The sequence below is a fragment of the Oncorhynchus tshawytscha genome, linkage group LG01, assembly GCF_018296145.1.
Source record: "Oncorhynchus tshawytscha isolate Ot180627B linkage group LG01, Otsh_v2.0, whole genome shotgun sequence".
Classification (NCBI taxonomy): Eukaryota; Metazoa; Chordata; class Actinopteri; order Salmoniformes; family Salmonidae; genus Oncorhynchus; species Oncorhynchus tshawytscha.
The window spans coordinates 14360879-14487495 of NC_056429.1; the positions used below are offsets into that span (position 1 = coordinate 14360879).

The 126617-nt window shown below is 40.3% G+C and overlaps 8 protein-coding genes across 17 annotated transcripts; all 8 read left to right on the forward strand.

Annotated features, from left to right (window-relative positions):
- The first annotated feature begins 8977 nt into the window (after positions 1-8977).
- LOC112222269 (synaptotagmin-1) lies at positions 8978-14298 on the forward strand. Of its 2 annotated transcripts, none has more exons than XM_024385055.2 (9): positions 8978-9223; positions 10991-11113; positions 11604-11773; positions 12013-12099; positions 12372-12539; positions 12693-12860; positions 13019-13136; positions 13465-13598; positions 13806-14298. In XM_024385055.2, exons 2-9 carry the CDS (start codon positions 11005-11007, stop codon positions 14043-14045), a joined length of 1194 nt encoding a protein of 397 aa, XP_024240823.1. In that variant the 5' UTR covers positions 8978-9223; positions 10991-11004; the 3' UTR covers positions 14046-14298. The 2 variants fall into 2 exon arrangements, with proteins under 2 accessions (XP_024240823.1, XP_024240901.1); XM_024385133.2 differs by lacking the exon at positions 8978-9223 and adding an exon at positions 9265-9726.
- A 4965-nt stretch (positions 14299-19263) lies between these two features.
- Positions 19264-26653, forward strand: LOC112222407. Of its 4 annotated transcripts, none has more exons than XM_024385280.2 (5): positions 19264-19369; positions 20858-20955; positions 21087-21173; positions 21939-22123; positions 25472-26653. In XM_024385280.2, the coding sequence occupies exons 1-5, from the start codon at positions 19293-19295 to the stop codon at positions 26375-26377; spliced, it is 1353 nt and encodes a 450-aa protein (XP_024241048.1). In that variant the 5' UTR covers positions 19264-19292; the 3' UTR covers positions 26378-26653. The 4 variants fall into 4 exon arrangements, with proteins under 4 accessions (XP_024241048.1, XP_024241092.1, XP_024241145.1 ...); XM_024385324.2 differs by lacking the exon at positions 19264-19369 and adding an exon at positions 19989-20247 and having other exon boundaries at positions 25472-26652; XM_024385377.2 differs by lacking the exon at positions 19264-19369 and adding an exon at positions 19991-20185 and having other exon boundaries at positions 25472-26652.
- A 6595-nt stretch (positions 26654-33248) lies between these two features.
- On the forward strand, positions 33249-39408 carry LOC112222715 (troponin I, fast skeletal muscle-like). 2 transcript variants are annotated; one of them, XM_024385477.2, is made up of 7 exons: positions 33249-33352; positions 37212-37242; positions 37352-37388; positions 37521-37693; positions 38222-38311; positions 38423-38599; positions 39019-39408. In XM_024385477.2, exons 1-7 carry the CDS (start codon positions 33264-33266, stop codon positions 39112-39114), a joined length of 693 nt encoding a protein of 230 aa, XP_024241245.1. In that variant the 5' UTR covers positions 33249-33263; the 3' UTR covers positions 39115-39408. The 2 variants fall into 2 exon arrangements, with proteins under 2 accessions (XP_024241245.1, XP_024241327.1); XM_024385559.2 differs by having other exon boundaries at positions 33279-33352; positions 37565-37693.
- Positions 39409-42151: 2743 nt separating this feature from the next.
- LOC112222829 (troponin I, fast skeletal muscle) lies at positions 42152-49181 on the forward strand. Of its 2 annotated transcripts, none has more exons than XM_024385687.2 (7): positions 42152-42278; positions 46657-46689; positions 46780-46822; positions 46952-47080; positions 47253-47342; positions 48513-48689; positions 48800-49181. In XM_024385687.2, exons 2-7 carry the CDS (start codon positions 46682-46684, stop codon positions 48893-48895), a joined length of 543 nt encoding a protein of 180 aa, XP_024241455.1. In that variant the 5' UTR covers positions 42152-42278; positions 46657-46681; the 3' UTR covers positions 48896-49181. The 2 variants fall into 2 exon arrangements, with proteins under 2 accessions (XP_024241455.1, XP_024241528.1); XM_024385760.2 differs by having other exon boundaries at positions 42193-42297.
- Positions 49182-54797: 5616 nt separating this feature from the next.
- On the forward strand, positions 54798-65231 carry LOC112223075 (troponin I, fast skeletal muscle-like). 2 transcript variants are annotated; one of them, XM_024386285.2, is made up of 5 exons: positions 54798-56507; positions 56680-56808; positions 56965-57054; positions 57184-57327; positions 64870-65231. In XM_024386285.2, the coding sequence occupies exons 1-5, from the start codon at positions 56478-56480 to the stop codon at positions 64954-64956; spliced, it is 480 nt and encodes a 159-aa protein (XP_024242053.1). In that variant the 5' UTR covers positions 54798-56477; the 3' UTR covers positions 64957-65231. The 2 variants fall into 2 exon arrangements, with proteins under 2 accessions (XP_024242053.1, XP_024241919.1); XM_024386151.2 differs by lacking the exon at positions 54798-56507 and having other exon boundaries at positions 56531-56808.
- Positions 65232-68466: 3235 nt separating this feature from the next.
- On the forward strand, positions 68467-74722 carry LOC112223423 (troponin I, fast skeletal muscle). 2 transcript variants are annotated; one of them, XM_024386468.2, is made up of 7 exons: positions 68467-68594; positions 70241-70271; positions 70371-70407; positions 73508-73636; positions 73928-74017; positions 74104-74277; positions 74446-74722. In XM_024386468.2, the coding sequence occupies exons 2-7, from the start codon at positions 70264-70266 to the stop codon at positions 74524-74526; spliced, it is 519 nt and encodes a 172-aa protein (XP_024242236.1). In that variant the 5' UTR covers positions 68467-68594; positions 70241-70263; the 3' UTR covers positions 74527-74722. The 2 variants fall into 2 exon arrangements, with proteins under 2 accessions (XP_024242236.1, XP_024242311.1); XM_024386543.2 differs by lacking the exon at positions 68467-68594 and adding an exon at positions 68748-68811.
- A 6532-nt stretch (positions 74723-81254) lies between these two features.
- LOC112222952 (troponin I, cardiac muscle) lies at positions 81255-82926 on the forward strand. 2 transcript variants are annotated; one of them, XM_024385869.2, is made up of 5 exons: positions 81255-81402; positions 81628-81753; positions 81867-81911; positions 82055-82146; positions 82233-82926. In XM_024385869.2, exons 1-5 carry the CDS (start codon positions 81270-81272, stop codon positions 82701-82703), a joined length of 867 nt encoding a protein of 288 aa, XP_024241637.1. In that variant the 5' UTR covers positions 81255-81269; the 3' UTR covers positions 82704-82926. The 2 variants fall into 2 exon arrangements, with proteins under 2 accessions (XP_024241637.1, XP_024241723.1); XM_024385955.1 differs by lacking the exons at positions 81255-81402; positions 81628-81753 and having other exon boundaries at positions 81906-81927; positions 82233-82718.
- Positions 82927-84263: 1337 nt separating this feature from the next.
- On the forward strand, positions 84264-89043 carry LOC112223336 (troponin I, fast skeletal muscle). The gene is made up of 7 exons (XM_024386361.2): positions 84264-84390; positions 86231-86263; positions 86390-86426; positions 86628-86753; positions 87643-87732; positions 88224-88397; positions 88543-89043. Exons 2-7 carry the CDS (start codon positions 86256-86258, stop codon positions 88624-88626), a joined length of 519 nt encoding a protein of 172 aa, XP_024242129.1. The 5' UTR covers positions 84264-84390; positions 86231-86255; the 3' UTR covers positions 88627-89043.
- Positions 89044-126617: the final 37574 nt, after the last annotated feature.

Here is a 126617-nt window from a genome sequence, read left to right on the forward strand (position 1 = left end):
AGGGTCGCCATCAATAATGACTGATCCCTCACTGTGACCTCACTCTCAGAGGGTCTCTCAGGGGGAGTTGGGATATGCAATAATCACATTTCCAATTCACACATGTATATAAAACACACTTGTGTGAAACTGGACAAATATATGCACCCACCTAATTATTATCAGGCACCGCTCCACCTGAAGAAGAATGTGTGTCATTCAGAATGCATTTTGTGCTTCTGCTCTTGGAGTTTATTGAATATTTTTACTTCGTTGTGTAAATGAATATTGAAATATTATGTTAATCTTGATTGTTTAATTTGTACAATCTGTTTAAGCAGTTGCTTCAATGATATACTGAAAGTGGCAGCTGTTGTATGAATGTTGAATGATAAACGTGCCAGTGAAATATTTAAAACTGGAGCCAAAAAGCTTGCAAAAAAAGTTGATCTGAAAATCTAACAGAAAAATATCCTAAAATATGCAGTATCTTCTCCCCATTCATCTGCCATCAATCATGACATCGTGGTGACCCCCTCCATGTGATACAGGCCGTCGAAAAATGAGAAAACTCTAAACAAACAACAACACGAAGAGTTATCTATCTAAAATAGAGATGTATGGATAACCACTTCTCCAATATTTTTGGCTCTATAACAAAGAACAAACAATAAAAACACATACACGATCAAATATAAATATTAGAATCAACTATTAAAGACTACCATAACTCACTGGATTCTCCAATTACATTGAGTGAACTACAGGACAAAATACAAACCCTCCAACCTAAAAAGGCCTGTGGGGTTGATGGTATCCTAAATTAAATGATAAAATATACAGACCACAAATTCCAGTTGGCTATACTTAAACTCTTTAACATCATCCTCAGCTCTGGTATCTTATCCAATATTCGGAACCAAAGACTGATCACCCCAATCCACAAAAGTGGAGCCAAATTTGACCCCAATAACTACTGGGGGTCAACAGCAACCTTGGGAAAATCATCTGCATTATCATTAACAGACTCGTACATTTCCTCAGTGAAAACAATGTACTAAGAATTTTTTTTATTGGCTTTTTACCAAATTACCGTACAACAGACCACGTAGTCAACCTGCACGCCCTAATTGACAAACAAACAAACCAAAACAAAGGCAAAGTCTTCTCATGCTTTGTTGATTTCAAAAGCTTTCGACTCAATTTGGCATGATGGTCTCCTATATGGAAAGTGGTGTTGTGTGAAAAACATACAACATTATAAAATCCATGTACACAAACAACAAATGTGCAGTTAAAATTGGTTAAAAAAAGCACACATTTCTTTCCACAGGGCAGCATAAGCCCTACCTTCTTCAACATATATATCAACGAATTGGCGAGGGCACTAGAACAGTCTGCAGCACCCGGCCTCACCCTACTAGAATCTGAAGTCAAATGTCTACTGTTTGCAGATGATCTGGAGCTTCTGTCCCCAACCAAGGAGGGCCTACAGCAGCACCTAAATATAAAGCACAGATTCTGTTAGACCTGGGCCCTGACAGTAAATCTCAGTAAGACAAAAATAATGGTGTTCCAAAAAAGGTCCAGTTGCCAGGACCACAAATATAAATTCCATCTAGACACCGTTGCCCTAGAACACACAAAAAAACAATACATACCTTGTCCTAAACATCAGTACCACAGGTAACTTCCACAAAGCTGTGAACAATCTGAGAGACAAAAGGAAAATAAAAGGAACATAACATTTCACATACCAATTAGGATCTGGCTAAAAAAATACTTGAATCAGGAATCGCACCTATTGCCCTTTATGGTTATGAGGTCTGGGGTCCGCTCACCAAACAAGAATTCACAAAATGGGACAAACACTGAATTGAGACTCTGCATGCAGAATTCTGCAAAAATATCCACTGTGTACAACGTAAAACACCAAATAATGCATGCAGAGCAGAATTAGGCCAATACCAGCTAATTATCAAAATCCAGGAAAGAGCTGTTAAATTCTACAACCACCAAAAAGGAAGCAATTCCCAAACCTTCCATAACAAAGCCATCACCTACAGAGAAATTAACCTGGAGAACTCCCTAAGCAAGCTGGTCCTTGGGCTCTGTTCACAAACACAAACAGACACCACAGAGCCCCAGGACAGCAACAGTTAGGCCCAACCAAATCATGAGAAAACATTGATAATTACTAGACACATTGGAAAGTTTTACAAGAAAACTGAGAGAACTAGAATGCTATTTGGCCCTAAACAGAGAGTACACAGTAGCAGAATACCTGACCACTGTGACTGACCCAAAATTAAGGACATCTTTGACTTGCTATTGAGAAAGGCTGCCGAAGGCAGACCTGGCTCAAGAGGAGACAGGCTATGTGCACATTGCCCTTAAAATGAGGTGGAAACTGAGCTGCACTTCCTAATCTCCTGAAAAATTTATGACCATATTAGAGACTCATATTTCGCTTAGATTACACAGACCCACAAAGAATTTAAAAACTAATTTAAAAAAATTAAACTCCCATATCTATTGGGTGAAATACCACAGTGTGCCATCACAGCAGCAAGATTTGTGACATGTTCCCACAAGAAAAGGGCAACCAGTGAAGAATAAACACCACTGTAAATACAACCTATATTTATATTTATTTATTTTCATTTTGAAAACTATAAACAAACAACAACACGAAGAGCTGTTTAAAAGCACAGTCAACTTAGAGTATGTCAACTTCTGACCCACTGTAATTGTGATACAGTGAATTACAAGTGAAATAATCTGTCTGTAAACAATTGTTGGAAAAACGACTTGTGCCATGCACAAAGTAGATGTCCTAACCGAAACTAAAGAAATTGTCCTAACCGAAACTAAAAAAATTGTGGAGTGGTTGAAAAACGAGTTTTAATGACTCCAACCTAAGTATATGTAAACTTCCGACTTCAACTGTATATGCTGTATTGGGTAAATAAATGACACAAACTCCAGTAGGCTAATCTTTCTGAGTGTGAACTGTATTATTGTAGGCCTAGTGTATTGTTTTATACTGTATTATATGGACTGGAATTACGCTCCTCGTTCAAACCATGATCAAGTTGGGAGAGAACATGCAATTCTGGTGCAGCACGTGCGAATTTGATTTAAAAGTTGAATTATAATAGGGCCCATTTCTATAATTAGTAGGCTTGCATATATATATATATATATATATATATATATATATATATATATATATATATATATATATATATATATATATACCTTTTAGAATATTTCCCCTAATATTATAGCCTACGTCCTCTTTCTCTCTCTATTGTTGCTTCATTCGTTCCTCGCTTTCAACGGTTCAATTAAATACGTTTCGTTATCCTTATCATCACAATTCTAATGACATGCTTGCATAATATAAGACTAGAATTAGATGCAGACAGCTTCTACTTCTCTTCACGAAGATTGAATGGTTATGGGGTCTGAATAAATAAATGCTATAGCCTACGGGCCATCTCGCGTTCCCACTTCTTTCAAACTACCCGTGAGTTCTATTGGCTGCTTTATTTAACATTCAGTAAACATGAGCTTGCATCCCTCTTTGAATAGTCTATTGGTATAATACATGCACACAAAAAATGACCAGCAAGCTATTATAGTCTATCTTTTCTTGCATGGGACTCAAAGAGCTAAGGAGCTTTTTTTAGGAGAGAGGCCACAGGTGGTGTGCGTATTGCGCAAGGTACAGAGGCTATAAGTTAGAAGCTTATTATGCATAGCCCATCATTCATTAGCTAAATATAAGGCTAAATCGGCATTGAATGTATTTCCTGAAAGTGGTAGGCTTGGACATCTACATGCAGTATATGCCTATATGCATCTTAAACGGGATAATCTATTTTGGATGATTGATCATACAGGCAGCAGAGAGAATTATTGTTTTATTATTGGCGAAACACCAGTACACATACATACAATAACTATTTTTTTTAAACAGACTTTCACGCCTGCTCCCGCTCTCCCTCTCTGGCGCTCAAGGGCTGCCCTTCATCATGCACACCTGTCACCATCATTACACGCAGGAAAGCTCATTGGACTCACCTGGACTACTTCCCTTTGTTGATTGCCTCGTGTATAACTGTCTGCTCCCACGTTTGTTCCCTGTGTCTGTCTGCATTAATGTTGTTATGTGTTTACGTCCAGGCGCTGTGCTGTCCTGTCCCATGTCCGTCGCCATTAAATGTTCCCTCCATGTACCTGCTACCTGTCTCTACCAGCGTCGACCCTTACACAGACAATGATAACATATGCTAAGGGGTACAACAAATTACAGATTATACAAAGAATTTAAAAGATACACACATTTTGACTGTTTTAACAGCTTTCTTATTAAAATAATGTAGAATGGTCTTAATGTACTGCTCAATTACTGAATTTACCACAATTAGATTTATGAGGTAAAATTGTTTTTCTTCATCCTTATTATAGTTAAGGAAACCGACCAGCACGTTCTCTCATAATAAGCAAAAGTCATCAACAATATTAACAATGATAAAACTATAATTATCTTGCCATAATTTCTTTACATGTAGACAATGCCAAAATAAATGCAAAACCGTTTCTGGATGCTCAACACAAAAAGTACTGTTAATGTAAATGTATATTTTTAATTTCTTCAGGTAATGATTTGCAGGGTAATACTTATGGATCATTCTGAAAGAGACCTCTTTAACCAAGCAGGTATTTGTTTGGTAATAACCATACATTTTTCCAACAGATATTATCAAATCAAAATCAAATCAAACTTTATTTGCCACATGCGCCGAATACAACAAGTGTAGACTTTACCGTGAAATGCTTAGTGACGAGTCCTTAACCAACAGTACAGTTCAAGAAGAAGAAATATTTACCAAGTAGGCTAAAATAAAAAGTAATAATAAAAAGTAAAACAATAAGAATAACAATAACAATAACGAGGCTATATACAGGGGGCACCGGTACTGAGTCAGTGTGCAGTCTCCGACAATTTTCTGGGCTTTCCTCTGACACCGCCTGTTATATAGGTCCTGGATGGCAGGAAGCTTGGCCCCAGTGATGTACTGGGCCGTTCCCCCTACCCTCTGTAGCGCCTTACGGTCAGATAGCGAGCAGTTACCGTACCAGGTGGTGATGCAACCGGTCAGGATGCTCTCGATGGTGCAGCTGTAGAACCTTTTGAAAATCTGGGGACCCATGCCAAATCTTTTCAGTCTCCTGAGGGGGAAAAGGTTTGGCGTGCCCTCTTCACGACTGTCTTGGTATGTTTGGACAATCATAGTTCGTTGGTGATGTGGACACCAAGGAGCTTGAATCTCTCGACCCGCTCCACTACAGTCCCGTCGATGTTAATGGGGGCCTGTTCGGCCCACCTTTTCCTGTAGTCCACAATCAGCTCCTTTGTCTTGCTCACATTGAGGGAGAGGTTGTTGTCCTGGCACCACACTGCCAGTTCTCTGACCTCCTCCCAATAGGCCGACTCATCATTAACGGTGATCAGGCCTACCACTGTTGTGTCGCCAGCAAACTTAATGATGGTGTCAGAGTCGTGTTTGTCGTGGGTGAACAGGGAATACAGGAGGGGACCAAGTACACACCCCGGAGGGGCCCCAGTGTTAAGGATCAGCGTGGCAGACATGCTGTTGCCGACTCTTACCACCTGGGGTTGGCCCGTCAGGAAATTCAGGATTCAGTTGAGGAGGGAGGTGTTTAGTCCCAGAGTCCTTAGCTTACTGATGAGCTTCGTAGGCACTATGGTGTTGAACACTGAGCTGTAGTCAATTAACAGCATTCTCACATAGGTGTTCCTTTTGAATAGGCGAGAAAGGGCAGTGTGGAGTGCGATTGAGATTGCGTCATCTGTGGATCTGTTGGGGTGGTATGCGAATTGGAGGGGGTCTAGAGTGTCTAGGAGGATGCTGTTGATGTGATCCATGACCAGCCTTTCAAAGCACTTCATGGCTACCGACATGAGTGCCACAGGGCGGTAATCATTTAGGCAGGTTACCTTCGCTTCCTTGGGCACAGGGACAATGGTGGTCTGCTTGAAACATGTAGGTATTACAGACTTGGTCAGGGAGAGGTTGAAAATGTCAGTGAAGACACTTGACAGTTGGTCCACACATGCTTTGAGTACCCATCCTGGTAATCCGTCTGGCCCAGCGGCTTTGTGAATGTTGACCTGTTTAAAGGTTTTGTTCACATCGGCTACCGAGAGCGTTATCACACAGTCACCCAGAGCAGCTGGTGCTCACATGCATGCTTCAGTGTTGCTTGCCTCGAAGCGATCATAAAAGGCATTAAGCTTGTCTGGTAGGCTCATGTCACTGGGCAGCTCATGGCTGGGTTTCCCTTTGCAGTCTGTAATAGTTTTCAAGCCCTGTCACCTCCGACGAGCGTCAGAACAGGTGTAGGATTCAATCTTCATCCTGTATTGACACTTTGTTTGTTTGATGGTTCGTCTGAGGGCATAGCGGGATTTCATATAAGTGTCCGGATTAGTCACCTGCTCCTTGAAAGTGGCAGCTCTAGCCTTTAGCTTGATGCGGATGTTGCCTGTAATCCATGGCTTCTGGTTGGGATATGTACGTACAGTCACTGTGGGGACGACGTCATCGATGCACTTATTAATGAAGCCGATGACTGACGTGGTGTATTCCTCAATGCCATTGGATGAATCCCGGAACATATTCCAGTCTGTGCTAGCAAAATAGTCCTGTAGTGTCACGTTCTTTCAAAATTGAACCCAGAAGCAGACCAGGACAAGGAGAGTAGGAAGAAGGTGAGTATTTATTTACAAGTGAATGTGAATGGGTAGATATATCCAGGTGGCGTAACGGGCAGCGGTGGTGAGTTGATGGGAGTAAATAGGTGGATCCAATGGGGTAGCGGAATCCTCCAACGACCAGGCGGGAATGGGGTAAATGATCCGGGTAAGTAACTGAAGACAGAACAAACGGAGGTAAGTTTAAGGCAAGCAATACGTAAAAAACAACAAAACAAATTCTATCCAACTTGAGGCTGATACTATGGCACAACATACTGTTCATGGCTAACGATCCGGCAGGGAATGGATGTCAGGTCAGAGCTTTTGAAGGGGAGAGGTGATGATCAGGACAGGTGTGCAGATTACTGATGGGATACAGGTGCGGGTGAACATTGATCTCCCAACAAGCTAATTCGCCCGGCAACCAGACAGGGTGCGTTCCAGGACACCGGAAACACACTCCAGGACAGAAACACAGGCAAACACAGACTCAGGAAGCGGGATTCGAGACATGTAGTTTAGCATTATAGACAAATGTATTCCAGTAAGTTGTGACATAAGGAATAGATACAATATCCCTTTGAAATAAAGCACTATGGATATGTTGTTCTGAGGGAGCAAGGAGAAACACACGTTTCCAATTGGAGAGTCAACTGGATTAAGCGAGGGTAGCTCAAGAAGGTGAGGTCTGGTTACAACTCTAAACAACATGAGAGTTCCAGATGGAATAGCATCAAAGACTATGGCGAACTCTCAACAGTAAGTATAACAGGGATTCTGTAACAAGATACAAAATTCCTCATAATTGAGTAGCAATCCTTCTGCATTAAAAAGTTGACTCACCAGCAGGATATGATTATTGAACCAGTTCTTAAAAAAGAAAGACTTGTTTCTATACAAAATATCTTTACTGTTCCAAATGAAATACCTATGTGAGGAAAAATTATGTTCATATATTAATGACCACGCTAAGAATACTTGTCTATGAAAAGCAGATTATTTTGTAGGAATGTTATCAATGTTATAGCTACAAAATAACATACATTTGAAGCCACCAAAACAGAAGAAGATATAATGAGGGATGAAATTCCAACTTTAAGTTGGATTCTTTAAGAAATGTTTAGCCCAATTTATCTTAAAAGTCTTATTCAATGTAGAAAATGTTTTAAAAAATTGAGACCACTATTTCCATGTGTTCAATAACGACATATTTCCTAATATTATGTGTACGATTTCTCCAGATGATGTTGAAAAGCATCTGGTCAACAAGAATCCAGATTTCACATATGAAACCATCCATCTTGATAAAGTGGAAGAGAGTGAAAAAAATGAAAAAATAACCCAAACAATCTCATACTCCAAGTTTTTTTATGAAAACAAAAGTAAAATGTCAATAGACTCGCGAATAGGTATTTGTGCACAATGGTCTTTTTGAATAGGCTATAATGACAAACTTCAAAATGTGAGGAACAAATAGTGCAGAATAAGGAATCATTTGGAACAGGTCTTGGATCGTCTTTATATACTGTATATCCCACATCAGATTGCCCTACCTTGTTTGCCTTGCTACAGTGTTTTTCCGTACTGAGAGAAAAATATACTGAACCAATACTGCTATCTGCTGCACAGGAGTAGTAGGACACGCAAAACTACACAAGTTATCCCCTAAAAACGAATATTATTATAATCAAGGTCATATTTGTACTCCAAAATGAATATTAAGAAAAACTACAGCTAAACCTTATTGATAAGATTCTTAATATTTGATTGGATTTGTTATGGAAACCATATAGCGAAGCTATGATTATTATTAGCAACTATTTAAATATGTATTTTTATAAATTCATGACAACTTTCAACATGAATAAAAGTCAGAAAGCTCCATCTATAGAGCACATGTAGATTGAATATGATTGGAGATAAATATCAATAGTTATTTGCTCAATAAACAGACTATTGACTCATGGAGGGACCGATGTTACTTTGTTGTAACTGAACCGGTTCAGTCTAGGCATCTTCTATGTTAATGCAAATGTTTGTGTTTTTAACCTTGGTTTCCTTTCAAGATGGAATATGATACCTTACTGTAGTATTGGTTCATCCCATGTTTACACAACATATCCAGACTGCTATTATACTGTTCTACTGTTCTACTGTTCTCTTCTCTAATCCTGAGGTGGAGCCAAACATTCCAATGCTCTACGTGTTCCCTGACACACACACACACACACACACACACACACACACACACACACACACACACACACACAGTGTGGTGTCACCGTGTGTACATGAGGCGTGATAGTGTGTTGAGGAAATACATCAAAGCTCCCTATCATCTACAAATTGTAACAACATGGAGGGAAGGGATGATTGGGATCAAGAAATAGACTGGACACATCATTGGATTTCACATTTCTGGAAACAAACGTGTCAATTATCATTGGAAAAAAGGTGAGTAAATCAATTTACCAGTGTGATATTTACACATTTAGAAGTAACCCACTCAATCACCATTACAGAAAAAAAAATTGTAAACCATAATACACGGTTTATTGAGCTGTTTAATACTAGTAAAAAGCATCGGTAACATAATTTACTGAAACATTTGATTGTAAATGAAAGTGTGATACTGCAGGACAATATTGAAGGCTACGCCCTAACTGAGATGACCTTTCTTTGCTTAGCAATGAACTATGTGAAATGCATGTATTGGTCTAAGCAGAAGAATAGCTATTTATCTTCCACATGAGACCACTTCTTGATCAAACACTTTATACAGAATGTTTATGGGCCGATCCAGCCACTTTCAGGCTTTCAGGGCCAAGTGACTTCCTTCCCCTCATTTGTTATAATCCCTCCCTTTTGCTGGAGAACTGCATGGGTGAATGATAAAGTAATACAGTCTTCAAGTAGGCTACAGTAATAAGGATACAAACTACGCTGGTACTGAAACAGTGAGTACTACTTTAGTTTTTACTTATACGTTTCCCTATATTGTAAGTAAAACCTGATTCTCTCAGAATATAGGTATCTATTAATAAAAAATGTTTTTTGCTGTTGTATGGTTGTTGGTTGTGTTCATGTGAACAAAGACTCAAGCTCTTGTGATACAAGCTCTTGTGGTACTCTGTTTTTTAATTACCTTTGTTCTAACGCTCAAATTCTGTGTCTTCGAACTAGCAGCTAATGTATAAAACACCTTGTATTGGGTTTTAGGGACAATGTCCATTGGGTGTGAATTTCTTTGTATTGACTGTTCCTTACCTTTGACACATTCCAATTGGAAAGCACCTGTATGAATGTATTTACGTCATGTAAAGCAAAGAAAAGTAATCCGCCGTGCTGTGGTCATTTAGAAAGGGATGTTATCAGAGAGTGCAGCACACCCTGTTTTAAGTTGCTTGTGTGGAGCTGTCAGCACTCAACCATGCAGTTGTTTAACAATGGTGGTGGCTAAGTATCCACTCTCCTCTGTCATTGCAACCAAGTTTTTGGAAGCAGAGGCACAATATTTTGTGTGTAAGAAAGAATGGGTGTTGGCTACAACTTGAGTTTAAACCAGTGGTGTAAAGTACTTAAGTAAAAATACTTTCAAGTACTACTTAAGTTGTTCTTTAGGTATCTGTACTTTACTATACAAAAGTTTTACTTTTCCTCCACTACATTCCTGAAGTAAATAATGTACATTTTACTCCATACATTTTCTCTGACATCCAAAAGTACTCGTTACATGTTTAATGCTTAGCAGGACAGAAAATGGTCCAATTCACACACTTATCAAGAGAACATCCCTGGTCATCCCTGCTGTGAAATGATTTATACTTTTAATATACTTAAGTATATTTAAACCAAATACTTTTAGACTTTTACTCAAGTAGTATTTTGCTAGGTGACTCACTTTTACTTGAGTAATTTTCTATTAAGGTATCTTTACTTTTACTCAAGTATGACATTTTGTTACTTTTTCCACCACTGGTTTAAGTTTCAACATCAAAGCTATGATCTCCAGAAAGTTATCTGTTAACCTAACAAAAATGGTTTAAGGCAAAGAAAATGATTAGTGCTTTATCTTACCAGAGGAGACTGATGAGGATCAACAGTACAGTAACTGTGTTAAAGTAGAAGTTGGGGTCAATAAACACAGTAGCAACCTGAGCTATGAACTAACCAAATTGCTTTTCCTCATTGTCTGTGTTTTCTGTTTGCGTTCGTTTCTAGGCCACCGCTACACCATGTTTCCTACAATCCCATTAGCTAAGGGCACCGTAACCCCTAACACTACAGCCAGCCATACCACCGCCGCTCCCGGGTTTATAGACCAACTACTGAACAAGATTCCCTGTGAGTAACCCCCTAAATCCCCCCGCCTCTCACTCTACCCCCTCCTCTGCCCCCACCCCTCCTGAGTGGGCACCCCTATGCTGCCCCCCTTCTGTCCCACTTTCAACAGACATGGCAGGGGAGAGCTGCCTGCCTGGACACCTGTCTTCATGTGTCATATCTAATTCCACTCCCAACACACATTTCTTAGCTCTCAATTTTCACTTATTATACAAGTTTATATCTCCTGAATCTTGCTGACTGTGCTCTTGCTGCATGCTTCAGATGTGTGTCATAGTGAGACAAGTTGACTACACTGACTCTCTCAAGACTCGGCAGCTAGGGGCTGCTACTCTCACATAAATACAAGGCGTATGTCTTTTTCAATAGCTCTCCATTTCTACTTGTTACAAGTTAATCTCTCCTTAATCCTGCTGGCTGTGCTCTTGCCTCATGCTTCAGATGTGTGTCACAATGAGACAAACTGCTGTCTTTTTTTTGTCTCACTCAGTGCCAAGATGGGCCATTTACACCATCTTTGCTGTCATTGTCTTGATGTTTTTGGTGTGTATTATATGCATCTGTGCGAAATGCTGCTGCAAGAGCAAGAAAAAGATCAAAAAGAAGCCGGACAATCAAATCAATCTACAAGGGGTGATTGGTTCCTCGACTACATCGCTAGTAAGTACTGGGAGTAGTAGTCGTCGTAGCTAGATGTTGGTGGGATAGCGCAGAGCGTCTGCTCCATTCTATCCATTTATTTTTGTTTAGACTGGTCGCCATTGTGAAGAAGGAGTGAGGTAGAGGTGCAGCTTTAGCTCCTCATGTCTGTTAGCACGGGCCGCTGATTGAGGGATTGGTTGGCTGGCCGATGAATGTGATTGGCTGGTTCAAGGTATGACAGTGTTCTTGATGGGCAGGTCCAACATGGCTCGGATGATGCAGGCTACGGCTCAGCTAAAAACCGGGGGAGACTACTCTATTCTCTGGAATACAAGGCACAAGAGGTTAGAATTAACTTGATTCGTCTTTTGAACTTGTAACTTGATCAAAATACTGTAGCCACCACAAGCCATAGATCCAGTTCCCCTTTGATCACAGATTAAACAAGATATTAATTGTCACACATATAAAGAGAAATGTCTTCTTTTTCAAAATATCACTGAAGTAGAATTCAGTGTGTATTTATTTTTCAACCATACAGTGATATCGTGTTTTTCTGGCACCCTTATCTTCCCCTACTATCTTTGACTATCCTGCCATCTCTCATACCCTGCAGCTGACAGTGGGGCTCAAAGAGGCTGCAGCTCTGACAGCCATGGACCGGAGTGGCACCTCTGACCCCTATGTTAAAGTCTACATCACTCCCAACAAGTCAAAGACATTCGAGACTAAGGTCTACAGGAAAACCCTCAACCCTGTGTTCAATGAACACTTCACATTTAAGGTATTTGAAGGGTATTATACACATGTTATTATAGCAGTATTACCAGACAGTATACCAATTTGAGAGGTTTTTAAACTGTTTTACATACCATACACAGTGTGAGTCTGTGTTTCTGCACCACTCTTGACTCGTGCCTGACTATCTTGTGTCCAGATTGACAAGGCTGAGCTCAATGAGTCCACCATAGTCATGAAAGTGTTCGACTTCGATAGATTCTCCAAACACGACATCATCGGGGAGCTGAGGCTGCAGCTCGGAATCATCGACTGGAATCATGTGATTGAAGAGTGGGAAGACCTGAGAGAACCCTCCAAGTTTGAGGTCAGGAGATTTACTTGATTTCTGGAACCAAATAGTGCAGGTCAAAAGTTTTTTTTCAAACAGCATTTGAATATCACAAAGTTGTTCAATCTAGCCATAGGCCTACTTTGCCTTGACATCTATAGGCCCACATACTGAATTTCCACATGTGATTACAGGATGAAATTCTGGGGGAGATCTGCTTCTCGTTGCGCTACGTCCCCACCACTAACAAGTTGACTGTTGTCATCCTGGAAGCCAAGAACTTAAAGAGTATGGACAAAGGGGGCTCATCAGGTAGGTGGAAGCCTGGCTCTCTGAGAGGAAGACTGAGTGGTTGTTTTGCTGAAGAGGCTAGTTATGATTAGCCTGGAATCCAGACCTGTTTTGTGCTGACATTCCACTCCTTGTTCTCAGTCAGTGTCATGCAACAAACATGTAACACGGAGAAACAAAGAGTGGAACGTTACCACAAAACAGGTCTGGATTCCAGCCTAAGTTATTAATTAAACAAATAATATTCTGTTATTATTGAGGCCAGTTTCGATTATCACAAATAATACTGCATTATTTGTGAGGCAGTGGATGCTCAAAATACTCTCTACTGTACTCATGTACACTGTAGATCCCTATGTAAAAGTGCAGCTTGCTCTGGACAAGAAGAAGTGGAAGAGAAAGAAGACATCTGTTAAAAAGTCCACACTGAATCCCTACTTCAACGAATCCTTTACGTTTGATGTGTCGTTTGAACAAATTCAAGTAAGTATGATCTTATCTCAGAATATGGCTAAGATGAGGCCAGTTACAAGCTCAACAGCCTGCATGCTATGGAGCTCCAGAAAAGAGGCCACCTCTTTACATTATAATGTTATTTTGTTGGCAAAATCATTTAAACAAAAAGATTATGGGACATTCTCTGTAAAAGCACAGTTTTCAGTGACTGTTCTCTGCTGTCGCTCCCTCTAGAGGGTTCACCTGATGATTTCCGTGTGGGACCATGACAAGTTGAGCAGGAACGACGCCATAGGGAAGATTTTCCTGGGTTGTGATGCTGCAGGGAACCAGCTGAGGCACTGGGCAGATATGCTGTCCAATCCCCGTAGGCCTGTGGCTCAGTGGCACAACTTGCTTTCCAACGAACAAGTGGACTCCACCCTCGACCTCAAACACACAGTTAGGATCCCCTTCATCAATAAGAACTTTTGAGAAATCTTATACTCGCTTGCCAGACTCAAGGCACTCAAGTGGCTATGGGAAGAGGTTGGAGAAAATCCTCCTCCATGGCCCGACATAACCCGATTCCTCCTTCTACTTCACTCAGCTAATAGCCTCTTGGAGGCCCTAGCACTTTTAAACAAAATACAGACCCTTCAGAAAGTATTCACACCCCTTGACTTTTTCAACATTTTGTTGTGTTACAGCCTGAATTTAAAATGGATTATATTGAGATTTTTACGTCACTGTCCTACACACAATACCCTATCATTTCAAAGTGGAATTATGTTTTTAGAAATATTTACAAAAAATATTTTTATGAAAAGCTGAAATGTTTTGAGTCAATAAGTATTGAACCCCTATGTTATGGCGAGCCTAAATAAGTTCAGGAGTAAAAATGTGCTTAACAAGTCACATAATAAGTTGCATGGACTCCGTGTGCAATTATTGTGTTTAACATGATTTTTGAATGGCTACCTCATCTCTGTACCCCACACATACAATTATCTGTAAGTTCCCTCAGTCGATTAGTGAATTTCAAACACAGATTCAATCACAAAGACCAGGGAGGTTTTCCAATGCTTCTCAAAGAAGGGCACCTATTTGTAGATGAGTAAAAAATAAATTTAAAAAAAGCAGACATTGAATATCCTTTTGAGCATGGTGAAATTACACTTTGGATGCTGTATTAATGCACCCAGTCACTTCAAAGATACAGGCGTCCTTCCTAACTAAGGAAGAAAACCGCTCAGGGATTTCACCATGAGGCCAATGGTGATTTTAAAACAGTTACAGAGTTTAATGGCTGTGATAGGAGAAAACTGTGGATGGATCAACAACATTGTAGTTACTCCACAATACTAACCTTATTGACAGAGTGAAAAGAAGCAAACCTGTACAAAATAAGGCAATAAGGCACTAAAGTAAAACTGCAAAAAATGTGGCAAAGAAATGAACTGAATGTCCTGAATACAAAGCATTACGTTTTAGGGCAAATCCAACATAACACATCACTGAGTACCACTCTTCATATTTTCAAGCATGGTGGTGGCTGCATCATGTTATGGGTATGCTTCTCATCGGCAAGGACTAGGGAGTTTTTTGGGGGATAAAAATAAATGGAATAGAGCTAAGCACAGGCAAAAGCCTAGACGAAAACCTGGTTCAGTCTGCTTTCCAACAGACACTGGGAGACAAATTCACCTTTCAGCAGGACAATAACTTAAAGCACAGTTGCTTACCAAGCCAACATTGAATGTTCCTGAGTGGTCTAGTTACAGTTTAGACTTATATCAGGCTTGAAAATCTAAGTAATGGCTGTCTAGCAATGATCAACAACAAATTTGACAAAGCTTGAAACATTTTAAAAATAATAATGTGCAAATATCGTACAATCCAGGTGTGAAAAGCTCTTAGAGATTTTCCCAGAAAGACTCACATTTGTAATCTCAGCCAAATGTGATTATAACATGTATTGACTCAGGGGTGGGAATACTTATGTAAATGAAATATTTCTGCATTTCATTTTCAATAAATTTGCTAAAAACATGTTTTCACTTTGTTATTTTGAGGTTTTTGTGTAGATGGTTGCAAAAAAAAAAATCTATGTAATCCATTTTGAATTTAGGCTATAACACAACAAACTGTGGAATAAGTGAAGGGGTATGAATACTTTCTGAAGGCACTGTAGATGCTGCCATTTTTATAGACATTTCATGATAAACACATGATAATTTAGGAATAATAGAATTATAGAAGCTCAACTATTTTCTATGTAGTCCATTGTTTATTGGTTTTATCCTCAGTTTGAATAGCCTTACAGGTACATTTGAACACTGCACATATGACTGGCATGTTCCTAAAAAAGTAATTACAATTTGTCTCAGTTGTAGAACAATTGTCATAGTGTCTACCTCAAGTTATTCAACAAACACTGCCCATATATGGAAATATTCTAAAACTCTTACTTGATGGTAATATGCAATAAATCCATGTATGGCTTCTAATTTCCCCAAAGCATCTGATTGAATGTGTCTGATTGAATCTCAGATGATGTGCCCTACCTTGGGTCAATTAACCTGAGTTCAGCAGCCTCCTCTCTCCCAGTTGACACAGGGTTGGTACAGTGGGAAATCAGGGAGCCACAGCAGTGTCAGCCTATAATACCTTTAGATTAACATGGATCCCTATGGGAGGGATAAAACAACTGAAGCAGAGCTTGGAGTCTGAGCCAGCATTGTCAGCACCTACTGTGCACATGCTCATTACAGCTACCTAATTAGGATCTATGTTTTGGACAGAGCACTGGAAGCACTGTGGCCACGACAAGAAGGGATGTTGCTTACTGCTCTCACAGGTGGTCAGGTGTAACATATTGAATGGTATGAAATATGTAAAGGAGTTTTTTCATGGCTTGAGTGCATGTTGTCAAACATACCCTTAATACAATAGTATTGCAACATATTTAGCAATATTGCAACAAATATGGAAGTTTGAGTATAACTTGGAAAGGTTTAGACTTTAAATCATGATACTTTGATTGAACTGGTTTCTAACCATGCATGTCAGTTATCATAGAGTGAAATTCAAAGAAGGGGCTATGCCTATAAGAGGAAATTGGAAGGATTCAAGGAAAATGTCTTCAATCTCCAATTAAATTGGGTTTTTATGGTTGTATTGGAAATTAAATAGACCTTCCCTCATTTCCAATTATAATTTTTCAATGGAAATCAAATAGATTTTCTCAGAATCCTCTTCATTATTCCGGTGAATTGTTACTTCCTGGAAAGAGATTAATGGATGACCAGTGTGTGTGAGAGCAGAACTGCACGTGTTTCCAGAACATAAGGATCTGAGTGATGATCCAACAGCAGAGCCAAACCAAAGGTCATCGCTCACGCTGCTGTGTTTTTCGCCCACTCTGTCCTGTGACACAGGCTCTCCCGCTGGGTGACCTGGCCTGTGGTGAGCCTCCCAACGCTGTGCACAGTAACATCAAAGAGCCCCTGGGAACCATGGAATATGCCTGTTCTGATCCTGACTACAGGCCTGATCAATAAACCATGGATAGCATACTCCCTGGTAGAGTTAGTAAGTCCACTCCCTGGTAGAGTTAGTAAGCCCACTCCCTGGTAGAGTTAGTAAGCCCACTCCCTGGTAGAGTTAGTAAGCCCACTCCCTGGTAGAGTTAGTAAGCCCACTCCCTGGTAGGGTTAGTAAGCCCACTCCCTGATAGAGTTAGTAAGCCCACTCCCTGGTAGAGTTAGTAAGCCCACTCCCTGGTAGAGTTAGTAAGCCCACTCCCTGGTAGAGTTAGTAAGCCCACTTCCTGGTAGAGTTAGTAAGCCCACTCTCTGGTAGAGTTAGTAAGCACAATCCCTGGTAGAGTTAGTAAGCCCACTCCCTGGTAGAGTTAGTAAGCACACTCCATGGTACCAGACACATGACACCAAGAGTCATTTAGCATGAGGCAAATGGGCAGAAAACAAGCAGATGATCTGTCAATGGGACTCCATCTAATTCATAATGTGGTTGTTAGTTCTCTCTAAGCATATTGTTTGAAGTGCTTCTGGAGTCATTGTTTGCGTAAAGACCCAAGCGTCACAAGCAGGTGTTGAATAATAGGTACAGAGGAGAGAGAAAGGCCTCAGAGAGGCAGGTGTCTTGGCAACAGGCAGGCAGGGCCTTCCCTTGCCGTCTCGCAGGGTTCTTATCGACACGTATCTTGCACCTGAAAATTAAGAGCTGAGAAGCTTGAGGGGTTCTTTGAAATGTAAATGGAGCCCACCCACCTACACATCTACCCCCCCCACCCCCACCTACACACCTACCCACCCACTCTCTGGACGTTGTGTGTCTGTATATCCATGCATTTGTAAGTGTCCAACACTACACCAACACTTCATTCACACCGACACCACAAATGCCCTGGACATTTCACAATGGCACCTCAGTCATGATGTTTGTCAGTAAATGTGCAGTATGACACACTGCTGAACTGACTCCTCTGTCATCATGACTATGAGATATTCACCTTAAATTATAAACCTTTTGATGTTACCTATTGCATGATGCATATTAAATAGAAAGAGGCGTGTGCAGCTTACAATGCTGATATAGAAATTGCTATTGTAACGTTTTCAAGGACACAGTGACAACATCTGGCCTACTATCTTCCTATTCACCACCCTATCTAGTGAGTTCCCTATGTCCTCCATAGTCAGATGGGCTATGTCATTGAGATTCAACTATTCTATCACTATGGGCCTATGTCATAGAGATACAACTATTCTATACATATGGGCCTATGTCATGGAGATAAAACTATTCTATCACTATGGGTCTATGTCACAGAGATAAAACTATTCTATCCATATGGGCCTATGTCATGGAGATAAAACGATTTCTTCACTATGGGCCTATGTCACAGAGATAAAACTATTATATCCATATGGGCCTATGTCATGGAGATAAAACTATTCTATCACTATGGGTCTATGTCACAGAGATAAAACTATTCTATCACTATGGGTCTATGTCACAGAGATAAAACTATTCTATCACTATGGGTCTATGTCACAGAGATAAAACTATTCTATCCATATGGGTCTATGTCATGGAGATAAAACTATTCTATCACTATGGGCCTATGTCATGGAGATAAAACTATTCTATCACTATGGGTCTATGTCACAGAGATAAAACTATTCTATCTCGATGGGTCTATGTCATGGAGATAAAACTATTCTATCTCGATGGGTCTATGTCATAGAGAAAAAAGTATTCTATCACTATGGGTCTATGTCACAGAGATAAAACTATTCTATCACTATGGGTCTATGTCACAGAGATAAAACTATTCTATCTCGATGGGTCTATGTCATAGAGAAAAAAGTATTCTATCACTATGGGTCTATGTCACAGAGATAAAACTATTCTATCTCTATGGGTCTATGTCACAGAGATAAAACTATTCTATCTCTATGGGTCTATGTCACAGAGATAAAACTATTCTATCTCTATGGGTCTATGTCACAGAGATACAACTATTCTATCTCTATGGACTATGTGCTCAGCTGCTCTGTATGCAGCAGGGTGACATCATGTGACTAGCGTTTCCAGGATACCTGGAGTGCGGCTAAGCTGCCCAATTAAAGCTTGCCTTGAAAACCAATGCCTCATACAGTTTAAGTGATTGCTCTCAATGAGGGTTTGCTTCATGCAGATTGCGACCAGGGTATGACAAGAAGGATTATTTGTCAATTGAGAGACGACGAGAGAAAATCCAATAAAATCATAGGCTATCACTACACAAGGTGAGTGTTTAAACCTTTTTGAATGTGAATTAGGCATAGGCATCTTCGTATCCCAGATTGTTAGCCTACAAATGATTAAGGAACAATGTGGGATAATATGATGTTCTATGGTAATTTAATCTAATGATATAACCATTTGATTATTGAAGAATATAATAATTATATGAGCCTACTCTATTGTTACACAACATTTAAGGTTGTTTTCTACTTTTTTTTGTTATCTGAATTCTTTTAAAAAACTGTCATGGACTGTCAGTCCCTTGAATCGATTGCCCAGACGAATTTGAGAGTTGCATTTCTCCAGCCCATTTATACCAAACCAATGGGGACTGGATCACTATCAGACCAAGATGTCCAGATTTATATTTTAATATTCCATCAAATCAATTGATGACATTTGATACGTCTAATGCAGGCAATATTTGTTAAATTTAGTTTTTTTGTATATTCAATACAATTTTTCCTTGACAGAGTTGTCAACACAGGGCCCACAACCGACCCCATTTACCGGGGGTGTATTTATTACGGAAACCGTTTACGGTTTAACAACCAAACGGAAGCAAACAGAGAAAATTGAACGAAATGGGGCGGGAGCTATTTGATTTTGTCCAATAGGAACTCTCGTTGGCCTTTTCCTCTTGGAATGGAAGGTTTTTGCAAAAAAAAAAAAAATAACAGACGAAACGTTTTGCAACAGATTCGGCATAATGATTCCACCTCAGTAGAATTCCTAATCTCGTTATTGAGGTGATTTGTCTACGTGAGCTTCCGTACTGTTCATTCAGCTGAGAGCTGCAAAGAGCGAGTGGATGGGGGGTTTGTGCTATCTGGAATTTCTATCCATTTCATTCTTGTTGTATGGACATCTATGCAATAGTGTACTGTTTGTCTACATTATTTCGAATGCGCATTTATTGTGTGTGTGTCTTTTGCTGATTGGCAAGCATTCATTAAACAGCGACACTGCACCAACCTTTTCTGGCTAGCTAAATTTGCTAACAGTAGCTAGCTAACTAACGTTAGCAAGCTGTGTGCATACGGCATACCATAGCAGGCAGCAATATTATAATGCAACACATTAATTTAGCAGAAATATGCTATGCTAAAAATGATTTGATTAGACTCGGTTAGTCAATGCACGGCTTGGCACACGTCCCCAGGAATCCTACCGCTAGCTGATTAACTGGCTGGTAAAAACAGCAGCGAGCCGACGGCCACCACCACAACATGAGTCAGATTAACGTTAGATGTCGGACTCTTTGAATGCTCTCTCTGCTGCTACTCCTCATCATTCATTTCAGTTCTCCGGCGGCAGAGGGAGATTCTCTACTATGACAATTGATATATTTAGTTACTTAGGCTGTGTTGATTGATGGTTACAGATTGTCAGCAGCCATTATCAACACAGATATCGGATAGCTTTGGAAAATGTTGAAACCCATGTTGATCATCAGAATCATCAATTAATCTGTCTGTCTTGTTCATCAGGAGGCAGAAAATGGAAACCGTGGAAAAATGGAACAAATGCCTAATATCACCTAAATTGTTGGATAGAAAAGTATTTCCCAAACAAAATGGCAAGACAGGTACTTGTTCTTCATGGGTTGCACTTTTAGTAATGTACACATAAAACAATGTTGCTTAACAAGTCATCGTGTATGAATGAATGGTAAATGAAAATACAGAACTGAAAATATAAATGTTCTTTCATTCACAGGCATGATTGTGAAGCATCTTCACAACACATTCAGACTTCAACATAGTTTACAGATACAGTCCATCAGTCGCTCAGAATGTGCCACTGGTAAGAAAATATTTGTCCTGAAACCTAGTGCCCTTTTTTATCCTGGTAATATTTCAATGTTGACTATTTTTTGAGCACTTCATCCTAAATGTTGGGGTTGGGTTTTTGATAATCTGTTTTAGCACTATGCATTAGCTACAGCATGTACAGAGGGTTCATTCTTATCATAACTAATTACATTGTAACACAGGTAAATATTCACACTGCCTTTGTCAGTCAGGAATATCTCAGTGTTAATGTTTAGCCCCTCAGCAAGCAACAATTGGTCTAATATGACAGGCTCCATTTTCTAGTACAAGGTTTCCCAAACTCGATCCTGGCCCCCTCCCCGGGTAAACAGTTTGGTTTTTGCCCGAGCGCTACACAGCTGCTTCAAATAATCAAAGCTTGATGATGAGTTGGTTATTTGAATCAGCTGTGCAGTGCTAGGGCGAAAACGTTTACCTGGAGAGGGGACCAGGATCGAGTTTGGGAAACCCTGTACTAGTAGAACAGAAATGGCAACATTTACAGAGTGGTTGAGCTATTTATAAAACCACAGATGTGGCACTGTGACTATCCTTTTGCTTGTATGAGGTACTATGCTGTTGAGGCCTTTCTCGTAGTTTTAATTAAAATTGTAAATGAGAACTTGTTCTCAACTTGCCTACCTGGTTAAATAAAGGTGAACAAAAAAAAATACAAGTTCAAGAAATATTATTACAGCAAAGTTACAGAACTTGGCAAGGCCTAATCTCTGGATGTTTTCCTACCTGTGTAATTCAGGCTCCTGTCCAAATTTGATGATGAGTAGGAATGAGCACCACGAGCCTCGGCCTGTCCCTGTTGCCCTCACCCCCCAGCTTGTCCCAAGGGCACACCGGCCCCTCTGCCTCTCCGTCTCCTCAGATAGCAATGGCCGCTTCAAAGCTCTGGAGACCCAAGAGTGGAAGAACAATCTCAAAGCCCAGGTATGTCTGTCTACTAGGCCTATACTGGTGAGTTTCCCCATCAGTGACTACTGTTAGCTATGTGAGTGGTTGTAGTACTTGCATTGTAACCAGGGGTTGTAACCAAAATTCTTTGCCCAGAACCACAATTTCTTTCCGTTCCACTGTTTCGACTAGCAAAATAAAGTTCTGAACCAGTTCGAACACCAAAAAAGAAACTGTTTATCGTTCCTTTTTGTTCCCTTTTAAACCGCTGAAATCAAATTACTTCACCAATGAATAGAGCTGCTTGCTATGGAGCTGGCAAGCTATGTACGTACATGCATGGACAGACAAGTGTAGCGAAGGGTATGACATGTGACTGACATTGGAATGTCTTTGAACTTCAGAGTTGGCTTAACTAACATTGGACCAGAGCTAGCCCTTGATTATGAGTTTTTTGAGCACTAGACCAGAGCTAGCTAAAAAGCTAGCTATAGTGCAATCGGGAAGTATTCAGACCCCTTGACTTTTTCCACATTTTGTTATGTTACAACCTTATTCTAAAAATGTGTGAATTGTTTTTTCCCCTTATCAATCTATACACAATACCCCATAATGACAAAGCAAAATAGTTTTTTATACATTTTTGCAAATTAATATAAACAATGAAAATATCACATTTACGTAAGTATTCAGACCCTTTAGTCAGTACTTTGTTGAAGCACCTTTGGCAGCGATTACAGCCTTGAGTCTTCTTGGGTATGACGCTGCAAGCTTCGCACACCTGTATTTGGTGAGTTACTTCCATTCTTCTCTGCAGATCCACTTAAGCTCTGTCAGGTTAGATGGAGAGCGTCGCTGCACAGCTATTTTCAGTTCTCTAGCGATGTTGGATCGGGTTAATGTCCGGGCTCTGGCTGAGCCACTCAAAGACATTTAGAGACTTGTCCCAAAGCCACTCCAGCATTGTCTTGGCTGTGTGCTTAGGGTAGTTATCCTGTTGGAAGGTGAACCTTCACCTCAGTCTGAGGTCCTGAGCGTTTTCATCAAGGATCTCTCTGTGCATTGCTCTGTTCATCTTTCCCTCGATCATGACTAGTCTCCCAGTTCCTGCCACTGAAAAACAACCCCACAGCATGATGCTGCCGCCACCATGTTTCACTGTAGGGAGAGTGAAAGGTTTCCTCCAGACGTGACGCTTGGCATTCAGGCCAAAGAGTTCCATCTTGGACCAGAGCATCTTGAGTCATTTCTTTGCCTTTTGACAAACTGCAAGAGGACTGTCTTGCCTTTTGCTGAGGAGTGTCTTCTGTCTGGCGACTCTACGCTAAAGGCCTGATTGGTGGAGTGCTGCAGAGGTGGGAGAACCTTTTCAGAAGGACATCCATCTCCACAGAGTAACTCTAGAGCTCTGTCAGTGACCATCGGGTTGTTGGTCACCTCCCTGACCAAGGCCCTTCTCCGATTGCTCAGTTTGGCGGCCAGCTCTAAGAAGAGTCTTGCTGGTTCCAAACTTCTTCCATTTCAGAATGATGGAGGCCACTGTGTTCTTGGGGACTTTCAATGCTGCAGACAGGTTTTGGTACACTTCCCCAGATCTGTGCCTCGACACAATCCTGTCTCTGATCTCTACGGACAATTCCTTCGACCTCATGGCTTGGTTTTTGCTCTGACATTCACTGTCAATTGATGGACCTTATATAGACAGGTGTGTGCCTTTCCAAATTATATCCAATCAATTGAATTTACCTCAGGTGGACTCCAAGTTGTAGAAACATCTCAAGGATGATCAGTAGAAACAGGATGGACCTGAGCTCAATTTTGAGTCTCATGGCAAAGGGTCTGAATACTTATGTAAATAAGTTATTTCTGTTTTATATTTGTAATACATTTACAAAAATTTCCACAAACCTGTTTCCGCTTTGAATTTATGGTGTATTGTGTGTAGATTGAGGAGGAAAAACTATTATTTAATCAATTTTAGAGCAAGGCTGTAATGTAACAAGATGTGGAAAAAGTCAATGGGTCTGAATACTTCCCGAATGCACTGTACCAGAAATGAAATAACACGTCTTACATTTTCGTAGATAATAAATCCAATGTGAAACATGAAATCTATAGTGTCCTTAACTAGCATTAAAAAAAGGTAATGCATTGTTCTCTACACTAAACAAAAATATAAATCCAACATGAAAAGTATTGGTCCCATGTTTCATGGGCTGAAATAAAAGATACCAGAACATTTCCATACACACAGTGATTATTTCTCTCAAATTTTGTCCACAAATATGTTTACATCCATGTTAGTGAGCATTTCTTCGTTGCCAAGGTAATCCATCCACCTGACAGATGTGGCATATCAAGAAGCTGATTAAACAGCATGATCATTACGCAGGTGCACCTTGTGCTGGGGACAATGAAAGACCAGTCTAAAATGTGCTGTTTTGTCAGACAACACAATGCCACAGATGTCTCATGTTTTGAGGGAGTGTGTAATTGGGATGCTGACTGCAGGAATGTCCACCAGAGCTGTTGCCAGAGATTACAGTTTTAATTTCTCTACCATAATGTTTTTTTAGAGAATTTGTCAGTACGTCCAACTGGCCTCACAACCCACGTGTAACCATGCCAGCCATGGACCTCCACATCAGGCTTCTTCACCTGCAGGATCGTCTGAAACCAGCCATCCGGACAGCTGATGAAACTGTGACCTGACTGCAGTTGGGTGTCGTAACCGACTTCAATGTGCAAATGCTCACCTTCGATGGCCACTGGCACACTAAAGAAGTGTGCTCTTCACAGATAAATTCTGGTTTCAACTGTACTGGGAAGATGGCAGACAGCGTCTATATAGCACTGTGTTGGCGAGCGGTTGGCTGATGACAACGTTTTTGTTCAGTGTAAAATCTCTCCCTACCTTCTGAATGACGCCTGTAACATCAGTAGCTACAGTAGACTATGCTTCGGGGGAAGGGTCAGATACCCTACACATGCACACACACTGGCAAAGATTTCCAGCTGGCAGGCAGACACTGGAATTAGTTTCTGAGTTGACAGTGAGGGCTTTGCATAGGCGCTTTGTTTTTTTTGTGGGACTGGAAAAAAATGTCCGGAATGTTAAATAACGTTAACCGGTTCCCATGCATTAAAAAAATAATGTCTCTGTTCCAGAACAATGTAGATCACATTTGTTGTCAGTTCTGTTTCTGTTCCTCTAAAATAAATTACCTTTTTGTTTCCAACCCCTCATTGTTACTAGTATTTTAATGTATTGCTGACATCCCAAAATGAATTTCTTTGAAAAAATCTGTGTCCTATCTTTTGGTATGGTGCCCTACTTCAGTATGCTTTGTGTGTGTGTTTGATGTTGTTTGTGTCTCACTTCAGATGGAGCAGGCCCACAGTGCAGGAGCAGCCAGCAGCACAGGCTCCCTGGAGAGGGCCTCATTGTTTTGTGCCTCTGGTTCCACCACGGCCTCCAGCTCTGGCCTATCCAGCCCTGTGGAGAACCTCACCAAGAGCAAGTCCTCCAGCCGCTTCTCCCTATTTTCCCCTCCCTGGAACAGTAGCTCAGAGTCCGACTCCAACCCCCCCTCCCGCTCCGGCTCCAAGAAGCTGCGTAACTACAGCATGAGAGCTGCCACAGGTCCTGCCGGGGTGGGGTCAGTGGGCAGGGCGGGTCCACCAGACACCCCAGACACGCCCAAACAGAACGTCCCGGAACACTTCCAGTACTCTGAGCCCGTCATCTCCAAGGTGACGGACTACATCTTCGTGGGCAACCTGAACGCAGCGTACAACGGGCGCACGCTGTGTCGCAACAACATTGACAGCATCATCGACATGAGCAGCATGCCAGGGGACTCCGGCCCAAGTCTCAGCCTTATCCCCTGCACCTGCTCCCGAGGAGCCCGCCACAGCTGGTCTCGCCTCAAGGTGGACATCTGTGATGTCCCAGACGCACTGGGCGAGGGAAGCCCCGCCCTGAAGCAGCACTGCTTCGAGGACATCAACGAGTGCATCGAGGCTTCCACAGAAAAAAGGAAACGAGTGCTGGTCCACTGCCGTGACGGGTACTCCCTGGCTCCGACCTGTATCATCCAGTACCTCATGGTGAAGCAGAATATGCGTCTGATCTCGGCTTATGAGCTGCTGAGGGCCAAGTACCCCGTTAACATCAGGGAGTGTCACCAGAATGTGCTGGTGAGCCTGGAGAGAGCTCTGCGGCCTGGAGGCAACGTGGACCCAGAGTGCTTCAAGCAGGCTATCTCAAGGAAAGTGGCCTGGACCTGACCTGGCTCCTCCCCTTCCACTCCCCTTTCCCTGTAGTTTGGCCCTCTTTATTTTTCTAATCTAACCGTGGCATTCAATGGATATTTTTCTATGGACAATTTTTGAAAGGCAGCTTTACTTTCTGTCATAGTCAACTGGATATGGAGATGTTGCCACTAACAGTGAGCTTCAAAAGTATTGGGACAGTGACACATTTTTTTATGTTTTGGCTCTGTACTTCAGCCCTTTGGATTTGAAATGATACGATGACTGAGGTTAAAGTGCAGACTGTCAGCTTTAATTTTAGGTTATTTTCATCCATATCTTGTAGAAGTGTTTAGAAACCATATTCTATTCTTATTTACAATAAAAGTGACTCCAAAATGACACTACACATTATTTACCATTAATTTCTATTGAGCACAAAATCATCTGAAACACCACCAAAGCAAATGCCTCTAACAAGTTTAGAGTCTCACAAGCTTGATGTAATCATTGCGTGCTAGGAATATGGGACCAAATACTACACTTTTGACCAGTTTAATACAAATATAAGTGAATTTGTCCCAATACTTTTAGTACAGCACTTTTTGCACATACCTTCTTAACGGTTCACCGGATATGGATGAAAATACCCTAAAATTAAAGCTGACAGTCTGCACTTTAACCTCAGTCATCGTATCATTTCAAATCCAAAGTGCTGAAGTACAGAGCCAAAACGACAACAAATGTCAGTCCCAATACTTTTGAAACTCAATGTACTTGCGACACATCAAAATGCTTGTGAAAATGTAAATGCAAGTTGATGTATTTGTCCTCTTCTGAGCCCGTGAATTTGACTTTGTGATGTTTCTCCATAAGCGATTAGATGTTTTACTCTTTACATCTGCTAGATATGGAAAATGTTTCATTCTAGACAGTGACTTCAGGCTGAATAAGCCCTGTGCTACCTTGGTTTTATTGTGGTTGTGTTTTTATTTCAGGGGAATTTGAATGGGAGTTCTCAGGAGAACTAATGATGATGTCATTCCAATATAGCTGCAAACACTGCTAATCTAATCTGAAAGCTCTGTGTGAATAATGGAGGATGTCACTGCTCTCTTGGATCTACATCGGCCAACCACAGGAGCAGATCATTACTGTACTTTATCAGCGACATGCAGGGGACTTTGCACATGGATGCCGATTTGTTGTTGTTGTAACTCCCTCCCTCACACCTCAATTGGTCTGTGACCCTCCTGCCACAGACAGACATAACAATGTGGTAGCCTCCTCAAGACATTTTCCATTATGGTTCAGAAGACCAGGTGGAAGACAACGATTTATCATAGATCATCCTCTATGAGGAAAACTAACTTACATGACGTTCCCTATCACTTTAACTCACCGTTGTAAACATTTGCTGTGCTACTTCTTGGAAACTGTGGCTTTGTAATTTCAGCTGTTGTGTATGCAATGAAAATGGATGGTCAGTATCTATCTCTCTGGAATGTCAGTATTAGTATATTATAAATCAGACTGAATGGTGATTCAGTGTTGTACTGCGGGAAATTCTATTGCACTACCTAAAAAGGTTCTCCAGAAATGCACAGTTTGATGGGTATTAGTAAGCTGACATGAATTTCAACACCAGTCAACTTTTTTATTGTCCTTGTTCTGTGGTATGGAAATGTATTTCTAAAATTATTGTTTTGAAGACTTTGTGCTCTAGTGTTCGATTCAGTTAATTTGGTCCCAATATTTTTCCCTTAAAGGGACAGTTTGTTCAAAAGTAATATTTCAATTATTTGACTTATCTTGGAAGTAGTCATAGACCAGTAGTGACTACGTCTAGGATTAGGGGTTCATTATTTTGCTTCAGCCACAACAGGCTAAATGTTAACATTCTCTACCTCAACACAAGGGTTGAATGTTGCCCACCTTTAGAACTGTCTGAATTGCAAAATCAACTCAAATTAACATAACATTGGAAAGCAAAACTTCATCTCCAGGGAGTTGTGTAGAGGCTCATATGATTTATAAAATAGTCACATTTCTGTAAAAAAAAAAAATATTTTAAAAAGATGGCTTGCTACAGTAATTTATCATATTCATAAAATACCACTGATCCAATGTTATTGTAGTATGATTATGATCATTAACCACTTTTATCTGACAGATTTAATATTAGAAATGCTTATTTTTGTCAGCAGTGGTTGTAGTACATGTTTGTTGTTCTGTGACCAGTATGGGTGGAATGGAAGCTTCAGTACATGAGTATGGTGCCTTTGCTTGAATTTGTCTTGTGCGACTGTACAGTGACACTTGCACACTTTGTATGCAGTTGTTGGGCGTTGATAAACATTTTTCTACTTTAAAATGTTGCCTATTGATGCTGTCAATGTTTTTAATTGGAATACATGACGTAAGGATCTTATGTGAGAATACAGTTATGTGAATTGGTTATTGCTGTAACATGTTTTGGTGGTCAGTGAGTGCACAGTCTTATGTACTATGCGAAATGTGGCTGTGACCATTCATCCATGATGTGATCAGGGTTACAGAATGACCCTAACTTTCCCAAAATTTCAAGGTGTTCCAGAAATCCTTTTTGGAAGATTCAGGATTTTCTGTGTATTTCCACCTGATTCCTGGAATCTACCAACTGGGATTTCTGGAAAACCTGGGAATTTTTAAACCCTAGATGTGATGATTCAACATCTGGTGCACTTCTGCACGCCATACAATTTAGGCCATAGACAGATGTTTTAACATTTTCATGGTGAATATACTATATTTAAAAAATAAACAGTTATAGAAGGTTTATTTGACCCTTGTGATGGTGTCTTTGGGTCGTCTCTCAACTTTGGTTTGGTTTTAAAACTTGTTCTCAGGTGAACTGTATAATGGCCCAGAATGTTTTGACTGAACTGTATATGAAACCAGAATATGTGAAGCTACGCATTTCCTGTCGAGTTTTTGGTAGGTGTACATATTAAAAAAGACGTTACATCATTGCCATATGTATATTGTTTGACCGGATTATTCTGTATAGAAACGTGAACAAAGTTGAGTCTTCGTGTTCTCAGGGTTCTATTCATTAGTGTATACCATAGCAAATGTTGCAAAACTTTTTGCAACAAAAATACGTTTCTTATCAGCTCAGGTTCAGGTAGTCCATCCCCATTTCTGTCTGTTTTCTTCCGTTTGATGACTAGTGAATTTACACGAGGCTAATCTTGGATTCCCCACATCAATATCAGTCGTGATGTGAACAAGTGCACTCGGGGAGGGCAGAAAGGGTAGAGAATCATAGGAAAATGGGGGCTTCAAGGTTTGATTTCGAGCATCAGGAAACTATTATTCTGCTCTCTGAAGAGGAGACACATACACACGAAATACCCTATGCAGAATAAGGAGCCAGGCTCCAGTTTTAAAATAATCAGCTTTAAACATACACATTCGTGAAGAAATTACATCTTGACGACATCAGACATTCCTGCAGAGGGTGAGGGGGGGGCTTGCTGACCCTGACCCCATCACAGTATTATTAGCCTTATTCCACACACAGAGCTAACACACTGCTGCTGTGGCCTGTCTGTCACCAGCCTCCATGACTTCTATGACCTGCACAACTTCAGCTTTCCCTTCCTTTATTCCATCGCCCTGCCCCTCTTCTGGCTCTCACTGGTCCTTAAGTACTACATATCCCCACAGTTTGCCTCTCCCCTCCCATCTCCCCCATTCTCAGGCTGCTGTATTCACTTACCCACCTGTCCAACACATTAGTGATGTGACGTCTGCAAAGAGCCTTTTTCATGCGATCGGGCATTTGATATCATTCCAGCCCTTTGCCCATTGTAACACAGTGTTAGATTTAATGTAGTCTGGTTGTCTGGAAGAAACAGCTCTTCAGCTAACGTCCTACAATGAATCATACCATACTGTATATGGCACTAAATTAAACATTCATATTCAGTGGCAGATATTACATATCATATTATTACTAAAACAAACATTCTTCTGTTTAGTATAAACACTTTTTCTCAGTGCTATGGTGACCGCCACCTCAACCTGATATGTTCTGGAAGAAATGCCAAAGCATGATGCTGGTATATATTGATTCTCCTCTAACACGTCACCATTAACTGCTCACTGATTCTCTAAAGTAGCTTGCGCTGTGCTGTTGTTACTTCTGGTTAATTATACAAGTCCATTGGTCATTTCATGTACAGCTTCCTGAATAGTCTTCACTGTGCAGCCAAAACAAATTCCCTGGACCGTTCTCACACCGGCTGCCTCCTTTACTTTCATCACTGAGCATTCACTCCTTCTTTTCTTCAGCCTGCTCAAACTGGTGGTGGTGGTATCACACTGCCACTTCTCTGTAGAACTCTTTCTGAATGGTCATCTCCCTATCAAATGCACTAACAACCCTAGCCCTGTCTCTCAGTTCTTCACACTTTCTGAATGGTCATCTCCCTATCAAACGCACTAACAACCCTAGCCCTGTCTCTCAGTTCTTCACACTTTCTGAATAGTCATCTCCCTATCAAACACACTAACAACCCTAGCCCTGTCTCTCAGTTCTTCACACTTTCTGAATAGTCATCTCCCTATCAAACGCACTAACAACCCTAGCCCTGTCTCTCAGTTCTTCACACTTTCTGAATGGTCATCTCCCTATCAAACGCACTAACAACCCTAGCCCTGTCTCTCAGTTCTTCACACTTTCTGAATGGTCATCTCCCTATCAAACGCACTAACAACCCTAGCCCTGTCTCTCAGTTCTTCACACTTTCTGAATGGTCATCTCCCTATCAAACGCACTAACAACCCTAGCCCTGTCTCTCAGTTCTTCACACTTTCTGAATAGTCATCTCCCTATCAAACACACTAACAACCCTAGCCCTGTCTCTCAGTTCTTCACACTTTTGAATGGTCATCTCCCTATCAAACACACTAACAACCCTAGCCCTGTCTCTCAGTTCTTCACACTTTCTGAATGGTCATCTCCCTATCAAACGCACTAACAACCCTAGCCCTGTCTCTCAGTTCTTCACACTTTCTGAATAGTCATCTCCCTATCAAACACACTAACAACCCTAGCCCTGTCTCTCAGTTCTTCACACTTTCTGAATGGTCATCTCCCTATCAAACGCACTAACAACCCTAGCCCTGTCTCTCAGTTCTTCACACTTTCTGAATGGTCATCTCCCTATCAAACGCACTAACAACCCTAGCCCTGTCTCTCAGTTCTTCACACTTTCTGAATGGTCATCTCCCTATCAAACGCACTAACAACCCTAGCCCTGTCTCTCAGTTCTTCACACTTTCTGAATGGTCATCTCCCTATCAAACGCACTAACAACCCTAGCCCTGTCTCTCAGTTCTTCACACTTTCTGAATGGTCATCTCCCTATCAAACGCACTAACAACCCTAGCCCTGTCTCTCAGTTCTTCACACTTTCTGAATGGTCATCTCCCTATCAAACGCACTAACAACCCTAGCCCTGTCTCTCAGTTCTTCACACTTTCTGAATGGTCATCTTATCAAACGCACTGCCCTGTCTCTCAATTTCTGAATGGTCATCTCCCTATCAAACGCACTAACAACCCTAGCCCTGTCTCTCAGTTCTTCACACTTTCTGAATGGTCATCTCCCTATCAAACGAAACAACCCTAGCCCTGTCTCTCATTCCTGAATGGTCATCTCCCTATCAAACGCACTAACAACCCTAGCCCTGTCTCTCAGTTCTTCACACTTTCTGAATGGTCATCTCCCTATCAAACGCACTAACAACCCTAGCCCTGTCTCTCAGTTCTTCACACTTTCTGAATGGTCATCTCCCTATCAAACGCACTAACAACCCTAGCCCTGTCTCTCAGTTCTTCACACTTTCTGAATGGTCATCTCCTATCAAACGCACTAACAACCCTAGCCCTGTCTCTCAGTTCTTCACACTTTCTGAATGGTCATCTCCCTATCAAACGCACTAACAACCCTAGCCCTGTCTCTCAGTTCTTCACACTTTCTGAATGGTCATCTCCCTATCAAACGCACTAACAACCCTAGCCCTGTCTCTCAGTTCTTCACACTTTCTGAATGGTCATCTCCCTATCAAACGCACTAACAACCCTAGCCCTGTCTCTCAGTTCTTCACACTTTCTGAATGGTCATCTCCCTATCAAACGCACTAACAACCCTAGCCCTGTCTCTCAGTTCTTCACACTTTCTGAATGGTCATCTCCCTATCAAACGCACTAACAACCCTAGCCCTGTCTCTCAGTTCTTCACACTTTCTGAAAGGTCATCTCCCTATCAAACGCACTAACAACCCTAGCCCTGTCTCTCAGTTCTTCACACTTTCTGAATGGTCATCTCCCTATCAAACGCACTAACAACCCTAGCCCTGTCTCTCAGTTCTTCACACTTTCTGAATGGTCATCTCCCTATCAAACACACTAACAACCCTAGCCCTGTCTCTCAGTTCTTCACACTTTCTGAATGGTCATCTCCCTATCAAACGCACTAACAACCCTAGCCCTGTCTCTCAGTTCTTCACACTTTCTGAATGGTCATCTCCCTATCAAACGCACTAACAACCCTAGCCCTGTCTCTCAGTTCTTCACACTTTCTGAAGCTAAAGTGGCAATCCGACTCACAGCAGTAAACCAAGCTACCCACAACTCATCAGAAAGGAAGCATCAGACCACCACTTTCTTCTGTACTAAATAAGGCTGTTGTCTAAAGGAATGATCACATAACAATCACAATATCATCAGAGTAAGGTTATTTATAACGGAGGAGGTGGGAGACAGATATAGTATTTCAGGTGCTTGCCTATTGGTCTGTGGATGAATCTACTTCCATAAACAGAAAGATGGGATTTCCTTGGCCATTGGGAATTGCAATATATACCATCTTATGATTCCATCTGCTGCTGTAGCCACTAGTCGGTCTCACCCATCCCTCCTCCAAAATCTGTCACGCTCCTCTTCCTGCTCAGCTCCTAGGTGAGAACTGCTCTTCTTTCAGCCGGCTCTAGCTTGACTGCTCTGTGCTACTGGTGAATTGTTTGGATTTATTCAGTGGTCCATCTAGTTTCAAATGACTTTGTGCCGGTTTATGTACGGGTTCTATTTGAAGGATTTGGGACTTATTGCTTCTTTGTTTGGATGTGTTGGTTTCTGTGGTGGGTGTTGCCTATTAAAGCATTTTGCCTGGTTTTATGCAGTTTCAATGAGATATTGTCAATCCGTTGATGATTAGTGTAGGTTTTTATGGAAGTTCAATGCAAACATTTGTGAAGGAGACATTATCCAGCACTTTCTACATTATACAAGGACAATGTAGGTTGTTCTAGACCTAGATGCTGTTTATGTGGGCTGTTTGACATTACTAGACACCTTTAACTGATGGATGTGAAATGCGATACCTCCAGTGTTTATCTTGGTGTCAACGCAAACAATTTTTCACTGTATAACACAGATGAGGATTTGGCTGGAATATAATCTCAAACCCAGAGGATGTTATGTTGGTTGTGGAGATGGGAAGGCATAAAGAAGCTAACGCAGGTTGCCGAATTGGATAATAAAGTAGATCATAGAGGATTATACCAGGCTATCACTGAGGTAATATCAGTTGTTACCTTTGTCCTGCAAGGGTAATGTGATGAAGTGATTGTCAGGGTTTCTAAACGTGTCTTTCTTTGTAATCCTACATTTTATATCAATGTTTAATGAAGTGTGGCATTACACATCACATTTTAGATCAGAATTTAACACCCACAGTGTTAAATGTAACACGTATAAATGATATGTGACCCACCAAAACAGTGTAAAACTAACACTTGGTTCCCTAACACCATTTATTAGAGTTGATGCTGTTATACTTTCTCCGTGTTAGGGAATTACACATGTAGTGTTACAGTATTTGGGGGAGGGGTTTGTTTTAACACTGTAGGGTGTGATGCCATGTTTGCATATTTTCCAGCATGCCTTTCAAATCAAATGTATTTATAAAGCCCTTCTTACATCAGCTGATATCTCAAAGTGCTGTACAAAAACCCAGCCTAAAACCCCAAACAGCAGGCAATGCAGGTGTAGAAGCACGGGGGCTAGGAACAACTCCCTAGAAAGGCCAGAACCTAGGAAGAAACCTGGAGAGGAACCAGGCTATGAGGGGTGGCCAGTCCTCTTCTGGCTGTGCCGAGTGGAGATTATAACATAACATGGCCAAGATGTTCAAATGTTCATAGATGACCAGCAGGGTCAAATAATAATAATCACAGTAGTTGTTGAGGGTGCAACAGGTCAGCACCTCAGGAGTAAATGTCAGCTGGCTTTTCATAGCCAATCATTCAGAGTATCTATACCGCTCCGGCTGTCTCTAGAGAGTTGAAAACAGCAGGTCTTGGACAGGTAGCACGTCCGGTGAACAGGTCAGGGTTCCATAGCCGCAGGCAGAACAGTTGAAACTGGAGCAGGAGCACGGCCAGGTGGACTGGGGACTGCAAGGAGTCATCAGGCCAGGTAGTCCTGAGGCATGGTCCTAGGGCTCAGGTCCTCGGAGAGAGAGAAAGAAAGAAAGAATTATAGAGAGCATACTTAAATTCACACGGGTAAGACAGGAGAAGTACTCCAGATATAACAGACTGACCCTAGCCCCCCGACACATAAACTACTGATTTCAATTTAATGTAAGCGATACCTATCCATGACTGTATTTGTAAGTGACAGATTCATGGTAGTTGCATTCATTAACATTTAGCCCTGAAATGACCTCATAAGTGAATGTGTTTACGTTTAAAGTAAACCCTTTATGACCATATATTATATATCTCATAAGGCCTTTAGTTATGGCCTAGTTATCCTCCACATTGTGATATGAAAATCCTTGCACATCAGACCTGCAAGTCACAATACACTGCTTTGTGAAGTGATTAGTAATTCCTATCGGAATCCAGCCAGATGGAGGAAATCCAACAATTTGAATATTTTATCACTCACAACCTGCATTCAGATTGCTATGGTGAAGGACTTGACAAACAACACTACTTAAACCATGTAAACTGGAATAACCATCTCAGTAACGGGTGCAATAAATCCAACCCTTTACAGATTGGATTAGTTTAGAAAATGTAAGTCATTTATCTTTGATATAGTTTAAGATAAATCAATGTGCATATGCAGACACAGATATTAAAACAAACTATTGCTAACAATCAATCTGGAACAAAGCTTGTTAGGAATTATGATAATGAATACCCCTCCCACTTGCTTTTCAATCAGAGATTTAACAGAAATGTGACTAGCAAACATAGTCATGGGTGGTACCTCTAAAATTCACTCGAAAGGCACCCTGGGAAACACATATGCAAATAAGACTTTACACCCTGCCTACAGTGTTAAAACAACACCCCAAAACCAGTTACTGTAACACCATAAGTGCTAATTCCCTAACGCTGAGAAAGCATCAACTGTAATAAAGTGTTAATTTAAGTTGGAATTTGCAATACCCATAGTGTTAGGGACCCTAAACTCTTGAGGTGTTAGTTTATCAACACTTTGAAAAGTGTTAGTTTAACACTATTTTGGTAGGCCACGTATAATGACTAAGAAGGTGTTCAATTTAACACGGTGTTAAACACACACAATTTAACACAGTTTCCATGGTACTATCTGCCAAAGATAAAGATTCAAAGCCACATCTCATTCTTTATGAAAGCACTGGGATTATCAATTTACAATACATTTTTTACAAGAGACATAGGTTCAAAAGATTTATCCAGAGGCTTTTATTTTGGTGTTTGACAGGTCTTCTAACCATAAAAGGGAAATCTGTGATTGGTACATCCATTTCTTTTTACTTTTAAATTAAAAATATATAGCTGTTTTTGAATTTGAAAGTGATTACATTTCTCCAGCCCCATCCCACCGCTGTTTACCAAAACAGTGTTAGGGTGGCATCTCTATTAATGTTTGAATCCCCGATTGCCCCTTTAAACAGTCAAAGCTCTATTGAAGTGCTGGATCAAGTGGACTTTTCCAGGCAGATGAGCCCTTATTTCAGATGTGATGGTGTAACTTCTCTGCCATCTCAGGGATATTCTAGAGGGTAGGCTGGGCATCAACAGAGGTGGTATCAGGTTGTTGATAATCTCCCAGCCTTCCATTATGGAGCTACTCAAGGACAACAGCTGGCCTTCATATTCTTAGACTCATTTAGACCCTGCTGCTTTTCCAGGGCCAAATGGCCCTCACTTGTGTTGGGAGGCTATAGTGTTTCCCCTCAGCCCTCACGTATGTTGGTAGGCTATAGTGTTCCCCCTCAGTGGAACAATTATGCATGAGTGCCCTGTATAAGGAACTTCCATGGTGATTAAACTCAGCATGACTTCTGATTGATCCTCCTTGAGAGATTCCTGGAGAGATTAATTGGTACATCTGTTTAGATTAGGTGAACAAAATAATATCTAATTATCTCCACCTAAATTACATCAATGTTCATCTGAAAAATAAATTGAAAATACATCAACAATTTGATAGTTTGATAATCAACTTACTCAACATTAGAACATGTCAAAAGTTCTGACATTTGACCATTGTAGTTACAGTATATATATCACATAAATTTACATAGTTTTGAATTGTATTCTTATTCTTTGCCACTGTAAAACAAAGCCATGCAGTTGATAACAGAAAGTACACATAAAAATAAATTATGTTTTCCACTTGCAATTTGTAAATCTGACACATTTTTGCAGCCTTAAGAAAATATTTAGCTGACATGACAGGCGATTGGCAATGCAGTAAATGTATTTCTTTTAATTAGTTTGAAATTTATATGAAATAATGACCTCTTTTTTCACAGTGTGAAATCAAACAAACGCCAAGATGTCGGAGTGAGTAACTTATACATTGATCACATCTCATATTTTCCTATGTCGATATGTAATACATGAAAATGAACATGATATTTTCTCTCACCTTTTCATAATTGTATCTCTTCAGGAAAAAGATGTCTTCGAGTCGGAGGCATTACCTGAAGGTAAACACTCAAATATCTGATCTTAATTTGATACTTGTCAACAACTATCAATACAAGGAGAACAGAGGGGAACACAAGTATACAATATCTCAAGGTTTATGTTTTACACGAAATGTCCTAATTCTGTTATAGCTGGGCTTTTCACACGTGTAACCTGCATGCCTCATTGTCTCCAGAGCTTGATGCTCTCCATTGCTAAAGGCTTACTGGAAGACGAGGCAAAGGAGAACGAGCAAGAGAGAATAAGATGGATGGCGGAGAACTGCCCTCCCCTGTCCCTGCCAGGGGGTACTCAACAGTTACAGGTAAACCAAACAAACAAAGCATTACTATATAATCCCACAATGTAAAGTGGTAGTTCACTCAACAATCAACATTTGGTCAAACCCCAAATCAATGTAAAATATATGCCTTCATATATAAGATGATTACATCATTATTTACTGTATTCAAATGTATTGAATAAAGTGTTCACTATTGTTATTATGATTATTGTTATGAATAGTAGTAGTAGTACTAGTTGTAGTAGTCATAGTACCAGTAGCAGTAGTAGTAGCATTAATTGAAGTAGCAGAAGTACTGCAGTAGTAGTAGTAGTAGTAGTAGTAGTAGTAGTAGTGGCAGTGGTGGTAGTAGTAGTAGTAGTAGTAATAGTAGTAGTACCAGCAGCAGCAGTAGTAGTAGCAGTAATACTAGCAGTAGTAGCAATAGAAGTTGCAATAGTAGTAGCAGCAGTAGTAGTGATGGTAGTATAAGTATATATTCGTTTTATTGGTATAATGATGATGATGATTATTATTATTAATGCTTGATTTTTGTTGATATCACCTCAGGAGTTCTTGAAAGAGCTGCATCATAAGATTGACGTGATAGATGAGGAGAGATATGACCTGGAGAGCAAAGTGAACAAAGCCACTAAGGAGGTATACTGTATTCACTTTACCTCACACCTACTAAAACTTGGAATGCATTCCATGAGTAATTATGTGGTGCCAGTTAGATCAATGTTGTTGTTCTCTTCTTCCATTGGTCAGATTGAAGATTTGAACATTAAAGTTATTGACTTGAAGGGCAAGTTCAAGAAGCCAACTTTGAGGAAAGTGCGTATGTCTGCTGATGCTATGCTCCAGGCTCTGCTGGGCTCCAAGCACAAGGTGTCTATGGATCTGAGATCCAACCTGAAACAAGTAAAGAAGGAGGTCAAAGAGGAGGTGGGTAACTGTTCAGTAAAATATAATATTTTACATCAATTTCACAAGATTTTTGTTCCGAGTGTCCGAGATTAGCCATTGGCAGACATTCTTATTGTCCAACCTGAGGCCTTGTTAATCTAACTCTAAGAGGTTCATCATACTGAAATGAATTCACACATAGATAAGCTCAGCAGAGCGCACCCATGTTATAAGGCTGTTCGATTTGATGTTGTATAGAGTGGCCAAACCACTGATACAGGGTCAGATATATTTTCATAGCATTGGGTTCATGGGTCATCTACAGTTATACAACTTCTGCCAAACAACTGCTCCACTCCGACATGACGACTTGTTGTTTGGCTTCAGCACTCAAATATCTCAAGGTTATAATTTACTGAATTTTTAACCCTGAACCTTTGACTATGTTGCTATTGCAGGATAAGGAACTGCGTAATGTTGGAGACTGGCGTCAGAACATTGAAGACAAGTCCGGAATGGACGGGAGGAAGAAGATGTTTGAGTCTGAGGGTTAATTTAGTCTATCATTTCCATGTATAGATCCCGCTAAGCAACACAAAACTCTCACTTTTTTGAAAATGTATCTCATTGAGCACTATGGTATCATTTGAACCAGTGTATGTGTGTAAAACGAAAGGACAATTAAATGTTTCGAGTGGAACAGAAACGCGCATTAATAAATGCTTTTCAGATTGCCACATTTTCTTGTACCTGTGTGATCAGATCTATGTAATATGTAATCTATGTAATGTACCTCTTGTCTAGAACATGTGTTATGTTTGTTAGTTCAAATATATATGACAAACATATTTTCTGCCAGTTTTTATCTTCTTTCGTTTTTCCTGATGTAACGTAACATCTATTGTAACAATAATAACAATTGCCTTACTGTAACGATCGTCGTCTTCCTCTGACGAGGAGTAAGAGAGGTCAGACCAATTTGCAGCGTGGTAAGTGTCCATTTTAATAAGACAAACTGAACACTACAAAAGTACAAAATAACAAAGTGAAACAAACGAAACGGTCCCGTGTGGTAACAAACACTAACACGGAAAATAATCACACACCACTCAAAAGTGAAACCAACGATAAACAGCTGCCTCTGATTGAGAACCATATTTAGGTAGCCTGGTTTCACTTTTGAGCTGTGGGTGATTATTTTCCGTGGACCGGGCAGGCACCTGTTATGCCGTGAGGCGCAAGGTGTCCCTGGTGCGCAGGCATAGCCCGGTACGGTACATAGCAGCGCCGCACTGGCCTGGCTACCGGGCGCATTCAGCCAGGTAGGGTTGGGCAGGCTCGGTGCTCGAGAGCTCCAGTGCGCCTTCACGGTCCGGTCTATCCGGTGCCACCTCCACGCACCAGCCCTCCGGTGGCAGCCCCCACACCAGGCTGTCTCTCTGTCTCCTCCCTACAGGTGCTCCCACCTGTCCAGTGCTGCCAGAGTCTTCCTCATGCCCAGCGCTGCCAGAGTCTCCCGTCTGTCCTGAGCTGCCAGAGTCACCCGTCAGTCAGGAGCTGCCAGAGTCGCCCGTCAGCCAGGAGCTGCCAGAGTCGCCCGTCAGCCAGGAGCTGCCAGAGTCAGCCAGGAGCTGCCAGAGTCGCCCGTCAGCCAGGAGCTGCCAGAGTCGCCCGTCAGCCAGGAGCTGCCAGAGTCGCCCGTCAGCCAGGAGCTGCCAGAGTCGCCCGTCAGGAGCTGCCAGAGTCGCCCGCCAGGAGCTCAGCCAGGGAGCTGCCAGAGTCGCCCGTCAGCCAGGAGCTGCCAGAGTCGCCCGTCAGCCAGGAGCTGCCAGAGCCGCCCGTCAGCCAGGAGCTGCCAGAGCCGCCCGTCAGCCAGGAGCTGCCAGAGCCGCCCGTCAGTCAGGAGCTGCCAGAGCCGCCCGTCAGTCAGGAGCTGCCAGAGGCGGACAAGGACTATGGTGGAGTGGGGTCCACGTCCCGTGCCAGAGCCGCCACCGCGGACAGACACCCACCCAGACCCTCCCCTATAGGTTCAGGTTTTGCGGCCGGAGTCCGCACCTTTGGGGGAGGGGGTACTGTCACGTTCTGACCTTAGTTCTTTTGTTATGTCTTTGTTTTATTATGTTCAGGGCGTGAGTTGGGTGGGTTGTCTATGTTAGTTTTTCTATGATTTGCTATTTCTGTGTTTGGCCTGGTATGGTTCTCAATCAGAGGCAGCTGTCTATCGTTGTCCCTGATTGAGAACCATATTTAGGGAGCCTGTTTTCTATTGTGTTTCGTGGGTGATTGTTTTCTGTTGTGTGTCTGCACCAGCCAGAACTGTTTTAGGTCGTTTCTCTTTGTTATTTTTGTTATTTCCCTGTTCATTTTAATAAATATGGACACATACCACGCTGCACCTTGGTCCTCACCTTCTTCCACCAACAACGGCCGTTACACTTACAGCACATGTAAGCCTGACTAGACTGTGCAGTATGATAGGCACAGTGATATCACGTGATATGGAGTGAAGTGCCACCAATGTCTATCACTCTAGAATCATATTCACAAGTCTTCTAGAGGAATTGCCAGCCAGTGATTTACAACCTGACTGACAGATATAATGTGACCTGACCACATTAAATCCTCAGTAATAGCACATTCTGACCTTACCCACTGGGCATGGACGTCAATTCAACGTCTATTCCACGTTGGTTCAACGTAATTTCATTGAAACATTGATTCAACCAGTGTGTACCCAGTGGGTAGAGGTTTGGCTAATTGTATGTTCTGGTTTGCTAGAGGTACAGTATCAGTTGATAGTTAACAGTATTTAAGAAACAAGCAGAGCACTATTGGTTGTTGCCTGGGTAACCACTTATTGGATATAAAGAGATGTTGTCAGGTGGTGCAGATGTGGAGGGTGTGAGTGAAGAGGAGAAGAACTCTTCTTGGGAAGTGGGGTAAGTGAGGTGAGCCGCAAGGCAGGCCTACTGCCTGGCCATGGCTCTGTTAATTGATTAAATATGTGAGAACTGATTACAAATGTTAGTAATTAGGTAGCATTGATGGATGGTTTCAAGTAGCACTCAAGATGTTTCCAGTTTCATTCTTTCATCCACAGTGAAACATTGAGTTAGTAGAGAAAAAGATATCCATGAACCATCCTTGTCCATCTTACTTGTCTTTCAGTGGGAGATCTGACAGTGACAGAACTGTCATCAGGTCCTTTGGGCGCCTCAGAAGCCACGGACATAAATCTCAGACACATGATGCCTCCGAGGTACTACCAGTTCAATAGTTTGCCATCCTTTTACGATAAACATCATGGGTGCCAGTTGCATGTCTGGCCTTCTGAAAATGTGTGAATTATAGCATTCTCTATTACTGTTGGTGTGAGTGGCCTTTAAAGTTCTGAGTACTGGCCATGCATGCTCCTTATGGGTGATGGCATATGCTAAATAAAAGATGATGAAATAAGAACAACCATCTTGAAGGACGTGTTATTTATACTAGAGCCGCTGGGGGAGGGGAGGGAACAGGGAAACACCGTACTGTATTTCATGACCTTGTCAGCCCATTGGTTTGGTCTGTAATCCGCTTCCATAAAGAGAAATGGAGGATTATAGCGAGGGATCAGAAAATGCAATATATACCTTCTTAACACTTGAGCTGCCTGCGATCAGTCAGTCAGTTGGGGATCTCTTAACAAGCCTGTGCTGCTCTCTTTAGTCCCGAGGTGAGAACCAACGTTTACAGTATGTCCCTCTCTGTCTGTCCTGTACGTCTAACTAGTTAGACACTCTCTGAAGGAGAGAAGATTTATTAAGATTTTACTCAGGTTTTAGTTTTCGGAGAAACTGCATTTTTTCTAGCTATGATATACAGAAGCAGTGTGGTCTTTGCGCTAACTTATTCATGAGAAATTGCAGAATTATAGTGATATGCCTATTTAGTGTCAATACAGAATTATAGTGATATGCCTATTTAGTGTCAATACAGAATTATAGTGATATGCCTATTTAGTGTCAATACAGAATTATAGTGATATGCCTATTTAGTGTCAATACAGAATTATAGTGATATGCCTATTTAGTGTCAATACAGAATTATAGTGATATGCCTATTTAGTGTCAATACAGAATTATAGTGATATGCCTATTTAGTGTCAATACTTGGCTGTTGGTTGAGGAAAAGAAGATAGTTTCATAAAGATCTCAGCATGTGAAATGCATTTTAGTTTTTGAAATGAATGTGCATTGTATTGTGTATTGCAATTGTATTGCACTGTAGCTAATTATCCATTTGTATTTGGTTGGTATTGTTGGCTCTAGTCCAAGAGTGTTAAATGTCTTTCCTGTAGTCATAAACTGATGTGTTTGGATTGTTGCTTTATGTAGTAATGCTCTTTTTATATGACATCTTATCCTTATTCAAATATATTTAATGTCTGTCACTAATGTTTAAATGACTGAAATTATATATAATTTGAAAAATATTAACACCAAAGTTTAAAAAATCATAACTGAATTACTTGGTTTATTTCAATACATTTTATAGATATTTTATTTGTTTTGTACAGTATTTCATTATTTATTTTGTCGGTGTATCTTAATTTGTAAACTTTCAATAGTAGTATTTGCATAAGAAAATGTTCTCAGGTACCAGTAGTGTTTTGAATGTGTTTAGTGAGCATCTGTGGGGTGGTAAATGATAGATCTAAATGGACTCATGATGTGACATGCAGAAGGGTACACCACCACAAGACATAAATCTGAAAGCGATCGTCAAATGTTTTCCTTCCTCTCAACACCATATTTTAAACATACCTACACAGCCTGTTACAACGTTATAGACATCTCTGATACATCACCTAATTGGCAATCTGGACAAATATATATATATATATATATATATATATATATATATATATATATATATATATATATATATATATATATATATATATATATATATATATATATATACAGTACCAGTGAAGAGTTCGGACACACCTATAAATTCAAGTGTTTTTATTTATTTTGACTATTTACATTGTATAATAATAGTGAAGACATCAAAACTATGAAATAACACATATGGAATCATGTAGTAACCCAAAAAGTGTTTAACATATCAAAATGTATGTTATATTTTGGATTCTTCAAAGTAGCCACCCTTTGCCTTGATGACAGCTTTGCACACTCTTGGCATTCTCTCAACCAGCTTCACCTGGAATGCTTTTCCAACAGTCTTGAAGGAGTTCCCACATGCTGAGCACTTGTTGTCAGCTTATTCTTCACTCTGCGGTCCAGCTCATCCCAAACCATCTCAATTAGGTTGAGGTGGGGTGACTGTGGAGGCCAGGTCATCTGATGCAGCACTCCATCACTCTCATTCTTGGCCAAATAGCCCTTACACAGCCTGGATGTGTGTTGGGTCATTGTCCTGTTGAAAACAAATGATAGTCCCACCACTGTAGAATGCCGTGGTAGCCATGCTGGTTAAGTGTGCCTTGAATTCTAAATAAGTGTCACCAGCAAAGCACACCCACAACATCACACCTCCTCCTCCATGCTTCACAGTGGGAGCCACACAGATCATCCGTTCACCTACTCTGCGCCTCACAAAGACACGGCGGTTGCAGGCAAAAATCTAAAATTTGGACTCATCAGACCAAAGGACAGATTTCCACCGGTCTTGGCCCAAGCAAGTCTCTTCTTATTATTGGTGTCCTTTAGTAGTGGTTTCTATGCAGCAATTTGACCATGAATGCCTGATTCACACAGTCTCCTTTGATCAGTTGATGTTGAGATGTGTCTGTTACTTGAACTCTGTGAAGCATTTATTTGGGCTGCAATCTGAGGTGCAGTTAGCTCTCATGAACGTATCCTCTGCAGCAGAGGTAACTCTGGGTCTTCCTTTCCCGTGGCGGTCCTCATGAGAGCTAGTTTCATCATAGAGCTTGATGGTTTTTGAAACTGCACTTGAAGAAACTTTCAAAGTTCTTGAAATGTTCAGTATTGACTGACCTTAATGTCTTAAAGTAATGATGGACTGTCATTTCTCTTTGCTTATTTGAGCTGTTCTTGCCATAATATGGACTTGGTCTTTTACCAAATAGGCTATATCACCTATACCTATTCACAACACAACTGTTTGGTTCAAATGCATTAAGAAGGAAATACATTCCACAATTTAACTTTCAACTAGGCACACCTGTTAATTGAAATGCATGCCAAGTGACTACCTCATGAAGCTGGTTGAGAGAATGCCAAGAGTGTGCAAAGCTGTCATCAAGGCAAAGTGTGGCTTCTTTGAAGAATCTCAAATATGAAATATATTTTGATTTGTTGAACACATTTTTTTTGAAGAATCTCAAATATAAAATATATTTTCATTTGTTTAACACTTTTTTCGTTACTGTATGATTCCATATGTGTTATTTCATAGCTTTGATGTCTTCACTACTATTCTACAGTGTAGAAAATAGTAACAATTATTTGTACTATTTTCTACATCTACAATACATACATACATACATACATACATACATACATACATACATACATACATACATACATACATACATACATACATACATACATACATACATACATACATACATACATACATACATACATACATACATACATACATACATACATACATACACTATTGTTCTAAGGTTTGGGGTCACTTAGAAATGTCCTTGTTTTTGAAAGAAAAGATGTGTACTACTCCCTTCACAGAACAGCGCAAACTGGCTCTGAGCAGAATGGAAAGTGCACTGGAGCCTGCCACTCCCCTTTCTATTCTGGTTAGTGCCATTTTGCGCTGTTCTGTGAAGGGAGTAGTACACAGTGTTGTACGAGATCTTCAGCTTCTTGGCAATTTCTCACATGGAATAGCCTTCATTTCTCAGAACAAGAATAGACTGACGAGTTTCAGAAGAAAGTGCTTTGTTTCTGGCCATTTTGAGCCTGTAATCGAACCCACAAACGCCGATGCTCCAGATACTCAACTAGTCTAAAGAAGGCCAGTTTGATTGCTTCTTTAATCAGAACAACAGATTTCAGCTGTGCTAACATAATTGCAAAAGGGTTTTCCAATGATCAATTATCATTTTAAAATGATAAACTTGGATTACCTAACACAATGTGCCATTTGAACACAGGAGTGATGGTTGCTGATAATGGGCCTCTGTACGCCTATGTAGATATTCCATAAAAAAATCCTGCCGTTTCCAGCTACAATAGTCATTTACAACATTATCAATGTCTACACAGTATTTCAGATTAATTTGATGTTATTTTAATGGAAATTTGATTTTCTTTCAAAAACAAGGACATTTCCAAGTGACCCCAAACTTTTGAACGGTGGTGTATATTCAGTGTAGTTAATCATGGAGAATGGAGACAGTTGAGTGAGTACAATGAACTGACCTGATGGAGCAGCAGTAGTTCTTTTTGAGACAAGGCCTAATGTCTTGGTCATCTAAGGGATGTTCTGGAAGGCAATGGCAGGGCTGGTGGCAGGGATGCCACCACCAGCTGCGGTGTTGGGTTACTGTGACCTCTCGGAGACAAGCCTACAATAACACAGAGACATTTTAGACAAGATCTGGGGCCCAATTTAGATCTCCTCAACACAAGATAACTTCCCCATCTCCAGGGAAACGATACCCAGAGCCCAGACCAAAGATTTGGAGTCGACTGAGTTTAAGGAATTCGGAATGTATTCTTATCACTTGTCTCAATTACAAGAGCAAGTAAGAAGACCGTTGTAAATCATAGCTGCATGCCATGGCCCCCGTTGGAAGTAGGGCAGAACAGGGATAATTGTAAAAAGGGACAGATTCAATAACACAAATTCGAAATAGCCTAGAGTACTCTTATTCAATATGCTTAAAAAATATATACTTTTTTCAGACTTTGACTACTTTTTTGTATTGACTGGTCTAGCATTCTCCATGTACCTTATCCTATATAGTAGTATCAGTAATCTTACTGGTGTAGTTTTGTAATTGGTATAGTTGAGGATATACCAGTATTGTTGGTCAAATGTTAGCTGTTATGAGTACATAATTCATGATTACTATTGTTTTGCATTTCTAGGAAGTGAAGACACAAAACAGCCAAGATGGCTGAGTAAGTATAGGCCAATACATTGTCTACATGTTGTGTTTCAAGTGTTTAGGTAGTTGTACTGAACCTGACTTTCTTTCCTTGGTCCAATAGCAAGAAAGGCAACGTGTCCTCAAGCCGTAAGCACACTCTGAAGGTAAGGAATCCCACACAGCCATTCCTTTAATAATGTATAAAAATCACAATATAACATAACTTTTAAAAAGTACTAAAACAAAGGGAGATATAGGTCAATTATCTGTCAACTGTCATAATTTGTCTCCAGAGTTGTATGCTGGCACTTGCTAAGGATTGGCTTGAAGCTGAAGCATTAGAGAAAGTTAAAGAGAGGGAGAGATACATGGAAGAGAACTGCCCTCCTCTGGAGATGTCCCACTCCAAGGATGATTTGATGGTATGATATTCAGATATTCAAAGACAGACATTATGAAAACATATCATACCTGCTTGATACAGTGAGTTGTATGAATTGTGCTTCTATCCGGTTCAGCTGTACTAAGTTCAAGCATAAAAATAGGTATTATATGAAGACAGTTACATTTTCCTTTGTTGCATTCTTTCATTAGGAGCTTTGCAAAAAGATGTACGACAAAATTAATGTGATTGATGAGGAGAGATACAACTTAGAATATAAAGTGATCATGGTTTGCAATGAGGTAAGCAACTGTCTTGTCTGTTCATTTTTTAAATGTTTCAATATAAATATACAGTGCTTTCAGAAAGACTTATTCCACATTTTGTTGTGTTACAGCTTGAATTCAAAATTGATGAAAAAGATTTGGATTCTCACCCATCTACACACAATACCTCACAATGACAAATTGAAAACATGTTTTTAGACATTTTTTCAAATGTATTGAAAATGAATTACAGAGACATCTCTGAGTAAAATCACATTTGGCTGTGATGACAGCTGTGAGTGTTTCTGGGTAATTCTCTAAGAGCTTTCCACACCTGGATTGTGAAACATTTGCCTATTATTCTTTTCAAAATTCTTAATTCTCTGTCAAATTGGTTGATCATGGCTAGACAACCATTTTCAGGTCTTGCCATGGAGTTTAATATAGATTTAAGTCTAAACTGTAACTCGACCACTCAGTAATATTCAGTCTTCTTGGTAAGCAACTCCAGTATTGATTTGGCTTTGTGTTTTAGGTTATTGTCCTGCTGAAAGGTGAATCAATCTCACAGTGTCTGGTGGAAAGCACACTGAACCAGATTTTCCTCTAGGTTATTGCCTGTGCTTAGCTCCATTTCGTTCCATTTTTATCCTGAAAATTTGCCCAGTCCTTGCATTGGAAAACCTCCCTGGACTTTGTGGCTGAATCTGTGTTTGAAATTCACTGCTCGACAGAGGGACCTTACAGATAATCGTATGTGTGGGCTATAGAGATGAGGTAGTCATTCACAAATCATATTAAACACTATTACTGCACACAGAGTGAGTCCATGCAACTTATTATGTGACTTGTTAAGGCTTGCCATAACCAAGGGGTTGAATACTTATTGACTCGAAACATTTTAGCTTATAATTTTCTAATTGACTTGAAAAAAAAATAGAAAAATAATTCCACTTTGAAATGATGGGGTATGGTGTGTAGAAAAACGTTTATGAATGTTTAAATTCAGGCTGTAACAAAATAACATTTTGAAAAAGTCAAGGGGTGTGAATACTTTCTGAAGGCACTGTATGTACAATATATATATAAATATAACAGTATTGTTGGTATATATGGAATATGATAAATATATTTTATATATATACAGTTCCTCTGTTGAGCCCACCTGAATCACTGATTTTCCTGTTCCAAAATTACACCCACTAGGTTTTAGACCTAAACATCAAAATAGTTGACCTGAGGGGCAAGTTCAAGAAGCCAGCTCTGAAGAAAGTGCGTATGTCTGCTGACGCTATGCTCCAGGCTCTGCTGGGCTCCAAGCACAAGGTGACCATGGATCTGAGATCCAACCTGAAACAAGTGAAGAAAGATGAGAAGAAAGAGGTGGGTTCATTAGGTTGGATATCGCATCGGGAGACATTGTCAATGTTGAACGAACTTTAGGCCTTGATATTCTACACTTCATTGTCTTCTCACCCTTTCTACCATCACAGGATAAGGAATTGCGTGACGTTGGTGACTGGCGTAAGAACATTGACGACAAGGCCGGTATGGATGGCAGGAAGAAGATGTTTCAGGGAGATAATTAGATCATTGGGCTGTGTTTGTATGATGTGACTGACTACTGTCCTGTAATGTCTTACTGTCAACCACATACTGATTGATACCCATTACAGCCAGTATTGTAACTACATGACACGTCTTTGTTTCTTTTGAAGACACAAAATAAATAGAAGGAAACAGAAACAGAGAGTAAGAAAGTCTAAGGAAGATGTGTGTAATGGTCTGTATGTTGGTTTAATGCTTTACTCCCTGTAGTAGAGTAGCCTACTGTACAGTGACAAACTTTTCAAATAAATTGTCTTAAGGAAATCATTCCAAATTTCTATTATTTCTATTTTGTCATTCTGATACACTAAGAGAACTAAAATGCTAAATCTTGCAACCACTAAATAGAGTTTCAATAGAGTGGTTCCCTGGTAATGTTCTAGACTGGAGTGCTGAGTTGCCCATATCTCTTTCTTTTCAAAAGTCACATATGCAGATCACTCCTATAGTTAAAGATGCGTTATAAAGGTTTTCATTCATTTCAGACAGTAGTTTTGAAAGTAGTGCTCAAAAGTCCAAACGGGCTACTGAAAATTGTGCACAATTGTGTGCAACGTCACCCATTTTGTATGATCCTCCAAATTAAAAAAATAATAATAATCTTAAAATCCCATTCAATCTCTTTAATACCCGTCTCCGATTTTTTTAGTCTAATTTGTGCAGCACGTACAGTAACACGTTTCTAGAGGTTTTGAAATCAATGCTTTCTGTCATGTTGTACCACGTTATCTGGAACATTATTCAGTTATTGTTGGATAAAGAAAACTTCATGTTAAGTAAAATCATGAGATTTGTTTTATAGATTTTATTCATTCAACAGTTCAGGCTAATATGAGAAAAAAAACCTGTCAACAATTGGGCTCAGCAATGTTTTCTGCAGTCTTTTTGAGGTCTTTGTCATTGTCACTGAAATTAAGGTGAGTTACTTCATTATTTTGCATTTTTCCCTTTTGTATTACAAAGTAAAAGCAAGTATATTATTTCATTGTTCACTCTTACAATTGAAACAAATTGACTAAGCAATTTTATGTTTTCAAAACTGTAGTTAAATGTTTCCTGTCTACAATTGACATTTACTGTAATTTATTACTTTCCTACTCTCAACAGATAAATACTCACTTAAACATCAGATGGAATCTTATTGATGCTTCAGTGGTAAGTGCCTTTACAGTGCATTTGGAAAGTATTCAGACCCCTTGACGTTTTTCATATTTTGTTATGTTACAGCCTAATTCTAAAATGGATGAAATATATTTTTCCCTCATCAATCTACACACAATTCCCCATAATGATAAAACAAAAACAGATTTTTGTTTGTGCAAATCTACCAAATAAAAAACCCAGAAATACCTTATTTACATAAGTATTCAAACCCTTAGTTATGAGATTCTCAGGTTCATCCTGTTTCCTTTGATTGGACATGATTTGGAAAGGCACACTCCTGTCTATATAAGGTCCCACAGTTGACAGTCAATGTCAGAGCAAAAACCAAGCCACGAGGTCGAAGGAATTGACCATAGAGCTCGAGACAGGATTGTGTCAAGACACAGATCTGGGGAAGGACACCAACATTTTTTTGCACCATTGAAGGTCCCGAAGAACACAGTCGCCTCCATCATTCTTAAATGGAAGAAGTTTGAATCCACCAAGATTCTTCCTAGAGCTAGCAGCCTGGCCAAACTGAGCAACCGGGGGAGAAGGGCCTTGGTCAGGGAGGTGACCAAGAACCCGATGGTCACTCTGACAGACTCCAGAATTCCTCTGTGGAGATGGGAGAACCTTCTAGAAGGACAATCATCTCTGCAGCACTCCACCATCAGGCCTTTATGGTAGAGTGGCCAGATGGGAGCCACTCTTCAGTAAGAGGCACATGACAGCCTGATTGGAGGTTGCCAAACGGCTCCTAAAGGACTCTCAGACCATGAGAAACAAGATTCTCTGGTCTGATGAAACAGAGATTGAACTCTTTGGCCTGAATGCCAAGCGTCACGTCTGGACGAAACCTAGCACTATCCCTACAGTGAAGCATGGTGGTGGCAGCATCATGCTGTGGGGATGTTTTTCAGCGGCAGGGACTGGGAGACTAGTCAGGATCGAGGGAAAGATGAGCAAAGTAGAGAGAGATCCTTGATGAAAACCTGTTTCAGAGCGCTCAGGACCTCAGACTGGGGTGAAGGTTCACCTTCCAACAAGAAAACGACTCTAAGCACACAGCCAAGATAACGCAGGATTGGCTTCGGGACAAGTTTCTGAATGTCCTTGAGTGACCCAGCCGGAGCCCGGACTTGAAACCGATCTAACATCTCTGGAGAGACCTGAAGATAGCTGGTCAGCAACCCATCCAAACTGACAGAGCTTGAGCGGATCTGCAGAGAAGAATGGGAGAAACTCCCCAAATACAGATGCCAAGCTTGTAGCGTCATACCCAAGAAGACTCAAGGCTGTAATCGCTGCCAAATGTGCTTCAACAAAGTACTGAGTAAAGGGTCTGAATACTTATGTAAATAAGATATTTCTAATTATGTTTTGCAAACATTTGAAAACATTTCAAAAAACGTGTTTTCGCTTTGTCATTATAGGGTAATGTGTGTAGATTGATGAGGGGAAAAAACAATTGAACAATTTTAGAATAAGGCTATAAGGTAACATAATGTGGAAAAAGTCAAGGGCTCTGAATACTTTCCGAATGTACTGTATATTGAGGATTTGTATTTATTCTTCTAATAGCACAGTTTACATGAATATTATATTCTGACTAATGTAACAAGTTATTTTAAGACACAGTGGCACAGTGAAAGGGGGTATTGGGATATGCAAAAAACCAGCAGCGGGATATGAGAATGAAAAACCCAGCAGCATTGTAGTTCTTGACACAAACCGGTCTGCCTGGCACCTACTAACATACCTCTTTCTAAGGCACTTAAATATTTTGTCTTGCCGATTCACCCTCTGAATGGCACACATACACAATCCATGTCTCAATTGTCTCAAGGCTTAAAAATCTTTATTTAACCTGTCTCCTCCCCTTCATCTACACTGATTGAAGTTGATTTAACAAGTGACATCAATAAGGGATCATAGCTTTCACCTTGATTCACCTGGTCAGTCTGTGTCATGGAAATAGCAAGTGTCCTAAATGTTTTGTACACTATAGGACAAATATAAGCACCCACCAAATTATTCTTATTATATAGAAAGCATTTTGTCCAGATGTCTCCCCGGGTAATAAAGGAATTTGCAGAGGATCTAGCTAGTTTCAGTTTAGTTTCAAGTTTCATTAGTCGTATGTAAAGAACGCGTAGTATAAAAAGTCCAACAAAATGCTTACTTGCAGGTTCCTTCTCAACATTGCAAAACAATAAGAAATAATAAAAGATAAGAACATAAAGTAAATGGCATTTGAGCATACATATAATACATGAAGGCACATTTTATAGTCCAATATGTACACTTGGATCAGGGAGGATTGTGGGGGGCAATCTCTGGTGTTCACACACTTAGTAAACACCTATTGGGTTATGTACCTTAAGTGTGGTCCCCAGTCCTGGAAAGAAAAGTGCCTGGAGACCAATATCTCCTCCATCCTGTCTGGGCAAATTCCAGGAAAGGTTCATTGTGAAGAGCTTCTACCTACAGTAGTTGCTCTTCAGGAATGCAAAAGCCAGTATGCATACTTGGCTAAACATAGCACAACAACTGAGCTGGTCAGAGTCACACACACCTGGCTTACAGAGACAGACTTAAAGCAAACCACGGTGGTTCAGGTTCTGGTGGCTGACATGTCACAAGCTTTTGATCGTGTCAACCATGCTAAACTCCTCCAGCATCTGGCCAGTCTGGGTCTGTGTCCAAGGTTACTCACCTGGCTTCACATCTACACAACAGGGAGAACACAGAGGGGGATGGCACATGGAATGTACAGCTCATGGACAGAGGTAACATCTGGGGTCCCACAGGGTGGGGTTGTCTCGTCTTACCTCTTTCTGCTCCACATGTGCACTTGGAGAGTCATCTTTGATTTGTCCTGTTCTTTAAGGCTAGGAAACATTGAAAATGACACCTCAATGGAAGAGGAGGTGAAGTAACTGGATGAATGGGCGGCAGACAACAACATACTTCTGTCCAACTAAGAATTTGTTTCTCTAGAAATTCCCCCCAGCAAGATCCAACGAACCTGGGTAGACAGGCTGTTCCAGTTGGAACAAAATACCTTGGCTTCCACTTGGACAACCAACTCAGTGGTAACCAACATATTGACCAGGCAGTGAAAAGGGCTTCAAAGCATCTACCCTTCCTGACTGTGATGGCAAGAAACAGTTTTCACACTGAGGACCTTGTGGAAATCTACACCACACTGATCCCACCATGCCTTGAGTATGTCAGTATGTAGCTGGTGGGCTGCACAAAGAAGCAGCAAGCTGCACTGGACAGGGTACAGAAAAGGACAAGCAAGATAATAACAAAGAATAGAGACATCCCACTGACTCTTCACCCTGTTGCAGGAGAACTTTCCTGTAATGCAGGAAATGTAAAACGTCTAGTGTATTTGAGGTTTAAAAAGGCTTCTGAAGCTTGTAATTCCCACTTTGAAATTTCAGACTTGATTTTCCCTTACGAAAAATGTATCAACCCCTACAAATATGTCCATTAATTATAATACACACAATACTACACATTTCCTGTTGCTTGCTGCAAGATTATTTTCCTGCTGTAGCAAACTGCCTCAAATTAAGATCCTACATCTCTACATAATCTCCTACCACATAGAGGGGTAGACAGTACTTGCAGAGTCCTCCGAAACCAGAACTAATTGTCCAGCATCAACGCAAGGACAAATAGGCTGAATAATTCTGCTGTACAGTCTTGGTCTTCACTGTACGTTTGTAACTCATCTTGCAATTGACAGGCGGTTACATAAATAAGCAATACAACTACAATAACAATCTTGAAGGGTTGCTTATGTATATGAAGGCAGCAGGGAGGTTGGGTTGTGACTAGAGTTACAGCAGCTTGCTGAACCATTGGTCTGGAGCGGGACTTCAATCCTATTCCATAAAGAGAAATGCAGAGTTTTTCTGACCTGTCACAGTATCCCATTAAAACCCTCATAACATTTCAGTTGCCTGTCACAGTCCCAGACGTGTGTACTGCTCGATCGCCAGCTGACTCTCTATCTGCTCCCTGTTTTCAGCTTGGTTAAGCATCACAGGATTTCAGCAACTCCACTGGTTTTACTGTTCTGGATTAGCACTCCTCCTTCGGTTTGGAAACCCTGCAATCAGCTGCACACGTGAGATCAGACCAGGTGTCTCTCTGTGTGCAAAAGCACTGTTTAAATCGGTTTAGATAAAGCTTTGATGATAAAGAAACTAGTGATAAACCTTTAATGTTGGGGGGGGGGTATAGTCCTGTCAAAACACCCATATTATAGAGCATTGTTCAACGGTTGGGTCTAATCCTGAATGCTGATTGGTTAAAAGCGCAAACACTGGCTTCTCGAGCATTATCACTTATTTAACAACTTTGCTCACTTGTCTTTTAGGCATAAAATTGTCATAAAATTAATCTCACAAGAAATAAGAATGTGTAGGGTTAACATGTTTATCTTATTTAATACGTTTGTTTGAGTTCAATATAGTCTGGAATGTAGTGTTAAATATATCTAATTGTGTAACTGACGTAACCGAATCAGACGTGGCAAATTCTGGCGAACATCGCTGTTCAATGAGGTGTAGAAAATTCTGGCGAACATCGCTGTTCAATGAGGTGTAGCAAATTCTGGCGAACATCGCTGTTCAATGAGGTGTAGCAAATTCTGGCGAACATCGCTGTTCAATGAGGTGTAGCAAATTCTGGCGAACATCGCTGTTCAATGCTGTTCAATGAGGGGTAGCAAATTCTGGCGAACATCGCTGTTCAATGAGGGGCAAATAGCAAATTCTGGCGAACATCGCTGTTCAATGAGGGGTAGCAAATTCCGGCAAACATCGCTGTTCAATGAGGGGTAGCAAATTCTGGCGAACATCGCTGTTCATTGAGGGGTAGCAAATTCTGGCGAACATCGCTGTTCAATGAGGTGTAACAAATTCTTGGGAACATTGCCAGCTACTTGATATTTTTAAACCATACTCCTACATGAGAAATTCATTTAGAAAGCTATACTCACTCGCCAGTCTCCTTTGACGTCAGTGGACATACATTTAATTTGATTTTGTCAGTTGTCATGTATTTATGTCATGTGCATCATGCCAAAGTACATTTGGTTTTGTTTACAAATTTAATGATTTAATGATTTTTTGTAAGTTTATAATTACTAGCATTTCCAATTTGATTGTTGTTGGATCTTCAAAGATTAGTTTGAAATCGTTTTAACTTGGAATGCGAATATGTCTTGGGTCGTCACATACATCACAGATAATCACCTCTGTCCTTCAAGACCACATCCTCAGTCACTGGCAGATGCTTACAAATATTGTAAAGTACATGTAGCATGTTTCATCATTTTGTCCAATCATTATTTTTTAGAGGGCGAAGGCTGCGTGGTTGTAAATCTATTGATTATTCTGTATGTTGGGGATGAAGCTCCTTCAAATCGTCGTCCTTGGCTGTCTCAGTGGTGTACTGTGCTACAGTACGGTTTGGAGGCACATGAGAAAGTGTTAGGTTATAATTGACCTGCTGATGACAACTGACAGTATCAGAAGAGAATCTCAAGAAGACAGCTGGCTCCTTCCTTAGACACAATTTTAGAAATGAGCTCCTTTCCCTGAACACAGCAGGGAAATAACTATCCTAACCCTCTTGCGTGAAACTAGCGTCAGTGTGCTGCTAACAGTGCTGTCTCTGTCCCCTTTCTGGGCTTGAACTACTGGTCCTCTGGTCGCAAACACACGTGACCGCCAAAACCAGTTGTGCTGTAGAAAAGGATCCAGTTTGAAAGCACCATTGGCGACATTTCAAGATAGCTGTGGAGTGAGTTTACGGCACATTCTTAACTGTTACATGAGGAAGCACAATGTTACCCCTCATTCATCGAAGTCAATTCTGTTTGTATTGTATTGTAAAGTATTGCTAGTGGTATTCAAATGCTATTCAAATGGAAAAAAAGTTGTCAAGAGTGCATAAATATTAGCAAGTTAGGGTTAGGGTTGAGTTTATTACATTGTTGTATTGTCGTTTCTTTCCAAAGGGGTCTGAAGCAAACAAGAGCCCAAGATGTCTGATATCAGTGACTATATTTGTCTGCCCTGTGTGAATAATATTAACTTCACTACTATATTGGTGTTCATCAATGGAACAGCCTCCCATTAGGGGCAAGTGGGGTAAGATGGGATATTTTATATATGCTCAATGTGGGAAAATAAATATAACATTCACTCTATGCTGTATACTTCATGATCTTGGACATCCATGTATACAGTATCAATAAATTGCCTTTTTTAATTAATGGTTGGAAACTCATCTTTACCTCTCCAGTGCCCCATGTCCCATTTTTAAAAAATCAGAAATGTAAACATTTCTAGGAAATTCTCACATTATTTGATCAACTCTTTTAGGAAAATAATGGCATCGAGTCACAAGCATCATCTGAAGGTAATTTGTCACAAGTAAAATTGAATTCAATTTTTTGTAATTAAACTTCATCTTGAGCACAATATGTTATAATGTTACATTATAATGAAAGTCTTTGTGTGTTGTGATGTGTATTCCACTGTTAACCTTAATCCAGTTGTGTCACTATTCCTGCTTCTCTCTCCTTCACCAGAGCTTGATGCTCCAGGTTGCTAAGGGCTTGCTAGATGCAGAGGCCATAGAGGCAGTGGAAGATATATTTTTTTACATGGATGAGAACTGCGCTGCATTGGACATGCCTGGGTCATTGGCAGAACTGCAGGTACAGTATCAAATGCTTAAACTACATTTTCAATCGACACTGTTAGGAAATTCACTTTCGTTGCGCCACAGTGCAGGTGGGTTGTTTTTATTACATTCAGTTCTTAATTTCAATCTTTAGTTGTTCAAGGTTCCTTTTGTTTATAACCTCCTGCAGGAACTGTGCAAGACAATTCATCACCAGATTGATAAAGTGGATGAGGAGAGATATGACCTGGCAGGCAAAGGAGGCAAGTGTGACAAAGAGGTACAGAAACCAAAGTTAATCTGTCAAATGAAATCCTATTATAGCCATTTGAGGTTGATTATGTTTGTTGATTTTCTCTCTTGTTAAGAGTGCAGATCTAGTCTTTTTCCTGACTTCCTCTCTTCACAGATTGAGGATTTGAGGATTAAAGTGATTGAGTTCCAAGGCTTGTCTGCTGACTCCATGCTCCAGGCACTGCTGGGCTCCAAGCACAAGGTGTCTATGGATTTCAGAGCCAACCTGAAAGAAGTGAAGAAGGAAGTCAAAGAGGAGGTGGGTATTTGTGTGGAAATCTACAAAGCAGAGAATTGGTATAATACTATGGAAGGATATCAGTGAATACCCATGGGAAGATGTAAGATGTTTTGAGTTGGGGGGGACGGTCACCTTTATAATAAAGCGTTGCATGTCTCTATCATCGAATTTGCGTATAGTGGTGCAGAAGACATTCTATAATTTAGCAAAAAGCATTTCATGCAATTCTACATAATTTTACATGAAGGGAGACATTTTCAAAATATTTTTTAATACCAAACAAATAACCATAATGACAGGGTCCTCTGACTCTGAAATAACCATAACTACAGGGTACTCTGACCCTGAAACAACCGTAATGACAGGGTACTCTGACCCTGAAACAACCGTAATGACAGGGTACTCTGACCCTGAAACAACTGTAATGACAGGGTACTCTGACCCTGAAACAACTGTAATGACAGGGTACTCTGACCCTGAAACAACCGTAATGACAGGGTACTCTGACCCTGAAACAACCGTAATGACATAGTACTCTGACCCTGAAAAACTGAGATGAATAGAAACAACGTAGTCTTGAATGCAACCAATAGCCAAGGCCAAGTATTCCCAAACTGGGCTACGCGAAATGTCGTCGAGGATAGGTCAAATAAAACATTTTTAAAAATCTAAATATATATATATATATATATATTTTTTTTTTCCCTTCACATTTTCAAAAAGTCCATTTATATCTTCCAATGGGGCTATACATTTGGGTGAGTTTTTTTCTCGCCTGAGTAGCCTAGTTTCACTGGCAAAAATGAAATGAAACCATCTAGTGTTCAGCGTAATAACAACACAATGTCAAATACAGGTAGCCTAGTCAAATAATTAACATCCAATCACATTAACCGTTACTCTCTTGCTGGAATGCCACTAACGGTCTGTATGTAGTCAAATGTAGCTGCTGCTCATTCCGTTTGCTCGGAAATTGATAAATGGTTAAAAAAAGTAAGGCCTGCGTCCATAGAGACACATACCAGCTCTCCTGGTAGTACTGCTACAACCAGTAGTACTACACCTACACCTGTCGATGACACAAGTTGTTCAATTCATCCAATGCTAGCATCAGTAATTCTACATTTGTTGTTAGCCCAGCTAGCATGGACACTGACAGTTGTGAATCTGATGCAGCCGAAGAGCTACTGCCTCCTTACCCGGGAAAGCACCGAACAACAGACAGGGACGTTGGACCATCGAAGAGGAGCAAATATGATGAGAACTACGTTTATTTGGGGTTCACTTATATTGGCAGTAGTGCCTTTCCTCAGCCACAGTGTGTTATATGTGCAAAAGTACTATCTCACAACTCGATGAAACCTTCACTCTGTGCAGACATTTAGAAACAAAACATGCCAATTTGAAAAATAAGCCACAGGAGTTTTTTGAGCGAGAATTAAGACGACTTTCGAGTAGTAAGGCATGTATAAAAGCAATAGTTCCATTAATAAGAACAGGCTAGAAGTGTCTTATATGATGAGCTACCGAGTGAGTAGAACAGGCAAGGCCCATGCTATTGTGGAGGACTTAATTCTTCCTGCTGCCACGGATATGGCTGGGACAGTGCTGGGGGAAAAGGCCAAAAAAAACTATACAGACAATGTCTTCATCAAACAACACTGTTTCACGACGCATCAGTGACATGGCAGGAGATGTCTTGAAACAATTACTGCTTCGCATACAAGCCAATGAATTCTGTGCGTTACAGCCGGAGGAGTCAACAGACGTGGTGGACCTGGCACAGCTCCTGATAAATATCAGTTACGTTTATGAGGGTCATTAAGGAAGACATCCTCTTCTGGAAACCAGGACAACACGAGAGGATATTTTTAAAGTACTGGAAAGCTTTGTGATATCAAATGGACTTTGGTGGTCAAGATGTGTTGGTATCTGTACTGATTGGTGCAAGAGCCATGACAGGGAGACATAGTGGTAATGTGAGTGCAAGCAGTTGCTCCTGACCCCACTTGGGTACACTGCACTTGGGTATTTTCTGCACTATGCAATGATATGGGCAGCGACCATGTAACGCTTTTGCAACATACAAAAGTGAGCTGGTTATCAAGGGGCAAAGTACTGACACGTTTCTTGAATTGATCTTAAAGTTTTCTTCACTGACCATAATTTTCATTTGTCTGACCACTTGCATGGTGACGAGTTTCTCACATGACTGGCCTATCTGGGTGATGTTGTTTCTCACCTGAATGATCTGAATCTAGGATTACTGGGACTCTCCGCAACTATATTCAATGTGTGGGACAAAATTGAAGCTATGATGAAGAAGTTGGAGCTCATCTCTGTCTGCATTAACAAGGACAACACACAGGTCTTTCCATCATTCTATGATTTTTTTGTGTGCAAATTAACTCAAGCTTACGGACAATGTCAAATGTGATATAGTGAAGCACCCGAGTGAGTTGGGTGCGCAATTACTCAGGTACTTTCTCGAAACGTATGACACAAACAACTGGATTCGTTGTCCCTTTCTTGCCCTGCCTCCAGTCCACTTACTGATATCTGAACAAGAGGGTCTCATCGAAATTGCAACAAGCGGTTCTGTGAAAATGTAATTTAATCAGAAGCCACTGACAGATTTTGGATTGAGAGTATCAGATTCAGAGTATCCTGCCTTGGCAAATCGCTCTGTTAAGACACTGATGCCCTTTGCAACCACGTACCTCTGTGAGAGTGTATTCTTTGCCCCCACTAGCATGAAAACTAAATACAGGCACAGACTGTGTGTGGAAAAAGACTGAGACTCTCTCCAATACAACCCAACATTGCAGAGTTATGTGCATCCTTTCAAGCATACCCTTCTCATTAACCTGTAGTGAGTTATTCACCATTTTTTGATGAACAAATAAGGTTTTATATGTAAGATGGCTAAATAAAGAGCAAAATTATTGATTATTATTATATTGTTATTTGTTCCCTGGTTATAAGAGCTCTTTGTCACTTCCCGTGAGACGGGTTGTGACAAATGTTTCATAAATATTGTATAGTGTGTGTGGCAGGCTTACAACGATGCCAAAAAATTTGAGAGTGCGCAAACCCTGGTGCTAGAGGGAGTACGCAGCTGGAGGTTGAATGTTTAAAGGGATACGGGACTATAAAAAGTCTCTCAGTCCCTGCCGCTTAAAAATATCCCCACAGCAGGATTCTGCCACCACCATGCTTCACTGTAGAGTTGGTGCCAGATTTACTCCAAACTTGACACTTGGCATTCAGGCCAAAGAGTTCAATCTTGGTTTCTTCTGACCAGAGAATCTTGTTTCTCATGTTTCGAGAGTCTTTAGGTGCCTTTTGGCAAACTTGGTGTGAAAAGTGCCTTTTACTGAAGAGTGGCTTCCGTCTGGCCACTCTACAATGAAGGCCTGATTGGTGGAGTGCTGCAGAGATGGTTGTCCTTCTAGAAAGTTCTCACATCTCCACAGAGGAACTCTAGAGCTCTGTCAGAGAGACTATCTGGTTTTTGGTCACCTTCCTGACCAAGGCCCTTCTCCCCTGATTGCTCAGTTTGGCCGGGCAGCCAGCTCAGCAAAGAGTCTTGGTGGTTACGAATTTCTTCCATTTAAGAATGATGGAGGCCACTGTGTTCTTGGGGACCTTCAATGCTGCAGACATTTTTTGGTACCCTTCCCCAGATCTGTGCCTGGACACAATCCTGTCTCGGAGCTCTATGGACAATTCCTTCGACCTCATGGCTGGTAAAATTCTACTTGAGTAAAAGTCTAAAAGTATTTGGTTTAAAATATACTTAAGTATCAAAAGTAAAAATCTAAGTATGAATAATTAAAAGTTTGTCATATAGTTACAAAATCAACGGCAAAATGTTCTTGTTTTTTAAAATTTACGGATATCCTGGGGCACACTCCAACACTCAGACATATTTTACAAATGAAGCATTTATGTTTAGTGAGTCCGACAGATCAGAGGCAGTAGGGATAACCAGGGATGTTCTCTTAATAAGTGTGTGAATTGAAACATTTTCTGTCCTGCTAAGCATTCCAAATGTAACGAGTACTTTTGGGTGTCAGCGAAAATGTATGGAGTAAAAAGTACATTATTTTCTTCAGGAATGTAGTGAAGTAAAAGTTGTCAAAAATATAGATAGTGGAGTAATGTACAGAAACCCCCAAAAACTACTTAGGTAGTTCTTTAAAGTATTTTTAGGGGTTTTAGGCTGGGTTTCTGTACAGCACTTTGAGATATCAGCTGATGTAAGAAGGGCTTTATAAATACATTTGATTTGATACTTCACGAGGCTATGTATCAGTGCCTAAATACAGTCGTGGCCAAAAGTTTTGAGAATGACGCCAATATTAATTTCCACAATGTTTGCTGCTTCAGTGTCTTTAGATATTTTTGTCGGATGTTACTATGGAATACTGAAGTACAATTACAAGCATTTCATAAGTGTTAAAGGCTTTTATTGACAATTACATGAAGTTGATGCAAAGAGTCAATATTTGCAGTGTTGACCTTTCTTCTTCAAGACCTCTGCAATCCGCCCTGGCATGCTGTCAATTAACTTCTGGCCACATCCTGACTGATGGCAGCCCATTCTTGCATAATCAATGCTTGGAGTTTGTCAGAATTTGTGGGTTTTTGTTTGTCCACCTGCCTCGAGGATTGACCACAAGTTCTCAATGGGATTAAGGTCTGGGGAGTTTCCTGGCCATGGACCCTAAATATCGATGTTTTGTTTCCCCGAGCCACTTAGTTATCACTTTTGCCTTACGGCAAGGTGCTCCATCATGCTGGAAAAGTCATTGTTCGTCACCAAACTGTTCCTGGATGGTTGTGAGAAGTTGCTCTCGGAGGATGTGTTGGTACCGTTCTTTACTCATGGCTGTGTTCTTAGGCAAAATTGTTTAGTGAGCCCACTCCCTTGGCTGAGAAGCAACCCCACACACGAATGGTCTCAGGATGCTTTACTGTTGGCATGACACAGGACTGATGGTAGTGCTCACCTTGTCTTCTCCGGACAAGCTTTTTTTTCGGATGCCTCAAACAATCGGAAATTGGGATTCATCAGAGAAAATGACTTTACCCCAGTCCTCAGCAGTCCAATCCCTGTACCTTTTGCAGAATATCAGTCTGTCCCTGATGTTTTTCCTGGAGAGAAGGGGCTTCTTTGCTGCCCTTCTAGACACCAGGCCATCCTCCAAAAGTATTCGCCTCACTGTGTGCAGATGCACTCACACCTGCCTGCTGCCATTCCTGAGCAAGCTCTGTACTGGTGGTGGCCCGTTCCCGCAGCTGAATCAACTTTAGGAGACGGTCCTGGCGCTTTCTGTACTTTCTTGGGCACCCTGAAGCCTTCTTCGCAACAATTGAACCGCTCTCCTTGAAGTTCTTGATGATCTGATACAGTGCCTTGCGAAAGTATTCGGCCCCCTTGAACTTTGCGACCTTATGCCACATTTCAGGCTTCAAACATAAAGATATAAAACTGTATTTTTTTGTGAAGAATCAACAACAAGTGGGACACAATCATGAAGTGGAACGACATTTATTGGATATTTCAAACTTTTTTAACAAATCAAAAACTGAAAAATTGGGCGTGCAAAATTATTCAGCCCCTTTACTTTCAGTGCAGCAAACTCTCTCCAGAAGTTCAGTGAGGATCTCTGAATGATCCAATGTTGACCTAAATGACTAATGATGATAAATACAATCCACCTGTGTGTAATCAAGTCTCCGTATAAATGCACCTGCACTGTGATAGTCTCAGAGGTCCGTTAAAAGCGCAGAGAGCATCATGAAGAACAAGGAACACACCAGGCAGGTCCGAGATACTGTTGTGAAGAAGTTTAAAGACGGATTTGGATACAAAAAGATTTCCCAAGCTTTAAACATCCCAAGGAGCACTGTGCAAGCAATAATATTGAAATGGAAGGAGCATCAGACCACTGCAAATCTACCAAGACCTGGCCGTCCCTCTAAACTTTCAGCCCATACAAGGAGAAGACTGATCAGAGATGCAGCCAAGAGGCCCATGATCACTCTGGATGAACTGCAGAGATCTACAGCTGAGGTGGGAGACTCTGTCCATAGGACAACAATCAGTCGTATATTGCACAAATCTGGCCTTTATGGAAGAGTGGCAAGAAGAAAGCCATTTCTTAAAGATATCCATACAAAGTGTTGTTTAAAGTTTGCCACAAGCCCCCTGGGAGACACACCAAACATGTGGAAGAAGGTGCTCTGGTCAGATGAAACCAAAATTGAACTTTTTGGCAACAATGCAAAACGTTATGTTTGGCGTAAAAGCAACACAGCTCATCACCCTGAACACACAATCCCCACTGTCAAACATGGTGGTGGCAGCATCATGGTTTGGGCCTGATTTTCTTCAGCAGGGACAGGGAAGATGGTTAAAATTGATGTGAAGATGGATGGAGCCAAATACAGGACCACTCTGGAAGAAAATCTGATGGAGTCTGCAAAAGACCTGAGACTGGGATGGAGATTTGTCTTCCAACAAGACAATGATCCAAAACATAAAGCAAAATCTACAATGGAATGGTTCAAAAATAAACATATCCAGGTGTTAGAATGGCCAAGTCAAAGTCCAGACCTGAATCCAATCGAGAATCTGTGGAAAGAACTGAAAACTGCTGTTCACAAATGCTCTCCATCCAACCTCACTGAGCTCAAGCTGTTTTGCAAGGAGGAATGGGAAAACAATTCAGTCTCTCGATGTGCAAAACTGATAGAGACATACCCCAACCCTGGAGCGACTTACAGCTGTAATCGCAGCAAAAAGGTGGCGCTACAAAGTATTAACTTAAGGGGGCTGAATAATTTTGCACGCCCAATTTTTCAGTTTTTGATTTGTTAAAAAAGTTTGAAATATCCAATAAATGTCGTTCCACTTCATGATTGTGTCCCACTTGTTGTTGATTCTTCACAAAAAAATACAGTTTTATATCTTTAATGTTTGAAGCCTGAAATGTGGCAAAAGGTCGCAAAGTTCAAGGGGGCCGAATACTTTCGCAAGGCACTGTAAATGTTTGATTTAGGTGCAATCATACTGGCAGCAATATCCTTGCCTGTGAAGCCCTTTTTGTGCAATGTAATGATGACGGCACTTGTTTCCTTGCAGGTAACCATGGTTGACAGAGGAAGAACAATGATTCCAAGCACCACCCTCCTTTTTAAGCTTCCAGTCTGTTATTCGAACTCAATCAGCACTCACACCTGTGTTAATGAGAGAATCACTGACATGATGTCAGCTGGTCCTTTTGTTGCAGGGCTGAAATGCAGTGGAAATGTTTTTTGTGGTTTCAGTTCATTTGCATGGCAAAGAGGGACTTTGAAATTAATTCCAATTCATCTGATCACTCTTCATAACATTCTGGAGTATATCCATATTGACTAATATCACTATGAATGTACTTTCTTTCCTTTTTACAAAACCCTTAAAGCTCAAATTTTAAATAACCTAAACAAATAGCTTAGATTCTCTCTTGACCTGATCTCTCTGCTGTAACACCCACTCTACCCTTACAGGACAAAGATGCAGTTGGTGACTGGCGTAAGAACATTGATGACAAGGCAGGCATGGACGGCAGAAAGAAGATGTTTGAGGCAGCATAATATCTGTGGCACGACTCAGTCGCATTTCACCTGCCTTTCTCGATGTCCTAATAATAAGTCAGTTGTTGTCAGCCATGGCTGTATTTTGTATTTAGATGTTAGATATATAAAGTAGTTTTGTGGTTAAGTCAGATATGGATTTGTATGACCATGTTGTCGACTGAGATCATTTCCCTTTTCACAGCAACTTGAACATATTTTGAAGAACACTTGCTGTATGAAGAAATGTACTTAAGTATATATGACTGAATATTAAATAAATATTTGAACCTTTACAACTGGAATAGCATTTTTATTTTGCTTGCATGTCTTTTAGGGTTTTGTGATGAATAAAAAGAGAACACGACTTATGCAGTTGCCTACTTGATTTGGGTATGAGTAGCACACTATTCAATGTTCAATAGCAGATGGCAATTAGAAGCTAGTTGTAAAAAAAAAATGTAACGACTGAAGGACTTTAATCTTAGGACATCATTTCTTAGAACATGTCACACAAACCAAAAGGTGTATGCTCTGTGCATGTTCTCTCTCCCTCTCTCTTTTTCTCTCTGCCGAATCCTGCTGTAATTATGACTCCTAGAATTGGTAGCATCTCTTTATTGTTTGGCCATCTTGTGCATGGAAACTGATACAAACATATTTAGGCTAGGATTGAATCAATTGTTCAATACTAATACTAATACAAAAATATAAACAGTAATTTTATATGAAAAATGAAGAATGAATATAGTGTAACATGTTATAACAACTTTCATGACTACACATTAATAAACTATTTATAATCTATTAGTAAATAAGTATTTCATTATTTGTAAACATTTATTAACATGTATACGTTTTTATAAGCATAGAAACTATTACATTTCATAAGCATTAGAAACATGTATTTTAACTTTGGCCTATAATGGCTAATTCGTGAATTACCGAATATTGGATTGTTAGTATTTCTCACACAAAAATCAGCATGCATAGTGTGTTGACCAGGGTAGTTGAGTATTCATGATGTTTTCTTGTATTCATGATGAAAACGCTATGTTTTCTTGTTTTCATGGTGAAAAACCTATGTTTTCTTGTGTCTTATGACACCATAGGTTGGTGTTGTATCTTGTGACATCTCCGCTGTAGCGAGAGCAAGACAACAGTGGACTAGCATGGATATGCCGCCCTCTACTGCCTCACCGTAGCACACACAACTGCAGGTATGGGAGAAATAAGAAACCTGTTGGCTGACCATGGTAATCAATTCAGATATGGATCATCTGTGTAATAGATCTTCTTTGCGTTTTTGCCTACTACAGCTTTGATGTGATTTATTGACAAGTGCTTTGGTTTTATTGTCAATTACAGTGTAGAATTCAATCTGGGTAGATGAAAAATTGAGAAATCTGGATAGAAATATATTGAATGGAAAAAGGATATTAGGTGAGTGATGTAAGGATTGTTTTTGGATCATGGTGCTTTATGAGATGTAAAAGAAATGGTTGTGGTTGTGATTGTATTGTTAAAGCCTATTTGAGAAATAACTGTGAACAATGCATGACAATATCTTCTATAACTGATCAACCAGAGGATGCATGATTCCCATGTCTGTATCTTCTTCTTCTTGCACATTTGCAAAACCGTTTCCCTTACTTTCAAGGTGACACTTTTCCCTGGGTATCATACTTAACAATCTGTGTCTTTAAAGGACAAATTAGATGATGCTTACACTATGTCCTCTGTGGTTCATTTGGTACTGCTTGGTGCTTGCAATGCCAGGATTTTGGGTTTGTTTCCCAAGTGGGACCTGTGCGAAAAAATATTAAAATGTAGGTACTCACTACTAAGTCACTCTGGATAAGAGCGTCTGCTAAATGACTAAACTGTAATACAGAGCCACAGAAATATTTGCCACCACAAATTCCCCCAAAAGATTCCTAGGAGGGGCCATTACATTTTAACAGATGGCTGGTGGATATAGAACTAGGCTAATTCTGGCGCCAAATGACCTAAATACAAAGTCAGGATGGAGGATAGTCAAAGCAGGGCCGGCTCCAGGCATAAGCAACATAAGCGGTCGCTTAGGGCCCCCAGCTGCTGCAGGGCCCCCAACAAATTATTATTATTTATTTATTACATTTTTGGGGGGAATTCAGATGGATCTCAACTTACTATTTCAGAGTGAGAATAGTTGAATACACCAGGTGCAATTTCGAAATGTGGTTGTGTGTCAGCAGTTTTTCTCTTGTTATGTCAGTCAATGACAGTCACTCAATTAGTCAAGTCGGCTAACACTTTATTTATTGGTAGTTAGTCTAGCCAGCTATCTAAACTTGTAGTAAGCATGGCTGAATACCGACCGTGCACGCAGGGCTCGTTCCCAGGGTACCTGACCTCCAGAGGGGCCTCCATTGATTTTGTTAGTCATTCTCACTCATATCATATTAACATGGCATAAGTCCTTACAAAATGTGTATAATTGCAGAAAATTTGCTTTAAAACTGCAAAAAAAAAGTATCTCCATCCATGGCAAAATAGGTAGATTGTGGGAAATTTGTTGTAAAACTGAAAAAAAGAAAAAATGATCTCTGTCCCATGTCACAATTCATAGGATTGCAGTAAACTTGCTTTAAAACTGCAACATTTTCTCTATGCCCCATGGCAAAATGTGTAGAATTGCAGTGACTCCTAGTGACTCCTGCGATAAAGTGCCTTAGACCACTGCGCCACCCAGCAGGCCCTACTATTTCCTTTTTTTATTTGGCAAATTGCTCTTACTTTTAAACTCTGCATTGTTGGGAAAAGGGCTCTTAAGTAAGGAATTTCACCTGTTGTATTCGGTGCAAGTGACAAATGAAATTTGATTTGATTTGGATTGTTTTCAATTAAAATTGTCAGTGTATTCCAAACTCATAGTATGGAAATATGTATAAAACAAAGGAAAATAAAACAAGGCCTTTAAAACAAGCATTTTTTTCTCCACCGTCAAGAGCGGTGCCTCTCAAATGTTTTGCTGTGATGTGGGGGGCCCCCCTACCAAATCTTGCTTAGGGCCCCCAAAAGGCTGGAGCCAGCCCTAGGTCAAAGTATGGGATCAGACCCCTATTTTTATTTTTTATTTTACCCTTATTTTACCAGGTAAGTTCCTACCATAAGATGCTTTATTTCCAATGCTTATTATATCTGGCCCTGTAGTGTAGGGCTACTTTGACCACATTCACTTATCATTCATCGATTAAGACTTGATCACAACAAGAAACTATAGAGGGGATGACATTGTGACATTGTGACAAGCAGTTGCAGTTGCTTGTTATTATTTAAGTTACAGAGCAAGATGTGGAAATATTATTGATACTGTAGTTATCTGGTTTGGAAATATGGAGCCTATATTTAGATAATGGGGCATGTTACAGGGCATGTATATGTTACAGGGCAGTATATCAGGCTGACAGGGGGCCGGCAGCATCACTGACCACTACCATAAAGACTGACCTACTGGAGTAAACATTACCATGTTGAGGGAGGGATAAACCACTGGTGTCCACCCATCAGTATTTAATACTGTGTACTCCCTCATTTAATCTGCTATTGGCTTGCCATCCTCTCCCTCTCCATCTCTCACAGCTGCTCTTCATTTTTCATCATTATTTTTCTCACAGGTGAGGATAATAGTGGGATCTTATAGTGCTCCAGCATGCATAATGTGCTCCTGTCTCTTGACTGCTTTGAACTGTATGTAGTGTTGCAGCTGTTGGTTTCTGCACATTGGCAGATCATACGATCACCGTAGTAACATGGTCCTGTATGGCTCAGTTGGTTGAGGACAGTGCTTGTAACACCAGGGTTGTGGATTCTATCCCTATGGCCACCCACATGGTAAATGTATGCATGTGTGCTGGCTAAATTGTTTTGGGATATAAGGGGGAAACTTTCTTTTTTTAAGCGATAGATGTTATTTTCAATGAAATCATTATGTGCACATGATTGACAGATATTAAGGAATTTGAATGTTTTAATTGAATGAATTGAATTGCTGAATTGTTTTGTGTCACCAGATGTGAATCTAGCTATTCAGGAAGTAGAGCTAGCTCAACAGTTTGAGCCTTCTTGGTCACTAGAAATATTATACTTCGTAGGCTGATTGCATGTATCAGCCCAACATGATGCTCAAGGGGACCTTGTTACCTGGATGTTTTTTGTTCTGCTCTGTGTGTGCAATCTTATGCCATTTGTTCCTGAACAGGTGGTGTTCTAGATGTCTGGAATCTACAGAAATGAAATATAAATAACCATCAGAATATGAAACCTTTTGTGTATCATGAATGAATAAAACATTTTACATGATTTATTTGCAAGATTTGAACATTCATGAGTAAAAAAAGTGAATATATCACTGTTTAAAGTGATAGTTCACTTTTTGGAAATATTAGCGTATTTTCGACTTCTTTAGGGTGTTTCCTCCAAACTGTATTTTAATTGGTTAGCTAGTTATTGGTTTCCTTCAAACTGTATTTCAATTGGTTAGCTAGTTATTGGTTTCCTACGAACTGTATTTAAATTGGTTAGCTAGTATTGAACTTGGTTAGCTAGCTAGTTATTTTGAAATGTTTTGGAGAAAACAACAACAACTTAAGGAAATTGGAAGAAAAGCTACAATAAAAAAAAAATAGTTGAACTATCCCTTTAAAGGATCAACATTATAAAGAGTGACTCATTGTTTTAACAAATTAGTAAAATTGTAGTTGTAGTCATATTCAAATGTAGGTCAGCAGCTCAATAATTAAGTAGATCAAAGTTTAGCATGCCAAATACCAGTTTAGATTTGTCGTCCTCAGGGAAATAAGAAACTATCATTCAGAGTGTATATATGTTTTGGCATCTGAATAAGTTGAAACCCTATCTGTTTAAGCATAAAATTGTTCCAAGTGGCAAGCAGCAATATGATACATGTTTGTAAATACTTCATATCTGCATGCTTATATCTGCAATGTGAAACTAGTTGAAAGGTGTTCTATTGCCAGTGTCTAGCTGCCATAATAATATGCTAAAATTGCAGGTTGTCCAAATGTCCTGCATCAGCATAAAGATAAAAATAAGTACATACCCAGTAAAGTGAGCCAGGGTAGACTCCTACTTGCTGAGTAATTAAAGTGATCTCTATATCTTGTTGTGTGCTACTGTTATTTGGTGGATTCATTTTGGCATTATGACTGCTCTTCTGAGTCTATCACAGTACAACATATACATTTATAACAACACTTGTTCTGTCAAAGTTTTGAATCTTTTAATTTTTGTCTTATACAAGGTGTGAAAAAATAAACAAGCAAGATGTCAGAGTAAGTATAATATTACATTAGTCTCAATAACATCTGAGAGGTGACTGATTGTCTGAGTGCATCGCGAACATCTCATGTATCTACTTCTTCCTCTCACAGGAAAAAGATGAATTCGAGCCGCAGGGGTCATCTGAAGGTAAATATACTGATTTAATTTCAGCTTCCAATATGAAAAACTGTTTTGTTCTTACTCTCCTTTGATTGAACATTTACAGTACCAGTCAAAAGTTTGGACACACCTACTCATTCAAGGGTTTTTCTTTATTTTTACTATTTTCTACATTGTAGAATAATAGTGAAGATTTCAAAACTATGAAATAACACATATGGAATCATGTAGTAACAAAAAAATGTTAAACAAATCAAAATATATTTTATATTTTCGATTCTTCAACGTAGCCACCCTTTGCCTTGATGACAGTGTTTTGCACACTATTAGCATTCTCTCAACCAGCTTCATGAGGAATGATTTTCCAACAGTCTTGAAGGAGTTCCCACATATCCTGAGCACTTTTTGGCTGCTTTTCCTTCACTCTGCAGTCCAACTCATCCCAAACCATCTCAATTGGGTTGAGGTCTGGTGATTGTGGGGGCCAGGTCATCTGATGCAGCACTCCCTCACTCTCTTTCTTGGTCAAATAGCCCTTACACAGCCTGGAGGTGTGTTGGGTCATTGTCCTGTTGAAAACAAATGATAGTCCCACTAAGTGCAAACCAGATGGGATGGCATATCACTGCAGAATGCTATGGTAGCAATGCTGGTTAAGTGTGCCTTGAATTCTAAATAAATCACAGACAGTGTTACCAGCAAAGCACCCTCACACCATCACACCACCTCCTCCATGCTTTACGTTGGGAACCACACATGATCATCCGTTCACCTACTCTGCATCTCACAAAGATATAGCGGTTGGAACTGAAAATCTCAAATTTGGACTCATCAGACCAAAGGACAGATTTCCACCGGTCTAATGTCCATTGCTCATGTTTCTTGGCCCAAGCAAGTCTCTTCTTCTTATTGGTGTCCTTTAGTAGTGGTTTCTTTGCAGCAATTCAACCATGAAGGCCTGATTTACGCAGTCTTCTCTGAACAGTTGATGTTGAGATGTGTCTGTTACTTTGTTAAGCATTTATTTGGAAAGCAATTTCTGAGGATGGTAACTCTAATGAACTTATCCTCTGCAGCAGAGGTAACTCTGGTTCCTACTTTCCAGTGGCGGTCCTTACGAGAGCCTGTTTCATCATAGCGCTTGATGGTTTTCGCGACTGCACTTGAAGAAACTTTCACATTTCTTTACATTTTCTGCATTGACTGACCATCATGTCTTAAAGTAATGATGGACTGTCATTTCTCTTTACTTATTTGAGCTGTTCTTTCCATAATATGGACAAGGTATTTTATCAAACAGGGCTGTCTTTATCCAATGTATATCACCCCTACCTTGTTACAACACAACTGACTGGCTGAAACGCATTAAGAAGGAAATAAATTCTACAAATGACTTTTTAACTAGGCACACCTGTTAATTTAAATGCCTTCCAGGTCACCTTCCACCTCATGAAGCTGGTTGAGAATGCCAAGAGTGTGCAAAGCTGTCATCAAGGCAAAGGGTGGCTTCTTTGAAGCATCTGAAATATAAAATATATTTTGGTGTGTTTAATGCTTTTTTGGTTACTACATGATTCCATATGTGTTATTTCATAGTTTTAATGCTTTCACTACTATTGTACAATGTATAAAATAGTAAAAATAAAGAAAAACCCTTGAATGAATAGGTGTGTCCAAACCTTTGACTCATATTGTGTCTATACAGCTAAGTCAAATAATAACCCATTCTTATTTGCAAAGATGTCAAAACTGCGGGCACAGTAGCGATATGAAATACAAATACCTTTCCCTATTTAATTAAATAACCACAAATGAACTATGTGTACAAGTGATTGTGTAAAATGTATCAAGACAAACACAAACGGCAGAAACACATTAGCTGGCAGTTGCCTGAAGTTAATAAATCCTCTTGAGCTTACTTGAGACGCAGACGTCCCACCTAGAGCTCTAGAAATGCACATGCGCGATGCTACACGCTAATAGTATTAGTTAAAACGCAAACGTTCATTAAAATACACATGCTTGGTATTGAAATAAAGCTACAGTCATTGTGAATCTAGCCACCGAGTCAGATTTTCGGCGAAAGCATGAGAAGCTATTATCTGATAGCATGCAACACCCCAAAAGACCCGTAGGGGATGTAAACAAAAGAATTAGCATAGTCGGCGCTACACAAACCGCACAATAAAATATAAAACATTAATTACCTTTGACCATCTTCTTTCTTTGCACACCTTGATGTCCCATAATCAATACTGGGTCTTTTTTTGGATTAAATCGGTCCATATATAGCCTAGATATCGATCTATGAAGACTGTGTGAAAAACGGAAAAAAATAGCGTTTCATAACGTAACGTCATTTTTTAAAAGTTAAAAATTCGACGATAAACTTTCACAAAACACTTCGAAATACCTTTCTAATGCAACTTTAGGTATAACTACACGTTAATAAGCTATAAAAATCATCAGGAGGCGATGTAAATTCGATAGCCTGCCGTGTGGAAAAATGTCCGGAAAAAAAGACAGACAATGCCTCGGGTTGGTGGTCGGAGAGAATCATTTCCCTTTGGTCGGATCTACCAAGAATCAATTCAGATTCAAATGAGGAGACTCTATACACCCTGTGGAAGCTGTAGGTACTGCAAGCTTGGCCTCATATATTACGGTTCACCTTTAACAATTCATGGGAGTGGCGCATGGATATTTTTTCCCATCTCCAGTGATCAGATTTTCCTGCGCTTTTCGATGAAACAGACGTTCTGTTATAGTCACAGCCGTGATTTAAACAGTTTTGGAAACGTCTGAGTGTTTTCTATCCACACATACTAATCATATGCATATACTATATTCCTGGCCTGAGTAGCAGGACGCCAAAAAGTTGCGCGATTTTTAACAGAATTTCCGAAAAAGTAGGGGGGAAGCTTAACAGGTTCGTGCTTAGGCTCTCAATTATTTATTCAGACACATGGTAATACCACAAGGTTACTTTCTTGAATGTATAAGGAAATGCAGTACATTTGAGAGTGCCTGAAATTGATGCTAGGCCTAACTTTGCATTGGTGAGTCCTACATGTTTTGGTGTAGTCGTGTTAGCTGCTCTGACACCTTTTCTCCCCCTGGCATCCAGAGCTTGATGCTTGCGATTGCCAAAGACCTCCTGGAGAAAGAAGCAGCAGACTTGATAACGGAAAAGGCAGCTTTTATAGCAGAAAACTGCCCTGCTCCGGTATTGTCTGGGGGTCTTCCTGAGCTGCAGGTATTTTACCATTCTAAACAGTTCATTCTCATTTAGTCTGCTTTGAATACCTGACATATACAATAATTCATACAACCATACAATTGGTACCACAAAAATCCTAAGCTATTTATCTTTCATGTTACATATTTGATTTTGAGATATGTGTTAAGGCTGCATTTTGATTTATTTGATTTGCATAGAAACGAAAATGAATTGAATGAGATTGATCTGTGCCAAAAGCTGAAGACACCATTAAGATACACTGTGTTTCTCATACAAATTATCTGTGATATGTTTGTGTGTCAACAGGAAATGCTTAAAAAGTTGGCCCAGACCATTGACAAGGTTGATGAGGATAGATATGACTCCGAGGCAAAAGTGAAGAAGACAGACAAAGAGGTACAGTAAGTTGCATTCCATATTGTCCGCATCCTGGAAACATATAGCGCTGGTCTTGACTATGTGTTGACTCACCCTCTTCACAGATTGAGGACTTGAGAATGAAAGTGGTTGAGATCCAGGGCATAAAGAAGCCAGCTCTGAAGAAAGTGCGTATGTCTGCTGATGCTATGCTCCAGGCTCTGCTGGGCACCAAGCACAAGGCTTCCATGGATTTCAGAGCCAACTTGAAAGAAGTGAAGAAGGAGGTCAAAGAGGAGGTGGGTATTTGTGGGGAGAATTACGAAGCAGAGAATCACAGTACTTTGGGAGTTGGCGGCAGTTGTCCCGAATGTGCTCAGAACTTTGAGGAAATGATCAGTTACATGAATTTCATATTACATCCTCAAACACTAAGAATGTCACATCGTACATTTTATGTCATGCAGGAGGAAGTCGGTGACTGGCGTAAGAACGTTGATGAACAGGCTGGCATGGACGGCAGGAAGAAGAAGTTTGAGACCGCATAAATGACAGAAGTTGTTTTTTAATACATCTTTTAGGTTGTTTTGTTATACCGTCACAGAGTTAGAGTCATTTTGTCAATCTATTTAACTTAAACGTATGTCTTATGTCAATAGTAAAAAGCTTTTGCAGAAAACTTATTTTACCTATGTCCAACATTCATGCCAAAGCTCAGTGATTAAATAAATGCTTTGAAGAAGACAGTCTTTTTTTGTTACTTTTGACATGTATATTTCTTGAATACAGTGGAGGCTGCTGAGGGGAGGACGGCTCATAATAATAGTTGGAACAGAGCAAATGGAAGGGCATCAAACACATGGAAACCATATGTGTGATGTATTTGATACCATTCCACCCACTCCGCTCCAGTCATTACTACGAGTCCGTCCTTTCCAACCTCCTGTGCTTGAACATTGTTATGCATGTTTATTTCTTTATTACTAATTTGGCACTGAAATAGTGGGGCATCTATAACTAGGGCTTTTCCAAATATTAATGGGTTGCACTTATGTCACTTATGTGCACCTACCAGACAGCTGTGTCAAGGTTCTCTATTCCCACCCCCAATGAAATATCGACTTATCAGGAACATTGAAAATCACAACCTAGCATAAGATAATACTGGTGTAAAAAGACGTCTAAGCAGAGTCCACACTTCCGGTTCCCAGGAGAAACTGAAGTTAGGTTGAAAACACTGTATCCCTGAAAACCGGTAACATTTGCTTTTTGCAACCCCACAGTGAATTAATCTAATATATTTGTTGTAAGAATATAGGATTATATTTCCTACAAACATTTCATCATAAATGTCAATGTCATTAGAATATAATGTGTCATGCGAAATAACTTGATGAAAATACAATTTAATTAAAACTCAATAACGATTGGCTTGATTTAGTTACACATTTTAGATGTGTATTAATCATTTAAAAAATGTTTTATATTTAATTAAACCTTTCATATTTGAATAAAGAATATAATAAACAATTTACAAGAATATAGTTATGATATAATTAGTAATATAATATATAAATAAATAAATATCCTCTCTCCATCACTCTCTACTGCTCTCTCTCGCTCTCTTTCAATCTCTCGCTCCTTCTCCCCATCTCACCTTTGAGCAAAAGAGGGCTATTTGCTTGCCCACTTTTTTCTCAGGAATTTGTCATTATTTGTAGATATTCAATTTACAGTGTATTGCCATGCAATTGAAGTTCGATTGGGGAACTCTAGTCCTGCAAATGGTGAGTAACACTTTTTTCTACTTTTTAATAATCCTTAACAAAATGTATTCCAGAGGTCAAAAATTGTTCTGACAATAATGACAGATACAGAAATTGTTCAACGGTTTCACTTAAATGCAATGGATAGCATGGTTCCCTTTTTAAAGTTCACAACCCCTTTCCCTTCTTTATTTTAAAGGTGCAATCTGCAATTGGTACTTCCATTTTTTTTACTTTTAAATTATTGCTATATACACATTGATTGTTGAAGAACTTTTTGTCAAAACAGTGGCTGGGAAGTCACTTTTTATTGTTTGAACTGCAGACTGACCCTTTAACAATAGCCTTCTTATTATTGAAAATGGAATTATCATCAATCACCCAAAAGTGGTTCAAGAATATATCAACGTTGACCCTTGCTTACCCGGGTTTATCTATCCATGTCGTCCGTGTTTAACTGGGATGGCTTTGTCAAACCTTTCCAACGTCGTTGGTATGGAAGCCAAGTGGCAGCTCAGGTTTTGGGAGACACCTTGCAGAAAGGGAAATTTATGATGTGAGTTGGAGGAAAGGGTTGGTGGTATTTCAGGAGCCCACAGTTCTGTTGGCCTACGGAGTCTCCACCACCACAAGGAGGTCCCTGGGTTTCTGCTGATTCATCACTAGTCTACATATATATACCCTTTTGGATTTGTTCTTTGCCTGTGACTTACCAGTTTCTCCCCTTCTTCACCAAGTGTGTCCTGTCCTCCTCATCTCATAGGTGAGAACCTCTCTTATCTTTCGATCACACAGGATCTGTCTTACTGATAAATAAGGTTGGATGTGACTTATTGATAAATTAAGGAATATAGTCTCACCGTGGGGAGGTAGTTTAACATGTTAATTAAGTCTTACACAGTGCACATTTATAGACGTTGATGTAAAGGTGATTTCATGGCTACATTTACACAGATATTTTTTTATATTTTTATTTATTTCACCTTTATTTAACCAGGTAGGCTAGTTGAGAACAAGTTCTCATTTACAACTGTGACCTGACCCAGATAAAGCATAGCAGTGTGAACAGACAGCAACACAGAGTTACACATGGAGTAAACAATAAACAAGTCAATAACACAGTAGGAAAAAAAAGACCCACTAACAGGTGACACCTGTCACAAGTTCACTACATTTGAATACAGGTGAATACATTGAGGTAAATATGTCAGGGTGGATACTATGAAAGACTATTGAGCCTGTCTACAGACAGAATGACCGACGGGCCTCTGTGTTAGACAGTGTGACCCTGTGTGGAGGGCGGGGGGGACTCCTGCTCAAGGGGCTATACTCTAGCATGGAAGGCGGTTGAAGACATTAACTTAGCTATACCCATACCAAAAGCAAGTTGTTTTTTGTGTTTTTTGTGATGTATGTTGCTCAAATATTCAATGTGTATAACTGTCATGGATAGTGATATGGGATTTGTGATGGAGATCTAGAATTGTGATTATACTGTTATACTGTAACTCGAATGTGATAACTAGGTTACAGCAGACAGTGTTTAGTGAATGGGGCTTCTAGGCCCTTGGTTGGTGGTCCGTTCCTCTTGGGCTACAGCTAACATTTGGTAACCTACAGAATAGTTTCAGATCCACTGGTCAGTTGATAGACATGGCATAACAGCTGAGCGTTACGAGCACCATGCTCTATCAGGCATTTGAAAGTAACAGTTGAATACATATTTTGATTATCATGTATGTTCCTAGTTGAACAGATAGGAAAAGGATGTGTTGGCGAGAGTTTTTATTGTCAATTTCTCTGTTTGCTGAAGTATACTCAAAATAGTAGCATTTATTTGATCATTTGAATATTAATGAATTTGAACTGCATGTGTCATTGACGTTAAACTAGAGAAAACAGAGAAGTTGTTAAAAACATCATTCCTATTCTTAACATTGCTATTCATTGATGCGGTGTGGTTAAACAACAGTGTCTTACAACATTTGAGCCATACTGTATTGCTTAAAATAATAATCAATGATTCGATTGAGGGGCTTTTCATGACAGAAAGTATGCTCCCCAAAATGCAGTAGGAAAAGTGAAAGAGATGTAATGACGGGGTTCACTGAGAACGCAGGTTGTAGTGATTTGAGTGATACCAAGATGTTCTCAGGGTGGAGCAAGACGATGATGCCTGCAGAGGATTTGTGTGCTAATGACATCAATAAAGTAACAGCCCATGAATGTCAGGGGTGACTCTTGTCTCCAGCTGTCCAAATTTAGCCTGATCAAAATTGTTCCAACAAGTTTTAATAGTCAAATGGATCAGATTTCCCCTCCCTTCCTTGAAGTGTTCAAATTGCTCAATTAGCAGCCAGTGTTCATTAATCATTCTTGAGCTGGATACACAAGCCTGTTCTAATTTTAGGCTTATGAGGCAAATAGCACCCTAATGCTAAAAACATTTATCTTCCTCATTGTCTTTTTGTTACAGGGTCTGAAGCACACATTCCTCCATCATGTCTGAGTAAGTATCCATTACCTTGTTGTTTGCCACATTTTATTCTTTTCACAGGATTTTAGATAGCGTTGCAAATATGCGGTAGCTTTCCAAAAATTCTCCAGTTTTCCAGAAATCCTGGTTGGAAGACACCGTAATCAGGAGTGAATAAGCAGGAATCTGGAATCCTCCAATCAGAATTTCAGAAAAACCTGGGAATCTTCGGAAAGTTACAGATTTTTGCATCCCTAGTCTTAGACAAACATAGTGTTAGAAAGTAGGGATTTTTTAAATACCAAATCAGAATTAATAAACAGACAAAGAAACATACAAACAAAAAAACAAACAGCCAACCCTAACCCTAACATCAAACAATTGCTAGTATGCCTAAACCGTACTCTAACATGGGCAAATATACACACATACAGTACCTTCAGAAAGTATTCAGACCCTTGACTTTTTCCACATTTTGTTACATTAAAGCCTTATTCTAAAATGGATTTAAAAATAAAAAATCCTCAGCAATCTACACACAATACCACGTAATGACAAAGCAAAACCAGGTTTTTAGGATTTTTTGCAAATATATTAAAATATATATAAATAACTTATTTACATAAGTATTTAGACCCTTCCCTATGCTCAGGTGCATCCCGTTTCCATTGATCATCCTTGAGATGCTGCTACAACTTGATTGGAGTCCACCTGTGGTAAATTCAATTGATTGGACATGATGTGGAAAGGTCTATTTAAGGTCCCACAGTTGACAATGCATGTCAGAGCAAAAACCAAGCCATGAGGTTGAAGGAATTGTCCATAGAGCTCGAAGACAGGATTGTGTCGAGGCACAGATCTGGAGAAGTGTACCAAAACATTTCTGCAGCATTGAAAGTCCCCGAGAACACAGTGGCCTCCATCATTCTGAAATGGAAGAAGTTTGGATCCACCAAGACTCTTTGTTGAGCTGGCTGCCCAGCCAAACTGAGCAATCGGGGGAGAAGGGCCTTGGTCAGGGAGGTGACCTAGAACCTGATGGTCACTCTGACAGAGCTCTAGAGTTCCTCTGTGGAGATGGGAGAACCTTCCAGAAGGACAACTGCCTCTGCAGCCCTCCACCAATCAGGCCTTTACGGGAGAGTGTGCCAAGACGGAAGCCACTCCTCAGTAAAAGGCACATGACCACCCGGCTTTGATTTGCCAAAAGGCACCTAAAGACTCTCATACCATCAGAAACAAGATTCTCTGAACGCTTTGGCCTGAATGCCAAGCGTCACGTCTGGAGGAAATCTGGCAGAAACAGGTCTGTCAAGCTTGTAGCATCATACCCAAGAAGACTCGATACTGTAATCGCTGCCAAAGGTGTTTCAACAAAGTACTGAGTAAAGGGTCTAAATACTATAAATGTTATATTTCCATTTCTTTATTTGTAATACATTTGTACAATTTTCTAAAAACCTGTTTTTGCTTTGTCACTATGGGTTATTGTGTGTAGATTGATGAGGGAAAAAAAACAATTGAATACATTTTAGAATAAAGCTGTAACATACGAAAATGGGAAAAAAGTAAAGGGGTCTGAATACTTTACGAAGGCAATAATATGTAAATAATGTATGAAATAAATTACATAGAAATTGAGCAGGATGCTTACACTGAGCACAAATATAAATGCAACATTTATAGTGTTTTTCCCATGTTTCATGAGCTGAAATGATCCCTGAAATGTTTCATACACTCAAAACCTTTTTTTCTCTCAAGTATTGTGCACTCATTTCTGTATTCCTGTCATGTGAAATTCATAGGTTAGGGCCTAATTCATTTATATGAACTGTAACTCAGTATAATCGTTTAAATTGTTGCATGTTGCATTTATATTTCTATTCAGTATACATTTTGCAATGATACCATATTGCTCATGGCCATCATAAAAACTATTGGGTTTGAGTCTTTCACAACAACGTGAGAAAAGTAAATTAGATATTTTTTGACCTTCCCAATCTATTCAGCATGCTATAGAATATCGCTGATACAAGCCTTGGTCAACATATTGACCAGTCATGTCTCTTCAGCATTATTGACCAGTCATGTCCCTTCAGCATATTGATCAGTCATGTCCCTTCAGCATATTGAGCAGTCATGTCCCTTCAGCATATTGATCAGTCATGTCCCTTCAGCATATTGAGCAGTCATGTCCCTTCAGCATATTGATCAGTCATGTCCCTTCAGCATATTGAGCAGTCATGTCTCTTCAGCATATTGATCAGTCATGTCCCTTCAGCATATTGATCAGTCATGTCCCTTCAGCATATTGAGCAGTCATGTCCCTTCAGCATATAGATCAGTCATGTCCCTTCAGCATATTGACCAGTCATGTCCCTTCAGCATATTGACCAGTCATGTCCCTTCAGCATATTGATCAGTCATGTCTCTTCAGCATATTGACCAGTCATGTCTCTTCAGCATATTGACCAGTCATGTCTCTTCAGCATATTGATCAGTCATGTCCCTTCAGCATATTGATCAGTCATGTCTCTTAGGCATATTGACCAATCATGTCTCTTAGGCATATTGACCAGTCATGTCTCTTCAGCATATTGACCAGTCATGTCTCTTCAGCATATTGACCAGTCATGTCTCTTCAGCATATTGATCAGTCATGTCTCTTAGGCATATTGATCAGTCATGTCCCTTCAGCATATTGATCAGTCATGTCCCTTCAGCATATTGACCAGTCATGTCTCTTCAGCATATTGATCAGTCATGTCCCTTCAGCATATTGATCAGTCATGTCTCTTCAGCATATTGACCAGTCATGTCTCTTCAGCATATTGATCAGTCATGTCCCTTCAGCATATTGATCAGTCATGTCTCTTCAGCATATTGACCAGTCATGTCTCTTCAGCATATTGACCAGTCATGTCTCTTCAGCATATTGACCAGTCATGTCTCTTCAGCATATTGACCAGTCATGTCTCTTCAGCATATTGACCAGTCATGTCTCTTCAGCATATTGACCAGTCATGTCTCTTCAGCATATTGATCAGTCATGTCCCTTCAGCATATTGATCAGTCATGTCTCTTCAGCATATTGACCAGTCATGTATATAACAATCCAGTATGTCAAACTCACCTTTCTTCACAGGAAAAGGATGACCTCGAGCCACAAGCATCATCTAAAGGTAAATCAACACAGGTCACTGTGACAACATTCTATGTATTCTTCTAAATTAGGTGCAAACTGCATTTTGTCAATGGGTTTCCTATATGAGCAGTATATGACTCTGTGTATGCCAATGTGCATTTCTATATTTTTGACCTCCACTAAGCACACCAGTGTGTCCTGAATGTACACCAAGCCAGGTACTGGACTAGGTTTGGCCTCACTGTGTTTCCTTTTCCTCCAGAGCTTGTGTCTCTCGATTGCGGCTACTTTTCTGGCAGCAGAGTAAAAGGAGTCCATGCAAGAGAAAGAAGATTTCATGGCTCAGATCCCCATCATGGATTTGTCTGGAAATCAAGCGGTGCTGGTGGTACCATACTGTTTATTGATTTGAGTTTGTCGTAATGAGGTGGGATTCGTAGATGTATACACACTCCATTGTCTTCCTTTTGTGGTTGCTAATGTCTTATTTTAATTCCACAGCGGGGGATATAATTTCACACAGACGTCTTGGCAAAGCCTTCATCAGTATGTCAAATGAAAGGTTACCACCTCTCCCTCTCTAGATAGCTGTTGCCTGTAGAAAGTGGTTAATTCCACCCTCTTTAGATACTGGTGCCATACTGATGCCTCTCATACAAATGATCTGTAATGTGTTGATGTGCACACAGGAAATGATAAAAAAAAGTTGTCCCAGACCATTGACAAGGTTGATGAGGAAAGATATGACGCTGAGGCAAAAGTGAAGAAGACAGACAAAGAGGTACAGTACTTTGCATTCCATATTGTCCTCATCCTGGAAACATATAGCGCTGGTCTTGACTATGTGTTGACTCACCCTCTTCACAGATCGAGGACCTGAAGATGAAAGTGGTTGAGATCCAGGGCATGAAGAAGCCAGCTCTGAAGAAAGTGCGTATGTCTGCTGATGCTATGCTCCAGGCTCTGCTGGGCACCAAGCACAAGGCTTCCATGGATTTCAGAGCCAACTTGAAAGAAGTGAAGAAGGAGGTCAAAGAGGAGGTGGGTATTTGTGGGGAGAATTACGAAGCAGAGAATCACAGTACTTTGGGAGTTGGCAACCTTTTCCCCACATGTATTCAGGGCTTTGATGAAAGGATCAATTACATTTATTTCATATTATATCCTCAAACACTGAGAATGTCATATCGTAAACTTTATGTCATGCAGGAGGAAGTCAGTGACTGGCGTAAGAACTTTGATGAACAGTCTGGCATGGACGGCAGGAAGAAGAAGTTTCAGTCTGCAAAAATGACCAAATTAGTTTTGGTGTTCAAAACTACGGAGGATACAGAGTGATTGATCTATCCTTTTTCTTATTTTGTTGTACTGTTACAGAGTTGGATATGGAAGACCTAAGGTTGAGATTTGAGGCAAAGACATGTTTATCTTACAGCATAAGATAAGCCCTTATAAACTGTAAACTGTAATTGAATTGTAAATTATTTTCCAAATATATAGGCTTACTGAAAATATATACAACTGCCAAACTGCAGTAATTCAATAAATGTTGGCAACATGGTGGAAACATGAACATAGTGGAAACATGAACATGAACATAGTGGAAACATGAACATGAACATGGTGGAAACATGAACATGAACATGGTGGAAACATGAACATGAACATAGTGGAAACATAAACATGAAGATGGTGGAAACATGAACATGGTGGAAACATGAACATGAACATGGTGGAAACATGAACATGAACATGGTGGAAACATGAACATGGTGGAAACATGGAAATGGTATCAATTTTATGATTCTGTGTTGTGGTAAATTATTTTACTCCTTTCAGATTTGGTCCCTCCATGCTTTTGGATGTAAGGTATTCTGGAGTATGGTTGGAAAAAAGTTGACTTTCTGAAAAATCATCTTATTTGCTTCTTATTCTGGGGATCTTCCAACTGGGATTTCTGGAAAACCTGGTAATTTTGGGAAAGTTACTGTAATCTTGCAACACAAATTCTGGAGACACCTAGAACATCTGGGGTGGAGATTATTTATTACATACATCTATTAGGTTATCTATTAAACCACAAGATGTCAGTATAGTAGAGTACCTTTAATTTCTGCTGATCCTTCCTCTCTCTCTCATTCACACTGCCTAACTCTCAATTTAATACAATCCCCTTTCTCTGAAAGTATAGCAATGGAAAAATGGGGGAAGTTGGTGAGTTTTGAACAAACAATGGCAATCTGCACTGTTCACCAAATGTAGCCAAGCAGAATCATGAGTAGAGTAGCATTTCACTTACTACGTGTTATTTACTAGTTTGTTTAACTCCATTTGTCATGTGTTGGCCTGATTAAGCACTCAACATATTATCAATATGGCCTAACATATAATTCACAGTTGCTGTGCTTTTAGGTTTGAAGGAAACATAATGGAATTGAGGTTTATTGTGTTTTGTCTTTAAGACAATAAATCAATTTCTGATTTCAATACAATTTAAATTTCTGAGTGCTTTACTGATTCGATAAAATAACCACTTTTAAAACTGTATTAGGATTTTCAAGAACTTGTTTTTCTAGAATTGATAATATGATTCACTTGTTGAGTTATATTACTAAGATTCACTTGTTGAAGTAGACTCCCACTTCAATTAATTTAGATTTTAGAAATACAGTATCATATTTTTTATATTCACTCTTATCTATAAATACTTTCCCTATCCCTCCCATACTGAACTGTAATTCTATACTCACTGCTCAGAGCAACATATGTCTTGAAAGACATCTTGAAGGAAAGAACATTTATGAGGTGAACAGGGCTGGGCATAGTGTATTTCAGGAGCTCGATGTTCCATTGGTCTGACATGGAAACTACTTCCATAAAGAGGACCCAGTGTTTCTGCTGATGCATCATCCGACACCATATATACCGTTTTCATGTTTCACCGCATGTCGCTTGTCAGTGTGCTAGTCTTCCATTCTTCCTCCTGGTGTGTTCTGCCCTCCTCCTCCTCCTCTTCCTCTCATAGGTGAGAATCTCTCTTTTCCTGTCTCTCTATCAAACTCTCTGATTGTGTTGCATCACTGGGATTAAAAGCACAAGGAATAGAAATAGACTAAAGGGCCTCCCAACCAATGGCAATCTTAACAATCCAACACACTCACTGCACATGGGTGTATTTCTGTTTACCACTTTATGGATCATTACCAAATGGAGCATATGGAACAGATATATTCACCTGGCAAAACAGGTGAAGACATTGAGGTAAATCAGTCAGACTTTCTTTCTTTTTGTAAAACTTTGACTAGGGTTCTGGTTAGGGGTCATACTCTAGCAGTCAAAGCTGGTAAAGACACAACATAAATACAGACCTCTGAGTTATTGAGTTTCAGATAAAGATCTCAGGCACAGAATGTTCTGTGTGAGATTCATTGATTATATTTAGATGATTGTTAAGTCAATATAAAATGGTAAGTTCATAGTGTTATACACTGTGATGGAGAATATGATAGCTGAGAAAGTTTTTTGTTTTCCATTCAAAAAATGTGGTGCATGTTTATTTGAGGTGGTGGAGGGAGTAACAGCTTTGTAATACTGTGTAATAGACAGCATGCTAAATGCCATGTTAATTGTCATGTATAGGTCAACAAAAATAAAAAGTGGAGTTTTGCGATAGATCTTAGCTTGCTAAATTGTGTAGTTGACATGATGATTTGAAATTAAATAATTAATTAGATTAGATTATGAATGACTGGGAAAGTAACGCTTTTTTGATGTTTTCAATTATCAATAACTTTTAACTGAGACTTACAGTCAATTGTTGGGGAAGAAAATAGCAAACCATTATATCCATTGATGAGTGTGAGTACCTTGATTCAACACAATCACATCTGTCTACAGAATGAAGAAGATGCTGTTGATTTATGTATTTAGGAAGGATTTTCTGATATACAGCACCGCAGCAGGTTAATAAATCGAGACTTGCGTCTCTGAAGGCAGCAGCAGTTAAAGTTTATTAGGGTTTCACATTCTAACAACCATTAAACAAGTCAGACAACTGACTCTAGCAGTCCAGATATAGCTTTCTCGGAATTGCCTCAGACTCTAGCTCTGAAAATGTATCATATTTCCCCTAAGAACCTAGTTTGGCCAAGTGTTCCCCAATCTTCAGCTCAATATCACAATATGATCTTTAGACCAGACATGTCTCTCGCTTTTGCACCTATTGCACCCTACTGATATTATAAATGTTTATTTTTTAATCATAAGTATCAAGCACGCGCTCCAGCAGGTGTATCTCACTGATCATCCCTAAAGCCAACACCTCATTTGGCCGCCTTTCCTTCCAGTTCTCTGCTGCCTGTGACTGGAACGAATTGCAAAAATCGCTGAAGTTGGAGACTTTTATCTCCCTCACCAACTTCAAACATCTGCTATCTGAGCAGCTAACCGATCGCTGCACCTGTACATAGTCTATCGGTAAATAGCCCACCCAATTTTACCTACTTCATCCCCATACTGTTTATATTTATTTACTTTTCTGCTCTTTTGCACACCAATATCTCTACCTGTACATGACCATCTGATCATTTATCACTCCAGTGTTAATCTGCATTCGCCTACCTCCTCATGCCTTTTGCACACAATGTATATAGACTATTTTTTTCTACTGTGTTATTGACTTGTTAATTGTTTACTCCATGTGTAACTCTGTGTTGTCTGTTCACACTGCTATGCTTTATCTTGGCCAGGTCGCAGTTGCAAATGAGAACTTGTTCTCAACTAGCCTACCTGGTTAAATAAAGGTGAAATAAATAAAAAAATTAAAAATAATAAAAGCAAGTTTTCTCTGTTGTGCTTCTATTCAGGGTGTGAAACACAACAACAGCCAAGATGTCAGAGTAAGTCTTGAAATTCCAGACTTCCAGCCTGACTCAAAACATGTCCAATCCACCCTTATGTTCTCTCAGCAATGCACATAACTGTTGTATCCCTAACAACATGTCAAATCCATGTGTTTTTCACAGTAAAAAGATGACATCGAGCCGCAGGCATCATCTGAAGGTGAACCAAGACAATGAATTATGGTCCATTGGATGAAACAAGTATTTCACACCAATGTCCAGTACTTGACTGAATTAGTTTGGGTATAAATTAGACTGGTTTTATAACTTTTCAACCTCTTTAATCCTTTAGGTAATCTTTTGTGCCCCAATACCACATAGTAAACTGGGTTTGTCTTTACTATGTTTCTTTGTCCTACAGAGCTTAGTGCTCCAGATTGCGTTTGAGCTTATTGAAGTGGAGAAAAAGGAGGCTGTGCAGGAGAAAGCCAATTTCATGGCTGAGCTCCCCGCCCTGGATTTGTCTGGAGATCAAACGGCGCTGGTGGTACGATACAACGCTAATAATTCATTCATTTACACAAGCTTCACACATCTGGAGACCTACATTTCCCTCACTAACTTTAAACATCAGCTATCTGAGCAGCTAACTGATCGCTGCAGCTGTACATAGTCCATCTGTAAATAGGCCACCCAATCTACCTACCTCATCCCCATATTGTTTTTATTCACTTTGCTGCTCTTTTGCACACCAGTATCACCACTTACACACCATCATCTGATCATCATCATCTGCTCATCTATCACTCCAGTGTTAATCTGCTAAATTGTAATTACCTCGCTACTATGGCCTATTTATTGCCTTACCACCTCACGCCATTTGCACACACTGTATAAAGACTTTCTTTTTTTTCTATTGTGTTATTGACTGTACGCTTGTTTATTCCATGTGTAACTCTGTGTTGTTGTTTGGGTTGCACTGCTTTGCTTTATCTTGGCCAGGTCGCAGTTGTAAATGAGAACTTGTTCTCAACCAGCCTACCTGATTAAATAAAGGTGAAATAAAAAAATAAAAAAACATCTACTCCAATGTATTTAGGCCTCACATTGGTGGTTCTTGTAATAAGCCATGTGGATATGCCGACAAAGTACACAGACTCTAAATAACTGTTGCCCAAAGAGACTGATTCCTTCAGGAGAGAAGAGTTTCTCATAGGGGTGGCAGGGTAGCCTAGTGGTTAGAGCATTGGACTAGTAACCTGAAGGTTGCAAGTTCAAACCCTTGAGCTGTTGTTCTGCCCCTGAACAGGCAATTAACCCACTGTTCCTAGGCTGTCATTGTAAATAAGAATTTGTTCTTAACTGACTTGCCTAGTTAAATAAAGGTAAATAAATACAAATTACCTGACTGATTTGATGTGTTTGTGTACCAACAGGAAATGCTCAAAAAGTTAGCCCAATCCATCGACAAGGTTGATGAGGAAAGATATGATGCAGAGTCCAAGGTGACGAAGGCAGACAAAGAGGTATTTTCTATTCCATCTTGTCCTCATCATGAAACAAACGCATATTCATAGAATTTAAAATTGAAACACAACAAACACACAACCCTGGATTGAACAACCAATGCTAAGTAACCAACCTCCTATTTAATCCAGATTAACAAATTGTTATCAGATGTAGATGTGTAAAAAAAAAAACATTTTACCTAAATTTCCTTGACTAACCGGTGCCCCCACACACTGACTCTGTGCCGGTACCCCCTGTATATAGCCTCGCTACTGTTATTTTATTGTTACTCTTTAATTATTATTATTATTATTATAAAAACATTTTTTTACTACAGTTTATTTGAGTAAATCATTTCTTAACACTTTTATTCTTAAAACTGCATTGTTGGTTAAGGGCTTGTAAGTAAGCACTCACTTTAAGGTGTTGTATTTGGCGCATGTGACAAATCAAATTCGATTTTTGACACGGCAAATCTTATCTTCCTCCTGACTTGCTCACATCACAGATTGAGGACTTGAGAATGAAAGTGGTTGAGATCCAGGGCATGAAGAAGCCAGCTCTGAAGAAAGTGCGTATGTCTGCTGATGCTATGCTCCAGGCTCTGCTGGGCACCAAGCACAAGGCTTCCATGGATTTCAGAGCCAACTTGAAAGAAGTGAAGAAGGAGGTCAAAGAGGAGGTGGGTATTCGTGTGGAAACCTACAAAGCAGAGAATCACAGTACCTGAGTATTGTGTCCCAAATGTGTTCTGAGCTTTGTGGAAAGGATCAGTTATTTCATATTTTATCCTCTATTTGTGACATCATAAACTTTCTGTAACGCAGGCAGTGGATGCAGTTGGTGACTGGCGTAAGAACGTTGATGAACAGGCTGGCATGGACGGCAGGAAGAAGAAGTTTCAGGGTTAAACACATTCATTTTTCAGTCATAGCCGACTTTTGTGTTTTGTCGTATTGTGGTACAGAGACGGATTTCTATGACCTTGTTGTTATGTATCCCTGCAGGAAGAGGATCTTTGATTTTAAAATGCTATTATGTTTTGATACTGTAGGTTCAAATATGTATTCGACACTATGGTTTTGGATATCTCTCTCTCCCCTCTCCCCCACTCTCTCGCTCTCTTTTTCTCTCAGTCTCTCTTTCTTTCTATTGAACTTTTCAGTGTAATTTGCAAATGTTTTTGGCTATTGTATAGTGAGGTGGAAAGGGTAAATATTTGTAGCTTCACCCACTCTTAACATCACACAGCTTTCCATCTGCATCTGTAACATTCACTAAAAGGAGTATATTAACTAACATAAAAATAAAAACCATTTTAAAAAGCTTGTGATTGTTTTTGTAGTGTTTTCCTACAAGATCATTGCCAGTTAGGCCCAAATTGTCACTGGGCGTGCTTCAGCCAGCGAAAACATTACACTCAAAGAATGCGTGCATATTTGCCCAGATGAGACCTTAGATCACAATATCTTTGAGTCTGTAAGGTTCTGTAATTGATCCAGCAGCGTTGCTGTAGGATGTTGTTTGTGTTATGCCAAGCTTGCATTTAGATCTGGAAATTGGACCTGTGCAATGAATAGATCCAACCCAATACATATAACTAACATTTACAGGATTCCATGGATCTAGATCAGGGGAAAATGATTAAATACTTAATATATCTATTTTTGTTATTGTTATTTAGAATTTAAAATTGAAACACAACAAACACACAACCCTGGATTGAACAACCAATTATGATTTGCTAAGTAACCAACCTCCTATTTAATCCAGATTAACAAATTGTTATCAGATGTATACCGAAGTTTGTAAAAAATCATCTTCTTAACATCTGTTTTAGCTAATGGAAAGGCATTGGGAAATGGTCATGTGATATTAGTGTACCATATTTGTTAACACATGAATGCCCTTCAATAATAATAATAACAATAATATTAATAATGATGATGATAATGATAATAACGGATTTCATATATAGTAATTTTCCAAATGCTCCACCAGAGGAAGCCTCCATGTGTTGAAATATTAGGAAGTTTGGGCTGCCATTGTCTTTTTACCTTTATTTTAGCAGGGAGTTTATTGAGACCGAGTGTCACGCCCTGACCTTAGAGCTTTTTATGTCTCTATTTTGGTTCGGTCAGGGTGCGATTTGGGTGGGCATTCTATGTTCCTTTTTCTATGTTTTTGTATTTCTTTGTTTTGGCCGGGTATGGTTCTCAATCAGGGACAGCTGTCTATTGTTGTATCTGATTGGGAACCATACTTAGGTAGCTTTTTCCCACAGGGTTTTTGTGGGGAGTTAATTTCTGTTTAGTGTTTTGCACCTTTCAGGACTGTTTTGGTTATTCCCTTTGTTATTTTGTTATAGTGTTCCGTTTTAATAAAGAAAGCATGAACACTTATCACGCTGCGCTTTGGTCCGATAATTCCTCTTCTTCAGACGACGAATACCGTTACACCAAGGTTTGTTTTGACAAGACCAGCAGCAATTCCACATTGAAAGTTAGAGATGCAAAAAAATACAAAAATAAAATGATAGAAAAACAATCCTCTGTGAAGAGGTCCTATACCAACAATCTGAACTGCCGAAAGGCACCAATGCATCCAACTGAAGGGTATTCTGAAGATTGTTCCATAAGTGAGGTACGATTAAAACTTTAACTACTTCTGTATTGACGGAAGGATTTCAAGAGTTAGCTATCCAAGTATGGTTTCTCGTAAATATGACCAGAGTATGTCAAAATAGATAGATACATGTATTAAGAATACATTAGTGGATAAACATATGCAGTAAGCTATTTATCCATGAACATTATCAGTTAAACACAGATTTACTCAGATGTGCCCACCCTAGAACCAAACCAACCATTCATGCTCAATATCTGAACTGTGGAGGTATGTTAAATGCTTAGCCTTAGACTGTTCAGAGTATCGATATCAAACCTCCAGGCAGCCAGCTCCTCCCACTGGCATAGTGATACCAAAGCATTCCGTCTATGGTCATGAAGGCCTGACTGTATTTAACAGCCCTCCAGCAGTAAGACCTGGGCTGGGCATCTTAGGTTACCTCCAAGGAGCTCAAATGCAGGGCTGAGACTGGAGGACTGGCTTAGTATATCCCTGACCCCGCTTCCGAATGCAAGGAGATGCCACAGTGCTATATTTGGATCATCTGACTTCACCAACTTTAATATTAGGAGAGCCGACAGCATCATAATGAGTCAAAACAAATGTACTTTTTTAAATACTCTGCCATTTTTAAAGTGATTTTTCTTAATTAAGTCTACATAACACACTGTCGCTGTTAGAATCTTAATATCAGACACGATATTCAGGAGCAGGGGTGTAAAGTAAGTAAGTAAAAATACTTGAAAGTATTACTTAAGTAAATTTTTTGGGTATATGTACTTTTCTTTACTATTTATATTTTTGACAACTTTTACTTTTACTTCACTATATTCCTAAAGAAAATTCTGTACCTTTTACTCCATACATTTTCCCAGACACCCAAAACTACTTGTTAATTTTGAATGCTTGGCAGGGCAGGAAAATGGTACAATTGAGAAATGAGAAATTTAGTGAAGAACTGTTTTTTTAACTTGTATTTAATCAGGCGAGTCAGTTAAGAACAAATTCTTATTTACAATGGCCGCCTGGTTGTTATTGAGACAGTTAGGACCTTTTTAATGTTACAATTTTGTTGTTATTCAGATAGTTAGGACCTTTTCAATGTTACGGCCTGGTTGTTATTCAGATAGTTAGGACCTTTTCAATGTTACGACCTGGTTGTTATTCAGAAAGTTAGGACCCTTTCAATGTTACGACCTGGTTGTTATTCAGGTAGTTAGGACCCTGTCAATATTACGACCTGGTTGTTATTCAGTAGTTAGGACCTTTTCAATGTTACGACCTGGTTGTTATTCAGATAGTTAGGACTCTGTCGATGTTACGACCTGGTTGTTATTCAGAAAGTTAGGACCCTTTCAATGTTACGACTTGGTTGTAGGACAGATGCCGTGCGGAAATAAGACATGACATTGATAGATGAAAAATGCTCACATTTGGTAGTCATATCGCCTCTACTGGCATACCCAGTCTGCAGCCAAGCATGTGTTTATATTCTGTCAGTAATATCATGACTTGCAGTGGGTTCTGTCTTATTTCAAACCCATGAGCATGTGAGAGAACACACTGCTGGTGGACCGTCAGCCCTAGAAACAGAGCCAGCATTCACAAGGTAGCATTTATCAGCTGGCTAGAGATACGGAATCAAGTCAACATATGGAAAAAATCTACTTCAGCTAAGTCCCCTTCTGTTTTCCTCATGATCATCATGGCCCTTATTTCACCGACCTGAACCTGCTTCTGACTGAAGCAAAGACCAAAAAAAACAGACACCACTGGCGGCTTGCACAGTAAAGTTGGCAGAGATTTGAGTTGACCTTGTGTCCGTTTCCTGTCTCTTTATCCAGAAAGAACTGAAATGTCTCTATAATACCAACAGTTGACAGAGCCAACAGGGCCTTTCCTCCTATTTGTGATCACCCAATGATACCCTCTGACATTCAGTCACTGTTTTATCACCTTCACTGCTGTACCAAGCTCACAGTACAGTGAGAGAATAGGAAGGGTTACACTGTACCCCAAATCCAGGTTAACCATAGCAGGGTCACCATTACCAGAGCCACCAATGATGCATGTTAACTACGACTGTATCAGCAATTGAGGCATTTTCTGGATTGCCTTGCTGCCATGGACCGGTGCCAAATGCCCCCAGGACACAGGCGGCTCATAGCAGGGATATGAGGTCATACTGCTGCCAGCCTGCTCTAATGACCCATAGTAACCCAGTCAAGACTCTTCCTGTTGGATGTTGAGCCTTTCGCTTTGGCCTGTGGAATGTTCCAGGTCCTGAGAACATTGGGCTATGGCTATCATAAATGGCATCCTGTCAAAAGTAGTGCAATATATCGGGAATAAGGAGCCATTTCGGACATAGCCCAGGTCTCTAGGGTTATAGAAGCCTCTGTTCCCATAGAAAAGCCAGGACCTCTGCCTGCTGCAGACTAGGAAGAATGTGCGCCCCATGGAGGATTGAATGTGAGACATACTGACCCTGGTGGCATTAGGAATTAGAATGGGAATGTGGTCTCAAAGCCCCATGCACTTTGTGAATATCTGGTTGATCACAGTTTTTTCCCCTGATGACGAATGACCATACATGTAACAGCACAACTGGATACGATAAGGAATATGTACTTGTACTACCAAACTAGGCCCCAAATACAGGCCTTCAGACACACATGATTAACATGAATTTAAAAACAAGAGATGTGTCAATTACAGTCATTTGGTTTGCTGTGCTTAATTTGCCCCAATCACTCCATAGGTTTCCGAGTTTTGCCTATAGTTTTAGTACAGTAATTGACCTCCCTTCACCAGTCCCAGGAATGGTCAGTAGAGGGCATGTTTGCTCTGTTTAACGTCAACTTGTTTGGGTATCTAGCTGCTATGTTAGCTAGTAGTATTGACTGAAGCTGTGCTGTTATTAAACAGCTGATCATGCAAAAAATAGCCGTTTGACCATAGGCTTTAATTCTGAGGTACATGAACCCACATTACTTATATAAATAAACAAGGCACAAAATATCTCACGGATCAAAGAGCAATCCACCTTTTGAAAGAGGTTAATCAAAAGTATTCAGTCAATAGTGAAGAAATACATTTGACTTTGGATGAACTGCTGGTGTTTTCTGGTATTTTCTTTGTCTTTCCCTACTATGGCCGGTAGAATAATCAGCCATGCCATCCTTACCGTCCCTGGTTAGTCTCATTGTAAAAAAGGCCATGCCTGAGCACGTGACTTTCCCCACAGTTCCGTTCTTTAAAAAAAATGTATTATTACATTTCAAATTACAGTATAATATAAAAAAAACATAGGACATCACTACATGTATATTTTCTCTGAAGAAACATAAAATAACATTTAAGTTAAAAAAATAAAAATCATTACACATGAATTGAGTTTCAAAAGTACCTAAAATAAAATAAATATAATAAGGTCAGGGGTTACAGTTGTACAACCCTATGATAGGGTTATAAGAATACAGTGTTTTTTGTTATTAACTACTGCTAGAGATTTTATTAAATATTGGATTTCAAGTAAAAATATATTATGTGCATTATAGTTTCACCTTCTTTATCACAGATATGTCCTCTAAGTCCATGAATTTATTGCAAGGGTATATTTTGTGCAAGATTTTAAACTGAATTTATTTTACATTATTTAATATACAAAATTTGTGAGGGAGCAACCAAACTTTCTTCCATTCAATTTCAGTAATATATGCATTCCAGAATAATTTCCCTCTAAGAGAGATCTTGTTCTTGTTCTTAAAAAGTTATCTAAAGGGGCCTCCTTTAGAGTGGCGCAGCAGTCAGCATAATAAAATAATACAATAATCAGTTCAAAATGTTTACATTAAAATAAACAAAATATTTTGCCCCTACTCAACTATCCATCACATCCTCCTGGTTTCCATCAATCCCATGGCCGAACAACACTGAATTGATTTTACTGAATCAGCATAAGTTACTAGTGGGTGAGGGCATTCACAGCCGACCGCTCAGACAGGTGAGGGCATTCACAGCCGACCTCTCAGACAGGTGAGGGCATTCACAGCCGACCGCTCAGACAGGTGAGGGCATTCACAGCCGACCGCTCAGACAGGTGAGGGCATTCACAGCCGACCGCTCAGACAGGTGAGGGCATTCACAGCCGACCGCTCAGACAGGTGAGGGCATTCACAGCCGACCGTTCAGACAGGTGAGGGCATTCACAGCCGACCGCTCAGACAGGTGAGGGCATTCACAGCCGACCGCTCAGACAGGTGAGGGCATTCACAGCCGACCGCTCAGACAGGTGAGGGCATTCACAGCCGACCGCTCAGACAGGTGAGGGCATTCACAGCCGACCGCTCAGACAGGTGAGGGCATTCACAGCCGACCGCTCAGACGGGTGAGGGAATACCAGCCAACCTTTTTTACATTAATGGCACAACGTCCTTAAATATTGCTCCCCATTAGTCTCATAAACGTAACACAAGCTGAGCCGCATAAGTGACCCAGGTTGTAAAGTAATTTAAGGTCATTATGTGTCCACCCCGCTCAGGTCATCGTAAAGGTTCAGTGTGCTGTTAGATTTAATGCCTGCTCAAAATCTCATTACGTTTTTTCTCTATTTGTGTTGCGTCCAAGTCCCCATATGTTTTCATTTTGTGCAGACTGTAACCTACTGTACATGCAAGGTATAGCTTCTGCTTCCCTTGACTTGGCAGGATAATAGCTGCTTGAATATCAGTGTAACTCTGTCCGTACGCATGCACAGACACACGTCAGACCTGGATTGATGAAGATTTATTTCTCATTCAATTCCATCCGGCATCTGATATACTGTAATCTGTGTTTCCATGGCCAGAGAAGTGAACAACACACCTGGTAGTTTAGCGGTTAAGTGTGTTAGGCAAGTAACTGAAAGGTTGCTGGTTTGAATCTTTGACCTGACTAGGTAAAACATTTGTCAATGTGCCCTTGAACAAGGCACTTAATCCTAAATGCTCTGGATAAGAGTGTCCGCTAAAATGTTACTTAGTGTGTTTTTTGTCATTCAGTAGGGGAGAGATATAAGTTCTCTGTTTCAATACGGTCCTGTCCTCTGGCCCTCTACTCTACCCCTGTTTGAGTAAGTACAGTCAGGTATCTGGATGTCAAATGTCTCAAACAAAAATGTTCAATAAATGGAGATTAAAAAAGAAAAGAAACATCTGGCGCCACAAAACAAATATTCAAGTCTATAAATATGTTGGCCGCGATTATTCAGGGGGCCACAAAAGGCAAATAAATGTTTGAGTGGATTGCAGGAGGCCGAGGCATTGGAGGTTTGGAGAGGAATGCATTCATCATCATCTCCAGGGGTCAATAATAGAGTTGTGGGAACTCAAAGAACCAATAAGCAGGTCTTAGTTAGCCAGGCCACTGCTGCAATGGAGAGATGAGGATACCTGATAATGGAATAATGAGACATTTTATTGTCTATACTGTCCCTTCCAAACACTTTTTCCCAGTTTATTCACAAATAAGAAGGGGGAAGGACAGTAAATCTATTCTGGAAAAAAGTGAGTGGAGTGGTGGTATACAGAAGATTGCCCTATTTGGTAACAAGCCAAGTCCATATTATGGCAAGAACAGCGCAAATAAGCAAAGAGAAACAATAGTCCATTATTACATTCGGACATGAAGGTCAGCCAATAAGGAACATTTCAAGAACTGCTCCCTCAAGAACTGCTCCCTCACAAATGTTGTATATCAAATAAAGTAAAATGTGATTATTGTATTATTTTATTATGCTGACCGCTGCGCTACTCAGGAGGCCCCTTTAGATAACTTTTTAACTCCAAGAAAAATATCTCTCTTAGAGGGAAATTATTCTGGAATGCATATATTACTGAAATTGAACAGAAGAAAGTTTGGTTGTTTCCTCACAAATTTTGTATATCAAATAAAGTAAAATAAATTAAGTTTAAAATCTTCCACAAAATATACCCTTGCAATAAATTCATCTAAATTCATGGACTTAGAGGAGGACATATCTGTGATAAAGAAGGTGAAACTACAATGCACATTTTTTACGAGTTATTTTTTTCAGCAAGAATGCCACCTGGTGATAGATTGTGACAGTGATGTTGGTCTGGGGGAGTGCTGCGGTGTTGGTGTCAATTCCATTCAGAAAGTACATTTAAATTCCAATACCATCACACCTCCTCCTCCATGCTTCACGGTGAGAACCTCACATGCAGAGTTAATCCGTTCACCTACTCTGCGTCTCACAAAGACATGGCTGTTTGAACCAAAAATCGCAACTTTGGACTCATCAGACCAAAGGACAGATTTCCACCAGTCTAATGTCCATTGCTTGTGTTTCTTGGCAAAAGCAAGTCTCTTCTTATTATTGGTGTCCTTTAGTAGTAGTTTCTTTGCAGCAAATTGACCATGAATGCCTGATTCATGCAGTCTCCTCTGAACAGTTGATGTTGAGATGTGTCTGTTACTTGAACTCTGCAAGGTACAATCTGAGGTGCAGTTAATTGCAGATTTCTGAGGCTGGTAACTCTAATGAACTTATCCTCTGCAGCAGAGGTAACTTTGAGTCTTTCTTTCCTGTGGCGGTCCTTATGAGAGCCACTTTCAAAGTTCTTGAAATGTTCCTGATTGGCTCTCATAAGGAAATGTTCCTGATCATGTCCTAAAGTAATGATGGACTATTGTTTCTCTTTGCTTATTTGCGCTGTTCTTGCCATAGTATGGACTTGACTTGTTACCAAACAGGACAATCTTCTGTATACCACCCCTACCTTATCACAACACAACTGATTGGCTATAACGCATTAAGAAGGAAAGAAATTCCACAAATGAACTTTTAACAAGGCACACCGGTTAATTGATATGCATTCCAGGTGACTACCTCATGAAGCTGGTTGAGAGAATGCCAAGAGTGTGCAAAGCTGTCATCAAGGCAAAGGTTGGGTACTTTGAGAATATCAAATATAAAACATATTTAGATTTGTTTAACACTTTTTTTGGTTACTACAGTATATGATTCCATGTGTTATTTCATAGTTTTGATGACTTCACAATTATTCTACAATATGGAAAATAGTAAAAAATTAAGAAAAACCCTTTAATGAGTAGGTGTGTCCAAACTTTTGACTGGTACTGTATGTAAAGTGGACTGCTGCCACTGCTACGTGGACACACAGTCCATACACGAGAAAGGAAAACTATCATTTATCTGCCTGTGCCATATTGTAGAGTACAGAACTCTCATCTCACTTTTGCAAGATCTCTTTTGAACACCACACTTTTATTCATTCTTTGCCTCTCAGTCACAATGGTGACTGTATGTAATGAATGTGAAATCAACAGAAAGGTATCTTTTCTGGGTGATTTAAATATTGACTGGCTTTCATCAAGCTCCCCACTTACTTAAGAAAAAACTGTAACCAGTGCCTGCAACCTGGTTCAGGTTGTCAGTCAACCTACCAGGATAGTTACAAACTGTACAGGAATGACATCATCAACATGTATTGATCACATTTTTACTAATGCTGCAGAAATTAGCTTGAAAGCAGTATCCAGATTCTTGGGATGTATTGATCACAATCTAGTAGCCATATCAAGGAAAACTAATGTTCCAATGGCTGGGCCTAATATAGCGTATAAGAGGTCATACAATACATTTTGTAGTGATTCCTATGTTGTAGATGTAAAGAATATTTCTTGGTCCATGGTGTGTAATGAGGAACAAACAGATGCTGCACTTGAAATAGCTTATTCCAGTTAGTAATAAGCATGCACCCATTAAGAAAATTACTGTAAAAACAGAATTGATAAATTGTATGTTTGAGAGGGATAAGGCAAAACGAAAGGCAAATAAGTCTGGCTGCACAACCGATTGGCAAAGTATTGCAAATTGAGAAAACATGTGACAAAGCTAAATAAAAAGAAGAAGAAACTACAATATGAAACAAAGATAAATGACATAGAGAATGATAGTAAAAAGCTTTGGAAAAAAGGCAAACTCAGCTCCATCATTCATTGAATCAAAATCAACTGATTTTTCCAACTACTTCAATTATTTTTTTATTGGCAAGATTAGCAAATTTAGGCATGACATGCCAGCAACAAATGCTGACACTACACATCCGAGTATATCTGAACAAATTATGAACAAATGTATTGTTGTCCATCAACAATGACAAGTCACCGGGGTCTGACAACTTGAATGGAAATTTACTGAGGATAATAGCAGACGATATTGCCACTCCTATTTGCCATATTTTCAATTTAAGCCTACTAGAAAGTGTGTGTCCCCAGACTTGAAGTGAAGCGAAAAAATCATTCCATTACATAAGAGTAGTAAAAAACCCTTTCTTAGCTCAAATAACTGACTAATCAGCCTGTTACCAACGTTTGGAAAATATAGTATTTTACCAGATTCAATGCTATTTTACAGTAAACAAATTGACAACAAACTTTCAACATGCTTATAGGGAAGGACATTCACCAAGCACAGCACTTACATAAATGACTGATGATTGGCTGAGAGAAATTGATGATAAAAAGATTGAAAGGGGCTGGTTTGTTAGACTTCAGTGCGGCTTTTAACATTATCATAGTCTGCTGCTGGAAAAACTTGTGTGTTATGGCTTTAGACCCCTGCTATATTGTGGATACATAGTTACCCGTCTAATAGAAAACAGAGGGTGTTCTTTAATGGAAACCTCTCCAACATAATCCAGGTAGAATCAGGAATTCCCCAGGGCAGCTGTCTATGCCCCTTATCTTCACTAATGATATGCCACTGGCTTTGAGTGAAGCCACAAACAGGGACTTAGGAAAATTGCAATTGGCTCAGAACAGGGCAGCACGGCTGGCCCTTGGATGTACACAGAGAGCTAATATTAATAATATACATGTCAATCTCTCCTGGCTCAAAGTGGAGGAGAGATTGACTTCATCACTACTTGTATTTATGAGAGGTTTGAACTACTGGCGCACAGCTTGGACACCCATGCATACCCCACAAGACATGCCACAAGAGGTCTCTTCACAGTCCCCAAGTCCAGAACAGTCCATGGAAGGCGCACAGTACTACATAGAGCCATGACTAAATGGAACTCTGTTCCACATCAAGTAACTGATGCAAGCAGTAAAATTAGATTTACAAACCAGATAGAAATACAACTTACAGAACAGCACAGTCTGCACAGTTACAGTCTGCAGTAGTAGAGTTGAGATGAATAATAGAGCCTTGCTATTGGGTAAAAGTGCTGGGATATATAGGTACGCCGTATTATTCAACTCTACTACAGAGCCTGTAATCATGATCTGAGTCACACTGTCTGTCTACACGCTGAGTCACACTGTCTGTCTATGCATAGTCATTTTACCCCTACCTACTGTACATGTACATATTACCTCAATTACCTCGACTAACCTGTACCCCTGCACATTGACTCGGTACCGGTACCCCCTGTATGTAGCCTCGTTATTGTTATTTTATTGTTATTTTTTACTTTAGTTTATTAAGTAAATATTATCCTTAGCTCTTATTTTTCTTAAAACTGCATTGTTGGTTAAGGCTTCACTGTTGTATTCGGCACATGATTTGATACACACTCGTATTCTGGAAGTTCATTTTTACTCAGGCTCCACTTCATATACAGATTCTTCCTCTTTTCATGTCTGATCTTCTGTTGATGTCAAAGTTTTGAGCTAAATTGAGGATTTAGTACTTATATCATTGAGCAAGAGTTTAATCTCAAAACCCCCATGGATGTCTCAATCAGGCCTCATTGATACTCTGCGATGTAGCCTCTCTCCCTTTCCTACAGTTTCTCAAGCCTGACGTAACACATTAACAAACAGTAGCTTAATCTAAACCTACTGTGACATAACAAATCATTACTTCATATCCCACCAACGTGGAGGCGGGAGGTCAGGTGACATGACAGGTGTTTATCCTATCAGCAATCAGTGTCACCTCTTCTCCTGTTATCCAACTCAATTGGAATGCACCCAGGAACACTCTCTTCCTGTTCCTCTGAAACACAATGAAACATTTGATCTCAATACAGTTTTCTGTTCCCAAAACTAGAATATTTTACAAACAGAGTAGGCAAAGTTTTGTAGACTTTACCCTTTGCCAAAGTTTCATTATATTGCATTATTGCACACGCACATTTCACAGAGTAGGCGTTCCCTAACGGAAATATGCAAATTCATGCTAGAACGCGCCAATAGGATCTTGCTAGCTCAAGTTTGGCTCTACCCACCTCATTGCTTGTTCTGCCCACTATGACTCATTTGTTCCCATTGGAAATGACAGGCTATGGTCTATCTTAGTTATACAAATATTTGACTAAGGTGAGGTTAATGACCCTCCTCTGTAGAATGTGCATTTTTGCAGCTGAGGTGGAATTAGTGAGGCATTACTCTGTCAGTACGCACATTGCCTACAATGTTGTAAACCTCTAGCAGGGGGTAATAAAACCCTACACTGCTGTAAAAACTACTCCCCCAGCACCTCATAAAACATGAGGGGGCTTAGGACCATGTGGGCAGTATTAGTACAGTACCCTCAGGTCTCTACACTGTTTATGTACCTTCATTCTCTAGCTGATTCTCTAACTACCTATATGCAGTCCTTAGGAAGAAGAAAAGTGCTGTAAGACAAGCTTGCTTTTCACTGGAGAGAGACATTTTGATCACAGATCATTGTACTGATTAAATCAGTGGGGACATGAGCTTACAGATCATGTGTTACTGTTGGTTTGATTTGTCTCTGGGCCCAGACCCCGATGAAGGAGTCTTGAAGGTTCCAACTTCCAGATGTGCCATCACACATGTTTGATCCACATAATGAAATAGTAATGTGATGTATCTCTATGGGTCTACTGGAGGCCATTAATTACAGAGCAGATGGTTGGAGTTACTTACTGTTATAGCACTATTATTATGGCTGTTCTGACACTTTTATGAATATATTTTTATTCTTTCCACAAAAAAGAAAACAGGTATGAGATATTGTGTTCATATAGCAAGGAGAGATATTATGATGTAATTAAAGACGTCTGCGTCCAACTCACACTCCCAAACACTTAGATCCCCGGAAAGCAGCCCACTTTCCAGCTCACTCTCCAGATCCCAATCACCGGAATTCTAATCACCTGTTCACACACCTGCATGTCATTATGCCACACTATCTAGTTCAGTTCCTTGCACCCCATCTCTGTGAGATATTGTTAGTTTTGAGACACTTTTCGGAGCTCTGTTTTTTCCTGTCCTTCTCTCCTCCTGTGTATGATAGTTTTTGCCTGCCTCACTCACGACGCCTTTTGCCTATTCCCTGCCTGTACTGTTGCCCTTTAAGGTCCTACCGTGTATGACCTTCTGCCTGCCCCTGGACCCAGCTACCTGCCTCCTTCTATGGTCCCTTTCGTTAAACACCTGCTGCACTCCGCGCTTGAAACCAGCTCACTGTCTCCCTCGTGTTCATTACAAAGACATATTCAAGATGGAAAAAATGCAATGACAAACAAATAAAATGACTGAACATAAGCAGTCTTTTTTGATCAGGTCTGTAGCTATTTACTTAAGTATAAAATAAAATATCCTGACGCAGCCTTGGACTGTTTGAATGAATTGGCAAACCTAGGTTACAATGATTACATTGATTAGTATACAGTGCCTTCGGAAAGTATTCAGACCCCTTGACTTTTTCCATATTTTGTTACGTTACAGCCTTAATCTAAAATGGATGAAAAAAAAATCATTGGCAATCTACACACAATACCCCATAACGACAAAGCGAAAACAGGTTTTTATAAATGTATAGAAATGTATTAAAAATAATAAATATGTTTTATTTATTTTGTATCTACGCCGCTACCTTTAATTTAAAGGTATTTGTGACCAACAGATGCATATCTGTATTCCCAGTCATGTGAAATCCATAGACTTGGGCCTAATTCATTTATTTCAACGGACACATTTCCTTATATAAACTGTAACTCAATAAAATCTTTTAAATTGTTGCATGTTGAATTTGTACTTTAGTTCAGTGTAGATAAACTATTTGTTAATCGGTTAGGTCTAGGTGCTAAGCCCTATTCGGACAGGACTGTTATTACCAGATATTTTGGTAATGTCATTAGAATCCCAGTTTGTGCATTAATCCAGAGAATTTTTCACACAGGATTAGTTTTTCCAAAAAGCCCCCTATAATTTTAATTTTTCATTCAATTGACTCTTATGATGAAAGCCTGGAGGTTTTCTGGGCGTAAAGATATTTTAAACATAATGTCTAGAAATCAAAGAAAATGTTATTGGTCGCATACACATATTTAGCAGATGTAATTGCGGGTGTAGCAAAATGCTTGCGTTCCTTGATTTTTTCCACATTTTGTTACGTTAGAGACTTATTCTAAAATGGATTTAAAAAAAAAATCGAATCAATCTACACACAATACCCCATAATGACAAAGCGAAAGCTGTTTCATTTTGATCCATTCTAGAATAAGGCTGTAACGTCTTCAGAAATGTTAGCATATTTATAAAAAATATATACAAAATACCTTATATATGTAAGTATTCAGACCCTTCGCTATGAAACTTGAAATTGAGCTCAAGTGCATCCTGTTTCCATTGATGATCCTCGAGATGTTTCTAAAACTTGATTGGAGTCAACCTGTGGTAAATTCAATTGATTGAACATGATTTGGAAAGACACACCTGTTTATATAAGGTCCCACAGTTGACAGTGCATTTCAGAGCAAAAAAAGATATGACGTCATAGGGATTGCCGTAGATCTCAGAGACAGTATTGTGTCCAGGCACAGATCTGGGGAAGGGTCCCAAAACATTCCTGCATCATTGGAGGTCCTCAAGAACACAGTGGCCTCTATCATTCTTAAATGGAAGAAGTTTGGAACCACCAAGACTCTTCCGGCCAAACTGAGCAATTGGGGGAGAAGGGCCTTGGTCAGGGAGGTGACCAAGAACCCGATGGTCACTCTTACAGAGTACCAGAGTTCTTCTGTGGAGATGGGAAAATCTTCAAGAAGGACAACTATTTTTGCAGCACTCCACCAAATCAGGCCTTTATTGTAGAGTGGCAAGACAGAAGCCACTCCTCAGTAAAAGGCACATAACATTTTGCTTAGTGTTTGCCAAAAGGCACCTAAAGGACTCTCAGACCATGAGAAACAAGACTCTCTGGTCGGATGAAACCAAGATTATATTATTTCTGCTGAATGCCAAGTGTCACGTCTGGAGGAAACCTTGCACCATCCCTACAGTGAAGCATGGTGGTGGCAGCATCATGCTGTGGGGATGTCAGTATAGAGGGAAAGATGAACGGAGCAAAGTACAGAGAGATCCTTGATGACAACATGCTCCAGACCGTTCAGACTGGGGCGAAGGTTCACCTTCCAACAGGACAACGACCCGAAGCACACTGCCAAGACAACACAGGAGTGGCTTGGGACAAGTCTCTTGGGACAAATGTCCTTGAGAGGCCCAGCCAGAGCCCGGAATTTAACATCTCTGAAGAGACCTGAAAATAGCTGTGCAGCTATGCTCCCCATCCAACCTGACAGAGCTTGAGAGGATCTGCAGAGAAAAATGGGAGAAAATCCCCAAATACAGGTGTGCCAAGCTTGTAGTGTCCTACCTGTAACGGTTGTGGTCTGGAGAAAGAGAGGAGGACCAATGCGCAGCGTGGTAAGTGTCCATTATTTTAATAAAACAACTGAACACTAAACAAAACAACAAAACGACAAACGAACTGTCCTATAAGGTGACGAAAAACACTAAACAGAAAATAATCAGCCACAACTAAAATGGGGAAAACAGGCTGCCTCTGATTGAGAACCATACCAGGCCAAACACAGAAATACAACATAGAAAAAAGAACAGACTACCCACCCCAACTCACGCCCTGACCAAACTAACACAAAGACAAAATAAAGGAACTAAGGGCAGAACGTGACACTACCAAAGAAGACTCAAGGCTCTAATCGCTGCCAAAGGTGTTTCAACAAAGTACTGAGAGAAGGGTCTGAATACTAATGTAAAGGTGATATTTCAGTTTTTATTTACATATACATTATGATGGTTAAAAAATAATTCAATCCATTTTAGAATAAGGCTGTAACGTAACAAAATGTGGAAAAGTCAAGAGGTCTAAGTACTTTCCGAATTAATATATATAAAGTTGAAGTTGGAAGATAACATACACTTAGGTTGTAGTCATTAAAACTCATCTTTCAACCAATCCACAAATTTCTTGTTAACAAACTATAGTTTTGGCAAGTCATTTAGGACATCTATTTCATGCATCACACCAGTCATTTTTCCAACAATTGTTTACAGACAGATTATTTCACTTATAATTGACTGTATCACAATAACAGTGGGTCAGAAATTTACATACATTAAGTTGACTGTGCCTTTAAACAGCTTGAAAGTGATGTCATGGCTTTAGAAGCTTCTTATAGGCTAATTGACATCACTTGAGTCAATTGGAGATGTATCTGTGGATGTATTTCAAGGCATACCTTTCAACTCAGTGCCTCTTTGCTTGACATCATGGGAAAATCAAAAGAAATCAGCCAAGACCTCAGAAAAACAATTGTAGACCACCACAAGTCTGGCTCATCCTTGGGAGCAATTTCCAAATGCCTGAAGGTACCACATTCATCTGTACAAGCAATAGTACTGTTGTGTCTTTGGCTATGCCAGATTAAGTGATATGACATGCTATTCTATAAAATCCTTTCTCTGTAATCAACATTACCTGATTGAGCTAATCATGTAAATGTAATTAACTAGAAAGTCAGGGCACCACAAAATAATATTTATAGAGCAGTTATCTTCCGAATAAACTCTTAAAGACCTAGTAATATTTTACATCAATAGCAGTCAATATTAATCGTCACCTTAATTCAGTCTCATCTGAAAGTTGTAAATTCTTGGTTATCTTCACGAACCCTGGCTAACAATTTGAATCAGCAATACAAAATTGGGTTTAATTATTTATTTACTAAATACCTAACTAAACACACAGAATTACATACACACAGAATGAACCATATACATTGATTACAAATTATGTCATAAAGGAAAAAGTAACAGATATGAAAAAAAGTAACAGAACAGATATGACAGCTGGTTACCCAAAGAAAAGGGGGTTGGGTTTGAGTGAAAGAGCGGGAAGACTGAAGAACAAAGGGAGAAGCGATGTCTCAATGGTAAATACAGGATCTTGTGCATTCTAAATTACAGCCCATTTGGAAAAGGAAAATGCAATGAATATTTACTCTGTGCTGCGCTTCAATAGGTTGGTGGTAGATGGAAGGCCGAGTTGCCCAAGAGTTCTTCCATCCTTTGAAGAGCGTCTCTGGTGGTAAACTGTACCCGTTTTAGTAACGTCGGTGTGTGGTAGACGGTATACGTTGTCTGTCTTTTCCCAGTCCAAGTTTGGCGGCTGGAGTAAATCCGTGTTCAAAGTTCATACCCCGTTGCCATGCTTATATGCTCATGCTATATTCTGGATGGTATTGTCGAAATTCATCATATTCATCGTGTCGATCGTCCTCTTCACGTGGGAATTCAATGCTAATTTCGTTAGGTAGCTGAGATTGTCTTTGCTCTGTAGGTGTCACCTGCCCTTCTAACGTCAAGGCTGTCGCCTTAATGTCCCCGGAACAGGAAGTTATATTGTCGTCAAGGCTTTATATAGGAAGGGAGAGGAGGGAGTGTTTCATAGTTTATAACCAATGTCTCTTCACGTGGGCGGGCCACTGAGTTGGGCCAAATTCACTCATGAAAACCCAATTCTCACATTTTAGAAGCTAAAATCACATTTCATCCCCTCACAAATAATTTCATATTCAAACATTTAAATGTGTAGACTTTCCACTGTACAGTTTGTCATCCTATCATTGATGAGAATGTTTCAGATGACAACCGAACTGACATCATATTCATTAAGTACCAACACATATGTTCAACTGGTTGGATTACCAAAATATGGTTAATTTCCCCCCACCTTCTGATGTTCCCAGAATCTCTATGTTAACCAAGTGATTTTCAATAGTCACATCAGTAGGGTAGAGAGAGGAAAAAAGGGGGGCAAGGTATTTTTGACTGTCATAAACCTACCCCCAGGCCAGCGTCATGGCAGTACGCAAGTATAAACACCGTGGGACCGGGCAGCCGTCATACCGCTCAGGAAGGAGACACGTTCTGTCTCCTAGAGATGAACATACTTTGGTGTGAAAAGTGCAAATCAATCCCAGAACAACAGCAAAGGACTTTGTGGAAATGCTGGAGGAAACAGTTAGATAAGTATCTATATCCACAGTAAAACGAGTCCTAACCTGAAAGGCCGCTCGGCAAGGAAGAAGACACTTCTCCAAAACCAACATAAAAAAGCCAGACTACTGTTCACAACTACACATGGGGAGAAAGATCGTACTTTTTGGAGAAATGTCCTCTGGTCTCATCTCTTTTTGGCCATAATGACCATCGTTTTGTTTGGAGGAAAAATGGGGAGGCTTGCAAGCTGAAGAACACCATCCCAACCGTGAAGCACAGGTGTGGCAGCATCATATTGTGGGGGTATTTTGCTGCAGGAGGGACTGGTGCACTTCACAAAATAGATGGCATCATGAGGTAGGACAATTATGTGGATATACTGAAGCAACATCTCAAGACATCAGTCAGGAAGTTAAAGCTTGGTTGCAAATGGGTCTTCCAAATGGACAATGACCCCAAGCATACTTCCAAAGTTGTGGCAAAATGGCTCAAAGACATCAAAATCAAGGTATTGGAGTGGCCATCACAAAGCCTTTACCTCAATCCTATAGAAAATTTGTGGGCAGAACTGAAAAAGCATGTGCGAGCAAGAAGGCCTACAAACTTGACTCAGTTACACCAGCTCTGTCAGGAGGAATGGGCCAAAAATGACCCACCTTATTGTGGGAAGCTTGTGGAAGGCTACCTGACCCAAGTTAAACAATTTCAAGGCAATGCTACCAAATACTAATTGAGTGTATCTAAACTTTTGACCTACTGGGAATGTGATGAAAGAAATTAAAGCTGAAATAAATCATTATCTCTTCTATTATCCTGACATTTCACATTCTTCAAATCAAGCGGTGATCCTCACTGACCTAAAACAGGGATATTTTACTAGGATTAAAGGTCAGGAATTGTGAAAACTGAGTTTAAATGTATTTGGCTAAGGTGTGTATGTAAACTTCCGAATTCAACTGAATATATATATATATGATGGGATGTATGGACATTATTTTTTATTTATTTCACTTTTATTTAACCAGGTAGGCTAGTTGAGAACAAGTTCTCATTTACAACTGTGACCTGGCCAAGATAAAGCAAAGCAGTGTAACAAAAACAACAACACAGAGTTACACATAAACAAACGTACAGTCAATAACAGAATAGAAAAATCTGTGTACAGTATTTGCAAATGTAGAAGAGTAGGGAGGTAAGGCAATAAATTGGCCATAGAGGCGAAAAATTACAATTTAGCAGTAACACTGGAGTGATAGATGTGCAAGTAGAGATACTGGGGTGCAAAAGAGCAAGAGGATAAATAACAATATGGGGATGAGGTAGTTGGCTGTGCTATTTACAGATTGGCTGTGTACAGGTACAGTGATCGGTGAGCTGCTCTGACAGCTGATGCTTAAAGTTTGAAAGGGAGATACTGTAAGAGATTTTGGAATTCGTTCCACTCATTGGCAGCAGAGAACTGGAAGGAAAGGCGGCCAAAGGAGGTGTTGGCTTTGGGGATAACCAGTGAAATATACCTGCTGGATAGCGTGCTACTGGTGGGTGCTGCTATGGTGACCAGTGAGCTGGGATACGGCAGGTCTTTACCTAGCAAAGGCTTATTGATGACCTGGAGCCTCTGGGTTTGGCAACGAAGATGTAGTGAGGGCCAGCTAACAAGAGCATACAGGTCGCAGTGGTGGGTACAATATGGGGCTTTGGTGACAAAACGGATGGCACTGTGATAGACTGCATCCAATTTGCTGAGTAGAGTGTTGGAGGCTATTTTGTAAATGACATCACCGAAGTCAAGGGTCGGTAGGATAGTCAATTTTACGAGGTTATGTTTGGCAGCATGAGTGAAGGATGCTTTGTTGCGAAATAGGAAGCTGATTCTAGACTTAATTTTGGATTGGAGATGCTTAATGTGAGTCTGGAAGGAGAGTTTACAGTCTAAACAGACACCTAGGTATTTGTAGTTGTCCACATATTCATATAAGTCAGAACCGTCCAGAGTAGGGATGCTGGTCAGGTGCGGGCAACAATCAGTTGAGGAGCATGCATTTAGTTTTACTAGCATTTAAAAGGATTTGGAGGCCACGGAAGGAGTGTTGTATGCCATTAAAGCTCGTTATGAGGTTTGTGAACACAGTGTCCAAAGAAGGGCCAGATGTATAAAGAATGGTGTTGTCTGAGTAGAGGTGGATCAGAGAATCACCAGCAGCAAGCGGGACATCATTGATACATACAGAGAAGAGAGTCGGCCCGAGAATTGAACCTGTGGCTCCCCCATAGAGATTGCCAGAGGTCAGGCCAACAGGTCCTCCAATTTGACACACTGAACTTTATCTGAGAAATAGTTGGTGAACCAGGCGAGGCAGTCATTTGAGAAACCAAGGCTATTGAGTCCTCCGATAAGAATGCAGTGATTGACAGAGTCGAAAGCCTTGGCCAGGTCGATGAAGACTGCTGCACAGTACTATCTTTTATCTTTTATTTATGGCGGTTATGATATCGTTTAGGACCTTGAGCATTGCTGAGGTGCACCTATGACCAGCTCGGAAATCAGATTGCATAGTGGAGAATGTTTGATGGTATTCAAAATGGTCGGTGATCTGTTTGTTAACTTGGCTTTAGAAAGTTTTAGGAAGGAAGGGCAGGATGGATATAGGTCTATTACAGTTTGAGTCTAGAGTGTCTACCCCTTTGAAGAGGGGGATGACCGTGGCAGCTTTCCAAACTTTTGGGATCTAAGACGATACGAAAGAGAGGTTGAACAGGCCAGTGAAAGGGGTTGCAACAATTTTGGCGTATCATTTAGAAAGAGAGGGTCCAGATTGTCTAGCCCAGATGATTTGTAGGGATCCAGATTTTGCAACTCTTTCAGAACATCAGCTGTCTGGATTTGGTGAAGGAGAAGTGGGGGGGCTTGGGCAAGTTGCTGCAGGGGGTGCTGAGCTGTTGGCCAGGGTAGGGGTAGCCAGGTGGAAAGCATAGCCAGCCATAGAAAAATGCTTTTTGAAATGATCGATTATCGTTGATTTATCGGTGGTGACAGTGATTCCTAGCCTCAGTGCAGTGGGCAGCTGGGAGGAGGTGCTCTCATTCTCCATGGACTTTACAGTGTCACAAAACTTTTTGGAGTTAGTGCTACAGGATGCAAATTTCTGCTTGAAAAAGCTAGTCTTAGCTTTCCTAACCGACTGAGTATATTGGTTCCTGACTTCCCTGAAAAGTTGGATATCGTGGGGGATATTTGATGCTAATGCAGAACGCCACAGGGTGTGTTTGTGCTGGTCATGGGCAGTCAAGTCTGGGGTGAACCAAGGGCTATATCTGTTCTTAGTTCTGCATTTTTTGAATGGGGCATGCTTATTTACAATGGCAAGGAAAGCCCTTTTAAAGAGCAACCAGGCATCCTCTACTGAAGGGATGAGGTCAATATCCTTCCAGGATACCAGGGCCAGGTCGATTAGAAAGGACCGCTCGCTGAATTGTTTTAGGGAGCGTTAGCCTATGTTAGGATCACATTAGCCTATGTTAGGATCGCATTAGCCTATGGATTATCGCATTAGCCTACGCATTAGCCTATGTTAGGATCGCATTAGCCTATGTTAGCTCAATCGTCCTGTGGAAGGGACACTGATCCCGAAGAGCCTTGACTAGAATACAGTATATGCATCTGAAATGGGTAGAACAGTATGTAAACATTATTAAAGTGACCAGTGTTACATTATTTAAGTGATCAGTGTTCCATGTCTAACAGTTGGTAGCCGGCTAGTGACAGTGACTAAAGTTCAGGGCAGGGTACTGGGCGGAGGTCAGCTAGTGGTGACTTTTTAACAGTCTGATGGCCTTGAGATAGAAGCTGTTTTTCAGTCTCTCGGTCCCAGCTTTGATGCATCTGTACTGACCTCACCTTCTGGATGGTTGCGGGGTGAACAGGCAGTGGCTCGGGCGGTTGAGGTCCTTAATTATCTTTTTTTTTGGCCTTCCTGTAACACCGGGTGCTGTAGATGTCCTGGAGGGCAGGCAGTTTGCCCCCGGTGATGTGTTGCGCAGCACCCTCTGGAGAGCTCTGTGGTTGCAGATGGTGCTGTTGCCATACCAGGTTGTGATACAGCCCGACAGGATGCTCTCAATGGTGCATCTGTAAAAATGTATGAGGGTCTTTCATGTGAAATATACTGTCATGACTTCTGGCGAAGTCGATTCCTCTCCTTGTTCGGGCGGAGTTCGGCGGTCGACGTTACCGGTCTTCTAGCCATCGCCAATCCATTTTTCATGTTCCATTTGTTTTGTCTGATTGTCACACTCACCTGGTTTCAATTCCCCAATTACATGTTGTATATGTTCCCTCTGTTTCCCCCATGTCCTTGTCGGGAATTGTTCATTGTAAGTACGTGTGCCTTTTGTGACTGGTGCGAGACAGGTTTTGTGCCCATGTGTTTTTTTGTTATTTTTTGTAAGCCGTGGGTTTTTTGGGTTATATTTTGTAAACCGTGAGTTATGTGCATTAAAATGGCTCCGGCCATTTACCAAGTTCTGCTCTACTGCGTTTGACTTCCATGCCACCAGTTACGCACCCCTTGACAGTGTGGGCAGCACTTTGTTTTAAGCATCAATTGATCAAACCAGTTCTGTGTTTTCTTATTTAAACTGTGAGCAATACTGTCAAACTCTGTAATGTCAGGGAAAACACAGGGATGTCAATACGCACAGGATTAGTATTATAAAAGGACCTTGGAGTTTGCCAAAAAACAGTAGGTTATTCTGGCTGCAATTGTTACTCTCCTGCCATGTGAAAATTACTGCCATGGCAGATTCGCACGGGACTAGAATTATGGATGTGCACATAATTACATTACCCGAAATCCCCCGGTAAATCTAATCCCTGAACTTTTACATCCATTTCATGCATTATTCTGAAGGTGAACTTTAAGCATGGTAGCTGCATCCTAACTGCTTTATTCCTGTATAATAACATGATTTACGAAAGCAACATATTTATTTATTTCCATTGACAGAGTAACATCAGGAAGCCCTTCAAAGTTTCAAACAAGAACAATAATCCCTCTTAGAAAGTCTGCAAAGTGCAGAACAGCTCAATAAAGAATGTGAGGTTAGTATGTTGTTTTGAACTCCAATATGCTGATGAAGAGAATATTCAAAACACAGGTAATGCAATTCATCATACATATGCCAAGGTGGGCATACTTTGGTCATTTTACATGCTATATTGTTATTTAGCTTTATGTGGCGGTGGACAGTACTGATAAACTCAGCAAAAAAATAAACAGCCATTTTTCAGGACCCTGTCTTTCAAAGATTATTCATAAAAATCGAAGTGACTTTCCTCACCAGACATCACAGGCAACAACGTTGCCTATGGGCACAAACCCACCGTCGCTGGACCAGACAGGACTGGCAAAAAATGCTTTTCACTGACGAGTCGCGGTTTTGTCTCACCAGGGGTGATGGTCGGATTTGCGTTTATCATCAAAGGAATGAGAGTTACACTGAGGCCTGTACTCTGGAGCGGGATCGATTTGGAGGTGGAGGTTCCGTCATGGTCTGAGGCGGTGTGTCACAGCATCACCAGACTGAGCTTGTTGTCATTGCAGGCAATCTCAACACTGTGCGTTATAGGGAAGACATCCTGCTCCCTCATCCCTTCCTGCAGGCTCATCCTGACATGATCCTCCAGCATGACAATGCCACCAGCCATACTGCTCGTTCTGTGCCTGATTTCCTGCGGAATATCAGTGTTCTGCCATGGCCAGCCAAGAGCCCGCATCTCAATCCCATTGAGCACATCTGGGACCTGTTGGATCAGAGGGTGAGTGCTAGGGCCATTCCCCCCAGAAATGTCAGGGAACTTATGTTATCTTGTTTTGGTGTTACTGTTTGGCCACTTTATTCACATTATTCAAGGCAAAATATCTCAAATGCTTGTTGTTTTGACCAAACTTGCCTCCTTTGAGTCCATTCAACATGAATACATTCATATCTGCATGAAATGTCATTTAATTGTTCGTAAAATTGTTTTTGCTAATGCTGTTTTTATCTTCCTATATATTACATTTGTCAACATTGTATGATGTTCTTTTATTTATTATTATTTATATTAGTACCAAATAAATAAAAATACAATCAGCAAAATCTGTAAACTGTGTAAAGAAATGTACTGTATACAACAATGCAATTGATGAACTGATTGATTTTACTTCATTTTCAAGTAATAAAAAAAAAAATTCCACACATAACCACCTTGAGATTGCACTGATGTACTTGATGAGACTAAAGACTTGCCATTGTCAATGCAGAAATGGTTGTTTGGTCCAGTGAACATTTCGGAGCATTATTGGTGTCGTCATGGTACGCTGATCCATGAGGGAACAGACCATCTTTAGTCATAATATTCACATGCTCAATGGACTTGGAGGGAGGCCCTTTGACCTTTGACTGACGTCGGCAAATAAGAACACAAATAGACTTTCAATCATGTGTTTCATTCGTGGATGATGACCATGATGTGAACGGTTTCAACAACACTACGACTTCCTTACACCTAATTGCAGGCAGTGGGTGAACACCAGACACCACCCAGTGATGGTAGAATTCACTCACCAGCTACACCTCACCCCCCACTGAGATACATGACTGGGGTTTAACCCTTATGAAGGGAAGTTGCATTAAACCCAGCACTCTATCGTGTCACGTAGTAATCTCCACTGTGTGAGGTCTGGGCTGCCCGCATGGCTGCTGTGATAAAGCGAATACATCTCTACAGGCAAACAAGCACTTCATTCACAAGCTTATTAGATAAATGCATCTGCGGTTTAAACAGATCTGGGCTTCATTCCATTCTTTCCGTTAAATATACAGTTTCCTCAAAGAAAGATGTATTTTTGTATTATTCTCGAAACATGTCACATGGATATTTGCATCCAAATCTACACTGTGTCCAAATGTAAGATGGATGTGGGCAGATTTTAATGGAAAGAAACTCAAAGGCTTATGGTATTTCCCCATTTGTATGAAAAGTATTCCTCACTTAGTTTTGTGAGTGTCTGGGGAGAATCCAGTTCTTCAGAAGGGTTGTTACCAAGGGCTGTGTGTGTGTGTGTGTGTAGGCCTTATCCCGTCACACACACAGGGTTATACTTTTCTTCCATGGATCTTTCACTACAGAAAAATATTTCATGATTGATATGGAAAAGTTAAACTCCTTCATGACATGTGCACAGCCTTAGTTTCTATTAGGTCCTTGGAATTCAGCATCCTTGGGACTGACTCTGACGTAACCCCATTGAAGTTGATATTTGAAAGGGTTATGGTAAGGGTTAGGTAAGGGTTATGGTAAGGGTTAGGTAAGGGTTATGGGAAGGGTTAGGTAAGGGTTATGGTAAGGGTTAGGTAAGGGTTATGGGAAGGGTTCTTTGCGAGGCATTGGAAAACCTCCCTGGTCTTTGTGGTTGGATCTGTGTTTGAAATTCCCTGCTCGACTCGGGGACCTTGCAGATAATTGTATGTGTGGGGTACAGAGATTAGGTAGTCATTCAAAAATCATTTTAAACGCCATTATTGCACACAGAGTGAGTTCATGCAACTTATTATTTACTTAATTTTTTGCTTCTGAATTTATGTAGGCTTGCCCTAAAAAAGGGGTGGAATACTTATTGACTCAAGACATTTCAGCTTTTCCTTTGAATTAAATTGTAAAAATGTCTAAAAACAATATTCCACATTGACATTATGGGGTACTGTGTGTAGGTCAGTGACAATTAAAAATAATGTAATCCATTTGAAATTCAGGCTGCAACACAACAAAATATGGAAAAAGTTAATGGCTGTAACTATTTTGTGAAGGCACTGTTTTCAGTATGACAGACTTGTGATAAATCACGGTCTGAGCCCTACCAGAGTAGAGAGAGTGATTTAGACTGGGCTTCAATCTGATCCTGGGTTGATGACAATGTGGCTTTTAAAGGGATTTGAAAGAGATTGTATTCAAGGTAAACAGCTGCAGATGTCGGTTCAATAGGAAATTACCTTTAAATGTTGCATTGTAGACAGGCGAGGTCGGCATAACATTAAATCCCGGCATAAATGCCCCCGTTACCTAGGATACATGTATCTTTGTGTGAATAAATTTGCTGTTTGAGTTAAGTTTGTCACACATTTGATCCTAGCTGCCATGGCAGTGTGTCATTGTTCACCAGAACAATTGAGGCAGGTATCACACATAATCGCCCTCATGGATGTTATCAAGAATACAGTACAATCCATTGTAACCAAATCTATGCAGTCCAGTAACTTCACACAGGGTGTTTAGAATATACACAGAGGTGCTCCGAGCCTAACCAACAAGCATATGTTCATTCTTTTTGTAATCTTCAAGTTTCATTTTACCTCTTTTTTAACCTCATTTGACCTTATTCATCTTCTTTTGATTATTTGAACAAGAAATGACAAACCATGCATTTATCTCTCTAAACCTGTCCTGAAGTGTTCACCATCTACCTCAGGTAAAAAGTCTGCAACTTCAAGCGAGGAAACACATCTGAATCTGGAATACTATAACTTTTAGAGTTTTGTATCAAAACTGCATCAAAACTGTATCAAAACAGCTCATAGCTGGAGGGAGGAGAGCCTGGGTATCAGAAGGAGGAGAGGACACACATTCCAGGTCACAGGTCAGCACTCAGCTCCTGGAGATGAGAGGAGTTAGTTCTCCTGGTCACTTATCAGCACAACCACTCCTTGGTATTACAAGGGGAGAGGGTAGAATCATAAGCTTTACCCCAGTTTAAACATTCCTCACCATACAGATGTGCTATCTTAAATTTGTCCAGTTTCTCACAGCAGGAAAATAATCCTGCAGCAACAGGAAATGTGAATTATTATGTGGATTATAATTAATGGACATTTTTGTAGAGGTTGATAAATTTTTCGTTCGGATAAATCCAGTTTGACATTTCAAAGTGGAAATTAGATAATAGATAAGCCTTTTAAAATCTAGAATATACTACAATTTGCATTTCCTGATGTGCAGGAAAAGGATCTGCAACATCAGAGTGATCAAATTAAGACAGCACACCTGTTCAATATATACAGTACTGTACTGTACCTGTAATACATTGCTATTGTGACAATGATATGTAGACCGATATTCGTCCCTAGCTCTAACTTCACGTCCCACCCCGGCTCAAAGCTAACCCTAACACCAACCCTAGCTTCATGTCCACACCCCGGCTCAACGCTAATCCTAGCCATAATCCTAACCCTAACACCAACCCTAGCTTCATGTCCACACCCCGGCTCAACGCTAATCCTAGCCATAATCCTAACCCTAACACCAACCCTAGCTTCATGTCCACACCCCGGCTCAACGCTAATCCTAGCCATAATCCTAACCCTAACACCAACCCTAGCTTCATGTCCACACCCCGGCTCAACGCTAATCCTAGCCATAATCCTAACCCTAACACCAACCCTAGCTTCCACACCCCTCAGAGTAATTACCCAGTTATAACAATACTGTAATGTAAAGTCTGATCAATTCCTCTGTATACCTTCAGCCCCAGTTACAGCACAAGTTTATGCCACAGCATAATTACAGTCCTTTTCTAGTGTGTCTGAGGCTGCTGGCAGACAGTGGTGGAAAAAGTTGCCAGTAAAATACTACTTGAGTAAAAGTATAACAGTATTTGGTTTTAATTGTAATTATTTATCAAAAGTAAATGTAAATGCTAAAATATATTTAACTGTCAAAAGTATAAATAATTTAAAATTCCTCATATTAAGCAAAGCAGATGGCACCATTTTCTTGGTTTTAAGATGTATGGATAGACAGGGGCACATTTCAACACTAAATAAAGACATTATATACAATATATGACTTTGTGTTTAGTGAGTCCACCAGGCCAGAGGTAGGGATGACCACGTGTTCTCTTGATAAGTTTGTGAATTTGACCATTTTCCTGCCCTGTTAAGCATTCAAAACGTAATGAGTACTTTTGGTTGTCAGGGAAAATGTATGGAGTAAAAAGTATAATATTTTCTTTAGGAATGTAGTAAAGTAAAAGTAGTCAGAAATATAATAGTAAAGTACAGATACCAAAAAAAACCTTAAGTAGTACTTTAAAGTATTTTTACTTAAGTACTTTACACCACTGCTGGCAGGTCACTGTGGCACACAGCAGCTGCAGACAACCTCAGACTGCAGTAAGACATGGATCATTGTCCATTGATGTGTTTTGGCTCTGGCCACCTATTTTGTCTCCCGCCTCCTATTGCCCAGTAAATAGAGATTTCAGCTAAGTTTGTATTGTATGTCTCAGGATTGAATAGAAGTTATCGTAAATCTCCTGTTTAGTATATGCAGGTGAGCAACATATCATGCTGTCCAGGAATTAGATTTGATATCTGTCATTAGCAATAAAATGTTCTCCATATTATAGATCTGTTTGTTTCCCTCTGCACAGTATGGTCAATCCGTTCATACACACAAGCAAACGCACACAGACACACAGATATGCAGACACGTAGACACAAAGACACGCAGACAAGTAGAAACAAAGACACAAAGACACGTAGACACAAAGACACGTAGACACAAAGACACGTAGACACAAAGACACAAAGACACGTAGACACAAAGACACGTAGACACAAAGACACGTAGACACAAAGACACAAAGACACGTAGACACAAAGACACGTAGACAAAGACACGTAGACAAAGACACGTAGACACAAAGACACGTAGACAAAGACACGTAGACACAAAGACACGTAGACACAAAGACACGTAGACAAGTAGAAACAAAGACACAAAGACACGTAGACACAAAGACACGTAGACACAAAGACACGTAGACACGTAGACACAAAGACACGTAGACACAAAGACACGTAGACACAAAGACACGTAGACACAAAGACACAAAGACACGTAGACACAAAGACACGTAGACACAAAGACACAAAGACACGTAGACACAAAGACACGTAGACACAAAGACACGTAGACAAAGACACGTAGACACAAAGACACGTAGACACAAAGACACGTAGACACAAAGACACGTAGACACAAAGACACGTAGACACAAAGACACGTAGACACAAAGACACAAAGACACGTAGACACAAAGACACGTAGACACAAAGACACAAAGACACGTAGACACAAAGACACGTAGACACAAAGACACACGTAGACACAAAGACACGTAGACATGTAAGCGTAGACACGTAGACACAAAGACACGTAGACACAAAGACACGTAGACACAAAGACATGTAAGCAAAAAAGACACGTAGACACAAAGACACGTAGACACAAAGACACGTAGACACGTAAAAAGACACGTAGACACGTAGACACAAAGACACGTAGACACGTAGACACAAAGACACAAAGACACAAAGACACGTAGACACGTAGACACAAAGACACGTAGACACAAAGACACGTAGACACAAAGACACGTAGACACAAAGACACGTAGACACAAAGACACAAAGACACGTAGACACAAAGACACGTAGACACAAAGACACAAAGACACGTAGACACAAAGACACGTAGACACAAAGACACGTAGACACAAAGACACGTAGACACGTAGACACAAAGACACGTAGACATGTAAGCACAAAGACACGTAGACACGTAGACACGTAGACACGTAGACATGTAGATGCGTAGACACGTAGACACGTAGACACAAAGACATGTAAGCACAAAGACACGTAGACACAAAGACACGTAGGCACGTAAGCATAAAGACACAGACACGTAGACACAAAGACACGTAGACACGTAACACAAAGACACGTAGACACAAAGACACAAAGACACGTAGACACGTAGACACAAAGACACGTAGACACAAAGACACAAAGACACGTAGACACAAAGACACGTAGACATGTAAGCACAAAGACACGTAGACACGTAGACACAAAGACACGTAGACACAAAGACACAAAGACACGTAGACACAAAGACACGTAGACACAAAGACACAAAGACACGTAGACACAAAGACACGTAGACATGTAAGCAAAAGACACGTAGACACGTAGACACAAAGACACGTAGACACAAAGACACAAAGACACGTAGACACAAAGACACGTAGACACAAAGACACGTAGACACAAAGACACAAAGACACGTAGACACAGAGACACAAAGACACGTAGACACGTAGACACAAAGACACGTAGACACAAAGACACGTAGACACAAAGACACAAAGACACGTAGACACAAAGACACGTAGACACAAAGACACAAAGACACAGACACGTAGACACAAAGACACGTAGACACAAAGACACAAAGACACGTAGACACAAAGACACGTAGACACAAAGACACAAAGACACGTAAACACAAAGACACAGACATGTAAGCACAAAGACACGTAGACACAAAGACACGTAGACACAAAGACACGTAGACACAAAGACACGTAGACACAAAGACACAAAGACACGTAGACACAAAGACACAAAGACACGTAGACACAAAGACACGTAGACATGTAAGCACAAAGACATGTAAGCACAAAGACACGTAGACACGTAGACGCGTACACGTAAGTACCACAAAGACATGTAAGCACAAAGACACGTAGACACAAAGACACGTAGACACGTAGACACAAAGACACGTAGACACGTAGACACAAAGACACGTAGACACAAAGACACAAAGACACAAAGACACAAAGACACGTAGACACGTAGACACAAAGACACGTAGACACGTAGACACAAAGACACGTAGACACAAAGACACGTAGACACATAGACACGTAGACACAAAGACACGTAGACACGTAAACACGTAGACACAAAGACACGTAGACACAAAGACACATAGACACAAAGACACAAAGACACGTAGACACAAAGACACGTAGACACAAAGACACGTAGACACAAAGACACGTAGACACAAAGACACGTAGACACAAAGACAGACACGTAGACCCAAAGACACGTAGACACAAAGACACGTAGACACTGAGACACGTATACACAAAGACACGTAGACACAAAGACAAAGACATGTAGACATAAAGACACGTAGACACGTAGACACAAAGACACAAAGACACGTAGACACAAAGACACAAAGACACGTAGACACGTAGACATGTAGACACAAAGACACAGACACAAAGACACGTAGACACAAAGACACAGACACAAAGACACAAAGACACAAAGAACACAACACGAAACACGTAGACACGTAGACATGTAGACACGTAGACACGTAGACACGACACGTAGACACAAAGACACAAAGACACAAAGACACGTAGACACAAAGACACGTAGACACAAAGACACGTAGACACAAAGACACGTAGACACAAAGACACGTAGACACAAAGACACGTAGACCCAAAGACACGTAGACACAAAGACACGTAGACACTGAAAGACAAAGACACAGACACAAAGACAAAGACACGTAGACACAAAGACACGTAGACACAAAGACACGTAGACACAAAGACAAAGACACGTAGACACGTAGACATGTAGACACGTAGACATGTAGACACGTAGACACAAAGACACGTAGACACAAAGACACGTAGACACAAAGACACGTAGACATAAAGACACGTAGACACAAAGACACGTAGACATAAAGACACGTAGACACAAAGACACAAAGACACGTAAACACGTAGACACAAAGACACGTAGACACAAAGACACGTAGACACAAAGACACAAAGACACAAAGACACGTAGACACAAAGACACAAAGACACAAAGACAAAGACAAAGACACAAATACACACGAAGACACGTACACACAAAAAGACACGTAGACACAAAGAAACGTAGACACAAAGACACGTAGACACAAAGACACGTAGACACGTAGACACATAGACACGTAGACACGTAGACACAAAGACACGTAGACACAAAGACACAAAGACACATTGACACGTAGACACGTAGACACGTAGACACAAAGACACAAAGACACGTAGACACAAAGACACGTAGACACAAAGACACGTAGACACAAAGACGCGTAGACACGTAGACCCAAAGACACGTAGACACAAAGACACGTAGACACAAAGACGCGTAGACACGTAGACACGTAGACACAAAGACACGTAGACACAAAGACACAAAGACACGTAGACACATAGACACATAGACACAAAGACACGTAGACACAAAGACACAAAGACACGTAGACACAAAGACACAAAGACACGTAGACACGTAGACACAAAGACACGTAGACACAAAGACAAAGACACGTAGACAAAGACAAAGACACAAAGACACAGACACAAAGACAAAGACACGTAGACACAAAGACACGTAGACACAAAGACACGTAGACACAAAGACAAAGACACGTAGACACGTAGACACAAAGACACAAAGACACAAAGACACAAAGACACGTAGACACGTAGACACAAAGACACAAAGACAAAGACACGTAGACAAAGACAAAGACACAAATACACATAGACACAAAAAGACACGTAGACACAAAGACACAAAGACACGTAGACACAAAGACACGTAGACACGTAAACACGTAGACACAAAGACACGTAGACACAAAGACACAGACAAAGACACAAAGACACGTAGACACAAAGACACGTAGACACATAGACACGTAAACACAAAGACACGTAGACACAAAGACACGTAGACACGTAGACACGTAGACACAAAGACACAAAGACACGTAGACACGTAGACACGTAGACACATAGACACAAAGACGCGTAGACACGTAGACACAAAGACAGGTAGACACGTAGACACAAAGACACAAAGACACGTAGACACAAAGACACAGACACGTAGACACGTAGACACAAAGACACAGACACGTAGACAGGTAAACACAAAGACGCGTAGACACAAAGACACAAAGACACGTAGACAAAGACAAAGACATGTAGACATAAAGACACGTAGACACGTAGACACAAAGACACATAGACACGTAGTCACGTAGACACGTAGTCACGTAGACACGTAGTCACGTAGACACGTAGACACAAAGACACGTAGACACGTAGACACAAAGAGACACGTAAACACAAAGACACGTAGACACGTAGACACGTAGACACGTAGACACGTAGACACAAAGACACAAAGACACAAAGACACGTAGACACAAAGACACGTAGACACAAAGACACGTAGACACAAAGACACGTAGACACAAAGACACGTAGACACAAAGACGCGTAGACACGTAGACCCAAAGACACGTAGACACAGAGACACGTAGACACTGAGACACGTATACACATAGACACGTAGACACAAAGACACAAAGACACGTAGACACAAAGACACAAAGACACGTAGACACAAAGACACAAAGACACGTAGACACAAAGACACGTAGACACAGAGACACGTAGACATAAAGACACGTAGACAAAAAGACAAAGACATGTAGACACAAAGACACGTAGACACAAAGACACGTAGACACAAAGACACGTAGACACAAAGACACGTAGACACAAAGACACGTAGACATAAAGACACGTAGACACAAAGACACAAAGACACGTAGACACGTAAACACGTAGACACAAAGACACGTAGACACAAGGGCACAAAGACACGTAGACACAAAGACACAAAGACACGTAGACACGTAGACACAAAGACACGTAGACACAAAGACAAAGACACGTAGACAAAGACAAAGACACAAAGACACAGACACAAAGACAAAGACACGTAGACACAAAGACACGTAGACACAAAGACACGTAGACACAAAGACAAAGACACGTAGACACGTAGACATGTAGACACGTAGACATGTAGACACGTAGACACAAAGACACGTAGACACAGAGACACGTAGACACAAAGACACAAAGACACGTAGACACGTAGACACAAAGACACAGACACAAAGACACGTAGACACAAAGACACGTAGACACAAAGACACGTAGACACAAAGACGCGTAGACACGTAGACCCAAAGACACGTAGACACAAAGACACGTAGACACAAAGACGCATAGACACGTAGACCCAAAGACACGTAGACACAAAGACACGTAGACACAAAGACACAAAGACACGTAGACACGTAGACACGTAGACACAAAAGACACGTAGACACAAGGGCACAAAGACACGTAGACACAAAGACACAAAGACACGTAGACACGTAGACACAAAGACAAAGACACGTAGACAAAGACAAAGACACAAAGACACAGACACAAAGACAAAGACACGTAGACACAAAGACACGTAGACACGTAAACACGTAGACACGTAAACACGTAGACACAAAGACACGTAGACACAAAGACACGTAGACACAAAGACACGTAGACACAAAGACACAAAGACACGTAGACACGTAGACACGTAGACACGTAGACACAAAGACACAAAGACAAAGACACGTAGACAAAGACAAAGACACAAATACACACGAAGACACGTACACACAAAATGACACGTAGACACAAAGAAACGTAGACACAAAGACACGTAGACACGTAGACACAAAGACACGTAGACACAAAGACACAGACAAAGACACAAAGACACGTAGACACAAATACACGTAGACACAAAGACACGTAGACAAAGACAAAGACATGTAGACATAAAGACACGTAGACACGTAGACACAAAGACACATAGACACGTAGACACAAAGACACGTAGACACGTAGACACAAAGACACGTAGACACGTAGACACAAAGACACGTAGACACGTAGACACAAAGACACGTAGACACGTAGACACAAAGACACGTAGACACGAAGACACGTAGACACAAAGACACAGACACGTAGACAAAGACACGTAGACACGTAGACACGTAGACACAAATACACGTAGACACAAAGACACAAAGACACGTAGACACGTAGACATGTAGACACAAAGACACACAAAGACACGTAGACACAAAGACACAAAGACACAAAGACACGTAAACACGTAGACACGAAACACGTAGACACGTAGACATGTAGACATGTAGACGCGTAGACACGTAACACGTAGACACGTAGACACAAAGACACAAAGACACGTAGACACAAAGACACGTAGACACAAAGACACGTAGACACAAAGACACGTAGACACAAAGACACGTAGACACAAAGACGCGTAGACACGTAGACCCAAAGACACGTAGACACAAAGACACGTAGACACTGAGACACGTATACACAAAGACAAAGACATGTAGACATAAAGACACGTAGACACGTAGACACAAAGACACAAAGACACGTAGACACAAAGACACAAAGACACGTAGACACGTAGACACGTAGACACAAAGACACAGACACAAAGACACGTAGACACAAAGACACAGACAAAGACACAAAGACACGTAAACACGTAGACACGTAGACACGTAGACACAAAGACACAAAGACACAAAGACACGTAGACACAAAGACACGTAGACACAAAGACACGTAGACACAAAGACACGTAGACACAAAGACACGTAGACACAAAGACACGTAGACACAAAGACACAAAGACACGTAGACACAAAGACACGTAGACACATAGACACGTAGACACAAAGACACGTAGACACAAACACGTAGACACAAAGACACAAAGACACGTAGACACAAAGACACAAAGACACGTAGACACGTAGACATGTAGACACAAAGACACGTAGACACAAAGACACGTAGACAAAAAGACAAAGACATGTAGACACAAAGACACGTAGACACAAAGACACGTAGACACAAAGACACGTAGACACAAAGACACGTAGACACAAAGACACGTAGACATAAAGACACGTAGACACAAAGACACACACAAAGACACGTAGACACGTAGACACGTAGACACAAAGACACGTAGACACAAGGGCACAAAGACACGTAGACACAAAGTAGAGACACAAAGACACGTAGACACGTAAACACAAAGACACGTAGACACAAAGACAAAGACACGTAGACAAAGACAAAGACACAAAGACACAGACACAAAGACACGAGACACAAAGACACGTAGACACAAAGACAAAGACACGTAGACACGTAGACACGTAGACACAAAGACACGTAGACACAAAGACGCATAGACACGTAGACCCAAAGACACGTAGACACAAAGACACGTAGACACAAAGACACAAAGACACGTAGACACGTAAACACGTAGACACAAAGACACGTAGACACAAGGGCACAAAGACACAAAGACACAAAGACACGTAGACACGTAGACACAAAGACACGTAGACACAAAGACAAAGACACGTAGACACAAAGACAAGTAGACACAAAGACACATAGACACAAAGACAAAGACACGTAGACACGTAGACACGTAGACATGTAGACACGTAGACATGTAGACACGTAGACACAAAGACACAAAGACACAAAGACACAGACACGTAGACACGTAGACACGTAGACACAAAGACACAAAGACAAAGACACGTAGACAAAGACAAAGACACAAATACACATAGACACAAAAAGACACGTAGACACGTAAACACGTAGACACAAAGACACGTAGACACAAAGACACGTAGACACGTAAACACGTAGACACAAAGACACGTAGACACAAAGACACAGACAAAGACACAAAGACACGTAGACACAAATACACGTAGACACAAAGACACGTAGACACAAAGACACAGACACGTAGACACAAAGACACGTAGACATGTAGCACGTAGACACAAAGACACATAGACACGTAGACACAAAGACACGTAGACACGTAGACACAAAGACACGTAGACACGTAGACACAAAGACACGTAGACACGTAGACACAAAGACACGTAGACACGTAGACACAAAGACACGTAGACACAAAGACACGTAGACACAAAGACACAGACACGTAGACACAGACACGTAGACACGTAGACACGTAGACACAAAGACACGTAGACACAAAGACACGTAGACACGTAAACACGTAGACACAAAGACACGTAGACACAAAGACACATAGACACGTAAACACGTAGACACGTAAACACGTAGACACAAAGACACGTAGACACAAAGACACAGACAAAGACACAAAGACACGTAGACACAAATACACGTAGACACAAAGACACGTAGACACAAAGACACAGACACAAAGACACGTAGACACAAAGACACAGACACAAAGACACGTAGACACAAAGATACGTAAACATGCAGACAGACACACAGGCACAAAGCAGTGTCTGATGATGATCCACCTCCTCCTTCGTGTCTTCATAATGGCCTCAGATGGGATGGCTGCCATGGCCTGGATTAAATGTCAGGGGAGGAATGCACAATGACAGGGTTCTGTTCTGTGTGTGGATCAGATCCTGTGTGTGTGTGTGTGTGTGTGTGTCAATCCCTGGCCCTGCAGCTGTAGATCAACCACACCGGTGGTATCATACTGTGGAGTTGGCTGGCATTTGGCCTTCTCTCTGATAAGTGATCCACTGTACGGTGGGTCAAATACGGTACACAACTTGCTGAGACTTGAGAATGTGTTAAATATAACCTTTTGAAAAGAACAATGGATAATATTATTCCATTATAAAGGAACACTACAGTAGAATGTAATGTCATCTTTTCTCAGTCACTACTCACTTTGGGGGCCAGTACTTGACCGTGTAGAAAGTTAACAGTAGAGACGGAGTAGTGACTTAGTTACACGACTGTATAATTATTCATCAATTATGGTGTTGTAACGGAAACTAATAACACAAAAGTCTTTTTAAAAATGAGGGGGGAAAGCTGGTCAGACTAGCAGCTATAGATGTCCCAGTGTCATGGCCAGGTAGTGTCTTACACTTATGGGACTGTTTATTCTGTGTGTCTGGGATACGACCAGTGGGATACGACCAGTGGGATAAGACCAGTGGGATAAGACCCGTGGGATACGA

Excerpts from the sequence above, each read along its gene's own strand:
- LOC112222269 (XM_024385055.2), top strand. The coding sequence starts at position 11,005 with ATGTTTCCTACAATCCCATTAGCTAAGGGCACCGTAACCCCTAACACT. Across the intron at positions 12,100-12,371 it reads TGGAATACAAGGCACAAGAG|CTGACAGTGGGGCTCAAAGA; the intron begins GTTAGAATTAAC and ends CATACCCTGCAG. Across the intron at positions 13,137-13,464 it reads GGACAAAGGGGGCTCATCAG|ATCCCTATGTAAAAGTGCAG; the intron begins GTAGGTGGAAGC and ends TGTACACTGTAG.
- LOC112222407 (XM_024385240.2), top strand. The coding sequence starts at position 20,013 with ATGGAAGGTTTTTGCAAAAAAAAAAAAAATAACAGACGAAACGTTTTG. Across the intron at positions 20,117-20,857 it reads TTCCTAATCTCGTTATTGAG|GAGGCAGAAAATGGAAACCG; the intron begins GTGATTTGTCTA and ends CTTGTTCATCAG. Across the intron at positions 22,124-25,471 it reads AGAACAATCTCAAAGCCCAG|ATGGAGCAGGCCCACAGTGC; the intron begins GTATGTCTGTCT and ends GTCTCACTTCAG.
- LOC112222715 (XM_024385477.2), top strand. The coding sequence starts at position 33,264 with ATGATTCCATCTGCTGCTGTAGCCACTAGTCGGTCTCACCCATCCCTC. Across the intron at positions 33,353-37,211 it reads TCTTCCTGCTCAGCTCCTAG|TGTGAAATCAAACAAACGCC; the intron begins GTGAGAACTGCT and ends CTTTTTTCACAG. Across the intron at positions 37,243-37,351 it reads ACAAACGCCAAGATGTCGGA|GAAAAAGATGTCTTCGAGTC; the intron begins GTGAGTAACTTA and ends GTATCTCTTCAG.
- LOC112222829 (XM_024385687.2), top strand. Across the intron at positions 47,081-47,252 it reads ACTCCAAGGATGATTTGATG|GAGCTTTGCAAAAAGATGTA; the intron begins GTATGATATTCA and ends TTCTTTCATTAG. Across the intron at positions 47,343-48,512 it reads TGATCATGGTTTGCAATGAG|GTTTTAGACCTAAACATCAA; the intron begins GTAAGCAACTGT and ends TACACCCACTAG.
- LOC112223075 (XM_024386151.2), top strand. The coding sequence starts at position 56,614 with ATGTGTATTCCACTGTTAACCTTAATCCAGTTGTGTCACTATTCCTGC. Across the intron at positions 57,055-57,183 it reads GAGGCAAGTGTGACAAAGAG|ATTGAGGATTTGAGGATTAA; the intron begins GTACAGAAACCA and ends CTCTCTTCACAG. Across the intron at positions 57,328-64,869 it reads AGAAGGAAGTCAAAGAGGAG|GACAAAGATGCAGTTGGTGA; the intron begins GTGGGTATTTGT and ends CTACCCTTACAG.
- LOC112223423 (XM_024386468.2), top strand. Across the intron at positions 73,637-73,927 it reads GGGGTCTTCCTGAGCTGCAG|GAAATGCTTAAAAAGTTGGC; the intron begins GTATTTTACCAT and ends GTGTGTCAACAG. Across the intron at positions 74,018-74,103 it reads TGAAGAAGACAGACAAAGAG|ATTGAGGACTTGAGAATGAA; the intron begins GTACAGTAAGTT and ends CCCTCTTCACAG.
- LOC112222952 (XM_024385869.2), top strand. The coding sequence starts at position 81,270 with ATGTCCCTTCAGCATATTGATCAGTCATGTCTCTTCAGCATATTGACC. Across the intron at positions 81,403-81,627 it reads GCCACAAGCATCATCTAAAG|AGCTTGTGTCTCTCGATTGC; the intron begins GTAAATCAACAC and ends CTTTTCCTCCAG. Across the intron at positions 81,754-81,866 it reads GAAATCAAGCGGTGCTGGTG|CGGGGGATATAATTTCACAC; the intron begins GTACCATACTGT and ends TTAATTCCACAG.
- LOC112223336 (XM_024386361.2), top strand. Across the intron at positions 86,754-87,642 it reads GAGATCAAACGGCGCTGGTG|GAAATGCTCAAAAAGTTAGC; the intron begins GTACGATACAAC and ends GTGTACCAACAG. Across the intron at positions 87,733-88,223 it reads TGACGAAGGCAGACAAAGAG|ATTGAGGACTTGAGAATGAA; the intron begins GTATTTTCTATT and ends CTCACATCACAG.